The sequence below is a fragment of the Herpailurus yagouaroundi genome, unplaced genomic scaffold, assembly GCF_014898765.1.
Source record: "Herpailurus yagouaroundi ecotype Mexico unplaced genomic scaffold, PumYag 159, whole genome shotgun sequence".
Lineage (NCBI taxonomy): Eukaryota > Metazoa > Chordata > Mammalia > Carnivora > Felidae > Herpailurus > Herpailurus yagouaroundi.
The window spans coordinates 16,606,137-16,750,315 of NW_024412400.1; the positions used below are offsets into that span (position 1 = coordinate 16,606,137).

Consider the following 144,179-nt stretch of genomic DNA (forward strand, 5'->3'; position numbering starts at 1 on the left):
AAGCCTAGTATGGTGATCCAAAACTGGCTAATATCCCAACGTGACTATTCACCAAGACTACTTAAAGCTCCTGAGAATGGTTTGTCAAAAGAATTCAATGTATCCAACTTGGCCTGAGCTTAGTGTGACTGTGCACACAAACTCAGCTGCCACATTTTCAACTCATTGCCCTCCACTTTCCACCAAAAATAGGGATTCCATCTGTATGTTAATAAGCACTGCAAGAACTTTGCAGCATTACCAAATACCAAATTGCAGCCAGATTTCCTAGTAGGATACCGAGTTGGTGATACATTCACTTTAGTTCTTGAATACTAAATACCAATTGAAGGCAATATTTTCTGCCTTCCAACTGTTGTTACTCCAAACTCCTATAGTTCGTATTTTCAGTACAACTGCATTTAGATGTTGATTTACGTTTAAAGCATTTTCATTCAGGTCCTACGTTCCTTCATTGATCATATATTCCTTAAAGACAAGAAGAGTATCTATTAATTTTTGCAGCCCCAGAATCCATACCACATCGTCTAGTAATGTGCCAATAAATGGCTTAAATAAGTGAAAAAATTCTAATGCTATTTCTATTTCTAAGCAATAAAAATGCATCCGATGAGGTAAGATTAAAAGAGCACTGGACTTGGAGTACAGAGACGTAGTAGACACTGTCGGTTACCAAAACACTTCGCAACGCTATCATCTTTTATAGCAAAATCTGCCTCCAGGAACAGAGACTAAAAGTTCCAGATATTTCCTTTGCCTGCCTCCCTTGTTACTAGGGTTAAAAATATAACCAAGTTCTAGCCAATGAGATATATGAAGAAATGTCTGGAGAATTATTTCTTGGAAAGATGTATCTCCTAACTAAAGAGAGGAAGAAAGAAAGAATGTAAGAGAAGAAGAAAAAAGAGAGAAAGGTGGACAAAATCAAGAAAGAAAGGGGAAGGGGGAGAGAGAGAGAAACAGAGAATGAGAGAAATAGACAGGAAAGGAGGACAGAGGAGAAAAAAAGAAAAGGCAGAGGGAAAGATGGAGAGAGAGAAAGAGGTCTCCTATCTTTCTCTTTCTGCTTTAGATTGATTCTGTTCTGTGAAGATGTGATGTTTGGAGCTCCTGTAATCATAGCGTGGCCTAGAGGGAAAGGTGGAGAGAATCAGAGACATCAGTCTAGCTCCTTGAACTAACCTGGAGCCATTTGTTTCCAGTCTTCTTTTAATATAAGATTATTAAATGTCTTCTTTGTTTACACCACTATTAGCCAAATATACTGTCATATGTAGCCAAAGGCATACTATTTGACACAGAAGGTGTAGGTTTAAGTCCCAGCTCTGCCACTTACTGTCTACATAACCTTAGAAAAACTTCTTAATATCTCTGATTCTTTGTTTCTCTACCTATCATAACCTTACTGAACAGGGATGGCATAATGAATGGGGAACCACTGAGGACAGTAAACAGCTGTAAAAATTAATTGCAAGTTGAAACTAAAGATATCCTCATATTTTTCAATGACTGTTGACAGATCATGTCCTCAAATCTCAAAATCAATGGATAAAGAAAAGCATACCATAAAAACAAAATCAAAATCTGCTGACAGGGGCGCCTGGGTGGCGCAGTCGGTTAAGCGTCCGACTTCAGCCAGGTCACGATCTCGCGGTCCGTGAGTTCGAGCCCCACGTCAGGCTCTGGGCTGATGGCTCAGAGCCTGGAGCCTGTTTCCGATTCTGTGTCTCCCTCTCTCTCTGCCTCTCCCCCATTCATGCTCTGTCTCTCTCTGTCCCAAAAATAAATAAACGTTGAAAAAAAAAAAATTAAAAAAAAAAATCTGCTGACAAACAGAAGCAATTAAATTTCTTATATCTCTAGGTTATCTTTTTATCAAAAAGAACTCCCAAGCCTCATTTGACCAACTCCAAGAATTGTGTTTTTTTCCCCACAAAAATACTATAACATGATTTTAAACAATATGAGTTTTAGTCTTCTTAAAATATGTTTAGGGGTGCCTGAGTGGCTCAGTTGGTTAAGTGTCCATCTCTTGGTCTCAGCTCAGGTCTCGATCTCAGGGTCATGAGTTCAAGCCCACATTAGGTTCTGCACTGGGCATGAAGCCTACTTAAAAAAAAAAAAAAAAAATATATATATATATATATATACACACATATATATATGTATACATATGTATGTATACATACAAATATATGTATATATGTTTAAAGTGGGCCAAGAGACATTTTTCTGGAACATAATTATAGCAATATGGACTAATTACAGGATAAATCCAAAGGCTGTTTTTCCTATGACAGGTTGCACACTTACTGTAGATAATGGCTCAGTCACTTACAACAGCATATAATTACTCAGCATTTACAGCTAAGTACTCTATATGCCTTTGCCAAATGAAACCATGCAAATACTAAAGAACAGACTTTAGAAGAGTAAATGGAGGAAAAGCATAAGTGTTTTACTTTCAGGTTGCCTAGTCTATGATTTAGGATGATTTCGTATTCTTAGTTGCACACATTTGTGTGGGTAAACTCCAGGCAGCTTCAACTCAAACAAGCAGAGGCGCAGCTCAACCTGCCCTAAGTGAGAGGCTTGTTAATCACAGCAGATAGTAGTAACTACTATTTTATCTACTAGACATATACACTTTCCTCTCTCCTTTTTCTGGCAACAAACTTTCCCCACTAGTCACAGGCTTAGGCCTCATAAACAAAATCAGTGAAGTGCAAAACCCTCCTGACCCCAGTGTTCGGCAACGTGCGTGTGACCCAAGAAGGGCCAATCAGAATCCTACTCTGGATTTACTATATGAATGTTAAGAAAAGTTCATCTCCATCAGAGAGAATCAGCTCAGCACATAGAACTGAATAACTAGTTTCATTGTTTGGGGCAATCCTGGGATTGCCAATAACTGGCAGGTTGCCAATCCAAATGACTTCTGGCAAAAAAAATCACTGGTTAACCCAAGGACGTGACTCAATTGTTCCTCCAGATGATAGCAAGCAAAAGGTGGGTGGTAAAGTAAACTGTCATCTGAATGCAGGTAGAATTTAGGAAAGACTTGGATTAGCTATACCATTAGAACACTGATTAACATAACAAGCAGAAACAGAGAGTAATTGAGAGTAAAGGTTAGTCAATCCAAAGAATCTAAGCAGCACTATCCAACAGAAATACCATGTGAGACCCCTATGTAATTTTAAATTAGTAGATGTATTTCAGAAAGTAAAATTAAAGGCAAAAATAATTTTAACAATATTTTATTTAACCTAATATAGCCCAAATCTTATCATTTTAACATATAATTGATATTTGAAAATTAATAGTGAAATATTCTTTTTTTAGTAATAAGTTTTGAAATCCCATGTCTATTTTTTTTTTTAATTTTTTTTTTAACGTTTATTTATTTTTGAGACAGAGAGAGACAGAGCATGAATGGGGGAGGGTCAGAAAGAGAGAGGGAGACACAGAATCTGAAACAGGCTCCAGGCTCCGAGCTGTCAGCACAGAGCCTGACGCGGGGCTCGAACTCACGGACACGCGAGATCGTGACCTGGCTGAAGTCGGACGCTTAACCGACTGCGCCACCCAGGCGCCCCTCCCATGTCTATTTTAAACTTACAGCTTATCTCAATTCAGACTAACCATATTTCAAGTGCTCAAAGGCCACATGTGGCTAGTGGCTACTATATTGCATAGTAAGGTCTAGAGAATAAAATATCCTGGTTTAGAATTTTAGGTGGCAGCTCCCTATTATCCCTTGGATCTGGGAATCAAGGTGATTTCCTCTAATCCAAAGACTCACTTACCAATATGATAAATAAAAATTCAATCTTTGATATATTTTTAAATGTTTATTTATTTATTTTGAGAGATGGGGGAGGGGCAGAGAGAGAGAGGGAGAGAGAGAATCCCAAGCAGGCTCCGCACTGTCAGTACAGAGTTTGACATGGTACCAGATCCCATGAACCGTGAGATCATGACCTGAGCCAAAATCAAGAGTCAGACGCTTTACCGACTGAGCCACCCAGGTGCCTCTCCATCTTTGATATTTTAAATGGCAAATTCAAAGATTACATGTGGGAGTGGTATACCCCCATATGTGCCAAGAGCAAAAACACAACCACGAGCCATCTATTCTGCACCTGCCCCCAGGTTGTTGAGCTCTCTCTTGGAGAAAAACCATATAATGCTGAGCGTTGGTATCATTACAAATTCAAGGCTTCAAACCTCAACTGGAAACTCAGTATTACCTTTAAAAAAATCCTGCCCCTGATCATTTATTTCCCTTTGCCATTGTCCTCAAAAACTATTTCACACTTTTACCATTTTCCTTCAGTCCACTGCCTTTAAATACCACCTTCTTCTGTCATTCCTCCATGGGCAACTCCAATCTTCATAGAGAAATGAAAGCCTCCTTCATTTCCTGACACCTGTTTTCCTCCTTCAAACCTCAGGCTTCAACCTTTATCAATCCCTTTTGGCCTCTCATCTAAATCTAACTGCAGTCACCTCCCACCTTTGTCAGGGCTTTTTCTCTATCAATTGCACCACTCCTTGCATATTCAACCTCTCTTCTCTGCTTCCTCTTTCTCTTCAGCATCTAAAGTTCAAACTTCTATTGTATTGAAATTATATAAAAGCAGTTATTGCTGCTGCTTGCTTTCTCTGCATCCTTTTGTAGCAATCTAGCCTCCTTACTCCATTAAAACTGTCCTAAGATCATCAGATACCTCCTCCTGGAAAATCCAACACAGCATGTTCTATCTTTATGTTATTGTTTCTCAGCAACATTTGACCCAAGTTGAGCACATCTGGTGTATTGAAAATCTTTCCACACCTGACTCCATGACACCAATAACTTCTAATTCTTCCTGTTCTGGTTTTTGACAATTTCTTTGCAGTTTTTTCCCCTTTGCCTATTATTTAAATGTTGTTCCTTCAGTATCAATCATCTACCTCTTTTGTTTTCCATGTGTGGTCCATGGACCAGTAGCATTGCCATCATCTGGGAGTTTGATGGAAATTCAGAATCTTGGACCTCATTCCAGACTTTCTGAATCATAATCTGCATTTGAACAAGATTCCTAGGCACAACAGGCACATGAAACTTACTAAGGTCCCACAGGCACATCTGATCTCATGTGTTTAGATAAAGGGAAGATCATGAAAGAGAAGTAATCATAAAAGAACATGTTGGAGTTGAGGTTGAATTTGTCATGAGACTAAAAGGACAGGGAAGACCAGGATTCATGTAAATAAAAAGTGACAGGAAGCACAAAGCCCATTTATCTTCACAATTGATATGGAACCCTTTTATCCTGAAGCAGTAGTCTCCTGGCCGGGAACATAAGGAAGAGATAACTGTTTAAGGTTTCTTCAGCTGGTATGAGAATTCACCCAGACCTCTTGGTCTTTCTTCTTCAAATTTCTTTTTATTCACTGAACAGATATTTACTGAGCTCCTACTATATGTCAGCTACTATTCCCAGTGCTGGCCATAGAGCAAAGAACAAAACACAACATTCTTAGTAGAAATATTAATTTTCTCCCCTTAATGATTCATTTAGAACAAAGTCATCATGCAAGTTCAGTCCCTGTGTGATCAACCCCCTGTCAAGCTCCAAGGTTCAGTTAAGAATTACAAAATATCACTTGAAACACTTTAAGGCAAGACTTTATATTAGGAAAACTGACAAGTAAGCGTCTATAGGCCAAAAAGGCCTGAATCCTTCATGTCCCACTGCTTCTACAAAGAGGCTTGCTGGAAGCTGACCCCCTGGGCACCCCAGAAAGACTGATGCACTTGTTCGGTGTTTATACACACTGGACCAGGATATCACAACAAAAAAGAACATCTCTGCCCTCCAGCAGGGGCAGGAGGTGAATGACCATGAAGAATGGAAATCCACCACCATGCTTGAGAAATGTTTTCCAAGTACATTAATAGGTTTATCAGTGCATATAAAAACAGTATGAAATATTCTGTTGTATCTCTTAGTTTATACAGATTTCATCTGTGGCACATTCCCCACTGCTCTAATAAATTATAGACTAATTAAAACCACCACCATAGTTCAACTACAATAATGCTCCATGAAAAATGAGTATGTGACACATGTCTACAACTGTGAAAGTAAGTCTATTAGAGTTCATTTATGAGCAGAAAAATATTGATAACAAAACACTAAGCCACAGAAAATTCACAGGGGAATTACAGATTAACTGCAGAAATGGAGCATTTCCCTGACACTTTCATAAAATGATGTTTGCCTCCAACCCCAAAGATCATGCCCTTCAATATGTTCGATAATTGTAAAAATTCCAACTGTGAGTCACCACACTTATCTCTTTACAGTTCTCTTTTTATATTGCATTTCAGTGCTGATAAAATAGGGAAGAAAAAAAGTAGAGCTCTGATATCATGCCTCTTACCTTTTGATTTGATTTCAATCCCATTATCACGTATTTCCAGAAACATACAATAGCGCCAAATAGCTTTCTCTATCTTGGGTTGGTTTCCCTGTATATTAGCTGTCACTGTAAAATTATTGTGCCTCTTACATGCAGACTAAAATTCCAAACAATGGTTACTGACAAATTTCTCTGTAGTTCACTGATTCCTCAAAGAAAATGGATTTTCTACCCAGCTAAAATTAATTACCGTTGTTATAGAAATTGGAATGCATCTGTCAGCTTGAACAGAAAACACTGTGTGCTTTGCTTTCCTTTTCATCGTATCAGTAATACATTCTCCAAAATCAATTAGTATCCTATAATCTTCCCAAAGAAATAACTACCCAGGGGTGCCTGGGTGGCTCAGTTGGTTGAGCGTCCAGCTCTTGATTTCGGCTCAGGTCATGATTCCATGGTTCGTGAGGTTGAGCCCCACGTGGGGGCCCGAGCTGACAGGGCAGAACCTGCTTGGGATTCTCTCTGCCCCTCCCCAGCTCACATTTTTGCATTTCTCTCTCTCTCTCCCTCTCTCTCTCTCTCTCTCTAAGTAAATAAACTTAAAAATAAAAATAAATAGCTACCCGCTATACATGCTCACTATGGAAAAGTCACTGGGTTTGTGTATCTCTCACACACAAGAATCTCTTGAGACTATGGAGACACAGGTTTGGGGAATAGGAAAAGGCTTCAATGAATATGTTAACACCTCTGGTCTGCCTCAAGAATATGTCGGATCTAGGAAAATGACACTGTGCGATACCAGGCGCCCAAGATGCAGAGTGTCAGAGTGTTTAAGTTACCACCTCTGCCTAACGAGCCACCTAAAACGGTAGCTCACAACAGCAGCCATGTATTACACCTTACACATGTACAGGTCGTCCAGGCAGTTAGTCAACTTGAACCCATCTCTGTGTCTGCAGTCAGCTGGCAGGCTGCTTGTGCTTGAAGCTTGTGCTTTAGCAGGGGCTCTAGCAGGACAACTTGGAGGTGTCAACTCTCTTGCCTGTGGTTTTACCTATCAGTAAGCTGGCCTGGGCTTACTCTTAGGGTGGCAAGGAGAGAATCGAAGCATGCAAAACCCTTTAGTGACTAGGCTTGGAATGGACATCCTGCCAGGTCCGCTGCATGCCATTAGCCAGAGCAAGTGACCAGTCAGCCCAGATTCAAGGTGTAGGAAAGTGGATTCTACCTTTGATGAGAAGATTTTATTGTTTAAATTCATGTTAGTTAACATACAGTGTAATACTGACTTCAGGAGTGGAATTGAGTGATTGATCACTTACATATAACACTCAGTGTTCATCCCAAGTGCCTTCGCTAATGCTCATCACCCATTTAGCCTATCTCCCACCCACCCCTTCCATCAACCCTCAGTTTATTCTCTATATTTAAGAGTCCCTCGGGGCGCCTGGGTGGCGCAGTCGGTTAAGCGTCCGACTTCAGCCAGGTCACGATCTCGCGGTCCGGGAGTTCGAGCCCCGCATCAGGCTCTGGGCTGATGGCTCAGAGCCTGGAGCCTGTTTCCGATTCTGTGTCTCCCTCTCTCTCTGCTCCTCCCCCGTTCATGCTCTGTCTCTCTCTGTCCCAAAAATAAATAAGCGTTGAAAAAAAAAATTTTTTTTAAAAGAGTCCCTTAGGGTTTTCTGATGAGAAGATTTTAAAATCACACTGCAAAGGGCTTAAATAGAGGGGTAGAACATTATTAAAGTATTTAATCAGTCAGTCTAACATTCATAGGAAATCCCTGGATAGCCTTCTTGGGTATTAACACTTCTACCTGGCATGTCCTTGGGATCATATTCTTGCTGAGACTTTCTCTTACCGTGGCCTCATCCTACCAGATGAGGTTACACCCCAAAGGGCAAAGGTAGAAAAAAAGATAGCTCAAGAGGAGAAGACGAAGATGCTGCCAGTGTCTACAGGACTTCATTGTCTCTCAACTCCCATCAACACATCCAAAACCCTTGCTATGGCTTCTTGGTGGGGGAGTAAATTGCCTCGCCCCTTGACTCTGGGAGATCCACATGCCTTGCTCTGGCCAATGACATGTGCCACCAGCAAAGATTTAAAATGTGTTTACACACTGCTTATATTATTGCATTTAGAACTTGGCCACAAGAAAAACACTCTGAATAGATACTGTCTTTCAGCATGAAGCAAACCAGCCCAGACAATCCACAGGTGCGTGATATAAAAACAAATGCTTACTGTTGTATGTAGGTGAAATTGGGTGGCTGTTATACAGCAAACATTAAATGAATTATTGATAAACTGAATTAAAAGAGTAAACAAAAGACAAGGAGAAGACTGGGAATTCTGAAGGCAGGAAACCAGCAAAGACGTGATGGAATCACTGTCTTAAATCAGGTTTATTCAACACATGAATTTTGTGAAGAGAAATCATGCAGAAAGAGTCCTTCTTTACTGAGCATTACAATCATTGATCCAAGAACATCTTTTCTACTGTGTGTGTGCATGCGTGCATGTGTGTGTGTGCAAATATACTGCTTAATAGCAGGTGCTGGCTGTGGCTACTCATTGGGCCAGAACTTTGCATTATTTTTGTAAGTATAAGAGGATACACTGGTGTTTGTTCAAGAACTATCCCACCTTCCGCCATCTGTGAAATGGGGATTAACACGCTAAGATGCTTCAAAGAGTTCTGTTTTCTGGGGCTTTTTTTTTGCCCAAGAATAATGTAAAAATAATTGAACACAGTTAAGAAATACAAAGTGATGTAAACACTAAATAATAATCACTTGTGAGAATGGAAATGAGAATTGCTTTGCCAAGAATCTTACGTAATATTACAGCTCTATTATTTGTGGGGAACATCTAATGGGAATCTTCATTAAAATTTCTAATTTTCTACTGACTGACTCTTCACCAGATCAAAACTATTAGCAAATCCACATCAACCATCCGTCACGAAACAGAATGTTGCTCAGGGCAGCTAGCTTAATTTCCTTTTGGGATACAGATGACCAGGGTTGTCAGAAGTCACACAGCCATTGCAGAAAGACGTGGTACTTCCAGTTAGGAAAACAATCGTTCCCCCTGGCAGATAAAGCTTCACAAGGATACTAGGCGGGGACCTCTAGTTAGTTGGGTGAAAAGCTAGCTAATATAATATTTGTACTACTACCATTCCAAAGACTCATTGCTGATTTCCTTATGCACACTAAAAATAATAGCAATAGCTACCACCTATTGAACAACTACTATGTGCCAAGAACATTATATTATCTTATCCCCAATACTTATTATGTATAGTTCTTTATATATAATACAAGCTAATGAATACTTAATGAACGAATGAATATTCCTTCTTATAGATAAGAAAAATGGGACTTAAAGAATTTAATAACTTGCATAGCACATGACAGAAGCAGAATTGAAAGAAACTTTTTGACTCCAAAGCCTGGTCTAGGACACCTGGTACATTCAAGGACATTTTACTCCTTCTCCAGTGTAGACACAAAGAACAGAATATAAATTAACAGAATCCTTGCTCTTTAGTCATTTCTGATCTAAACCAAGGCGAAGTTCTCTGGTGCAACCTGAGTCCAGCTGGATCCAGCCATCCCGTGCGAGGTAAGATGGAGGGTCACGGACCAGATCAGGGTGACTTTCTCTACTCCCCTCTCTGATTCCCCCAAGGCTGCGCCCTCTGGAAATCAGTTTGAAGTAAGTATCTTGGCATTTCCAAGCAGAGTGTCCACCCAGTAGGGCCTCACCCCTTCCCTAGTTCTCTCATTGATCAACTACCCTATGAGCACCCTGACCTGCCCTTGTACCTCTTGTTCTACAAAGACTCACCCTGTTACCCAGCTCCAGGAAAACACATGGGCAAATTGGGGCTTCCTGGGACCCTTCTTCTATTTTCCTCTTGTCTCTCTGGCTACCCCACATCCCACTTAACTCACCATGTTTCTCCCCAGTGTTTGCTATGGTATCATGAGCATAAAATTTGAAGCCAGAAATCCCAGCTCTGTCATTTCCTAACTGACTTTAAGAATGTCTCGGGGCACCTGGGTGGCTCAGTCGGTTGAGCGGCCGACTTTGGCTCAGGTCATGATCTCGCCATCCGTGGGTTCGAGCCCCGCGTCGGGCTCTGTGCTGACGGCTCGGAGCCTGGAGCCTGTTTTGGATTCTGTGTCTCCCTCTCTCTGACCCTCCCCTGTTCATGCTCTGTCTCTCCCTGTCTCAAAAATAAATAAAACGCTAAAAAAAATTTTTTTAAAGAATGTCTCATAATCATACTAAGCCTTGGCTTTCTCATCTATAAAGTGGAGACGAATCTAAGCAGGGAAAAAAAAAAGTGCTTTAAGGCAGGCCTTTCAAATCTCACCAAAAGTATTGTTAATCCAGGTACTTCAGACAGAATATCATGACCAACTGGGATGAAGGAGAGTGATTTTAGATGAGGAAGCTTTCTCTATGACCCTAAGATCATACTGCCTAAAAGACTACCTGATTCCCCCTTTACATTAGCCCCGAATCATAGCTCTTAAAAGAGGTAGACGCAACAATAACTTGGTGAGGGCAAGAATTTTTGTTTGGTTTACTGAGATCTTCTAAGGACCTGACACATAGTTGGTGCTCAGTAAATATTTGTTGAATGAATGGAGAAGTTGCCATAAATGACCCAACCCAGAGCAATCCCACCCAATTGGGAAGTAATCGGCCTAGTGGTTTAAAAAAGCAACTTAGGGGTCTGATTTCGGGGTCTGATGGGTTTGAGTTCCACTTCTGGCTCTGCAACTATGTGAGCTTGAGTTTAGCAGGAGCTGAACTTTCCTAGGCCTGAGTTTCATCCTCTGGAAATGAAAATAATAGTAGCATCTACTTTCTTAGGGCTGTTTGAAGGATTAAATGACATAATACATGGGAAACATTTAACACAGTGCCTGGCATGCAGACTGATTGCCAGGAGAAGAAAATCTAAGAGTATTGGCAGAGGGTGGCCACTGAGTCAGAGGTCTTTTGGTTTGTGGAATTCATTGTGTTCTCTTTATAGGTATAAGTGACAGCAATTCATTCATTCACTCAGCAAATACGTTTCAGGCACTTTCTATGCGTGTGCCGGACATTGATTTGGGCGCAGGAGATGCTTCAGTGAACAAAACAAAGAAGCCTACCACCAGAAAGCTTACCTTCTGGCAGGAACAAATATTTAAGCAACAGATGAAGCAAATAAATAAATTATAAGGTAATTATGGGGCGCCTGGGTGGCGCAGTCGGTTAAGCGTCCGACTTCAGCCAGGTCACGATTTCGCGGTCCGTGAGTTCGAGCCCCGCGTCGGGCTCTGGGCTGATGGCTCGGAGACTGGAGCCTGTTTCCGATTCTGTGTCTCCCTCTCTCTCTGCTCCTCCCCCGTTCATGCTCTGTCTCTCTCTGTCCCAAAAATAAATAAACGTTGAAAAAAAAAATTTTTTTTTAAAGAAATTATAAGGTAATTATAAGGTATGTTGGAAGGGGACTAATGTCTTGGAAACTTAAAAGTAGAACAAGGTGAGTGTGATCAGTAGTGTGGAGATGGTGAGAAGAATATAGTATTTAAATACTTATTTAGAAATAGAATGATTTCTTTTTTTTTTTGAAAGAGAGAGTGAGGAAGAGGAGAGGAAGAGAAAGAGAGATAGAGAATCCCAGGCAGGCTCCATGCTCAGTGCTCAGCACAGAGCCCGATGCAGGGCTCCATCCCGTGACCCCAGGATCATGATCCAAGCCAAAATCAAGAGAAGGATGCTGAACCAAACAAGCCACCCAGGAACCCCTAGAATGATTCTTGAGAAGGTAACATTTGAGCAAAGACTTGAAGGAGGTGAAACAATTGGTCATGTAGGTATCTGGGAGAAGAGCACTAAAGGCAAAGGGAACAGCCACTGCAAAGGCCCTGTGGAGGGATAGGACAGGTGCATTTATGGGTCTGAAAAGAGATCATTGGGGCTGGAGTAGAGTGAGCAGAGGTAGGTGCAAATGATTTAGAGGATGGTAAGTCACTGTAAGGACTTCAATACTTATTTTAAGTAGTACAGGTAAAATAGGACGGGTTTGAAGAGAGGTTTCATTTGACATAGCCTGGGTTTTAAAAGGGCTATTGTGGCTGCTGGGTCAAGAACACGTTGTAGGGGGGGCGCCTGGGTGGCTCAGTCGGTTAAGCGTCCGACTTCAGCTCAGGTCACGATCTCGCGGTCTGTGAGTTCGAGCCCCGCGTCGGGCTCTGGGCTGATGGCTCAGAGCCTGGAGCCTGCTTCCGATTCTGTGTCTCCCTCTCTCTCTGCCCCTCCCCCGTTCATGCTCTGTCTCTCTCTGTCTCAAAAATAAATAAAACATTAAAAAAAAATTAAAAAAAAAAAAAAAGAACACGTTGTAGGGAAGCAAGTCCACAAACAGGGACACATTAAAGAAGTTTTTTTAAACCACTAAAAATGTGATGTAGACAGGAGGTGATGGTGACATGGACCAGGGTAGCAGGGACCTGAGAAATGGCAAGAAACAGATTCCAGATATATCTTAAGGTGATTACAACGGGTAGAAGTCAGAGGCTTGCTGCACTCATCCCCTTTTATTTCCAGCTGCCGTCACGCCCAATCAGTAAAGATAAATAGGATTAGTTTCACAATATTATAGTGGGTGGGCCTTGCCCTTTTCAAAGAAGCGTTGCCTCCACTGCTGATTTTTATTCAGAATTAGCAATCTATAAAACTTGGCCTGTCTGCTAACATCACAAAAAGATAGCCATTATGTGCTGCCTCGTGAAGGTACGTACTACCCTTGAAGAGTGTGTGCTCTTGTGAACTTGGTTCAAGTCAAGTCTCCAGTTCTAACCACTAGTTTCTAGGCAATATAGAGGATACAAAAACACGTTAAATGATACCACTTGCAAACAGCAAAATACAAATGCATAAAACTCTGTAAGACAAATGATCTATTTCTTTAACAGATAAATTGCAAGGGGAACAGAGAGGAAAAAGGACTGCCTCCTTTAGACTGAAAATGTCTTAAGAGCTTATCTTCCAGGGGCGCTTGGGCAGCTCAATTGGTTGAGCATCCAACTCTTGATTTCAGCTCAGATCATGATCTCTCAGTTTGTGAGTTCAAGCCCTGCCTCTGCTTTGGGTTCTCTCTCTGCCCCTCCCCTGCTCAGGCTCTCTTTCTCTCTCCAAATAAATAAATAAACTAAAAAAAAAAAAAAAAAAAGGCTTTATCTTCCAAATGTGTTGACCTTATTTGGATCCTGTTTTTTTAATAAATCCATATTTTAAAAAATTTGAGATATTTGGGGAAATTTTACCAATTCAATATTTGATAATATGAACGGCTTACTGTTAATACTTTAAGGTGTGAAAATGGATCATGGTTTATGTTTTTAAAAGAAAAAGAGAGTATCTTTGTCTTTTAGAGTAGGAGTTGACAAACATTTTCCATAAAGGGTCAGATAGTACATATTTTAAGCTTGTGGATCATACAGTCTGTCAACAACTACCATTACAGCACAAAAGCAACCATCCACAGTAAGTAAGTAAGTAGGCAATCACTGTTGTTCAGGAAGAAAATCTTTTCTTCTACCCTCTTAGATTCACTTGTTGGGGGCCTGTGAAGTTAACTGATTGAAAAGCGGATTAGGAAAGACAGATTTTTACTCATGTACATACATAAGACTTTACATACATAAGAGGTGTGAGAATTTGGGACTTATGTATCACCTTAATAAGGGAAAAGGAGCGGGGAAAGGACACTTATGGGAGACGAAATGACATTTAGGAAAGATAAATGGGCCCTTAGGAAAATAGGTAACAGACATGATAGCTTTGTGACAATGTCTGTTTAGATGTGGTTCCAACTTTTTTGTGATAAGAGCCAATCTTCCATAGTCCTGAAATTCCTGGGGAGGGGATATATGACAACGGTTCTTTTGGGAGACTCTGCTCTTAGGCAGACAAGGGAGTTGACAGAAGAAAAGCCTATTCTTAAATTACTTCAACTCAAAATAATTTTTACGCCACATGGCATATTCTGGGCCCCTTCACTGTGTCCCAATTACACTTTATTTGTAAAACAGGGGTGCCTGGGTGGCTTGGGGGTCGGTTAAGCATCCGACTTGGGCTCAGGTCATGATCTCACTGTTGGTGGGTTTGAGACCCACAGCCGGCTCTGTGCTGACAGCTCAGAACCTGGAGCCTGCTTCAGATTCTGGGTCTCCCTCTCTCTCTGCCCATTCCCCACTCACACTCTGTCTCTCTCCCTCTCAAAAATAAATAATAAACATTAAAAAAACTATTACAAAAATAAACTTTATTTGTAAAACAGACAGGGGCTATCATTCGCTACCACTATGTTAGACACGCATATCGGAATATTAATAAATGAAATAATATGATGTATGAAATCTGTTTCAAAATAATCAAGTAGGAGGAGGGGAAGTGAATGGGCATTTAGGTAAAACAAGACTGCCCATCAATGGATAACTACTGATGAATACATGGGGGGTTATTATACTTCTCTACATATTTTTAAATGTTTGCTATTTCCCATGATAAAATTTAAAAAAAAAAGAAGCAAAACAAAAGCAAGCAAAATAAAACACAACACTACTTAAGATTTTGAATTAATCGCTATTATTGAACACATTATATTCCAAGAACAGTGCTAACCACTTTATATGTACTAACTCAGTTAATTCTCACAACAACCTTAAGAAGTAGGCACCATTATTATCCCCATTTTACAGATGAGGAGCAGGAGATACAAAAAGGTGAACTAAATCGTCAAAGTCACAGAGCTCATAAAAGGTCAGAACCAGCATCTGACCCAGGCAGGCTGACTCCACAGCCCATCCTCCCCTCTGTTCTCTGTTAACAATGACTCTTTTCTAGTTAATATGCTGCTCCAGTAATGTCTAGTCTGGGAGGATTACCTCCTGGATCTTTGCATTCTACATTATTATTCATTCATCTTTCTGAACTGCAATATGATAACTAAGCTTACTTATTAAAATAATTTAAATCCTTCTGTATCTGAAGGCATTTTTTATCAACCCTTTCCCCCTTGCTTTCATCCAAAACACAACAATGAAAAAAACCTTCTTGAGGAGAAAAAAGACCCAATGGCTTGTATAAAACATGAGCATTTGAGACCTGTTAATCTCAAGTATACAATTTTAACCAGGCAGGCATAGATTCAGGTCAGGAGCCAGTACTTTCAACCATCACTGTGTACAAAGGATTTCACATCAGCAGTATTAGCATAATCTTTAAATAGACATCAAAAAACAAAACCCAGGCTACAAGGAACCTTGAGAGGTCATCTAATCCCCCTTGCTGCTAGGAAGGGGTGGGCCTGAGCCAGTGAAGGGAGGCCACCTTTCATCTCTTCACAAGGAATTTCATAAGCTTCTTTGTTAACGTTTCTATGCTTCAAACCGCTTATTTTAGGGAAAATTCCTCAAGTCTGGATGTGGTGTTTTTTACCTTGACAAAGCTTTTCTCCATTTAATGACAGGTCTCAAGGATGACACTATAATAACAGTCATAATAAATAAGTATAGATCTAAAATATAAGAATAATCATAAAATCCAAAAGCAACCAAATTTCTGGATGTAGCAACAAAGCGCATGGAGAATTCCTTAATAAGGAATACTTGTCTCTTAATTAACAGCCCTTTTTATACAGAGGATTACACTTAGTATATTCACCAACCTAACTGAGGCTCAAAATCACTGCTGCACAGGTAGTATTACTGATTCCATTCACAGATGAGAAAACTGAGGCCACGGGACAGTGGTTTAAACCTAGTTCTACTGAGTCCACATCTCTTATTCTGCCCACAACACCACTCTGGAAAGCAAGATCTTCAGGTGGGTTGTTCACCACTGGGCCATCGTTAACGGAGCTTGGCTAGGGTAGAATTAAGCAGTGAAAGGAAAAGTCTCATGTGCTGTTTGCTGAAGTTAGGCCAGACCAAAATGGCAACACATATTTCAGTTACTTTGAGGTTACAAAATATTATTAGCCAGTGGTGAGGAGTGTGGAGAATGGGCTGACTTACATTCTTCCACACCGCTTTAATTTTTAAAAATAAGCATATATCACACACCATCTGTGGCATATGAAAAATATGCCATCAGTGGTTTTGTCTATAAGTTCATAGGTCCTTCCTGTAAGACACTATGATGAATTTAAAAATTCTAAATAAAGACATACAAATATTACACCTAGAAAGAGAATATTCACACCTAGAGAAGGATCGTTTTGATTTTCAAGTTGTGGGTTGGTTATCAGACTTTAAACATTTTAATGTAATCTACCAACACCTGCAAAAACCAAACAGGTCCTATCTTTATTCTTTTCCAAATAAACGAAAGGAGCCACTCTTTAAACTTTGAATTGGCCCTTCTCCCAACTCAAAACCAGGTCCAAAAGAGTTATCTCCACCCCTTTCTATAGGATTTCCCTTAGTAGGGAGCTTCAACCCTTGCTTTTTGAGTATGTGGTGTATTCTTGAGATTAAGAAGCTGCTCTTTGGGGTCAGAGAATATTCCTGAGTCCCTCCTTTGCCACCCTTTGTGTGACTTTGCACCAGCTTTTTAACTTCACTGAATTTCAAATTCCTTATCCATAAAATGAGGACAACAATATTACCAAAATTACATCATTCTTACGAGGAGTACATGAGAAGACATTTAAAAAGTCACCTGAAACAACACCTGGCATATAAGCATCAGCAGGTGTACTGAAATCCAGTTTTCTATGGTCACACTGCAAAATGTCTGGATACTTTACTGATGCAGAAAGAGTAGCTGGCTAAACATTTCAGAGAATGTGCTTCCTTGAAGAGTTAGAGCAGGAGCTGTAAAAATACTTCCCATTGGCCGAATCTGCCCCCTCTCTCTGTCAAATCCTGCCACACCCACTCTTTTATGCATTGTCTATGGCTGCCTTTGAACTATAAGGGGAAAGCTGAGAAGTTGTAACTGAGACCATATAACCCACAAAACCAAAAAGGGCTGATTTGCCATCCAGCCCTTTACAGAAAAAATTGGCTGAACCCTGAGTTAAAGGCATTTTTGTTCAAGACAACACATTTATTTGGTCTCTTACAGTTCAAGATAGCATTTCTTGTAAGCAATCCTAAAGAAACTACCAAGATAACCATGACCCTTTCTATTTGATCCCAAACATCAAAGCTGAGTCTCAAGTAACTAACCAGAGAAAAAACCTGACGGTTTTAATTAATTATAGTTATGAGGTCCATCCCCGTACTTACCCTTAATGGGCATCTCTTACTTTAATAACAACTCTTTTGGTTTTCTAAGACTAAGCCTGCATGGCTCTTCCTTACTACCTTCCTAAAACAGAGAAATTTTTAGTCACTGCTGGCACTAAAATGTTTCTGTTTGTGTTGGTGGGCGTGTTTGTGTGTGCACATGTATGTGTGACACCTGTGTGTCCCATACACTTTGCTGTATTCTGGGAATACAACTTTTTTTTTTTTTTTTTTTTGGCAGGGGTGGGAGAGATCAAATTTTTGTTCCAAATATTGGTGAGGTTTCTTTTTCCAGGAAGCTTATATCCTAACAGATTTGTTAAAAGGCCAGAAAATATATCATTAAAAGGAGATCTTTTCTGATGGCGACAAGAGATTTGAAACAACACCACCACCACAACCAGGCTCTGGGATGGAGGCGGATTAGTAAGGAAGAGAGAGGGCTACTTTCGACTGGGTGGCTAGGGAAGACCTCTCCCAAGAAGAGGTATTTGCACTGAAACCTGAATAACAAGAGGAAGGCAATTTGCACAAAATAAAAAATAATATTCCAGGACAAGGGAAGAGTAAGCATAAAGCCGGAAGTGAGCTTTGCGCATTTGAGGAAGAAAAAGAACATCAATGTGGCTTGAATGCGAGTAGTATGAGATGAGATTGGAGTCGGAGGTCAGAGCCAGACCATGTAGGGACTCACACGCCTCAGTAAGGTGTTAGAACGGCATCCTACATCCAATGGGAAGCCATGGGAAGCTTCTCAGCAGAGAATGACATGATCTGATCTATATCATATAAAGATCAATTTGGCAGCTTTGACAAGAGTGAATGGTGTTTGGAAAGCATTGGAGAGCAGAAGCAGGAAGACCAAAAAGTTGGCTCTTGTACTAACTAGTTCAGGGGAGAGGTGACGGTAGTGAAAAGCAGTGACTACTCGGGGTATATTTGGGGGATATAATCAGCTGGAATTGCTGAAGGACTGATATGGGAAAGCAAAAGGGGTAGAATCAAGGATGACACTTATTAGTCTCATGGTCTGAGCAGCCAGGTGATTGGTAGAGCAATTTTCTGAGATTCACTCATTCGTTCACTCGGCGTTTACTGAGGACCTACTTTGTGCCAGGTACTCTTCTAGGCACCAGGAACTCTAGCGATAAAATAAGCAGCAAAAATTCCTACTCTAGTGAAATTTGTATTCTGGGAGGGAAGAGAGAATACAGAAGATTAAGGCAGAAGCAAAGAATCTGGAGGGAACCATTTACCAGATCCTGTGGATTCTGTCTCCTAAGTATCTCTTGTTCAAGTTGAAATGGATGATGGCTTCATTAAAGTCACAATTACCTTGTAAAATTAATTAAATGAAAAGGATATTAGACTGAGGTGACTCCAATATCATGGCAGCTGATGTAAACAAACCAAAATCTAAGGCTGACTATGCCTCAAGGTTATTAAATAGAAACCTAAGGACAACCAAACACAGACAGCCAACTAGGATTTAAACTACAGCCAATCAATAATTTCCTTACTCTGCTTCTGCCTTTTCTCTACAAAGTCTCTCCCTGAGCTCTTGGTGGAACGCTCCTAACCATTTCTGGTTTAGTACTGGCCAATCCGAATCAGTAAATTTTCAGACAAACTGGAAATTTTTAGTATATCTCATTTCATCTTCTAATGAGGAGTAGACTTAAGAGATATTGGTGAGGGGAAGTCTTTCTAATAGGCAGAGCTGCAAACAATGCAACTGGCCATCCACTTTTTGTACAAAAGAGGCCCAGGAAGTGAGAACATACAAAGATTCTTAGAGAGTAGACAAAGGTCTGGACTTTAGTCAGGAGTCTGGAAATAGTAAGATAGAAAGATAAGAGGTGAGAGTGTGGGGGGGGGTGGGGGCGCCGGGGGGGCTCAGTCGGTTGAGCGACCGACTTCGGCTCAGGTCATGATCTCGCGGTCCGTGAGTTCAAGCCCCGAGTCGGGATCTGTGCTGACAGCTCAGAGCCTGGAGCCTGCTTCAGATTCTGTGTCCCCCTCTCTCCTGCCTCTCCCTGCTCTCTCTCTCTCTCTGTCTCTCTCTCTCTCTGTCAAAAATAAATAAATATTTTAAAAAATTTTTAAAAAAAGACTATCTGGGGCAGAGTCAGGCAGGTGGACATACGGACACTTAGTTGAAGACTAAAGACTTTTGTATCACATATTTAAACCCACCAGAAAGCATCCACCACTGTAGAGGAACTGAACAACCAAGTAGACAACAGGACTCTGCCAGCTGAGATCGGTCTTGTCATTGGCTACCTCAGAACTTGCATGGAAGACCCATGAATGAAGCAGTCACAGTGGCAGAAATGGAGGCTACATATGGGCCCAACAATATGAACTCCCACTTACCAAGATGGATCTAGCTACTGCTGCCTACATTTACTAAGTGTAACTACAGCATCGCCCCCTTATCCAAGGGGATACATTCCAAGACCCCAGAGGATGGCTGAAACCAAGGATAGTACCAATTCTATATACGCTTTCTTTTTTTTAAGTTTATTTACTGAGAGAGAGAGAGAGAGAGAGAGAGAGAGAGAGAGAAAACATGCGTGCGAGCAGGAGAGAAAGGGAGAGAGAATCCCAAACAGGCTCCACGCTGTGGGCGCAGAACCCGATGAAGGGCTCGACCCCACCACCCTGGGATCATGACCTAAGCCAAAAATCAAGAGCGGGAAGTTTAACCCGCTGGGCCACCCATGAGCCCCCTAACTCTGTATATACTACGTATTTTCCTATACATACAAACCGACAATAGAGCTTAATTTATAAATTAGGCGCAGTGAGAGATTAAGAATAATAATAAGGAACAATACGACAATATACTGTAATAAAAGGTATGTGAACGTGCTCTCTGAAAACACCTCACGGCGCTGTTCTCACTCACCCTTCCTGCGATGACGGCTCACGCAAAATGCCTACGTGATGACGTAAGGCGAACGTGGTAGGCGGGCCTTGTGACGTAACACTGGGCTCCTACCGACCCTCGGAGGATCCTTCGCAAGGCTCACCAGCTTCCAGAGGTGGCTGCAGGCGGGTGATTGAAACCGTGGGGAACGCCACACTGCGGGTGAGGGGGAACTACCACACTGCTGCCGCTGAATGTCCAACGCAGCTCAGAAGTATCTGTGTTTCATCCTCATAGGTAGAGATACCTATTTCAGGTGTGGGCGTGCCTTTCCTGCCCAGAGAGCGTCAGCCAGCACCACTATCTGCAGGCTTATGGAACACCCCATCCTCACGCCTGGCACCCCATACAACACCGCGTCTGAGGGCTGCTTCACCAGCTTGTTGCTTCCCTGCGATACCTGGACGTGGCCCCTTACCCGGAGAGCAAGGAAAGACTCAGGAAATAGGCTGGCCACTCCAGATTGGTAGGTGTGGCTGCTTTAACAAACAAGGGGATTTTACGAGGCTTGTTTCCACTGGATCTCTGCACCAGTGGATCTTTACATCCGCTGCCAGAATCTTTAAAGTATATTCAGAGGCCTTAATGAGGTTCAGCCGTGTAACTGCCCAGCTAGTCTCAACAACACATTGCTCCCACGGGGGCTGTGTCCTTGAAACTGGTTCCTCTTGCAGAAACACAGGGCTAAATGTACATTCCAAGGACAGGGGAGGGAGTCGGGAGCTTCTAAATTGCCCGGGATCTAGCCCGAGGGTCAACTGGCGTTTGTGTCCTCTGGATGACCTACCCCTCCTGACCTGCCTTTACCATCTTAGGTGCCCCCACCCCCACTCTGGCTCTTCTGCAAATTACCCTCAGCAGTGAGCGAGGAGTTTCACTGAGATGGAGGTGACTCCTTTAACAGCTACCTGGCAAAATTGGAGGCAGATACGGCAACAACACAGGCACATGCAAGAGAAAACACAAATTAAGATAATGATTCCTAACATAAGGAATGACTTTTTCCACCAAGAATGCCATGATACAAACCACCAGTTTATTAACCAACCTAGGAATGGTGTCAGATTTTTTCAGAACATTCACTGGTATCTTCATGTGACTCTACTTAACGTATTAGCAGAGTCATCACCTATGAACACGGCATCTGTTAGGTTAACAGCATAGGTGCCTCCTTGGGAGGCGGTAATAACGTTCAAAGCCATAGTTTTTCTCATTAGAGACAATTCAGTGTTCAATAAGGACAGGCTTTGTTGGCATCATTTAAGACTTCTTAGATGAATTCAGTAAGGCCTTGTATGTGAGCTATAACATCCTCCAGGCCAATGGCGGAAACAAAGACAATGGCCAAATGATTGTACCAGTGGAAAACAGAATGTGCCCATCTGGCCTAGAGGAGAGTGAGGTTGACAGCTTTAGGAATTTGACCTGGTTGTAATACCATGCATGCTGCCTGGGGGAGGCAGCACTGTCAGACATGAGGAGATGGACTGGGGGTGGGCCATGCCAGACCAGAACCTCTACCTTCTCCGCTTTTAAAATGGTTCATGCTTCTTTCCAGGTATAGTACATTCCAAAGGCCCAGCCTTCAGCAGGACAAGTGGATCCCAGTGGAGATTATATAGTTCCTTCTCACCCAGGGGGGACATAGTAATTATTCATCCATTCCGGTGGGAAATTCCATAGTAATTATTCATTCATTCCGGTGGGAAATTCAGTAGGTAACACCTTTCCCAGGCATCATGGGGCTTGGTGTTCTCAGCAGCATAGCAGATAAATCCACAGTGACAGCTGGGGAGGGAGGGGGCTAGTTTCCCACAATTCCCATACCTTTATGGTGTTGGGTGTCTCCGCAGGGTCCCCAGTCTGGCATACGGAGCAACAGGGGCTACTGGTTGGTCATTCAAATGTATTAAAACGTGGGGTAGTACCTTAGTCTACCCAGGCAAGCTAGTTTTACCCTTTAGTAATTTTATCTATTGCTTGCAGGTCATAGGAAAGGTGGAACCTCCATTCAATGTCATGCTCTTTTGCCCAGGTTTGTACATCATGGCATTTGACATGTGACACCTGATCACTGTTTATTTGATGAAGGTATCTACCTGGTACTCAGTTTCTCTAATCCCCTAATGGTGGGAGTGTGGTTTGTGCAGTGACAGAGGAAAGCTTGGTTAGTCCAGACATCGTGTCTACACAAACTGAGACATATTTAGGATTCTCACTTGGAGGGAGGGGGCCAACATAATCAACTTGCCAATCCCTCATTGGTTGGGAACTCCAGTGAATGGCCCCAGGGTCCTTTGGCAGTTGCCTTGGGCATTGTTTAGCACATATAAGACATGTTATTGCGTTAATCACTGTATTTCAAGGGCAATTTGGCATCGTTGGCAATATGCCATCCCACCTGGATAGGCAGTAAGTGGCATCTACTGAAGGGTCAGTACTAGGGCTTGTACAGAGTGATGGCCTCAACCTCCGCATTGCCAGGAGGCGTCAGTGCCTTATGAGCTGGGATGCGGAAGACAGTGAGGAATGTCTCAGGCTCGTGCAGGTGAACCCAAATGTCTTTCCGTACATCCCCACCTCACAGGGGCTTATGCATGATCATCTAACTCTCAGCCTCCCACAGATTCAACCCATGACGTTAATCCCCCTCTAGAATTGTCCAGCTATCAGTACAAAGGGTTAATGGCCAGGGCTCTGAGTGATCACCAGACAAATTGCTCTGAGCTTACTGGTTTGCTGTAGTTCTTGCCTGTTACGAAGAGAACAGATTCTTATTGAACTTAAACTATGTGGACATGAAAATAAGAATATTCACTAAGATTTCCAAATTCTGGAGGGACCAGGTAGGGAGGAAAAGATAAATGTTTCATCTTTGTTCATAAAGGTATATGTTGGCAAACTGCTGATAGCTCAAGAAAAAAGAAACAGAAAAGGTTTCCTGAAATCTGGAAAATCAAAACATAAAAAAAAAAAAAAACCTATAATGTTTCCAATAAAAAGTCATAAAAATTACAGTCATCCTCATCAGTTTTTCCATTAGAGTTCTGTAAATTCTTACTCAGTTCAGTAGTATGACTTTAGTTATCAGAAACCTGTAGTTGTCCGTCTTTTCCATGAATCTCCTTGTCTGCATGAACACCTTCGCAAAGGCATCAGAGTAAAAACAATAACATTCTGTAAAGGAGAAAAGACTTAAAAAGATATGATAAGGTTCATTACAATGTAATCAACATGGAAATTTGGTTATTTATGTGACACACGTGTCCTCGTGATGACCTCCTCCAATACTAAGCAGAGGGCGTTCCTGCACAGCACAGGAGATTGACCATGGGAGTCAGCTGGTGACATGGGCATGGGCTCCCTGAGTTATATTACATGTTATACCATCCTGAAGCAGCCAGCCTCAGAGAATGCTGGAACAGCCCTCTAAAGGCACACCTGAATCAGCAACTCAGAGGCAATATCGTGAATGCGGTGCCATCCCCAGGATGCAGTATATTCCTACATGAAAGACTTCTATACTTCTATGTGGGGCTCAGTCCCCAGCAAAGAGAACACAACCTTTGCGTGTGGAGAGGGAACGGGAGCAGCCCTGCTTACCATCGCTCCCAGTGACCCAGGCACAATGGGGAATTTTGTGCCTCCCATCCTTGCAACTCTGAGCTCCTCAGTGCTAAAAATTCTGGTCTCTACAGGGTATACAGACTCTTACCAGGAGACACAGAAAGTGTCTCATTGAACAACAAAGTGTACTTACCACTAGGACACTTTGGACTCCCTGTGCCCAGGGTCCGGAAAGTCAACACGCTGGCTGTGGTATTTGATCCTAATCAGCTGAAGAAGGTGGTGCTGCTTTACGATGAAGACAGGGAGAATATGTGTCGAATCTAGGAGGTGTACTTGGGCACCTTCCCGTGTTTCCTTGCCTCCTGATTCCAGTGTTCTAGACACAAACAGCAAATGCTGTCTGAAAAAAAGGTGTGGTATGATTGCCAAGGCCCCAGGCTGTCAGGAGTGAAAGTTTGAGTCACAGCACCAGGGGAGCCAGCAAGGCTTGCCAAGATAACAGCTGAGTGTGTATGTGTGGGGGGGGCGGGGGATTTGGAATGAATAATGGATTAGAGAGAGGATGAGGACCTGAAACCTACCACAGCACTAGGAGCTACTGTTTGTCCCACTAACCTTCCTCTTCAAAGGTTTCCCTCAGAAAGAGAGGCCACAGGAACCATGGAGGAGCCTCCCCCTGAACTTGAAGAAGTTGATCTCTTTGGCGTAAGAAGTAGAGTTTGCTGACCATTAAAAATACAGCTCAAGGGCCTCTGGTTGGCTCAGCTGGTGAGGTGTCGGACTCTTGATTTGGGCTCAGGTCATGATCTTGCAGTTCATGGGATCGAGCCCCTCGCCAGGCTCTGCTGACAGCACAGAATGTGCTTAAGATTCTCTCTCTCTCTCTTTCTCTGCCCCTCCCCTGCTCATGCACACACTCTCTCTCAAAAATAAACTAATAAACATTTTTTAAAGGATACAGCTCAGATCTCCTGCTGTGCCCAGGCAGCTCCCAGCCACTCACCAAGCATGGTATAGGTACTAATGAAGGCCTGTTCTGAGAATTGTGGAACTCCTTTAACAAGAGATTTTAATCAGCAACTCTTCATTAGCCTGGCCAAAGCTTTCTTAGAATGATACTTCAGTCTGAGACCCTTCTACCAATCCCCTCTTTCATTCCTTATGGAGGGAACTCTTGGCTGAGTCGCAGGATACTCTCTGCTTTCTCCAGCTTTCTTTCTCTGTCCTTCACGGGCCTTTCCCCCAATGAATTTCTTGAACAGAAAATCCTGTCTCAGTGTCTGTTTCTCAGGGGACCTGAATTAACATAAAAGCTAACTGTTATTATTTTTATTATCTTAAGTTCCTCTACCTTTTTCTTTAACTGTAAAAACTCTGGTGGGATAGAGGGGAGAGGATAATTGGGTCTAAAATTAGTTATATACACTTGGCACTAGACCATAGGAAGTAATTCTCAAATTTCTAGACATTTGTAGTATTCTCAGTAATAGGAGTATATATATAGATATATACATACATACACACACACATATACATACATATATATATATATGCTATCTGTATATATATCCTTTGTTAAATCCTTATACATTTGTGATTTTCAGAGGAAGGATTCTTTGCTTTAAAAGCTCTCACAGTTCCAGTATATTTTTAAAAACACATCTTTTGGGGCGCCTGGGTGGCGCAGTCGGTTAAGCGTCCGACTTCAGCCAGGTCACGATCTCGCGGTCCGGGAGTTCGAGCCCCGCATCAGGCTCTGGGCTGATGGCTCAGAGCCTGGAGCCTGTTTCCGATTCTGTGTCTCCCTCTCTCTCTGCTCCTCCCCCGTTCATGCTCTGTCTCTCTCTGTCCCAAAAATAAATAAATGTTGGAAAAAAAAAAAAACACATATTTTGTTCAAAAGGCAATACATATTCATTTAAAAATAATAGTGAGATAAAGTAAAATGTTATAACAAGTTAAGTGGGGATTAGGGACAGGAAAAGTGAAGGGTATCTATATTGACTGAAGAATTTTGAAAAGTCAGCAATAGATGGAATGAATTATTGATATACTCAATAACATTGAAAAAGCTCAGAAACACTGAGTGAAAGAAGCCAGATACTAAAAGTATACTCTGTATGATTCCATATATATAAAATTCTAGAAAAGGCAGACCTTCTCTATAGTAACAGAAAGCTCTTCAGTGATTGTCTGGAGCTGGGGTGGGGGGGGTGGCTGGGTGGGGAGTTGACTGCCAAGGGGAATGAGAATTTTTGTGGTCATGGAAATGTTCCGTATTTCGATTGTGGCAGTTACATGAGTTGTGTGTACATCTTTGTCAAAGCTTATTTAACTGTACACTTAAACTAGGTGCATTTTATTATATATAAATTATGCCTTAGTTGATTTAAGAAAACAAAACACGATATTCAACTTTGGCATAATCTTGGAATAAGATTCCTCATCCAGGCCACCATCTTTTCTTACCTGGGTTTTGTAATACCCTTCTGACTGGATTTTCTTTTAGGAATCAAGCTTCCCTCCAATCTGTTCTTCACTCTAAAGCCCGAGTGATGTTTCCAAAAGAGTGATTAAGTTACTCCCAGTAACTCCCATTTTTCTTCACATATATCAGTCGGGGCTCAGAGAAAGAGAACCACTAAAATAGATGTAGGTATGCAGACATAGATACTTGTTATAGAATTTTGACCTTACACAATTATGAGAACTGGATGTTCACCTGTTAATCTTCTGTTGCTGGAATCTGAAGTCCACAGGGCAGCCAGTTGGAAAGGGAAAATGGATGTAACCCCTCAATAACAAGCTAGAACTCACAACCACAAGAATGAACTGAAGCCTCTTAGACCTTGCTGCCTGTGACCTTGGTGGTATGGGGCAAAGCTGCGGCCCTTCATTACCATGGAGTTAGACACACACCTGGCCGAGAAGTCAAGGAAGCTGAAGGAAGAGCCGACAGAAGGGGAAGCAGTTGCAAGGCTCAGCCACTGCCTTCTCATCAAGGTGAGCCAGCAAAGCCACAACATGTATCTGCTATAAAAAGGAGGCTGCTTCACTTCCCCACTCCAAATCTCCCACAAGAAATGTCTTATGGCCAGCACTGACCAAAAACATACAGTAGAGAGAATTCTAGGAAATGTATGTAGTTCAGCTTGACCCCTTACAAAACCATCAGACCCTTACCTTGAATGACTTCCCATTACTTTTATATCCTTAACAAAACTTGTAAGGTTCTTTGTGACCTGTCTTCCACCAGACTTTCTGGCTTTATCTCCTACTCCCCCCACCCCCTATCTGAGGCCATTATGTATTTGTGTTCAGTACAAATGTTCGAACATTTCTAACCTTTTCACACTATCCCTCCTGGCTGAAATACTGTTCTGCCTTCCCTATCTTCCCCTTAACCTAGCTGAGACCTATTCACTGTTATGGGCTCAGCTTCTTTTAGGAAACCTTCCCTGACACATCCCTTTATCATTGGTGGCCAGTACAAAACCAGGTCCATAGTTAGAACCCAACAAATTTCAGTTGAATAAATTAATATGTGCCAATGACAAAACTGAGTATAGCTGAATGAACAGGGCTGCAGCCCTAGGCACATAAGGGATAAAGTGCTATAGCAAAGGTCTATGGGTAGGCAATATATTCAGCCTGTTAAAATGTGTGGAACACTATTCACTCCTGCAGAAATATACACATTCCATTTATCCCCTTATTCACTCTATCCCTTTGCTACATAAACCCCCATTGCAACAGATACTTCTGGTCTTAGTTTGAGTCCCCCACAAAGCAGAGCCTAACACAAGGTGGTTAGTTTGGGAGGTGATTCCTGGGAGTAGGATTAAAAATCAGGGAGGGAGGAGACGAAAGGGGGAAAAACCCAGTAAAGGGAGTTATTGAGCTGGTTAATGCCCTGAGCTGCCCCACTTCCCGAGGACCTTTGTCTCCATGAATCATTAGGTGCCACCATAAGTACAAGAAGAATAAGAAACACCAAACCAATTTTACCTCCTCCTTTCAGAGAACTCATGACTTGGGAGTTTAGGGAAATTTCACTAATTTTATCTCTGTATAGATAGTATGAAGAAAAGAGGAGGGGGGGGGACACCTGAGTGGCTTAGTTAGTTGGGCGACCGACTTCGGCTCAGAGCATGATCTCACAGTTCATGAGTTCGAGCCCTGCGTCGGGCTCTGTGCTGACAGCTCAGAGCCTGGAGCCTGCTTCGGGTTCTGTTGTCTCCCCTCTCTCTTCCCCTTCCCTGCTCACGCTCTGTGTCTCTCTGTCTCTCAATAATAAATAAAGGTTAAAAAAAAAAACAAAGGTAGAAGGGGTAAACAGCTCATCGTTGGATGACTGCTTTATTCAAAGAATATTGCTCAATGATGCAAACTCCCAGTTATATGCACATTCCTTCCCCTTATGTTATATGCGAATGGTAAGCCTGGGGTGGTACAGTGCAACAACCTTGCCTAGCACAGAGCAGCTACTCACCAAATGTTTGTGGAAGGGACAAGAGCAGGTGAAATATCAAAGAGTTGTTTGACCAAGAGTATGAGGAAAATATAGATCAGTGTTTCTCATACGGGGACTATTTTGCCACCCAGAAAACACCTGGCAAGGTCTAGAGACATTTTTGGTTGTCACAACTAGAGAAGAGGGTGCTACTGGAATCTTGTGGGTCAAGACAAGGATGCTGCAAAGCATCCGATAATATATAGGATACCTCCCCTTCCCCCAACAAAGAATTATCCTGCCCAAGATATCAGTAGTGGCAGGGGTGAAAAATCCTGACACAGATAAAGGTTATCTGGGCATTAATATATATATCTATATAGATATATAGAGATAAATATTGATACATTTCTATAGACATTTTATTTCTTCACCTAAGATAGTTTATAACATTTTTAAAAATCAATGTCTAATTACAAATGATTTGCCCCTAAAAAAGAAAAAAAAAAAAAGATTTGCCCTACATGGCAGCAATACAAAGTGTTGCGTTAGTACCACCAAAACCAAAGGAATTGGTGAGTCCAATACGTCTTTTCTCAATTTTCCATTCTTGTGCCTTTAGTGGAACATAATTGAGATCAAATTCTGGTTCTGTACAATCCAGGTTTAAAGTAGGTGGTAGTTTTTGATAATAACAAGCCAGAGCAGTAAAAGCTGCCTCAACTGCCCCTGCAGCTCCCAACAGATGTCCCGTGGCTCCCTTAGTTGAAGAAACCGCAAGGGCACGGGTATGGTCTTTGAAAAGATGTTTGATAGCTTTGTTTTCAGCAGCATCTCCCAATGGTGTGGAAGTAGCATGTGCATTGACATAGGATATCTCTTCAGGTTGTACACTTGCATCTTTTACAGCTGCAGCCATACATCTAATAAAATAGGGAAAAAAATGATCAGAACTAAGTCTAATTTTAACACACGAGTCATTATATGGCCTATGAGAAAGAAATACACATATATACAGGATAAAAAGAATCTTTTGCTCTAATAACAAAACCCCAACTTGGATTACCATACGCATTAGCATGCCACCTGCCTAGTACCCTGGACTAATTCAACACCATGAGATAAATACACAAGCCTATGGGTTTTAAAACCTCTAATAAAATATATTTCCATTTATTTGGATTGATATCTTTCCCTGGGAGAAAAACCACATTGACTCAGCCTAGAATAGTTTTTCTTCTAGCAATCTTTCTTTCTTTCTTTCTTTCTTTCTTTCTTTCTTTCTTTCTTTCTCTTTCTTTCTTTCTTTTCTTTCTTTCTTTTCTTTCTTTTTAATTTTTTAATGTTTATTCTTTAAGAGGAACAGCAAGCAGGAGCAGGAGATGGGGAGAGAGAAGGGGACAGATGAACCAGAGCAGGCTGTGCGCTGACAGCACAGAGCCCGATGCGGGGCTCATACTCGCCAACTGTGAGATCATGACCTGAGCCAAAGGCAGATGCCCAACCACCCAACTGACTGAGCCACCCTAGGAATCTTTCATCAGTGGGATGTGTGTGTGTGTGTGTGTGTGTGTGTGTGTAGTGATTCCAAATAGGGAGAAAAATTTTATAACCATGTTTTAATTTTCTTCTCATATTTAAATGTAAAACTTGGCATATTTCCCAATAATCTAAAAACGTCTGTACCAATACTTTGGTGCTTCAGATAACCTTTCAAGGGGCACCTGGGTGGCTCAGCTGGTTGAGCGTCCGACTCGATTTCAGTTCGGGTCATTGTCTCACAGGCCTGCGTCAGGCTCTAGTTGGGATTCTCTCTCTCTCACTCTCTGCCCCTACCCCGCTCACACTCTCTCTCTCAAAATAAATAAACGTTTTTAACAAATAACCTTTCAAAATTCTATTTAAGCTATAAGAATTCTAAGTAAGTGAGCAAGTATAAAGCCAAGCCAAAACAAACAAATACGAAAATAAAACTTTTCTCTCGAAGAACCTTTGAAAATCTCAGGAATGTCAACACCCTCTTTTTTAGATCCTGATCTCTGGGTTGCATATATTTCCTTAAGAGGCAGCTTAGAATGTAATTTGAACTTTCACCTAAATACAACTATTTCTGCATCTACCTGGCTACTATGTTTGACATTTCTAGCACCAGCAACTACTTACTGAAACTCAAAAGGATAATTCAGTGGGTCAGTAAACTATGGCTCTAGCCAGATACCTGCTTTTACAAATACAGTTGACCCTTAAATAATATGGGTGAGTCCACCTGCGGATTTTTTATGTAACTATCCTGTAAATGTATTTTCTGTTCTTTATGATTTTCTTAATAACATTTTCTTGTCTCTAGCTTACCATGTGAGAATATAGTACATAATATGTATATAAAATATGTGCTCATTGGCTGTTTATGTTACCAGTAAGGCTTTTTTGTAAACAGTAGGCTATTAGTTAAGTTTTGGAGGAGTCAAAAGTTATACATTAAATTTTTGACTGCATGGGGGTCAGTGACCCCTTGTTCAAGGGTAAACTCCAGTTTCACTAGATCACGCCCATTCATTTATGTATTGTCTATGGCTGCTTTCACAAGAGAAGACACAATTGAGTAATTGTGACAGAGACCCTATGGTCCACAAAGCTGAAAATACTCTTTGTCCCTTTACAGAAAAGGTTTGCCAACCCCTGGTCAATTTGACTGGTTAAAACATAATATGATCGGGGCGCCTGAGTGGGTCAGTCGGTTAAGTGTCCAACTTCAGCTCAGGTCATGATCTCACGGTTTGTGAGTTTGGGCCCCATATCGGGCTCTGTGCTGACAGCTCAGAGCCTGGAGCCTGCTTTGGATTCTGTGTCTCCCTTCCTCTCTCTCTCTCTCTCTCTCTCTCTCTCTCTCTGCCCCTTCCCTGCTGGCGCTCTGTCAAAAATAAACATAAAAAAAAAATTATGATCTAAGCAGGCTAACCTATTAGCTAACACATTAACGGATTTTTTTTAACTTAATTATCTCTTATGCAATATCAACTTGTTTTTCAAAGTGTGGTCCTCAGACCAGCAGCATCAGCATCAGCATCATGGGAGATTGTTAGAAATGCAGAATCTCAACCACCACCCTAGACCTAGAATCAGAATCTGCATTTTAATATCCCTGGATAGTTACAAGTTAGGAAGTCCTGATTTAGTAATAGTAGAACCCTGTTGAAATGGTGCAAAGACCAGACACAACTAGAAGAAAGGTTTGACTTTACTGTCTGAGTCTGATGAAGGGCCAAAGAGGAGGACTGTGGGAGGGAGCACTCTGACAGCTGTTAAGCACAATTGAAAGTATGAAAAGTTGGCAAAGACACACATGGCCTTTCTCAAAACTTTACTGGCCTTAACTAAAATCCAATTTTTATTAAGGATGGTTAAAAGCTTTCAAATATTTCAAACGTGTTGAAGCAAAGAATTCAAAACCTTTTTAAAACGGAAAAACACCAAAGATACTGTGTACCAGAGGCAGATACTACAATTTCCCCTAATTTGAGATTCCAATTAAGATGCCTTATGTGAAGAAATATTTTAAATAAAACAGCAAGTCTTTACCTTAAGGCGCCTTCTCCTTCGGGATCAGGTGCAGTTATGTGACCGGCATCACCTGAGAGGCCATAGCCCAAAACTTCTGCATAGATCCGGGCCCCTCGTTGAACAGCATGATCGTGTTCCTCCAGTACCATCACAGCTGCACCTTCTCCCATTACAAAACCATCTCTCTTGGGGTGAAACGGCCGACAGGCCAGCTTAGGATCAGAGTTTGTGCTCAGAGCACGGGCTCTGGAAAACCCAGCAAGAGATAAAGGGCTAATGCAAGAATCTGCACCTCCAGCCACCATCACATCAGCATCACCATGGGCTATAAATCTAAAAGAGTCTCCCACGGCATGAGCTCCTGTGGTACAGGCTGTAGACACTGCATGATTGGGGCCCTTGAGTTTATATCGAATGCTGACCTGCCCTGCTGCCATATTGACCAGAATCTTCGGGACAAAGAATGGGCTGACTTTACTGTAACCTTTTGTCTGAAACATCAAAGCAGTTTCAGAAACAACTTCAAGAGGAACCATTCCCATGCCAATTGCAACGCCAGTAGCCACTCGATCGGCTTCTGATTGAGGATGCCAGTCAGAATCTTTCATGGCTAACTCTGCAGCCCCAATGGCCATAATGGTGGGAGAAGACATGGACTTGATATCTGACCTGGATACAAAGTTTTGTTCGTTGAACTGACCGTCAGCACAACCTCTTGGCACTAAAGCAGCAACACTGCAAGGGATACTCTTATATTCTTCACCGACCAGTGAAACAATTCCACTCTCTCCCCGGATAAGACGATCCCATACCAGCTGCGTTCCAACACCAAGAGGAGTCACTAAACCAATGCCTGTAATGACAACCCGCCTACGAATTCTGGATGTTGGCACAGTTCCAAAAAACCTCCTTTTATTTCCTATTAATTGCTGGCATAATCTTGAATATAGATGAGGGCTTGTAATTTTTAAGAAATTTTGCAAGCAATTTGACAACATGGTTGAGATTCAGATGATCATAAACACATTCCTGTACATCACAACACGCCCAGGAGGTAACCACTGTTGTTTAAATAGCTTATAGGCCTAGGAAACAATAGCAGAAACGTTCTTTCAGGTGCTGGGTGTGAACTGTTAATGAACACAGAGAAAATAACGTTAACATCATTTTAATTTATACTTATTAAACGAACCATTTGGAGTTCCTTTTTTTGATTGTAAGTACCCTCACATTCCAAGATGAAGAGGTGAAATGATGACTCAATTCACCAAAAAAGAATTACACTAGGTAAATTACAAAGGCATTTCCAGCCCTTTAGGGGCTGCATAAAGGAAGGAGCCTTTTTCAGGATTATCGAGGCCTTATTCTAACTATTTCTGGCATCAGTGGCACACACACACACACAAAAAAACCACTTCAAGGCCTATTCTCTGAGGTACGGGTAAGTGAACTTTACTGATCTTCAAAACGTGGAGATAATTAGGGTTTTTCATCAGAAGACGGGAAGTGAGGGGCGTGGCCAACTCCTCCCTCCCCTCCCTCCCTCCCTCTCCCCCTCTCCCCCCACCCCCTGCCTCTCAAGCACCACCACACACACTAAGAAAGCATGGCTAGAGGAAGAGAAGTCAGGCGAAGATCATCAGACTCCCCTTTCCCGATCCAACCCCCACCCGATCTGCCGGTGGAGAGGCGGAAGGAGAACGCTAGCACGCCGCTGATACCTTCACCAGGCGTCGCACTGGCCGCGCAGCCGCCCTCTGCATTCGCACGTCCGCTCATGCGCGCGCCCACGCACGCGCTACGTGTGGGGGGTGGGGGCTGCCGGTTGCTCTTTCTCTGTCACCTTGACGGAGGTCAGACCCTGGGAGGTGGCGGCGCTCAGCTTGCTAGGGAGGAACCTCCCCTCCCTCGACTTCACTGACTGTAAGCTAGACAAGAACGCGCACAGAACGCGGTGAGGTAGCCCTTTTGCCCATCAAAAAAAGGACTTTTGTTTTGTCGGTAAAGATGATGTCCAGATAGTTCCATCTTGTGGAAGAAGGGACACCGCCATATTCTACTGAAATCTTTGTAAAGAATTAAGGAAACTACAGGAGCCTCAAAGTTGTTACTGTTCCTTCTAAGGTTGTTTATAATAGTAAAGTAGAACTAACCAAAATGCCCAACATCAGGAAATGGGTTATTTTGCAGTACATCTAAAAGCTATGCAGCCATTTAAGATAATTTTGTAAGTTAATACTATATAGAAAAATGTTAAAAGTATGTTAGGAGATGACAGGTTACAAGATGGCATATATCCACTTATATTTATGTGTGTGTATGTGTGTGTGTATATATATATATATATATATACACACACAAAATATTTATATTTTATGTAATGAGTCACCTGAGGGGCTCAGTCGGTTGAGGATCTGACTGTGGCTCAGGTCATGATCTCCTGATTTGTGAGTTCAAACCCAGCCTGCTTCAGGTGGTCTGTCCCCCCTCTCCCTGCTCTTGCCCTGCTTGTGCTCTCTAAAAAATGAAAACATTACCTGTTGGGATGAGCACTGGGTGTTGTATGGAAACCAATTTGACAATAAATTTCATATTATAAAGAAAAAAAACATTTTGGGGTGCCTGGGTGGTTCAGTCGGTTGAGTGAACGACTTCGGCTCAGGTCGTGATCTCACAGTTCGTGAGTTCGAGCCCCGCGTCAGGTTCTGTGCTGACAGCTCACAGCCTGGAGCCTGCTTCAGATTCTGTGTCTCCTTCCGTCTCTGCCCCATCCCCACTCATGCTCTGTCTCTGTCTTAAAAATAAATAAAACATTAAAAAAAATTTTTTTAAGAAAACATTTAAAAAATGTATATATGTGTTGTGTGTGTGTGTGTGTGTGTGTGTGTGTGCGTGTGCGTGTGTATGCATTGGGGCAGGGCTCAAAATGCCACATGGATGTCCAACGAACAGAGACAAGAAGGGGCGCCTGGCAGTGAGTTGGTGGAGCATGAGATTCTTGATCTTGGGATGGGGAGTTTGAGCCCCGTGTTGGGGTTTAGAGATTACTCTAAAAAATAAATACAAAATAAAAATATTTTTTAAAAAATTTAATGGAGACAAGAATAGAGATTGTAGACATTTATTTCTTTAAAAAAAATTTTTTTTTCAACGTTTATTTATTTTTTGGGACAGAGAGAGACAGAGCATGAATGGGGGAGGGGCAGAGAGGGAGACACAGAATCGGAAACAGGCTCCAGGCTCTGAACCATCAGCCCAGAGCCCGACGCGGGGCTCGAACTCACGGACCGTGAGATCATGACCTGGCTGAAGTCGGACGCTTAACCGACTGCGCCACCCAGGCGCCCCGTGTAGACATTTATTTCTAAGTGTCTAAAAAATATAATAACTTCATTTACTCAGAGCTAGCTGTGAATCTATGAAAATAGAACATGAAATTGTAAAAAGCAAGAAATCAGCAAGATACTTATTTAGATGACCATCTGTTGTTCACATGCTGTCCCAGGTGTGAGGTTTATGTCCTTTTTTCTTCTTTATTTTTTTGAGTTTATTTATTTATTTTGGGAGAGAGCATGCTCAAGCAGGGAAGGGGCAGAGAAAGGGAGACAGAATACCCAACTCAAAGCTCAGTCTCATGACTCTGAGATCACCACCTGAGCCAATATCAAGAGTCAGATATTGGGGCACCTGGGTGGATCAGTCCGTTAAGCATCTGACTTTGGCTCAGGTCATGATCTCACAGTTGTTGTGGGTTCGAGCCCTGTGTCAGGCTCCGTGCTCACAGCTCAGAGCCTGGAGACTGCCTCCGATTCTGTGTCTCCCTCTTTCTCTGCCACTCCCCTGCTTGTGCTCTGTCTCTCAAAAATAAATAAACATTAAAAAAAAAAAAAAAAGCCAGATGCTTAACCAATTGAGCCACCCAGGCACCTCCTTTTTTTCTTCTTTAGATAAAAGGTTGAACATACAATCTGCATTTGAACCTCCCAGCCATATTTGTTTCTTTCTGGACAGTGTCTCTCGAATGATTGTTTTTGAATGCTCTGCCTTCTTTCCCAGCTCTAGAGAAGAATTTTGGTCAAGTACTGGATTTAAATGAGCTTGGAAATGTACTTTGCCTAAAATAGTTTAGGAAAGCCCAATGTGACCTTGAGTCATCCTTGATCCTAGGCCTATTCAGTTACTTCTTAGCATGACCTTCATTCATTAATTATAGAGTTAATTTCAGAGGGATTAAACAAACACATGTGGTTATAAAATAACTAAAACTTGGTTAGTAGAAATATGCAAACTTGCTGTCCCTTTCCATTGCTTTATGATATGTTTAAATTACAGTGGGAAAAGACCTACAATATATTCTTTGAAGCCAAACTCCTATGAAACAGTTTTAATGTGCTGCTTGGTTTTTCTTTTGTAATATCACAAGATTATCTTGGATCTAGACAAATCAATTAAAATACTGTAGAAAAGTAAAACCACCAAAAAGTCATTTCATTTTTATTTCTACCTGTGATCTCCTTTCCTTTGGTTTGGAAAGAGGTAGGAATTCTTATGATATTCCAATAGCTGTACTAGGGTCTAGTACCATATTCCTTGCTGGTGATGCTGCTGCTGCCGATCTAACCACTGCTGTGAACTCATTAGGACTTCTATGAAAGCAGGGCTCATGCTCATCTGATTCACTGCTTCACAGCCCCTAGCACAGTGCCTGGGATTCAGTAGCCATTTCATAAATATTTGGTGACTGACTGAATTATGAAATAAACCAATAAGCACATACCCTTCTATCGGTTAGTATACACACACTATTTTGTGTTTTTTACCAAATGACTTCTTTTTCTTTTCATAGTAACTTTTGTCTCATCAGCTCGGGGGCTGTCTGTATGCAAGATATTATCATTAGTTTTGTCTTTCCTACTAGAATAAAAGTCTCTTATGTCCTCCATCTCAGACTGCTTTGTACACAACAGGTGCTCACTAAATAGTTGTTGGGTAATCACTTAATGCAATCATACCATAATAAGTCACTACACCAATTCCTGAAAGGCTTCAACCCCTCTCTGTGCTATAGTCTTTATTGAGGTCAATGTTTTCTTTTTTATGGCAAAACTGATCCTGGGGAAATTTAATGGGTTATTTCTTTGTTCTATTCTATTTAAGAATAGTGCCACCATGTGTCAACTTTAACAATGGTGTACTTAAAGCAGGAATACTGAAAAAAATTATTTGGAGAAAAAAAAACAAAAGCCAAGTAAAAGAATAGAAAGTTCAATGCTGATTTAATATTGGAACACCCATTAGTTGTGTGAAGCAATGGTGAGCATAAAGAAATTAAGAGTAGCTTACTATCTTCAACTTTTCTAAAGGAACTGAAAAATCAAAATATTTTCAACTTGACTTAGTGGAAGAAGCAGACAGGGAAAAGAATGAGTCAAAGTCCTTTATAATAAATTCTCTTTTTTTTTAATAATAAATTCTCTTAACAGTTGCATAAATGGTGGTAACCAAGAGAGATTGTAGTTACTCAAGAACTTCAGCAGAAACATTGGTAAACAGTAATTTGGAAGGATTTAAATTTCAGGTGATCTAAGATAAACAATAACTTACTGAATTACCCTTGAAATGATGATTTCCATGATTTTCTAGACCCTGCATTATTATCACAGTATTAACTTTATGGCATTGGTTTTCACACTGTGTTTGCGTGTTCCCCACAAAGATGCCTGATGGACATTATCTCCGTCAAAGGGCAGGCTCAGTTGATGGCATTCTATCCTTCCTGCCACCCACACTCTCCTGCTTCAATTCTAGAGCATCTCCACTTTGGTGTTTTATATATACTGGTTTCCCTCCCAAGAATTTATTTGAAAACAAAAAGTGTTCTATTTCTTTAAAAGTAAAATAAAGTACTACATAGTATGTAATAATCTTATGCTATTATAAGGATAAATAAATGTGAAAAAAAAAACCCACCTCAAATTAAGGTGACTATAGTTTGTGGTAGAGACAGCTAGTTATAACTCCAGGCCCCCCTCCCTGCACCTTTTATCCTTTAGAGTTGTGGGTACATGTCCAGCTAGGAACTAAATTTCCCAGCCTTCCCTCTTTTATCTAGATGGGGCTTCCTTTTCTCAATTATATGGTAGAGAAAATGCTATACCAGTAAAACCTTAGATGGTGAGTAACTTGTTCTGCGAGTGTTCCACAAGATGAGGAAACATCTCTAACAAATTTTTACTTTATAAACGAGCGATGTCTTACAAGTATGCAATAGGAGTACTACGTAACACTGAAAGTCACATGATTAGAACTGAGCCAATCGTTCTGTCTCTCTCTGTGGGATTGTGGGTGATCGTCTCCCACACTCAGTCTCAAACCATGATGACCACCGATCAACTGATGGATCTGTATTGCAAGCAACAGCAAGAGGTTATGGAGGTGATCTTATCTGCAGAGGAGGAGGAGAAAAAGGCAGAGGAATCCCTTACTTCAAATGAGATTAGGGAGATGTGTAAAATGTAGGAAACTGCAAAATTCTGTAGGAAAGCACCACCCAAATAAGGCTGTAGCAGTGTGAGCGATGAATCTGTTTAATGACAATGCAATGTCACATTTCCGTGAAATCCTCATAAGGAGGCAAAAGCAAGTATCATTGGAAAGATTTCTTGTTAAAGTTGCATGAAAAGAAAAAGATTCCGTTGAGCCAATAGATAGCATGATTTCATTAGTGACAGTGAAAGTTGTCCTACACAATAACCCTCCCATCTCTTGTCTCCCTCACCATGAAGCCATGAAGGTTTTCAAAGGTAAGTGCAGATTAATTTGTTTATTTTTCTTTATATTTTCTATTGTCTTTATTATTTTATATTACATTACAGACTATTTTTGGGTTGTGGAACAAATCATCTGAATTTCCATTATTTCATATGGGGAAATTTGCTTTGATATACAAGTGCTTTGGATTCCAAGCATGTTTCTGGAAAAAATTATGCTTGCAAACCAAGGTTTTAGTATCCTTTGGGGCCCATGTGGTTAAGAAGCAGGTATGTCTTCTTTTTTGCCCAAACACCAACTAAATACAGAAGTCTCTGAGGCTCTATGGCAGGAATAGCAAACTACAGGCCCAATCCAGCAAGCTGTTTTTGTAAACAGAGTTTCATGGGAACACAGGCATACCCATTTATTTTAGAGTATTGTCTATAGAACTACAAGTACAAAGACAGAAGTAAAGAGTTGAAACAGGGACCCTAAGAGACCCTAAAGCCACAGAGCCTTAAGCATTTATAGTCTGGCCCTTTACAAAAAATGTTTGTTGACTGCTATTCTACAGGATGGAAGGAGCCTGAGAGTCCAAATTATTACACAGAGGAAAGCTGCCCATTGACTAAAGATACCTGCTTTACTAAACTGTTCTGTGAGCAAGAAAGAAATTTCTCTTGTGTTAAGTCACTGAAAATTTTAGTTACAGCAGCTAGGAACATACTATCAGTTAAACACACTAGTCCTGGAAGCTGGTCCAAAAACCTACATATTTATTTAAAACTTTCCCCATGTTTCTGGCAGATGAATGGTAATTGAAGCAGACAGCATAACTCAAGGTCTTGCTCAGAAGTACTGAAAGAAAACTTCAAATGTAAAAAGCAAATAGAAGATAAAGCATCAAGAACATTTAAAGAAGCTACTTACGCAAATAATTTACCTTAAAAACATAAGGTCAAGATAAATATTTGTTGAAGTTTGGAAATGTTTGTCTGCAAAGAAGGAAGCCGTTGGTAAAAGTACACTTTCAAGGCCATGGTGAGGCCAAGAACGGATTAAATAAGTTAGGACTATCTTCTAAAAGGAATAAAGGAAATTAATCACATGATCTAACTTCAAAACAAACTCACAATACCTACCCACACTATATGAGATGACTATTTTTTATTGTCCCCCCCCCCCATTTTAGTCTATTCCTTTTTGTCGTTATTGTATATATGTTTTATACTGGTAAATATACACGGTAAATTGAGCCCACAACTCACTATGTTGAACTTGTGGTTTAAAAACTTCTTTAGAGCAACATCATACTATTTGAGCTGGTACTTATGAAAAAGGATTTTCAATCACTCGTCTAATTCTAAAAAGAATCTATATACCAGAAACCCAGCAGAGTTTATAGACACCCATTAGGTTTGGAACATTTGTTGCTCTTTCCTTGAGGTCTTTCATTCACACGTATTTAGGAATGCCTGGCCGTCTACAAGGAGGAAGCGGTAAGATTGTTTTGTTTGGGGGTAAAAGGCGTGGTTAGACGTACGTGGGGGTTACCCACCTTCGTGGCTCAATCGAAACCCACTCTGGGACGCCGAAGGACCTGGGATTTTGCGACCCATCGGCCAGCACAGGCCAACACCCGCTTCCTGGGCCCTCCTCGCCGAAGCGCCCATGCCAGGACGACCAAGCACCCCGCCCCTAGTTTCTGATTGGACCCCCAGGGCCTGGCAACGACGCCCCCGTCCCTCCAGGTCCAAACCGTCGACCTTCCCAGAACGCCCCCACCCCCCGCGCCCCACCTCCCGGCCCAGCGCCCCGCCCTTCCTGGCCAGCCGCAGAGGAGGCCGCGCGCTGTGGCGCCTGCTCAGTGCGGGACGCGGCGCGCGAGGGGCGGCGACGGCCGCGGGCGCTCAAGCATGGCGGCAGCCGCGTTGGGCAGCTCTTCGGGCTCTGCTTCCCCGGCTGTGGCCGAGCTGTGCCAGAACACGCCAGAGACCTTTCTGGAGGCCTCCAAGCTGTTGCTCACCTACGCAGACAACATCCTCAGGTGCGGGGCTGCGTGGTGGGACGGGGTGCCTGGGCGGGCGGTGAGGGGCACCTGCTTGGCGCAGGTTTGGGGGCGCCCCGCCAGGGCCCCGAAGGGCCGCGAGGCCAGGAAGGAGCGGGGCCTGAGCCTGGTTCCGAATCCGTGTCGGAGCCCGCTGGCCAAGGGCCTGGAGACTTGGCCAGGCCCCTCTGTCCAGAGAAGAGTAAGTTTCTTTTGCACTTGTGACTTGGCACCTGAGGGCGGGGTGCTCCAGGGTGAACTGGAGGTGGTGGGGAAAGCGCAGGGCGGAGGGAGGTGAGAAGGCGTGCCGGAAACACTTGCCTCCGATCGAGTTGTTTAACTGTCTTGGTGTCAGCGCAGATGACAGCGTCTCATTCCCGCTGCGTGGGTCTTACCGTAGTGCCTTAAATTGCCACAGGCTTATGAGAAGTTAGTCTCCGACAAAATCCCCCTCCCCCCAACATTTTGTGAATATTTTAATATTAAAGCATCATGCTAACTGAAGTAGTGGGGTTTTTACATTTCTTTATGGTCTTTTCCTGTCCAGTTTTGTCGACTGACATATTAACCGTGTTACTTTAAAGTTACAGTTTTTATATTAATACCTGTAGTGTAGTTTTCAACATGACCTTTTAAGAATGAGTGAAGATTACCGTGGCTGAGAGTAATTTGTTTCATTCTCCTGTGAGCAAAAGTACACTTGTAGATAGATCCTAAAGGGACCTTACAGATTTGGGGAATTGGGAGGCAAGTTTGATTCCTCATTTTGAATCCTTTTCATTATCAGTTCTTAGATCAATTCATGTAGTGTCTTGAGAATGTGATGTGTGGGGGAGGGAGATAGAAGCGAGGTTAAAGGAGTTCTAGGTGGCAGATACTTGAGTGGTGATACCTCATTTATCAGGTCACCACGATTACTGTCTATGCTTCTCTCCCACCCCACCCCCTGGTGCACATGTTCTGCTGAGTGGCGGGTATATTGGTGTGAACGCTGAAAGGAAATGCTTCTTAGTTTCATGGTTATAGATTTGATATGACCCAATTTTAGAGACCTTAGTTACAAGTGTAGTGTTTCAACCCGTGGCAGTTCGTTGTTCATGGCAATATATTGTTTATATAGGTAACAGTAAGGATTTTAAAAGTAAATTGAAGGAAAAATGAGCCTTTATTATTTGCCAAATGCTATAAGGGATACAGCCTGGGCAATGTACACAGCTACACAATTGTGACCTATGTGGGGGACTGCCTTTCTCCTCTGTGACACCTTCTTCAGCTCACCTCTACCCTGTGAGGTCTAACAGCTCTTCAAAGCACAAAGATGCCAGTGGACTGTGCATGCATGAACCCATAAACTGAGTCCTCCGGATTTTAGCAGCTGGGACCTCCAACCTGGAAAGCCATCAAACTATTTAAACCCAATTATTCAGAAAAGGGAAGTGGCCTTGTAATAGGATTCACTTCTGCTTTTAATCTAGTGAAACCCAGAATGCTAAGATCAAGATGTTTTGAGGAAGGAAAACCTCTGCATGCAAATAATAACTTGGTATAATCACCATTGTGAATATTTATCAAACTTGTAGAGGCAGCTTGGCATGCTGCCAGTTCATATTACAGTTTTTACTATGGTTTATGTTTCTCATCTTGAAAAGCTTTATCTAAAAAGAGAATTAGAGGGGCGCCTGGGTGGCCCAGTTGATTGAGCGTCTGACTTCAGCTCAGGTCATGATCTCACGGTTTGTGAGTCCGAGCCCCGCGTTGGGCTTTGTGCTGACAGCTCAGAACCTGGAGCCTGCTCGGATTCTGTGTCTCATTCTCTCTCTGCCCCTCCCCTACTTGTGCCCTGTCTGTCTCTGACTCTCAAAAGTAAATAAATCTAAAAAAAATTTTTTTTTTTAAAGAGAATTAGAGGTTTGGAACTGATAATTGGAGATGGTATGAAAAACTACCCTTGTTAGTTTAAGTACAGGCATACCTTGTTTTATTGCGCTTCATTTTATTGTGCTTTGCAAATATTGTGTTTTTTACAAATTCAATTCAATTTTACAAATTTTTACAAAATTCAAATTTTATGGTGTTGAACAAACCTGTCGGTGACATTTCTCGAACAGCATTTGCTCACTTTGTACCTCTGTGTCACATTTTGGTAATTGTAGTATTTCAGACTTTTTCATTATTTGTTATGGTGATCTGTGATCAATGAGTTCTTTAATTTTTTTAAATTTGTTTATTTTGAGACAGAGATCAAGCAAGGGAGGGGCAGAGAGAGAGAGAGAATGAGAATCCCTAGCAGGCTCCACACTATCAGAGTGGAGCCCAACACCGGGCTCATACTCATGAACTGTGAGATCATGAGACCTGGGCCGAAACAGAGAGTTGGATGCTTAAGGAACAGAGTCACCCAGGAGCCCCTGAGCTCTTTTATATAATTGAAATATAGTTGACACAATGTCACGGTAATTTCAGTATTACAACATAGTGATTCCCCGAGTCTGTATATTATGCTATGCTCACAAGTGTAGCTACCATCTGTCGTCATACAAAACTGTTATAAAGCTATATTAATATAGCCATGAACTATAGTTCCTGTTATGTTCCTTTTATCCCTGTGACTTTTTTACTTTTTTTTTTTTTTTTTTTTTTTGGTGAGCTCTATGCTCAGTGTGGGGCTTGAACTCACGAGCCCGAGATCAAGATTCACATGCTCTAATGACTGAGCCAGCCAGATGTCCCCTGCTGCCATGACTTATTTATTCCATAACCGGAAGCCTGTATCTCCCACTCCCCTTCACCTATTTTGCCCATCCCCCTCTCTGTGTTTGTTTCTGTTTTTTTCTTTATTTGTTTTGCTTTTTTTAGATCCAAGTTGTCACAGATGGCAAGATCTCATTCTTTTTTATGTCTGAGTAATATTCCCATTGTGTGTGTGTGTGTGTGTGTGTGTGTGTGTGTGTGTGTGTGTGTACACACCATATCTTCTTTATCCTGTGATCAGTTATCTTTGATGTTACTATTGTAATTTTTGGGGGTGCACCAACTGCACCTACATAAGATGGGAAACTTAATCTATAAATGTGTGTGTTCTGACTGCTCCACCCATTGAGCCTCCTGTCCCCTCTCCTTTCCTAGGTTTCCCTGTTTCCTGAGACACAATAATAATTGAAATTAGGCCAGTTAATAACCCTGTAATGGCCTAAGTGTTCAAGTGAAAGGCAGGGGTACGCATCTCTCACTTTAATTTTTGTTTTTCACCGTTTATTTATTTTTGGGACAGAGAGAGACAGAGCATGAACGGGGGAGGGGCAGAGAGAGAGGGAGACACAGAATCGGAAACAGGCTCCAGGCTCTGAGCCATCAGCCCAGAGCCCAGAGCCCGACGCGGGGCTCAAACTCACGGACCGCGAGATCGTGACCTGGCTGAAGTCCGACGCTTAACCGACTGCGCCACCCAGGCGCCCCACGCATCTCTCACTTTAAATCAAAAGCTACAAGTGATTCAGCTTAGTGAAGAGGCTGTGTCAAATTCCAAGATAAGCCAAAAGCTAGGCCTATTGTACCAAAAAGCCAAGTTGCAAATGTAAAGGAAGTGTTCTTGAAGGAGATTAAAAGTGCCATTCGAGTGAACACACAAATGATGAGAAAGAAAAACAGCCTTTTTGCTGCTAATAGAGAAACTTTTAGTGGTCTAGAAAGAAGATCAAGCCAACCACAACATTCCCTTAAAAACCAAAGCCTAATCCAGAGCAAGGTCTTAAATTTCAGTTCTGTGAAGACTGAGAGAGGTGGTGAAATTGAAGAAGAAAAGTTTTAAGCTAGCAGAGGTTGGTTCATGAGGTTAAAGGAAAGAAGCTGTTTCCATAACACAAAAGTGCAAGGTGAAGCAGCAAATGATGATGAGAAGTTGCAGAAAGTTACCCAGAACTAGCTAATATAATTCATGAAGATGGCTACACTAAACAACAGATTTTTCAACATAGACAAAGCAGCTTTCTATTGGAAGAAGATGCCATCTAGGACTTCATAGCCAGGGAGGAGATGTCAATTGCTAGCTTCAAAGGACAAGTTGACTCTCTCTTGTTAGTGGCTAACACAGCTGGTGATTTTAAATTGAAGCCAATGCTTATTAACCATTCTGAAAATTCTAAATGGAAAAACAAAGCCTGGATGAGAGCATATCTCTTTACTATGTGATTTATTGAATATTTTAAGGCCACTGTTGAGACGTCAGAAAAAAAGATTCCTTTCAAAATATTATTGCTCACTGACAATGCACCTGGTCACCCAAGAGCTCTGATAGAAATGTACAATGACATAATGTTTTCGTGCCTGCTAACACATCTCTTCTGCAGCCCCATGGATCAAGGAGTCATTTTGACTTTCAGATCTTTTTATTTTAACAGCTACATCTTGTAAAGCCATAGCTGCCATAGATAATGATTTCTCTGATGGATCTGGGCAAAGTTGAAAACCTGAAAAGGATTCACCATTCAAGATGCCATTAACATTTGTGATTTCATTGTAGGCAGTCAAAAGGTCAACATTAATAGGAGTTTGGCAGAAGTTGATTTCAACCCTCATGGATAACTTTGAGGGATTCCTGACTTCAGTGGAGGAAATAGCAAAAGAACTAGAATTAGAAGTGGAGCCTGAAGATATAGCTGCAATCTCATGATAAAACTGTCACGGATGAATGGGGTGCCTGGTGGCTCAGATGGTTAAGCGTCTGACTCTTGATTAGTTCAGGTCATGGTCTTGGGGTTCGTGAGATGGAGCCCTGCATCAGGCTCTGCACAGATAGCGCAGAACCTGCTTGGGATTCTCTCCTTCTCTCTGTCCCTGCCCTGCTCTTTCTCTCTCTTTCTCTCCAAATAAATAAATAAATAAATACATTTTTAAAAGGAAACTTTCATGGATGAGGAGTTGCTTTTTATGGATGAGCAAAGGAATTGGTTTCTTGAGATGGAGCCTCCTAGTGCAGATGCTGTGAAGATTGTTGCAATAACAACAAAGAATTTAGAATATAACAAACTTTGCTGATAAAACAGTGTCGGGGTTTGAGGGGATTGACTCCAGTTTTGAAAGATGTTTCATCAAACAGCATCACATGGTACAGAGAAATTATTCATAAAAGGAAGAGTCAATTGATGTGGTAAACTTTATTGTCTTGTAAGAAATTGCTGCAGCCCCACCAATACTTAGCATCCATCAACATCGAGGCAAACCTTCCACCAGCAAAAAGATTACAACTTACTGAAAGTTCATATGATAGCATTTTTTAGCAATAAAGTATTGTTTAATTAAGGTATGTACATTTTTTTTTTATTTAAAAAAATTTTTTTTTCAACGTTTTTTATTTATTTTTGGGACAGAGAGAAACAGAGCATGAACGGGGGAGGGGCAGAGAGAGAGGGAGATACAGCATCGGAAACAGGCTCCAAGCTCCGAGCCATCAGCCCAGAGCCTGACGCGGGGCTCGAACTCACGGACCGCGAGATCGTGACCTGGCTGAAGTCGGACGCTTTAACTGACTGCGCCACCCAGGCGCCCTTTTTTTTTTTTTTAATTTTTTTTTCTTCTTTTTCTATGTACATTTTTTTAAAACATAATGCTATTACACTTTTAGTGGAGTACAATATAGTATAAGCATAACTTTTATATGCAGTGGGAAATTTTAAAAATTCATTTGATTTGGTTTACTGCAATTTTCACTTTACTACATTGGTCTAGATCCAAACCTATAATGTCTCTGAGGTATGCTTGTAATAGTAGTAATCCCTGGTCTCATTTTCTTTGAATTAAAACTCCTTTACGCTTCAGGAAGTTAAAAAACATTCTTTCTTCCACTTCTAAGTCCCTGATCTCTTCTTCAGAGATTTCTAATGTAGGTTACTCTAACTACATTCTGTTACAGATCTGCTAATCTCACTTATTTGAGAGTAGAGAAAACCAAAGTTTTCTGTTCCTTTTGCTGTTTGGGGAAATCCATTAGTGTTAAAGATAAGGGACTGTGTCGGGGATGTTGTCTTAATATATCTTATTCCTACCTCAGTGTTTGACGTAGTATTTTATGAAATGAGTGCTGAAATGAGACTTTAATTAATAGCTGGGGTTTTTTGTGGTTTTTTGTTTGATTTTTTATAAACAGCAGCACTTGTCACTACACTCAAGTGAAGATTATGGTTTTGGTTACATTTCAGGTTTCTGCTTCAGGTGATGTTAACCTATTCCCCAACTAAGAGTCATAGTTAATGAAACTACAGAATAAAATATAAGCTAATTTGCACGCACAATATGCCATGGGTTTGAACCTTTTACTTTTTTTTTCAGTTTACTGATTCCTAGATAAAGATGAGCTGTACTCAATAATATCTGTTTTTCAAACTCTAAAATAGTTTGACTAGCATTCCACATGTGTGGAATTATTCCTTGGGTAATTTGCTCCATTTATTCCTTAAAAAATATGTTTGTTTTTTTTTTTCAACGTTTATTTATTTTTGGGACAGAGAGAGATAGAGCATGAACGGGCGAGGGGCAGAGAGAGAGGGAGACACAGAATCGGAAACAGGCTCCAGGCTCTGAGCCATCAGCCCAGAGCCCGACGCGGGGCTCGAACTCACAGACCGTGAGATCGTGACCTGGCTGAAGTCGGACGCTTTAACCGACTGCGCCACCCAGGCGCCCCAAAAAATATGTTTGATGTTCTACTAATTTCCTTTGCAAACTGCACACGGTTATTGGTTACAAATTAAACTGCCTATGATTGGGGAGGGCCAAGAATGGAAAGTGGTTTCTTCTTTCCAAGAAAATAAATAAATATGTTTAGGAGAAAGACACAAGTATGGGAAACAGCCACAGTATAAAATCCAGAGAACAATTGCAAGACAGTGTTCAAGGAGTTACATGTTCGTGTCTGGAGATAGCAGGGGGACCTAGTGTGGAAGAGTTTTGAGAACAGAGGTTTGGTAAGATGGGACAGGTTGATGGAATGGCAGAGAACATATATTTGACATAGGAGACAAGAGAAAGTGATTATACGTTCTAGAGTCAAAGAGAAATATAACGAAGGAGTTTAATGTAGAATAATGATGTAAGAAGACACAAGGCATGGATTTCATTTGGGAGCCTATTACAGTAATCATAAACATAAATGCGGAGAGAAGAGAACTGTTGGAGGCAGGGATTGGTAGTTCTTGATGACTGAATGCAAGGAGTAGAACTGGAAATGGGAAGAGACAAAATAACCCAAATAACTTCAGATTTCCAATCTAGGTTACTACTGACAACTGGAGAAATCGAAAGAGGTTTAATTGAGGAGTGGTGAGTTTGTTGGTGTATTGTACGGTGAAGAGTATGTAAGCTTTGTAATCAAACCAGTGGTTTTAAACCCCAGTCAACCATTTCCTAAGAGTGTGGCTATAGTCAATTTATGTACAGTCTCTGGACTTAAGTTTCTTCATTTTTTTTCAGTTTCCTCATTTTTAAGAGGAAAGAAAAAATGCCTGCATTATGAGATTCTTGCAAAAGAGAAATAAAGGCACATATGTTATCTATTGTTACCATTATTCAACCTTTCACTCTGAACAAGCTAGGTTATGTGTATGTTTCCCTTATTGTCAGCTACATACAATGGTAGACAGCCAGAGATGGTTCCCAGCTGGTTCTAAAGGCAGTTAGATGTTTTTGAAAAATATACACAATACGGGGCACCTGTGGCTCAGTGGGTTAAGCATTCGACTTCAGCTCAGGTCATGATCTCACAGTTTGTGAGTTCAAGCCCTGCATCGGGCTTTGTGCTGACAGCTCGGAGCCTGGAGCCTGCTTCAGATTCTGTGTCTCCCCCTCTCTCTCTCTGCTCTTCCCCACTTGTGCACATGCGTGCTCTCTCTCTCAAAAATAAACATTAAAAAAATTTTTTTAAAGAAAAATTTACATGTATCTCAATTATTTTGATTTACAAAAGGACTGTTTTGTAAAGAACTATTTTGAAAAGGACTATTTACAAAAGAAATATGTTTTAAATGGCCTACAAACCAATTTTTGTGATTAGTAATAAAAATACAAGATTATAGGATCTCTCATGTACTAAGTTTCCATTTCTGTAAACCCTTTCTGGGATTATGCATTCTAAAGAGAAAGAGGGCTAGTGAATGGTCAGCTATGTTTATTCTCAGCATTTCTGAAATTCTGAAATAGAAACATTTTTTTTTTCCTGAGTCTGTGACCTCAGTGGGAAGCTTACTGTTTAACATGCCTTAAGATCCTAAATATATGGTAGATACTGACTTTCAAGGTGAAAAGCATGACTTTTCTACCATTCAATTGTAAAAGTAAAGACTAATAATTAACATTCTACAGATTAAACAATTTTGTAGATACCTGGGGGTAAGACAACTAGGAAGATACTAAAATGTGTTCAAAGTGATAGTGAGTGAGGTGCAGGAAATTTTGTTGCCCTTTCAAGACCCTATTCATTCGTTCAATACTATCCAGCAAACGACTAAACAAACACCTCAAGTGAATGTGAACAATTATTTCTAATAAGCAAGATAAATATTACCAGTTGTAGAAATAGTTAAGAGTCAGCAGAGGCAGAAAAAACACATTGAAGAATTATAGCAAAAAATATTGAGAAAAGTCTGCAGAGGAATTAACAGAAGAAGAAGATGAAGCAAAAATAAAGGTGATCTTTAGGGGTAATTTAGACACTGCAAGATAAGGACAGTAGTAATGAGTTCAAGGATGGTGGATACGCTGGGGTGAGAGGCTGTAAAACTAGAGATTTAGAAAGTGTTTTTGTGGTACTTTTCCAAGGACAGGAAGTGGGATCTTATGGATTTGGGGCCTAATGGCTTTTTCTCTAAGTGTTTGAGGGCTTCAGGATGAACTTTTGGCACCATTTTATGTTCAAGACTATGGCTGGTGTGCTCAACATTTTAAAAGAGATAGATAGGGGGCGCCTGGGTGGCGCAGTCGGTTAAGCGTCCGACTTCAGCCAGGTCACGATCTCGCGGTCCGGGAGTTCGAGCCCCGCGTCAGGCTCTGGGCTGATGGCTCAGAGCCTGGAGCCTGTTTCCGATTCTGTGTCTCCCTCTCTCTCTGCCCCTCCCCCGTTCATGCTCTGTCTCTCTCTGTCCCAAAAATAAATAAACGTTGAAAAAAAAAATTAAAAAAAAAAAAAGAGATAGATAGAATTTGGGTAACTGGACATTACTGTTGGGTTTTTTTGTTTTTGTTTGCATTATGTTTTTAGTGAGAAAAATACATAAATGGTATGTGAGGCCCATAGATGTAAAAAGATGGGAAATAGATTATAATAGAAAAGCCATATCAACAGTTATTTTGAAACATGTATCAGATCAACTAATGAGTGTTTTATAAGAATTTTTTAAACAGTGGTAAAAGAGGGAGGGAAAACTAGAAAATTAAGGCCAGTGAAAGACTTTGATCATGTAAAAATCTGGAAGCTATTGGGGAAAAATACGTAAAACAAACAAAACAACTTCAAGCAGATGTGCACCAGTAGGTTCTGTCATACTGATGGTAGTGATATGTTTATAACCGTGTGAAACGTGTTGAATATCATGAAAAGATGCTACATTTATCTGTAACTAGCCTTGGTAAATGTAGGGTTATTGTATGGTTTAATGTTTTTTTGTTTTAAGTAGTAAGAAAGGGAGGCACACTTATGATCTAGTGTGGCATAAAAGCCAGGGATGCTAAATATCTCGCCGTGTGCAGGGCAGCCCCCTACAGCAAAGACCTCCAATGTCAATAATGCCAAGGGTGAGAAGCTCTCATTTAACACACAGAGTAAAAGAGCAGAACATACATTTTTTTCTTTGTGTTTTTTCAACCACCTGTGATGCTCAAATGACCTGTGGTGAAGAACAAGTGTTTTTGTTTTTAATTTCCAGTCTTTGGTGGACCTATACCTTTTGTAAAATAACAATAAAAATTTCATGGCACGTCAAATTGTTATAATAATTGCTGAGTATTCTCAATTTCTGCACATTCTCATGAATGAATAGCAAGAAGTTTGTAGATTGGCTCCAGTCCATGGACATTTTGAATAACACTATTTTAGAGCTTTGTCCCTGAATATTCTGTAATAAACTTGTATAATTTTGGAACTTAAGGAAAAGTTTTAAAAAGATTCATGTATTTATGACAATTGGGCAATAGAGAGTTGCTCAATGGAAAACAAATGTGAAATATGTTAAAACTTCCACAATTAAATTAGGACACAAATGGTTAATGAGTTGTTAATAGTTGCCAGCATTTGTCTGCCATCCCCATTCAATAGCCCAGGCAGATGGCCTCAGCACTCCTTCCCATAGACCCCTGACACAGCCTCAGAATCCTTCTTAAAATAGTAATGGAAGCCACTACCATTGGAAGGGAGTTTGTGTCAGATATGAAATCTGCTTATCCTAAATTATGTTTGATGGTCTTGAGTATAATACTGTGATTATCTTAACCTTTTTTTTTTTCTGATTTTTTAAAAACAGCATTTCTGATTTATCAACGTTATTAAAAATCTCAAAGCTTTTCATATGCTGGTCTTATCCCATGCATGCTATTCAAAATCTTAATCACCGTAAAAAAAAAAAAATTGGCTGTGACTAAAATATATGTTGAGCTGAAGCAGAACATAGAGTAAAAACAATCACCGGTCTAGGGAAGAAAGAAAATCAAGGTGTACCTGGTTTTATATTTTTCAGAAGTAAAATCTTCCAGGAACTGTGATCAGTTTTTATGCAGCTTTTTAGTTTCTTTCATTCATTCATTTCACAAGTATTTACTAACCACCGTCTATGCATCAAGCACCATTCTTGATGATTGAAGTCCATCAGAACAAAATAGGCAAAACCTTCTGCCCCATGTCTGGAGCTTATGTGGATTTTTTTTTTCTTAGCACCCTAAAAACTCATAAAAGTATGTAGCCTTAATAGCACAGAATTACAGAGTCACATGGATGTCTGTTATGGAAGCATTAATATTATCAACTGAAATTAAACAGTAGGGTGGTAGTAAATGTATATTGAGGTAAGAATCTCAAAATCAGGCTGTTTTTCCAGACTGTTCTTCCTCTTTCTGTAAAGCTGGGATCTGTACTACCTTGTAGCAATATAGCCAATATAAAATGTGAAAAGGAGTGCAAAAACACTGTGGAAAGTATAAATTGTTATATATAATCAAATTTTTTTTATTTAAATCAGAAACCCTAATGATGAAAAATATAGATCTATCCGGATTGGAAACACAGCTTTTTCTACTAGACTCTTACCTGTCAGAGGAGCCGTTGAATGTTTATTTGAAATGGGCTTTGAAGAGGTGAGTATGTTGAAGGGTTTCTTTTCCCCAATTCATGTACAAAGAATTTGTTGTAGTGTTGATGGGTAATTAGCTAAATAAGATAATATTTTTTTAATTAATTGATCAGTTTGGAAATCTGTGCAGCTAGTTATTTCTTCACCTGTTAGACATTTGAAAGTCACAGTAAATACGCTTTAAAATCACAATATAACAACTCTCCCACAGAGAAAATTCTTACAAGTCTTAATCCTTTAGAACAGGTAGGTCAGATATACAACCTAGAGACCCCATTGTGGGTCACTTTAGACTTTTGACAAAAACCTGCTTTGTGAGCACACATGAATACGAATAGGGTCTAACCACCTGTCTCCGTTAAGAAATGAGAAGAGTAGACACAGAAAAGCTGAGTTTAGTTGCCACTTGTAAGGAATTTCTTCTGTGACAGAAGAATCTCAGTATGTTTTTTGGTTTTTAGGTCAAAGTAAACGTTTGGTGTTTTCATCCTCCGGAATCTTGTGGCATAGTTCAATTCTATGCCACAGTGAAAGTAGTTATCAATACCGTGAATTTTCTGTCTGTGTATATGCTTAGCCATTTCTAGTTCATGGAATATTGAAAGAAGTAGAACCAGCTTATGGATACTCGGTAGTCCACAGAGGCTGAATTGGCAATGCTGTAGAAATTGTTCAAGCGATATGCTGAGTTGCCATAAGAGGTCGTTTCCTTTCTGCCTCTCTGCTTTTCTCCCCAGATTCTGTTCCAGGCTCTGAAGGGTATAATAGTGAACTACAGAAATAGATCCCATCTCATGTGGAGCTTGGATTCTAATAGGTTAGACAAATAGTAGACATGAACACAAAGATGAGTGCAAAGAAGATTCAAAACAGCTGTAGAGGCAGGCAGCTAGGTACAGATGCGTGGTCGGGGAAGGCCTCTAGGGAGAGAACATTTGAGCTGGGACCTAAGTGAAAAGAAGTATTTCAGGTACCTGAAGCCCTCAAGTCCAAGTACTTCAGACGATTCACATGTCCAAAGCACTTCCAGCAGGAGTAGCTTTGGCACAGAAAGCTGCACAGACAGGCAGAAATCCAGGGCATGGGGTTTTGAGGACTGTGGTAAAGACTTGGATTTCATTCTAAATGAAACGGGAAACCATAGGAAGGTTTTAGGCAGGGAAGGATATTTAGAAGGTTATTCTAGCTGTTGTAAAGGGAATGTTCTGGATGTTCTGGGATGAGGGCAAGGGGTGAAGCAGGAAGGACCAGTTAGAAAGTGTTTATTAACCTAAGGGAGAAACAGTTATGATTTGTATAAGTTCCATGAAGGCAGAGCCTTTTGTCTTTTTGTTCCCTGTGTTGCTAGCTCCTAGAATATTGTTGGCACATTGAGGCACTCAGTAAACGTTGAATTAAAGACTGATAGCAGTGGAGATGGGGGAAAGTGGAGGCATCCAGAATTTTTTTTGAAGCAGAGTCTGCAGGACTTGCTAATGAACTACATGTGGGGTACAAGGGAAAGGAAGGAATGTAGGTTACTTTTAGGTTTGGTTTGAGCATCTGTGTGGATGCAGGTACCATTCAGATTGCGAAATCTGGGAGTGTGGCAGATACTGGGAGAAATCACTGCCCAACTTGTGGATAATTATAACTGATAAAACTGTTAAACATAGCAAGTAGGCAATTGGATATATGAGTCTATAACTCGAAAGGAGAGGTCAGGCCGGAAGTATAAATTGTGGTATCTGCTTGTAGTTACTCACAGACATCTGAACATAAAGAATTTAAAAGTGTAGGGGGGAGAGTTGAGAACATTGCTGATTTTGTTCATGAAAATACAGATGTTTTTAGTCAAATGACAGAAAAATTTAGTAAATGACAACTGGAAACTATACTAATTTTTCATTTTTGAAGTGTCACAGGTTCTGTGGAATCATATTTGTCTTTCATTCAACAAATATTTGAGTGCCGGGTGTGATGACCAACTGTCCCAGTTTGCCTGAGGCTATCCTGGGTTTAGCACTCAAAATCCCACATCCTAGAAAACCCATCTCAGGCAGACCCAAAGATTAGTCACATGAGTGCTAGTAACAAGCTGAGACTTGCAGTAGTATTTGACCCAAATAGAGCCACAGTTTCAGAAAAGAGTAACATGTTTTGATTCAAGTTTCTGATTGGCTTTGGGCATTGCACCTCAGGGCCCGTCTGAAGTCTGTGTGTTATCAGTGTGGCTAAGTTGCAGAAGGAACCATTGGAACTGCAACTGAACTCGGCCATCAGAAAGAAACTTTGGTAGGTTACGGTGAAGTAGGGATCTCTCACACCCATCCCCAAATTTTTATATTTTGTATATTAAAATCCTGGGCACTTTTGGGCCTACTTGCCTCTGAGGCTGAGCTCTTTGTGAAAATTCTGAGAAGGTTGAGAAAGACCGGGATCCGCATGGCTGTGTGACTCATCAGGCTTGCTGAGTGGGATGGTTCCCGCCAGGTGCCACAGGAGGTGGGCAGTGTTGGTTGTCTTGGTGACTGGAAGATATTACCAGCATTTAGTGGGCAGGGAGGGGGCAGGTTTGCTTAACATCTGGCAGGGAGAATTGTCTTAGCAAAAATATGTTAAGAAATAGGGATTTTGTTAAATACTAGAATTCTCATTGATTTCTTATAATGTTACTGGATCTAGTGCAAAGCCTGTGATTTTGTCCTTTCATGAAAATACAGTGCCACTGATTAAACTTTTTGGTACACTTTGGCCGTGATCATACATTCTTTTAGGACTGATCCTGCAAAGTTGGAAAGGAAAGCAGCATCTCTGTCTTATCCGGGCCCTCTCTGAGGTGTGAACTGAACATAGATCCAGAAACCTATTATGCTGTGTTTCCACCTCTGTCCGTGGTGTCTTCTACCTTTCTCAGTGCTGCTCCACTAACAGTAGGAGATGGGAAACCTCCATATCTGGTTTTGAATTAAATGTTGGTCTCTCTTCCCAGACCTCATCAGAGATGCGAGGTGGTTCCTTTCTGATGTTGGAAACTCATTGTGATCTGATTTGTGCTTATCATATATGTAATTATCACGGCTATAAAAATATTTTCTTTTGCTCAACACTTCCAACTTTTATTTATTTCTTTTTTTTTTTAATTTTTTTTTTTCAACGTTTATTTATTTTTGGGACAGAGAGAGACAGAGCATGAACGGGCGAGGGGCAGAGAGAGAGGGAGACACAGAATCGGAAACAGGCTCCAGGCTCTGAGCCATCAGCCCAGAGCCCGACGCGGGGCTCGAACTCACGGACCGTGAGATCGTGACCTGGTTGAAGTCGGACGCTTAACCGACTGTGCCACCCAGGCGCCCCTACTCAACACTTCCAACTTTTAATCCAGCTTGTGGTTATTGGTCTCTGATCAGTCTAAGATGACTCAATTATAGCATAACAATTGAGATTTGTTAAGTGTGAATCCTTACTCCAACAATTGTTCTGTGGCATCGGGCAGGTTATTTAACTTTTCTGAGCCTTCATATTTCCATATAAAGAGTAGGGATAAACCTAGTACCTACCTTGCAGGGTGGTTGTGAGAATTACTTGAGATAATGTATGCAAAATGCTTAGTACAGCACCTAGAACACAAAAACACAATAAATGATAGTTTTGTTTTTACAGCTATTATGGGTAATGAATATAGATAGAGAGCTTACTGGCCCCTTCTGGCTTTTTAAAAGGGATTCATATGGAATTAATTTTCATGTCATTAATGAGAAATGTCTTGGTCAGTTCATTCTGATAGGTCTGCCATCACCAGGGAAATAAGGTCACTCTCAGTTATGGAGCTTAACTTAAATGCTCACAATCTGTAAGTCTTACTACTGCACGTTAACAATAGTTTTCTCTCATATATATGCAGCTGGTGGAATTACTATTTTAACACTTGTTTCTCAGTGCCTTGAAACTTAATTGAATATATTTTCATTTCACTTTTTTTCTTGTTTGTAATTTGCTATTTTACATTGTGAGCTTTGTTGTAATGCTTATTGTATCTTAAAGCACTCTGATTATATTGTGGGTATTCATTAAATGAATCACTACTTGAAGAATGGGATTTTTATGGTTTGATTGTTTTGTTTGGACCACCTTTGTATTTACTGTTAACAATCCATAATTTTGAATTGATCATCAGGGTGTGCTTTTTGTCTTCTTGGAAAAATTAGTGGACCCCATATACAGACTGCTAGTCATATAGCTATTCTTTAAAGTCTTGGGTTTAGGAGATTCAAAGAAAGAAAGGAGATTTATAACTTCTTGGTTTTATGTGACCCCCTGATCATTTTGTATGGCTGCATCCCTAGTAATTACTGTTACTTCATAGGGGATTTCACAGGGAATAGTAGTATTGTATACTATTGCAGAGAAGATAGGAATGTACATTTTTGTAATTCTTACGAGACTTTGTGACTTACTGTTCCTAACAAAATATTTTTCTAAAGGCCTTTGAATCGATCAAATAAACTAAGCATTATATGCTAAGAAAGAGACCAATTTTCTGAATTTCCTGGTTTACATTTATGTAGTTTTACCTTTGTTTTTTTTTAAAAGTGCCACAATGGTAGAAAAACAAAATGATTATTAATATCTGATGTATTCTATAGTATTGGTTTCATTTTATAGATCTATATATGAATGACTGTCAGTATAAAGCAAAAGTTAAAAATTTTCCCATTTTTATAAATTCCAGGGAGAAACACATCTTATCTTTCCTAAAAAAGCTTCAGTGGAACAGCTGCAAAAAATTCGTGACCTGATTGCCATAGAAAGAAGTAGCAGATTGGATGAATCAAATAAGACTTACAAAGTAGAATTATCTCAGCAACCTGCACCCAGTACCCAGCTTCCCATTACACAGTCTTCAAATCCTAATGGGTTAACCCAGCATGCAGGGAACAGTGAAGGACAATCATCAAATCCACCATCTGCTCCAATGGTAATGTCAGAATTAAACCTTTCTTAACCAGTTCAGAGTATTGAAACAGCAAAAGCTTTGAAACATGTGATTTATTCCTGGATTTATGCCCTCATATTCTTGGCTCTTAGAATTATAATACATCAGATTTCCTTAGCTCTTTAAAAAATTGTCATTTTGTAACAAGTGGGGAAAATGACCATCGTTTTTTATACTTTTAAATCTTAACTTTCAGTTTATTGCCTTTTGGCCATTTCATCATTTATCATATAAATGTACCCGTTGCCTTGGTACTTAAATCAGTCATATAAATTAGTATGTCTTTAACCTAAAACACAATAACAGACTTGCAGGACGATGGCAGTCATATGAGATTTCCTCTACTGTATTGACAATTCTGGTCTAAATTTTACCTGCTGCCATTCATTCTGGGGATTATTAATTCCAATAACCAAACCCTTATCAACCCCTCAGTTTAGTGACAGGAACCAACTTCTTTAAGTTTAAAGTAAATAGTAATGCATTCACTTCTTAAGAGTGGTGCTACCAGATTAGTGAAGTGAAGCTTAGTTAGTGGCATACACAGATATATGCTTCTGTAGAACTGATATCAGACTTGTGATCTCTTATAGGCATCCCTGGTACACTTAACTGATCTCATGTAATAGGAAACTATCTTGTTTACAAAAATCCCTTTTGATACAAGTCCTTAAGGTTTCCTCTGAATTTTCACTCTCAGAAAAATTTCGTGATTTTTTTTCTCTAGTAATTTTATCAGTAGCCAGCTTCAACTCGTATCCTCTTGTGTTAATTTTGGTAAAACATCTTGTTGCTGTCCTCCATAAAGCAGAACTTCTATATAGAGTCAGTTATTAAATCTACCCTTAATCTTCAGCTGATTAATTCCCTAGTAGTCAAATGATTAGTGGGCATTTCTTTGTTTATGCTGAGAAGACCCTAAACTTGTCTTTAAAAAATAAAGAATAAAGGTGGTAAGGGCTGTCAGGGGAATAGACAGAGTCACTGTCCTTTCATGTAAGTCTTGTTGAGTGGTTTCCATACTTTTTTTTTTGTGGAGGATTAACTCCTCTGAAACATATTAGTGCTTCAGTTTACTTAAATTAACCTTGAAGTCTTTAAAATGTTTATTCCTCTCATTAACTTCACAGCTAATTTTTATTTATTCTTTTTTTTTTTTTTTCAACGTTTATTTATTTTTGGGACAGAGAGAGACAGAGCATGAACGGGGGAGGGGCAGAGAGAGAGGGAGACACAGAATCGGAAACAGGCTCCAGGCTCTGAGCCATCAGCCCAGAGCCCGACTCGGGGCTCGAACTCCCGGACCGCGAGATCATGACCTGGCTGAAGTCGGACGCTTAACCGACTGCGCCACCCAGGCGCCCCATAATTTTTATTTATTCTTAATGTTTATTTGTTTTGAGAGAGAGAGCTCGGAGAGATGTGTGCAAGAGATGTGTGCATGCCAGCGGGAGAGGGGTAGAGAGAAGGTGGAAAGAGAGAGGGTGTAAGTGGGGGAGGGGCAGAGAGAGGAGGAGAGAGAATCCCAAGCAGGTTCTGCGCTGACAGCAGGGTGCTCGATCTCACGAACCATGAGATCATGACCTAAGCCGAAATCAAGAGTCGGATGTTTAACTGACTGAGCCACCCAGGCATCCTTACAGCTAATGTTTATTTATAATAATAATAAACACAACTAGTGTTTGTGAATGCTTTCAAGAAACTGGTACTGGATACATTAGGTCAACTAGTAATAATACCAAGTGGCAGTGGCCATTCCGTGAGATAGCATACGTGAAAACTTTTTTTAACTATAAAGGTTTGCTCTTGGTAATAATAATTCTTTCTGTAAAGTATCTGAGCTGCTACATTAAGTGGCAGAATTATCACAGAGTAACAGAAAAATGTGACTGCTTAACTCTAATGTGACAGAATCGTAACCCTAATCAGTCCATTCTTTAGAACAGTGGTTTCCACTCTTTCTATTGCACATCTTAACAGTAATACAGGTGTTGAGTACCTGACCTGGCATCTATTTCCTTATAAATTATATACTTCTAATCTGTTATGTACCTTATAAAAGAATTGTGTAAAGAAGGTGAAATAAAAAGTAAATCTAAGATGCACCCAGTAGATTCTTTTGTGCTCCTCTCATGAGCATGTGTGTTCCATCTTAGATTGCCTGACGTCTTCAGTTTGACAGTTAAGGTTGATACAGAAGCGCCTTTCACTCCTTCATTTTTTAGCACCATTTCTTATGTTTTCTAATCATAGTGCTAAAATATATGTTTTAAGGTTCCCTACTTCATCTTTTGTTGGATCTCATTGTTACGGGTTAAAATGTACAGTAGTAACCAGTTTTACAGAAAAGCATATAATATACGAAAACATTTTATTTTACAAAATAGCTGTTTCCTAGACTAAGTACTGTTTTGGCTCAGGAAACCCATTTGCATTTTCCATCTCATCTGTAACCTCTTTCCTTTTTTTGATTCTTAACCTTGCAATTCAGATACACTTTGAGGTCTTTAAAACTCTGTAATCACCAGAAAGCCACTGGATGCTCTACTAAAAACAAAATGCCATTTTATTGACAAAACAAATACAGAATTTAGAAGAAAATAAACTTTCTTAAAGACCTATCCCTTTAGTAGGCAGTCTGTTACCGACTCTTATTTCTCTGGTCCTTGGAACACAGTAACCATTTTTGAGTTCCTTAAGGGAATTGGGAGAAATTAGAATGAATCTTGTTTTTTATTGCCAAGTCTTGGTTATCTGCAGATCACTGGAATACGTAGTTTAAAAAAGTGGGGCACCAGAGTGGCTAAGTAAGTTAGGTGTCCAGCTTCAGCTCAGGTCATGATCTCATGGTTTGTGGGTTCAATCCCCACATCAGGCTCTATGCTGATAGCTCAGAGCCTGGAGCCTACTCTGGATTCTGTGCCTCCCTCTCTCTGCCATCCCCTGCTTACACACTCATGCTCTCTCTCTCTCTCTCTCTCTCTCTCTCTTTCTCTCTCTTAATAAATAAACATTAAAAAAATTTTTGAAGTATTTTGTTATTTAAGCATCCATCACCACTACTTGTTATACTACAGAATTTGATAATTATGTTCTCCTGCCTTGCCCATTTTGAATGGGGGTACTAATTGCTAATTAAAATAGACCAAATTCAAGCAGCAAGAGAAAGATTTAATATGCATATAAACTAGACAAATCCTGAGCACTGATGTGCTCACGGCTATTATAATATTTTTCGTTAAAATTACATCAAGTAAAATCATGAATTATGAAACAATGTGATAGTCACTGATGTTGAAGTTTGCCAATAAGCTTTTCCTTTAAGATATAAAATACTGGAATATATTGGTATTAAATAAAAGGTGATGGTTGCTAGAAACTTATTTTGCTGCTTTTTTTGAATATTTATGTAAGTAAATTACACAGTATGTAGCTTTTGCTTCTGGCTTCTTTTACTTTTATGCTTTTGAAGATTATTCATATTGTAGGATGTATCAGTATTTTACTCCTTTTTACTGCTGGATAGTATTCCATGTTGGACTTTTGGGTTGTTTCCCCATCTTTGCCAATTATGAATATTGCTGTTTTGAACATTCACATACGCGGCTTTGTGTGGACATATGTTTTCATTTCTCTTGGGTAGATTTCTAGAAGTGGAACCACTAGGTTGTATGGTAAGTTTATGCTTAATGTTTTAAGACATTGCCAAGCTGTTTTCCAAGGTTGCTGCACCATTTTACATTCTCACCAGCAGTGTGTGAATGTTACAATTCTCAATATCCTCACTGACACTTGTTATTGTCTTTTTTATTATGGCAATTTTAGTGGATGTTAGGTAGTATCTCATTGTGGCTTTAATTTGCATTTCTCTAATGACTCAATTGACTTTTAAATTTGCTGGTTATACATGCTGAGTGTGTAGTGTTCCTATAGGACATAATTTCCTGTTAACCCTTTATATATTTTTATACCCTTTGCTCTCCAAAAGCAGTTTCAAAATAACAAAAATAGTTTCTCAAAGACATAGAACCTTAGAATGTTAAAAGCATTATATTTCCAATTTAGGTTGAAAACATGATTCTGAGTATGATTTGCTTAAAATAAGTCTTTAGCAATTATTATACAGCTAGATTATGTGCATACTTTTATTTGGCATATGCCTAATTTTTTAAATGTATGTGGAATTGTTAAAGGACTTTTCATCAACTCCAACCACTCTAGAAATTATTGCCCATTGTGTATGTGGGTATACATTTATTTATTTAAAAGAATTACCATTTGAGGGGCACCTGGGTGGCTCAGTCAGTAAAGCCTCTGACTTTGGATCAGGTAATGATCTCAAGGTTTGTGAGTCCGAGCCCCACATTGGGCTCTCTGCTGTCAGTGCGGATCCTCTGGCCCCCACTCTGTCTGCCCATCCCCTGCGCGCTCGCTCGCTCTCTCTCTCTCTCTCTCTCTCTCCCTCTCTCTCTCTCAAAAAATAAACTTTAAAAAAGTAGCAAAAGAATTGCCATTTGAGATTATTCTGTTGGAATTATAAATATAATATATTTTTAGACGATAACAAAATGAGTTGGTTGATTTTTTTATGAGTTTATTTATTTATTTTTTAAATGTTTATTTATTTGAGAGAGAGACCAGCCTGTGAGCATGGGGTAGAGAGCAAAGGGAAAGAGTATGAGGGGGGGGATATCCCAAGCTGGAACTCACCTGAGCCAAAACCGGGAGTCGGATGCTTAACCAACTAAGCCATCCAGGCACCCCCGAGTTGATTTATTTTTGAACTAACTTAATCTCTTAAGAAACCTTTTAGTCTGTATCTATATATGATCTTTATTAGAGAAAAAGTCTTCTATTTGGACATAAGATTTAAATGTCTAATTTCTTGTTGTGAACCTAACATTGTTAAAGGTAAAATACATCTGCATACCCTTCAATAAGGGACCACTTAAATTATAACACACCCATATACCAGAATTTTTTTAGCATCTGTTAAAAATGATGATGTGGTCTGTTTTGACATTAAGAGACTTATTATGTGGGAAAAAAGGTAAACTCAGAATTCCAAAATTAAACAACATGTGTGTATGTATAATATTTCAATTTTCTTATTAAAAATGCACGTACATAGAATTTAAGATACAAAACAAATCAACAGAGGGAAGGGAAGCAAAAATAATATAAAAACGGGCAGGGGACAAAACACAAGAGACTGTTAAATATAGAGAACAAACTGAGGGTTGCTGGAGGGTTGTGGGTGGGGTGATGGCCTAAATGGGCAAGGGGCATTAAGGAAGACACTTGTTGGGATGAGCACTGGGTTTTTATACATAGGTGAAGAATCACTGGAATCCACTCCTGAAATCCGTATTGCACTATATGCTAACTAACTTGGATGTGACTTAAAAAATAAATAAATAAATTTTTTAAATGCACACACATACGTTCATTTTAAAAAGGTCTAGAAGGCTATACAATGAATTCTTAGCCATTATTTTATCTGGGGGTGAAATTACAGATGATTCCATATTACTTACACCATTCAGTATTTCCTGAGAATTTCTCATAACAACATTTATTACTTTGATAAGTAGAAAAAAAGGAGGTTTTGTAAGAAATAAGGTAATTAAAATCACAAGTTGATTAAAACTATAATTAAAAAATTATTAAATGGAACTTTTGTGTTTAAAAACAGGTTCTAAATTTAAAAGCCACAAAAGCAAAGAGCTACATAAAGGTAGAAGGAAGACTGATGGGCCTGGGGACCGTTGGTTCTTTACTAAAAAAGTATATTTACTAATACAGCTTCCATGGGTCTCATCGCATGATTTGGCAAAATATACATATTATCTTTTTTTTTTTCATATATAGTGTCTTAAATATAGTTCACATTAGAAACCAAAATAATTAGAATCCAAGTATGATCAGTGAAGAAAAACATCTTTTTTACTTAAAACCAGACAGATTGCGCATTTTAAACTTCTATTTGGACTCCAAATATTACTTCAACTCTCTCAGGCAATTAACTGCTGCCTTGTGTACATGGTTACCCAGCTGCTGTGGTCGCCATGCAATCAGCAGACTTCTAGTTTTACCACTTAGTGTTTATGGAGCTGTGCCAAAGAATATGTAAAGAAATAAGGCAAGAAAATAAACTGTTCAGGATTGTCTGAGTGCCATTAAAACCACAACGAATGAGATAATTTCCAGATTGGAAGTATTAAATTGAAAACAAAAATCTCTAGATGAGTTCTTACCTTACTCTCAGTAAATGAAAACTTGCATTTAAGAACAACAACAAAAATATTGTTGTGCCTCATTTTTGTAAGAATTCTTTAAAGTAAAAATGGAGACATTTCTTTTTTGTGTTTCTGTATCCATTCTGGTAAAGGAGCATATTCCTCCCTGTTGTGAAGAGCCTGGATTTGTCATCACCAGATCTTCAATAAATTTCCTCATCCATCTGTTGTACTTGTCCCTTCTGTAAATCGGGGAGGTGTGTCTGCTCTTAATAAAAGCCACTTCCTCCTTTGTCGCGGCATCCCTTCTTCTCTGTTACCTGTGTAATCTTACATGGACTGTGCACAGTCTTGAATCTTCTTTTCTTGGGGCTTCTTCTCAGTGGCATTTAAACCTTGCATTAGACCAGTTTTCATCTAATGTTAGACTGTTTGCATCACAATGAGCTGGACATTCAGATTCCTAGGTGTAACCCCAAACTGGCTAACTCAGAAAGGAAGATTCGGGAATTGGGAAATCTCCATTTTTACAAGTGGATTAATGTTTAAGAACCTTTCCTATAAGCACCCCTGTCTTAGAAACAAGCCAGCATACAAATATCCCTACCTAGATCCTTCACGTCCAGTGGTTCTCATTTCTTCTTGGCAGAAAGTTTCAGGAAGAGTCAGTCCCCTGTACTCATCATTGTATCTTTACTTTTTACACACTGGTGTAGTGAGCTTCCGTTCTTTGTTTGTTTGTTTTTTTAAATTTTTAGTGTTTATTTTTGAGAGAGGGACAGAACTTGAATGGGGGAGGGGCAGAGAGCGGGAGACACAGAATCTGAAGCGGGCTCCAGGCTCTGAGCTATCAGCACAGATCCTGATGTGGGCTTCGAACTCACTAATGACGAAATCATGACTTGAGCTGAAGTTGGACGCTTAACCAACTGAGCCAACCAAGCGCCCCGTGAGCTTCCATTCTTTTTTTTTTTTAATTTTTTTTTTTAACGTTTATTTATTTTTGAGACAGAGAGAGACAGAGCATGAACGGGGGAGGGTCAGAGAGAGGGAGACACAGAATCTGAAACAGGCTCCAGGCTCTGAGCTGTCAGCACAGAGGCCGATGCGGGGCTCGAACTCACGGACAGCGAGATCATGACCTGAGCCCAAGTCGGCCACTTAACCGACTGAGCCACCCAGGTGCCCCTTCCATTCTTTAATCATGTGCCCTGTCAGTAAAATGTTGAGCATATCCTTTCAATGTATATTTTTGTTTGTGAATTACATACATAATTATATATATGTTTTTTATTATTTTCACAAATTATATATAAATATATACTATTATGCCATTATATTCATCGTAAGACAATGTCAATAGAAGCTATCAAGTAAATAATATTTTTAATTTTTTTAATTTTTTTTTTTTTGAGACAGAGACAGAACATGAGCAGGGGAGGGTCAGAGAGAAAGGGAGAAACAGAATCCGAAGCAGGCTCCAGGCTCTAGGCTGTCAGCACAGAGCCCGACGCGAGGCTCAAACTCAGGGACTGTGAGATCATGACCTGAGCTGAAGTCGGCCGCTCAACCGACTGAGCCATCCAGGCACCCCAATAATATTTTTAATTTTTAAAAATGTATTAATCATATATCATTGATGTGGATGTAAATGAATTAATTTGGGTATAACTGTATTTTAAATAGTCTTGATAATTTTGAATTTAGGGGCAAACTTTGTTAGATCTAAGTAGATTGTGATTTATGGCATTAAAATGTAGCTGTTGAAGGGCTCATACCAAAAAAAAGTATATGAGTTAGCCCAGCCATTTTCTTCTTGTTTACATATACTTGCAGTATTAGTATTAGCTTCCATGCCTAGAGGTCTTTGAATCTTTGTTGTTGTTGTTGTTGTTTAATTTTAAGTAATCTCCACACCCAACTCAGGGCTCGAACTCACAACCCTGAGACCAAGAGCTGCATGCTCCACCAACTGAACCAGCCAAGTACCCCAAGTTTTTGTACTATTTCCAAGCCAGGTTGAGGGTTAATTAGTGAAAACTACATAATATAACCTGTAAATTCACTTAGCCAGGCACATACGAATTGCAAAACCTTGTAATATGGCGAAAGTAGTAGTAGGAGTGAACGTGCCAGTTGTTAACTCCCCCTGTACTTTGTGGTACTTTTCTCTCCTCAGGTGAGCTTCTCTAACCTCGGGGGGAGTTACCGATAATCCAAATTCTAAATATTATTATAATTTAATTGCTTTATTTTTCGGACAAAAGAAGAATGTAAATAGAAGTTCTAATATTTTCTGTGTACTTTCTAGTGGACCATTTTGTGAAGTTGCTTTGGTACACTTAGACCACTTTGGGACACAGTTACACAACTAAGTTTCTTACAACCTGTTGGCCTTATTAACATTATTACAAAACTTCTTACTGAGATTGTCAAATATCTCCATGCTGCTAAATTTAATATACCTTTTTCTTCAGTTCATTTTTAGTTGACCATTTGTCATCTTTAGTTCAGTTGATCATTTCCTGGTTTTCCTTCTACTGTAATTGTCTCAACTATTACCCCATTTAGTTGCTCATTCAAAATTCACAGATTATTCCTGATGTATTTTTCTAGTTTTCTAACTGCCCCCTGACTTCCCAATTCAGTCACCAAGACTGTTAATCCTAAATTCTTTTTATTACTTTTCTACCACTACTGAGCCATCTACTTGAAGCCATCAGCTCTCAGTTCTACAGACCCCTTTGGGTGTTTTCATAACCTCCTTTCTCCACTCTATTGGAATAATATTCTGAAAACACAAATCTGATCCTTTTACTCCCTTGCTTAAGTATTTTTAATAGCTTTCCATCACAATGGAAAGAGACCAAAAAGATCTAAGTGCTTACTAATCAACTTCATCCTCAGCTTTCTCTCTCCATTTCCCCTTGGTTCTCCATGCTCTCAACCCCCTGATAGGCTCTCTGACCATTTATAATTTGCTAAGCATGTCCCCCCACACACACACACTCCCCAGCTATCTCTGTGCTGTACCTTCTAATAGGAATGGTCTTTTCGCTTTCCTGTTTATTAGCCTCTTCTCATCCTTCATAATTTACCACAAATACCATTTTTTCAGGGAATTCTAGGTTTGGAATCCCTGTTATACAGTGTCATTATCCTCTGTATTTTCCTTATAACTTTTCTTATACCTGTGAATAAATTGTCTAACTTAGCATTATATCCCAGTACGTAGCAAATAATAAAGGCTCATTAAATACTTGAGTAAATTAATATCGTTGTACCAGTACTTTTTTCTGCATCCATAGACTACTTTGTGAGGATAATGTCCTTGACTATTTTGGTCTCCATTATTTTTCCAGTATGTAACACACACACACACACACACACACACACACACACACACACACACATACATTCATACACAAATGTTTATTGACTTAATATGGTAAGTTTTGTCATTATTTGTTTAATGCCTTTCCTTCCCTTAGACCATAAAGTGATCATGTCTGTCCTGTACACCCATCTCCAGTGCTTTAAATAGTTCTTGACATTAAAGGGAGTATTTGATAATGGTTTTTATTTATTTATTACTATTATTTTTTAAATTTACATCCAAACTAGTTACCATATAGTGCAACAATGATTTCAGGAGTAGATTCCTTAATGCCCCTACCAATTTAGTCCATCCCCCCTCCCACAACTCCAGTAACCCTCTGTTTATTCTCCATATTTAAGAGTCTCTTATGTTTTGTCCCCCTCCCTGTTTTTATATTATTTTTGCTTCCCTTCCCTTGTGTTCATCTGGTCTGTGTCTAAAAGTCCTCATATGAGTGAAGTCATGTGATATTTGTCTTTCTCTGACTGACTAATTTCACTTAGCATAATACCCTCCAGTTCCATCCACATAGTTGCAAATGGCAACATTTCATTCTTTTTGATTGCCAAGTAATACTCCGTTGTATATATATACAACATCTTTATCCATTCATCCATCGATGGACATTTGGGCTCTTTTCATACTTTGGCTATTGTTGATAGTGCTGCTATAAACATGGGGGTGCATGTATCCCTTCAAAACAGCATACCTGCATCCCTTGGATAAATGCCTAGTAGTGCAATTGCTGGGTCATAGGGTAGTTCTATTTTTAACTTTTGAGAAACCTCCAGACTGTTTTCCAGAGTGGCTGCACCAGTTTGCATTCCCACCAGCATTGCAAAAGAGATCCTCTTTCTCCGCATCCTCGCCAACATCTGTTGTTGCCTGAGTTGTTAATGTTAGGCATTCTGACAGGTGTAAGGTGGTATCTCATTGTGGGTTTGGTTTGTGTTTCTCTGTTGATGAGTGATGTTGAGCATTTTTTCATGTGTTGGTTGGCCATCTGGATGTCTTTGGAGAAGTGTCTATTCATGTCTTTTGCCCATTTCTTCACTGGATTATTTGTTTTTTGGGTGTTGAGTTTGATAAGTTCTTTATAGATTTTGGATACTAACCCTTTATCTGGTATGTTGTTTGCAAATATCTTCTCCCATTCCATCAGTTGCCTTTTAGTTTTGTTGATTGTTTCTTTCACTGTGCAGAAGCTTTTTATTTTGATGAGGTCCCAATAGTTCATTTTTGCTTTTGTTTCCCTTGCCTCCAGAGATGTGTTGAGTAAGAAGTTGCTGCGGCCAAGGTCAAAGAGGTTTTTGCCTGCTTTCTCCTCGAGGATTTTGATGGCTTCCTGTCTTACATTTAGGTCATTCGTCCATTTTGAGTTTATTTTTGTGTATGGTATAAGAAAGTGGTTCAGGTTCATTGCTCTGCATGTTGCTGTCCAGTTTTCCCAGCACCACTTGCTGAAGAGACTGTCTTTATTCCATTAGGTATTCTTTCCTGCTTTGTCAAAGATTAGTTGGTCATACATTTGTGGGTCCATTTCTGGGTTTTCTGTTCTGCTCCATTGATCTGAGTGTCTGTTTTTGTGCCAGATAATAATCTGTATTTTTAAACTTAATCTGGCTATGGCTACCTTTTATTTTTATTTTTTAAGTTGTTTTCAGTGTTTGTTTATTTTTGAGAGGGAGTGCGAGAGCACAAGCAAGGGATGGGCAGAGAGAGAGGGAGAGAAAGGATCTGAAGCAGGCTCTGCGCTGACAATAGAGAGCTTGATGTGGGGCTGGAACCCACGAACTGAACCGTGAGCTCATGACCTAAGCTGAAGTCAGACACTTAACCAACTGAGCCACCCAGGCTCCCCTTGGCTACCTTTTAATAAACACACATACAACCCATTCATATTTATCATAACTGCTAATATATTGGAATTTATTTCTGACATCTTATTTTGTGTTGCCTGTGTCCTTGCTTTTTTTTTTTCCCATTTCTGTTTTATATTGAAAACATTTTCAATTATTTTCCCTTTAAAAGTTAAAAAATGTTAAATATCTTTTTGGTTTTCTATTATTGCACTTAAGTTTTTAATGCAAATATTTAATTTTGTGCATATATATTTACTTTTATATATCATATATAAAATCACATATATATCATATATATGTATATATATATGATATATAAATGTATTTTTTTCCAACATGTTATAACAAGACAGGAACCTCAGAAAGATTTTACTTTTTTCTGCTTTCTTCCCTGCTACCTTCTTTATGAGAAGATTTGAGATATTGCTGTTCAGTTACTGTTTGTAATAATCAGAACTTAGGTTTTACTAGTTTATTTTTTTTAACTTGCTCCTGCTTCTTTTATCTCAGTTTCTACTGGGTGATCTGTTTATTTACTTTGAATATATTATATTTTGAGGGGAAAATAACTTCCCTAAGAATTCTTTTAGATAAGATTTGGGAGTGGTATACTTTCTACAGTGTTATATATCAGAAAACATTTCTTGTGCCCTTTTGTGTGATTAGTTTGGCTGGGTATGAATCCTGTTTCCCAGTCATTTTCCCTCAGAATTTCTTCCTTTTTTTTTTTTTTTTTAATGTTTCTTTATTTATTTTTGAGAGCAAGCGAGAGAAAGAGGGAAGCCCAAGAGGCCCTGCGCTGTCAGCACAGACCCCACACAGGGCTCTCTGTCTCACAAACTGCGAGATGAGCAGAAATCAAGAGTTGGAGGCTTACTGACTGAGCCACCCAGGCACCCCCTCATTATTTATTTATTTATTTGTTTGTTTGTTTGTTTGTTTGTTTGTTTGTTTATAAGGGGGAGTGGGAGGGACAGAGAGAGAGTGAGAGGGAATCCCAAGCAGGCTCTGCCCTGTCAGTGTGGATCCGATTGTGGGGCTTGAACTCATGAACCATGAGATCATGACCTGAGTTGAAACCAAGTCGGATGCTTAACCAAGTGAGCCACCCAGATGCCCCAACCCCTCAGAATTTCAAAGATTTTGTTTAAATGTTTCTAATGAGATGTCTGATTCATTAGGGCATATTAGGATTTTGTTTTTCTATTTCTCTATTTTCTATTTATGAAATATCCCTATTATATGCCTAGTTTTATCCCCCCATTCATAGTGGCTCTTTTCTTCAACTATTGGTTTCTGCTATTTCTTGGAGAAGTTTCTCTTCTCCACTTTTTCTGCTCTACTTTCTAGATTTCCTGTTGGCTGGATTTGGGAACTTTTGGATTTATCCTCAGTGTCTATTTGTTGGGTTTTGTGGGTGGGGGCGGAGGGATGCTTTTTTTGTGGGGGGGGGGCCACATTCTCAGAAAATGTCTTGGTTCAATCTTCTAATTGATCACTCTTTAGCTATGTTTATTCTACTGTTTGACACCCTCTGTACTTTGTCCTTTCAGTGTTTAAATTTTTAATTTCCAGGATCTGTAGTTGTCTTTTGCTGAATACAGTATACTCTCAAATCTCTGAAGATAGACTTTTTTATACTCTGTCTCTGTATTTGCTGCCATGGCTACAGGGTTAGTTCTTCTGATGTTGATTCTAGTATGTCTTCTCAACAGTATGGGTTGTTGCAGATCCAGTGAGTCTTGAGAGTTCCCACGAGCCTGTCTGTGAATACAGCATCTTCTTCTAGCAATTGTAGGGAGGGGTAGCACATGCTACCAGGTAGGCTGTACCAGAAGCAGCAGTTCTGAGCTTGGAAGTTTTTCTTTCCTTCTGGGAGTCTCAGCATCCTCCCTCACTGCTGAGAGGTATACTTCTTTGTTGACAAGGAGTGATGGGGATAGGGTGGAGAAAATGCTAGCTGTTCCTCCTGCAGAGCTCAGCCAGTGTTCCTAATGCTTGTTCCAAGGCTTTTTTTGCTCTGGATCCTGTGGCTCCTCTACCCTTGGGATTATTTTGAGAACATTTTTTAGTTTGTGTAACCACTCTTTTGGTGGCGGGGGGGGGGGGCCGGCCGGTGCATATTGCCATGGTTTTTTCCTTTAATCCATTTGTGTCTGTTTTTCTCCTTCAGGAATTTCTCAAAATTCCTGATCCCTTAAGAGTACTCCTCCCTTGTTAATGCCATATAGAGTTTTCTTAAAAAATTATGTTACTGGGGTGCCTGGGTGGCTTAGTCAGTTAAGCATCCGAGTCTTGGTTTCAGCTCAGTTCGTGATCTCACAGTTCATGAGTTTGAGCCCCACATCAGGCTCTGCACTGAAAGTGCAGAAACTGCTTGGGATTTTCTCTTCTACATGCACTTGCTCGCTCTCTCTGTCTCTCAAAAAATAAACATTAAATTTTTTTTTTTTTTTAAATTATGATACTTGCCAGGGATTTGAAGTGGAAAAGTTATTGTTCACATGCATTGCTCAGAGCAGTGTGTTGATCCAAACTTGTAATCAAGCATTTAGCATATTCTTGTTTAAATGTATCCTCAATGGGGCGCCTGGGTGGCGCAGTCGGTTAAGCGTCCGACTTCAGCCAGGTCACGATCTCGCGGTCCGTGAGTTCGAGCCCCGCGTCGGGCTCTGGGCTGATGGCTCAGAGCCTGGAGCCTGTTTCCGATTCTGTGTCTCCCTCTCTCTCTGCCCCTCGCCTGTTCATGCTCTGTCTCTCTCTGTCCCAAAAATAAATAAACGTTGAAAAAAAAAATTAAAAAAAAAAATAAATGTATCCTCAATGATACAATATATTCAGAGGAAAAAAATAGACGTATCTTAGACTGTGACCCAGATATGGGTATCTCCTAAAACTAATTTTATAAAGGTTTTGAGTATAGTTATGTATTTCAGTAAATTCATACATTCCTCTTTATCTATGAAATCATAGAACCATTGTTTTCTGTTACGTGTTATTTTTGCAGCATATGGAGAAAAGCTAACTTCAGTATTTTTTTCTATTAGGTTACCACTGATTCAGTCATTCTAAAAGTTCTGCAGTCCAACATTCAGCATGTGCTGGTCTATGAGAACCTTGCTCTCCAGGAAAAAGCACTGGCTTGTATTCCAGTCCAAGAACTAAAAAGGAGATCTCAAGAAAAGTTATCTAGAGCTAGAAAATTGGATAAAGGTAGTGGCTTTGTATAACCGTTCATTGCTAAATATACATCATTGCTAAATAGAAATACTGAAATGATGCCTTTTGCTGTATACATCATAAAATTCTAACCTATTAATATGTTGATGTCTCAAGTTAAAACAGTAGTAAAATTTTATTGCACATACCTTATGGACACATCTATTAACATTTTTTTTTCTTACTTCAGTATGTATTTGCAGTTTAATCATTGGTATGTGAATTTTTTTAGGTATAGTAGAACTTTAGTCTGTGGAACATACAGCATTTTTAATAAATTTTAATGTGAATCAGACAGAAAACACATTCAAGGTTAATCTATATGATTAGACCATTGACTCACTTTGGTTAATAAAGAGATAGTATTTACTGATTAAGAGTATGGATCTTGAAGCCAACTGCCTGGGAAGAAATTCAGCTCTGCCACTTTACCGTACATCACTGAGCCAGTAATTTAATCTCTAGGTCTCAATTTCTTCATTTGAAAATTTGATTTTGGGGGCACCTGGGTGGCTCAGTCAGTTGAGCGTCTGACTTTGGCTCAGGTCAAGATCCCACAGTTCTTGAGTTTGAGCCCCACGTCGGGCTCTGTGCTGACCACTTGCTCAGAGCCTGGAGCCTGCTTCGGATTCTGTGTCTCCTTCTCTCTCTGCGCCTCCCCCGCTCACACTTTGTCTCACTCTGTTTCTCAAAAATAAATAAATGTAAAAAAATGTTTTAAAAAAGGTGATTTTTAAAAGTAAATGAGATAGAACAAGTAAATGGCTCGGAATGATACCTGCCACACTCATCAACCAATAATTATTTGTTATCATTAATGGTTTTAGAATTTTAGTTATTTTTCCAACATCAGCATTTTTACTTTGGGTTTTTATGTAATTAGCTTTTATCTAAGTCATTTCTTAATACTAAATTTTCTAGGGGATGATGTAATTTTTTTGGTGGTTGCCTTAGTTTCAGTAAACAGTTTTAACTAATCTAAGTCCACCTTCAAAAACACTATTCTTCGTCATGTATAGTGCAGATACCTCTTAAAAGAATTGTCCCAATTCTTCCCTCCCGTCCTTATGACATTGCTGTCATATACTGCAATCACCTAATAATACATTGCTGTTGTTAAACAAGTTACTTTTTAGGCCACAGATAAGAAAAACACAAGATTCTCTTTTACTTTCATGTATTCCTTTTCTGACACTTTCTTTCTCTAGATCTGAGTTTCTGACCTTTACCTTTTTCCTTCTTCCTGAAGAACTTCTTTTTAATATTTCTTTCAGGGCAGCTCTGTCAGAGGTGATTCCCTCACTTTTTCATTGCCTGAGAAAGCCTTTATTTTTTTCTTCCCGCTTGAAGGATAGTATCACTGGGATATAGAATTCTAGGTTGGTGAGGCTTTTCTTTCAACAACACTTTATTTTACTCCACAGTCTTCTTGCCTGCATTGTTTATGACCAGAAGTTGGCTATGGTCCCCATGCTTATTCTTGAACAGTTAAGGTTCCCCCACACCTGCCAGCTCCTCATCCCCAGCTTTATTCAAGATTTTCTCTTTGTCTATGGTTTTCTGCAGTTTGAACATGACAAGCCTAGGTGCAGCTTCTTGGTTGGTGTTTCCGAGCTTCCTAGATCTGTGGTTTGGAATCTCATTAATTTTGGAAAATTCTTGGCCATTATTGCATCAGATATTTCTTTTGTTTCTTTTTCCCTTTTCCTTCTGGTATTCCAAAATGAAGATACTCTATTTTACCTTCATCTATCTCTTCCTCAGTTTCCCGCAGTTCTTAGTGCTCTGGTCCATTTTGAGATTCTCTTGCAATTCTTGGATGTCCTGTGCCCCTTTTCTTTTTTTTTCCTTTATTCTTTCTTTTCCTCTTTGATTTTTAGTTTGGGAAGTTTCTGTTAACCTATCTGCAAGCTCACTGTCCTTGGCTACGTCTTATCTACTGATGAGCCTATGAAGCAAATTCTTTTTTTTTTTTTAAGTTTCTTTATTTCTGAGAGAGAGAGAGAGAGAGAGAGAGAGAGAGAGAGAGAAAGAGAGAGCATGAGCAGGGGAGGAGCGGAGAGAGGGAGACACAGAATCCAAAGCAGGCTCCAGGCTCCGAGCGCGATGTGGGGGCTTGAACCCGCGAAATGCGAGACCATGACTCCAGCTGAAGTTGGATGCTTAACCGACTGAGCCACCCAGGTACCCCCCATGAAGGGCATTCTTAAGTGTTCTTGATTTCTACCATTTCCTTTAGATTTTTTTAAAAGTTTCTAAATAACAACAAAAAAATCTATTTACATTATCCATCTATTCTTACATGTTGTCTACTTTTTTCATGAGAAACCTAATATATTAATCATAATTATTTTAAATTTTTTGTCTGTTAATTCCAAAATCTGTGCCATATCTGAGTAGTTCTGATACTTGTTTTGTCTCTTCAGACTGTTGTTCATGCCTTTTAGCACATCTTATATTTTTTGTTGGAAGTTGGACATGATGTATTGGGTAATAGGAGCTGAGGTGAATAGGCCTTTTATGTAAGGTTTTATGTCCATTTAATGAGGAGTTGGGCTATGTTTAATGTTTGCCATAGGTGTCAGAAGCTTCAGATTTCCTCTGGTATTCTTGTCTTCCCTCTTGTCTTTGGGCTTTTCTAAGAACTCCTTAGAGTCTGTATCGTTTAGCGTATTCCATTGTTTTTACACTGGAGCCTTGTTGGTATAATGCAGAGGGGAGGAGAAGCCCTCTGTCATCTTCTGAGTAAATCTCAATTAAGTTTTAGTGGGCCTGTATCCTCAGGCCTGTGACCTTCCCAGGTCTTTCTTAACTTTTCCCCCCCATAGGCAAGATAAGAAGGCTAGAGACAGCTAGGGCCAGGGAAGTCCCCTCTCCCCACTTCAGAAAAGGCTCTGGTAAAATCTTTTTTCCCTGAAGAATAGGCCTTAATTGTAGAGAATAATCTGGGCATACTTTACAATTCTTGATCTTCTCTTCTCCTTCCCAGAGCCATGAAGGAATCTTTTTTTTTTTTTTTAATTTATTTATTTTGAGAGCGTGCACACACATACACACATATGCAAGCAGGGGAGGTGAAGGGAGAGGGAGAGGGAGAGAGAGAATCCCAAGCAGGTTCCATGCTGCCCTGTCAGCACAGAGCCCAACATGGGGCTTGATATCACAAGTGTGAGATGATGACCTAAGCTGAAATCAAGAGTCAGTCACTTAACCAACTGAGCCATCCAGGAGCCCCTCTTTTTTGGTTCTTTACCAAGAAAACCTGATGGAATTCTTGGAGGGAAAACCCTCAAACGTGTCAGGAATCCCTCCTAAGATTGTGTTTCTTATTCAAGCTAGTTCATATTCAGCCTCCAGCAGTTTGTCAAAATTACCATTTAAGTGTTTCTTACCAATTTATGACTCCGGTGGCTTATTTTCCATATAGCAGATGCTGGTTGTGATTCTCTGTATTTGTCTGTTTCTCCAGATTTCAGGGTGACAGTTTGCCCTGTGAACTCTTTTGAACTCAAGAAAAGTCAGTGATTTTGGTTTATTCAGTTTTTTACTGTTGTAACAATGCGAATGAAAACTCTAAGCTCTTTACGTGTTAGAGCTAAAACCAGAAGTCTCTCAGAGGGATTAACAGTGTGTCTCTTTTCCTTTTTTAATCATCTAATCACTTCTTACATATATCATGTAGATCTTTTGCTGCCCATTGTATTTTGGTAGTTTTGTCTTTATTGTAATATTATACTGTGTCATTTCCTTGTATTTGATGACCAGTCTGGGCCTTAGTCTAAATTCAGCAACATTGTTGTGAGACCTTGAGACAATTCTTCATGTTGGATTAATATATTTTTACTATTTATGAGATAAGAATGCTTATTAATATGTGATCACAAAGACCCTGTCCACTTTAAAGTACTGTCCTCCTTTAGATAATGCCTGACATAAATGCCTGTCTAATAGGTACTAACTGAAGTGTGTTTTGTGTGTGAGTCATTGGGCTAAGCCCTGCAGGGGAGACACAGCAGTGTCCCTGCTGACATTTGCCTGGCATGTTTTCCCTCTAATTATAAAGGTAATATGTGGCTTTTTGGTAGAAGATTTGGAAGATAGGAATAAGATAAGGCATCTATAACTTCATCTCATCAGAGTATGACTTAAGATTTGTCTATATATCCTCTCACACTTAAATTAAAGAAGTTAAAAATCCTGTTCTTTAGTTACTAATGTACTAATGAGTACATGAACACCTTGTCGGACAGTGTAGATATGAACTATATTTCCATTATTGCTGAAAGTTCTATTGGATGCTGCTGTTCTACAAAAACAGTAGGATACTGAAAGATGAAAGAGTAAGAGTCATAAGTGGGAGAAATCCAAATATATAGTGAAATAAGTGGTATTACAGACATAATGGATATATTATTTCAGGTTAGAGTGGGCTGTGAGCAATGGGATTTGACCCCAGTGGCTTAAGATTTATTTTCTCATGTAAGAAATTATTGAGGGAGGCAGTCTGATGCTACTGGTAGGCTCTGAGACATTATCAGAAGCCTAGGTTCTTTCATCTTTTGGTGCTGGCATACATGGTTTCCATTCCGCAGTTACGTCTCATAGTCCAAGGTGACTGCTAAAGCTTCAGCCATTATATCTGCAGACCAGGCATCAGGAAGAAGAAAAGGAGAGAAAGCAAAAGGTACCTCTAAGCTGAGCCTATTCTCTTGAAGCAGCCTTCCTTGGCATCTCACACCAATCTTCGTCATTTGGCCTCATTCAGCTCCAAGGGAGGCTGGGACCTGTAGTCTTTTTAGCTAATGCATTGCCATCCTAAATAAATCAGAATCTGTAAATAAAGTATTGGCAGATGGATGTTGTAAGGCAAGGAGCACCTTTGGCACTGAGGTGATTACAAAGCCTCCTTTGTCCAGGTTGTTGATTTTCCTTCATTGTGGGTTTTTTTGGTGTGTTATTTGTTTGTTTTTTCATTTCCTCCTCAAATTAAATCTTCTGGGTTTCTGAACTAGGAAAAGTGTTCTGGTTTGAAGCAGAAGTGAGAACCTTGGAACACTGCCCACTGAGATACCTTTAGAGATAGTTGAGGCTCAGAGAAGTGTGATTTCATAGCTCTGGCTTGGAAGACTGAAGAGTTGTCATGATTGAGTGTTCCAAATATAGGTAAAACACCGTTTTCAAAGAGGAAGAACCCTGTCATTTTAGAAAAGTGAAATAAAATATATGTTGGCCTACTGAATTGAATATGAAGACATGGGAAGAAAAATGTTGAGTATTAAGGTGGGTCTAAGGATGAGGCTACCTAGACAGATGTTTTACTGGTTCTCTTCTCTTTTTGTTTTTATGTTTATTTAATGTTCTTGCGAGTGACAGAAGGGCAGAGAGAGAGGGAGACACAGAATTTGAAGCAGGTTCCAGGCTCTGAGCTGTCAGCACAGAGCCCAGTGTGGGGTTCAGACTCCCAACCCGCGAGATCATCACCTAAGCCAAAGTCAGACACTCAGCCGACTGAGCCACTCAGGTGCCCCAATGGGTTCTCTTCTTATTCCCTCTTTTGTACACTAATGTCTGGTTTTCATAGGATGGAGTTAAGACCTAAAGTTGTTGATTTTATTTTTGTCACTGAAAAATTACCAGAAATCTATTCGTATGTTATTTTTGAAAATGCTAAATTTATTAATCTAAAGTCTTTTTTTTTTTTTAGGTTTATTTATTTGAGAGAAAGAGTGCATGGGGGAGGGGCAGAGAGAGGGAGAGAGAGAATCCAAAGCAGGCTCCATGTTGTCAGAAGAGCTCAATGCAGGGCTCAGTCTCACAAACCATGAGATCACGACCTGAGCCAAAATCAGGAGTTAGGCACTTAACCAACGGAGCCACCCGGGCACCCCCTTGAAGTCTTGATTATAATTTTAAAATATACACTCCACACTCTAATATGTTCTCCATATTTTCCCAGAATTTACCATCTAAAACAAACAAACAAAAAAACCAAACACAGGCACACAACAAAAAAGAATTTAGCATCTAAGTCAAACCTTCCTTTAAGCCCCATAACTCTGAGCTTTCTGAGCTCTTATCCTCTACAGACAGGATTCCACTTGCATTTCTCTGAGCCATAATTAAGGATATTGCTTGATCAAGGAGCACTGTCCCCGGTGGGCCTCACACTCTGTGTGCCAGTTCTACTTCTGGCTGGGAGGCTGCAGTACCTAGAATGCAGAAATACAAGTATTCTGTCTTCCTTGCCTTTCTTTTCCCAATTTGATAATGACTATTTGGTGAACAGTATTAATTCTAAGTAATATCATGAGACTTGTTTGTTTAGTCCTTCCATCATTCATTCAGGTATTTACTGCATGACAAGCACAGTTCAAGGTGTCGGGGATACAGCAGTGAACAGAGCAAAGTCTCTGCTGTCATTGGGTGAGAGACTAAAAAAAACCCAATACTCAAATATAGCACGTAGTGATAAGTGCTGGGAAGACAAACAAATCAGGATAACAGAATAGAGAGTGACTAGGAAGGATGCTGTTTGTATAGAGTTGTCAGGAAAGTCTTCTCTGGAAAGCAGGGATTTCCACTGCAGTTAGGGGGAACCAACAACTGCAAAGGCTCCCCACGGTGCAGGTGAGCTTGGTCCGTATAAAGGATGGCAGGGAGGACATGGTGCCTGCCACAGAATGAACAAGACAGAGGTCAGAGAAGTAAAGGGGGTACATTAGTTTCCTGTGTCTGCTGTAACAAACGGTCACAAACTTGGTGACCTAAAACAACAGGAATGTATTCACTTGCAGTTCTGGAAGCCGCAAGTCCATAATCAGAATCGCTGGGTTGAAATCAAGGTGTCAACAGGGTCTCATTATCTCTTTCTGTTCCACTATCACATCACCTTCTGTGTATGTGTAGAATTTCCCTCTGCTTCCCTCTTTTAAGGGTACAGCATGCATTTAGGGCCCACCCAGATAATCCAGTATAATCCCACATCTCCATATCCTTAATCATATCTTCAAAGTTTTGTTTTGTTTTTTGTTTTTTGTTTTTTTTTGCTATGTTAGGAGTTAGAGACTCCAGGGGTTAGAATATGCTTATCTTAAAAAAAAATATGCGTATCTCTTGGTGGACCATTTTTCAGCCTACCAGAGGAAACCAACTGTGGTAAGAAAGGGCAAGAGTAGAAACTGAACTGTATCCTGAGTGAGATGGAAACCCATTGGAGGGTTTTGAGTGACATAATCTACCTTGCATTTTTGAAAAGATTACTCTGCTGTAGGCACTTGATGGAGAAGGATGGCAGTGCTGTATTTCTCAAGCTCATTTTTAATCTAATACCAACTTTCATATTATATAAGTAAAGCTAGATTTGGAAAGCCAGGCGGCTCAGTCAAGTTAAGCATCCAGCTTCAGCTTAGGTCATGATCTCATGGTTTGTGGATTTGAGTCCCACATCAGGCTGTGTACTGACAGCTTCAGATCTTCTGTTCCCCCTCTCTCCCTGCCCCTCCCCAGCACACGCACTCACTTTCTCTCTCTCTCTCTCTCTCTCTCTCTCTCTCTCTCTCTCTCAAAAATAAATAAACTTTATTTTAAAATGCATTAAAAAAAAAAAAAAAGAAGCTAGACTCTCCCTGCCAATCAGTCACATCTCTTCCATAGGTTAACAGCTATTATCATATGATGTGTTCCTTTTCATATCTTTTCCTATGTTAATACATAGGAAATACACCCATAGTTACCTGTAAAAATAGTTTAAGCTCTGTGGATTTACATAAAATTTATCATCCCATATATCTTCAGTTTCTTGATGTTTTTCATTTACTAATGTGTTTTAAAAATCTTTTTAATTCTTCATAGTGTTCTATAGTATGCATGTACTATTATGTATACAGTTCCCTATTGATAAACATGGAGATTATTTACCATTTTTTTCTATTCTAAGTATTCCTGCAGTGAGAATTCCTGTAAAGCATGCCTCCTGGTGTATATATATATGCACAAGTGTTTCTCTGGGATAAATATAAATGTCAAGGATGTGTTGATACTTTTATACTGTAATGGATCCTGCCAAACAAATTGCCTTCCATTGTACATAAAAAGTGTCTTGAGAGTATTTGTTTCCACTTAATGAAATTATTGGACTTCTTTTATGGACTTTGAATTTATCTAATGGGTTTGCTAATATTCTTTATAGATTTATAGAAGTTCTATATATGTTCTGCGTACTTTTCTTTGTTAAACATGTTACTTTTTTTCTCCCAGTGTTCTTTGCTTAATTTCATGTAGTATATCTTTTGAAATTCATGTTACAAAGTTAATATAAGAAAATTTATTTTTTTTCCATTAATTTTACAATCTGCATCTTGCTTAAGAAGGCCCTTCTACACCACAAAGCCATAAACGTGTTCTTTTGTAATTTCTGCCTTTATAGTATTCCTCCTCTCAGTATGTTATGTAAATTCTGTTGTACCCAAATCATTTTTTTTTTATTTAAAAAAAATTTTTTTAACGTTTATTCATTTTTGAGAGGCAGAGAGAGACAGAGCATGAGTGGGGAAGGGGCAGAGAGAGGGAGACACAGAACCTGAAGCAGGTTCCAGGCTCCAACCTGTCAGCACAGAGCCCGACATCGGGCTTGAACCCACAAACTGTGAGATCATGACCTGAGCTGAAGTCGGGTGCTCAACCTACTGAGTCACCCAGGCGCCCCCCAAATCATTTATTGAATCGTCCATCCTCTTAGAACTACTTTGAAAGGCTAACTTCATCAGACATTATGTATCACTTAGAAATCTATTTTTCAGGAGTCTTCCTTTGTTTCAGTAATCTACGTTGTCTATTTTTCACCAATATCACAATATTTTAATTATTTTTGTGATTTTGTAATGTGTTTTGACATGTATTAGATGAATTTATCTTATTGTTCTTACTCAAAGTTATGTTGACCATTTTGTCTTTCATGTGAATTTGCAGTTTGTCAAATTTTATGAAAGATTACTTTATAAATTTTAATTACATAAAATTTGTAATTATTTTTAATTTTAATTGGTATTACATTAAATTACAGATTAATTAGTAGGTAATTAACAACTTTAGAATATTGTTTTCCCATCCGGGAACATAATCTGTTTCTAGCCTTTATAGTCTCTAGGTTTTTGTATAATACAGTTTTTTTCTATTTTGAACTATATCAAACAGAAATACAAAAACACCTATGACCAGCATTGAACTTTATTAGATCTTAACATTATGCCATATATTTCCTTCAAGTATGTTTTATTATCACTTCTTAATAATAAAACATGAAAAGATAGAAATGAGAACTCCCTAGATATGTCTTCTAGATTCATTTCTCCTCTCCTTCCCTTCTTTCCAAAGATACCACAGTCTTGAATATGATCAAGAGAAATCTTTTTAAAGTAGATATAATATTAACAGGCCATACATACCTGCTGGGGTTGTTACATACATTGTAGGCATTGTTCTCTTTTTAGTTGATGTGTGGTGAGTGGCTACAGATAGATTACATTGTGTAGTTGAAAGACTAAGAAAAGTTGATAAGGTGATTTTTTTTAGGTGTCTGGAATTCTCTGATTTCTGCTTGTGATTTTGTGATTGTTTCATGTTTACTGGTATATATACCTGATAAATTGAATATAGTCATTTTTAAATATTTTTATGAATCAGAATGATTTTCTTACTTCCCTGTGTTTCAAGATCAATTCCACATTAACCATAGTTCCCTGAGAGGTGGTTATGTTCAGCTCACTTTAGTACATAATGTCAGTTACAGTGGTAAATGGCATACTGCTATAAATGTGCAAGGCATTATGTCGTATTTCATCCTGATTCACGATATGCTGACAGTTCTTTTCTTGCATCATATTTGAGAATACCTTTTAGATCATCTTATATTTTCATATATTTCAGCTCCATATTTTAGAATAAAATATGTGTGTGTGTGTATTTTTAGTTTTTGTCAGCTTCAGATCTTACTTGGTTCTGTTTTAACTTCTCAGGTACTGATGTAAGTGAAGAGGATTTTCTTCTGCTGGAGCTTTTACACTGGTTTAAGGAAGAATTTTTTCAATGGGTGAATGACATTTTGTGCAGCAAATGTGGTGGCCAGACTAAGTCTAGAGGTGAATCATTATTTCCCAATGATGATGAACTGAAGTGGGGCGCAAACAGAGTAGAAGATCATTACTGTGATACATGCCAGTTCAGCAATCGATTCCCAAGGTGAGTGTCCCCTGGACAGTAAAGTCAGAGTGATCTCTTAATGGAATGGTTAGAAAATAATTTTTATTAAATGAGCTTTTTAATTATTAGAAATATATTCCTCTAAGACAGAGGTCAGCAAGCTATGGCTGGTAGGGTAAGTCCAGCCCACATCCTATTTTTGTAAATACTGGAACACATTTATTCTGATTTGTGTGCTTATGGTCTATAACTCCTTTCACATTATAATGTCAGGGTTGAATACTGGCAACAGCAGCCATATGGCCTACAAAGTCTAAAGTAATTACTGTCTTAAAATTTTTTTTGATTGTTTATTTATTTTTGAGAGAAAGAGATGGAGAGAGACCGAGCACAAGCAAGGAAGGGGCAGAGAGAGAGAGGGAGACACAGAATCCAAACCAGTTCCAGGCTCTGAGCTGTCAGAAAGAGCCCAACATGGGTCTCTAACTCACAAACCGTGAGATCATGACCTCAGACAAAGTTGGACACTTAACTGACTGAGCCACCCAGGCACCCCAATTACTGTCTTTTTATAGGAAAAATTTGTTTACTCTTTCTCTAGCAAATATTGAGTGTAGAGGCACCTGGATGGCTCAGTCAGTTAAGCATCCAACTTGGGCTCAGGACATGATCTCATGGTTCATGAGGCTCACTGCTGTCAGCTTGTGAGTGCAAAGCCTGTTTCAAATCCTCTGTCCCCCTCTCTCTGCCCCTCCCCAGCTTGGGCTCTCTGAAAAATAAATAAATTAATAAATTTAAATAAATAAATAAAGTGTGGTCTTAGCACATTTAATGCTATAAATCTTTTTTTTTTTAATATTTTCTTTTAAGTTTCTTATTTGAAAGAGACAGCATGAGTGGGGGAGGGGCAGAGAGTGAGTTGGGAGAGAGAATCCCAAGCAGTCTCCACGCTGTCAGTGCAGAGCCCAACATAAGGCTCTCATGAAACTGCGAGATCATGACCAGAGCCGAAACCAGGAGTCAGTTGCTTAACTGACTAAATCACCCAGCTGCCCTAATGCTGTAAATCTTGTATTGTTCTTTTAATTACATAACTTGTAACTTTCTGATAACTTTATTAATAATTGATAGCACATAAAAATAACACTAATGACATTAATAATACTACTGATACATTGTGATAGTAAACACAATGAGGTACATAAAATAATCATCAGATGCTAATATGGAAGGTAGAAGTATAATGCCATCATATTAACGACAGAATTTTAATCAGGTGCCTTCCCCACCCAATCTAATGTATCCTCATTATTTAAATTTTAAACTAAGGAAGTTTGCACTTTTCAATTAACTTTTTTCATCCTTTAATTCACAAGCCTCTTATCAGATTTTTTAAATTGGCAATACTTATAAACATTGGCTGTATCATCAGTCAAGAAAAGATACCAAGTTTTGAAATACCTCATTTTGGACACATAGGGACTTAGTTTTGTCCTACATATAGAGTTGGGATGATGAACAGTATTAATTCTAGGCTAAGCTGGTTATGCAACTTGGCACAAGTAGTATATAGAGGAGGCATAGGATGTGCTAATTCTGCCACTGTTACTGCTTCATGTAAATTTACATCTGTTTTTGGGGCGCCTGGGTGGCTCAGCTGGTTGGGCGACTGACTTTAGCTCAGGTCATGATCTCGCAGTTTGTGAGTTCGAGCCCCTCATCGGGCTCTGTGCTGACAGCTCAGAGCCTGAAGCCTGCTTCAGATTCTGTCTCCCCCTTTCTCTCTGCCCCTCCCCTGCTCACGCTCTGTGTCTCTCTGTCTCTCAATAATAAATAAACGTTAAAAAAAATGTTTTTCTAATTTACGTCTGTTTTCAATTACTTTTAATTATGTTGGTCATAAATTTATTTAAATTAAGTAGTTTAATGGCATCTGTTTAAGACAAACTTATCATTGCAAAGCCAATTCATTCATGCAGTGGTTTCCTTCTACAAGCTTATGGCCAACATCTGTGCTCAGCTAGGGCACTTTTCTTGCTTAGCTTTATCAGTGAAATCCTTCTCAATGCATTATGCAAAATTTGGTGTTCTCCAGTTTTATGATTATTTTATAATTACAGTAACTTTTTAAAAGATTGTGGCAAACATCTTTCAAAAAATAATTTCCAAATTAGCAAGCACCTTTAAGTGGTTAAGAAGAAAAAAGTTCCATCAAAAAGATCACTCTACAGTATAGTAGTATTTAATTTTTTTAAAAATTTTTTAATGTTTTTATTTATTTTTGAGACAGAGAGAGACAGAGCATGAGCAGGGGAGGGGCAGAGAGGGGGGGAGACACAGAATGCGAAGAAGGCTCCAGGCTCTGAGCTGTTAGCACAGAGCCCGACGCAGGGCTCGAACTCACGGACTGTGAGATCATGACCTGAGCCGAAGTCGGACGCTCAATGGACTGAGCCACCCAGGCGCCCCCAGAATAGTAGTGTTTTAAGTAGAATTGAGTTCACTTAAGTTTTAAAATCTTTACTGAGTAGTTTGTTAAAGTTGTTTACCTTTTAAATACATGAGCTAATTATACCACTTGTTAGAATAATACTAATGCTTTAAGCAGATTTCCTAGAGAATCTCTGCCTGTCCAAATCTTATCTGTCCTTCAGGTCCCAGTTCAAATACAAACTTTGCTCCCAACCACACTCTGTAACACTAAATCTGACCTGTTGTGTATGGTTTTGTCACATTCTGCCTTCTTCCTGTTAATGCCTGTAAACTCCTTTAAGGCTGTACCACTGTTGAACCATTTTCCACTATAGATTCTAACACAATGCCTCATATATTCTAGGCTCTTTAATCATTATTTAAGTATGTGAAATGAAGCTAATATAAAATTGTATGTCAACTGTATTTCAATTAAAAATAATTTTGGGGATGGGGACAAAACACAAGAGACTTAAATACAGAGAACAAACTGACGATTACTAGAGGGCTATAGGTGGGGGGATGGGCTGAATGGGAAGGAGCACTAAGGAAGGCACTTGTTGGGATGAGCACTGGGTTTTATATAAAGGGGATGAGGGGCGCCTGGGTGGTGCAGTCGGTTAAGCGTCCGACTTCAGCCAGGTCACGATCTCGCGGTCCGTGAGTTCGAGCCCCGCGTTGGGCTCTGGGCTGATGGCTCAGAGCCTGGAGCCTGTTTCCGATTCTGTGTCTCCCTCTCTCTCTGCCCCTCGCCCGTTCATGCTCTGTCTCTCTCTGTCCCAAAAGTAAATAAACGTTGAAAAAAAAAAATTTAAAGGGGATGAATCACTGGAATCTACTCCTAAAATCATTATTGCACTATAGGCTAACTAACTTGGATGTAAATTAAAAATAAATAAATAAATAAATAAATAATAATAAAAAAGAAAAAACCAAAAAATTAATTTTTAAAAATGTGAAATTAAGAAATGTTGCTGTTTAGCACAGAGGTAATATAAATTGTTTAAACTATTGATTATGATAATGAATCAAGGTTTTTCTATGGTTATTTTATTTTATTTTCAAATTTCTGGTGAGTTTAATCTCATACCATGCATGTAATATAAAGCTAATAATGGGACTGTAGTGAAAAAGCAAGCCATGATGTTAACCACAATTAGGAATGAAGTTCCATATAGTACATGATTAAAAAGCAAATATTAATAAAGGTACAAAATCAGCAAAACCACAATACATTTGAGTAAAATGCCAGCAAGATACCATTGCTTATTAACACAAAATAATACTTCAGGAAAAACTGACAACGAAACATAACAAACTTAACTGAATCCCAGTGTTATGCTCATCGTTTTAAAAAAAAGCAAATACTTTACCAGGAGCAAGACAAACTAAATTCTAAAAGAAAACATACTTCAGTGAACATTAAAGCTATAGGACAAGTCCCCCGAATGTACAAAACTATCATAAAAGCTTTAATCTTCACCCTCAGACCGTAAAAATACATAATCTTCAGGGCCGGGTAAACAGAACCTGAAAATCCACCACCATTGCCAGAATCCCAAGGATCCCCTTCATTACTGGAACTCACTGCAGTACAGATTGAGTCGGCCCTACGTGCAGAACACCCCCTTTCAGTCTCTTTGCAGAGTTTGGTTGCAAAGTTGATAACTATGGTTATTTTTAAACAGGTATAATAACCCTGAGAAACTTTTGGAAACGAGATGTGGACGGTGTGGCGAGTGGGCCAATTGTTTTACGCTGTGCTGTCGAGCCTTAGGGTTTGAAGCTCGCTATGTTTGGGATTATACAGGTACGGAATGTGGTGTGAGCGAAGTAGTAGAGCTGTGCACACTTCAGGTTTGGGTTTACAGTCTGGGCTCATCGCTTTTTGTCTATTACTTTCTGGCCTTGTCAGTCTGAGCTCCCATTTGCCTTCTGTAAATAACACTAATACCAACTTGTAAGTTTTTTGTATAGAGTTGTACACCTACCGTTTTGCCTGGTACTTTAAACATGGCCTGTAAACATTCTTTTATTAACCATTTACCATGACATTTGTAACAGTGCTTTTTCTGTATGAGTAATAACATGTAATATGCTGTAGAAACCTTTATTTTTGTAGAGATTAGTATAAAAGACATAGTAATCTTAAACCTCAGTATACAAAAAAAATTAATAAAAGCCATGTGAAATTTATGTTGTTCTTATTTAGAAATGATTTATCATCTACACGTTAAAAAGTTGTTTTCCTTGTTCTTAGAATTTTGTGTTTCTGTTGTTTTGTAGGATAAAATGAAACCTTCACTTAAGAGTTACTGTTCTCTTACAGTCAAATATAGAACATCAATAGCCAGAGATCCTTTGGGAGGCCTCCTACCTGTTCTGAGTCATAAACGTCAAGAGAGACTGCAGTTTCCAAAGTGGCATTAGCTCCACATTAGCAAAAGCTGAGGCCCATGTTTCTGATGCCGTTGTTCAATATGTTCACCTTTTTAGAGTTATGGTTCACATAATTTTTAATGACACTTAAAACTAACCACCTTAAAGGACATTTTCCAAAAATATTTTTAAGGGTTTCAAAGAGAGAAATGAAAACAAATGTTCTGGAGTTTTGTGTGCCCCAAAATGCTCAGTCCTATTAGCTAAAATTTAGACTGTTAGAAATTATTATATGATCCTTATCTTAGCAGTTTGTATGTAGTTGTTGGAAATCATTCTGGTTTTATAAACTTAACTTTTATATTCTTTCTTCCTGCTGTTTTCTTGTGTCTTACTTGAGTAGACCATGTCTGGACAGAAGTCTATTCACCTTCTCAGCAGCGGTGGCTGCACTGTGATGCATGTGAAGATGTCTGTGATAAGCCACTCCTTTATGAAGTAGGGTGGGGCAAGAAGCTTTCCTATGTCATAGCATTTTCTAAGGATGAGGTAAAGCATAAGAAAAAAAGGGTTTTTTCTAAGAATAAAGTAGAATTTCTTTCCTTTTTGGACAGCTTTTGAAGATATATTTGACATATAATAAGCAGCATACATTTAAAGTGTACAGTTTAATAAATTTTGTCACTTGTATGCACCCATGAAATCATCTTTGCAGTCAAGATAGTGAACATATGCACTGTATCTGGAAGTTTCCTTATGTCCTTTGTTATCCCTCGTTTTTGCCCCTCTTTAGGCAACCATGGACCATGGATCTGCTTTCTCTCGCTGTAGATTTCTAGGTTGTCGTTTTGGTTTTTTTTTAGTGTTTATTTTTTTTGAGAGAGAGAGCATGCAAGCAGGGGTGGGGGTGGGGGGAGAGGGAATGAGAGAGAGAGAGAGAGAGAGAGAGAGAGAGAGAGAGAATCCCAAGTAGGCTCCACTCTGTCAGCACAGAGCCTAACATGGGGCTCAATCTCACAACCGTAAGATCATGACCTGAACCCAGATCAAGAGTCAGACACTTAACCAACTGAGCCACCCCAGCATCCCATTTCTAGAGTTTTATATAAAATGGAATTAATACAATATTATGCTCTTTTTGGTGGGCGTGATCTGGTGTCTTTTTCTCAGCACAATTATTTTGAGATTCACCCATGTTATTCTCATGTATCAATAATTTATTATTTTTATTGCTGAGTAGTATTCCATTGTATGCATGTACCCTAGTTGAGGGGCATCACCTGTTGAGGGGCAGTTAGATAATTTCCAGTTTTTTAGTATTTCAAATAAAGTTGCTGTAAACACTTAAACACAAGTCCTTATATTGCCGTATGCTGTCTTTTCTCTTTGGTAAATGCCTAGAAGTAGAATGACTGAATCATATGGTAGAGCCATAAGAAATTGCTAAGCTGTTTTCCAGAATCATGTGCCGTTCTGCATTCTCACCAGCAGTATGAGAGTTGTCAGTTTCTCTGCATCCTTGCTAACACTTAGTGTGGTTGTCGGTATGTGAGATGGTATCTCATGGTGGTTTTCATTTGCATTTCCCTGATGACAAATGATGCCAGGTATCCTCTTGTGTGCTTATTTGCCATGCATCCTCCTCTTTGTCCATTTTTTTTTAAGTTGGGTTGTTCATTTTTTTATTGTTGAGTTTTGAGAATTCTTTATATATTCTGCATGTAAGTCGTTTTTCAAATAAATGCTTTGCAAAGATTTTCTCCTTGTCTGTGGCATGTCTTTTCATTCTGTTACAGAGTGACTTTTGAAGAGACAAAATTGAGAAAGTCCAGATTATCAATTTGTTCTTTCAGGGATTGTGCTATTTTCCTTTTAAAATGAGGTATCGTCTGCATATAATGCTATATAGTTGCACATATACAGCATAACGATTCAGTATTCGTATAGATGATGAAATGATGGATTGTGCTTTTTGATGTTATATCTAAGCAAGTTTTGCCTAGCCCAAGTCAGAATGATTTTTTCGTGTGTTTTCTTTTAAAAGTTTTATACTTTCAGTTTTACATTTGGGTCTGTCATCCATTTTGAGTTAATTTTTGTGTATAGTACAGTGTGTGGATCGAAAGTCATTATTTGCCAGATAGATGACAGATTGTTCTAGCATCATTTGTTGAAAAGGTTTTCTTTTTTCCATTGACTTGTTTTTGTACCTTTGTCAAAAGTTAGTTATTTGATATAAATTTAATACAGTAAAAATGGAAAAAGTTTTTATTAGTTGAATATTATGAAATTAACTTTGTAGATAAGTTTTAAAAAGCTAAGTATTCTGAAAATCTCATTTTATCAGTCTTTCTTGGAAGTATACCTGTTAGAGCAGTGCCTGGGTGGCTCAGTTGGTTAAGCGTCCAACTTCAGCTCAGGTCTTGATCTCACAGTTTCTAAGTTTGAGCCCCGCATCGGGCTGTGTGCTGACAGCTCAGAGCCTGGAGCCTGCTTTGGATTCTGTCTCCCTCTTTCTCTGCCTTCCCCCACTCACGCTCTCTCTCAAAAATAAACAAACATAAAATTAAAAATATATATACATGTTAGAAAATGAATAAAAAGCATATTTTTTATTTTTCTCTGCAGGTTTTAAAATTTCAAGCAAAGGATAGCATTTTAAAAATCTATTTAAGAATTCTGTACATTCTAAGAGCACCTGGGTGGCTTAGTCAGTTAAATGTCTGACTCTGGATCTCAGCTCGGATCTTCATCTCAGGGTCATGAGCTAAGCCCCCACTTTGGCTCCAACGTAGGCATGAGGTCTACTTAAAAAAAAAACAAAACAAAAAAAAAAAACAGATAAGAATTACAAACGTTCTAGACAGCAGATTAAGGTTGATGGTTGTAATCTTGTCAACTGTTGTATTCTGTAATTTGAGGTGGTTGATGTCACTTGGCGATACTCTTGTAAACATGAGGAGGTAATCTCCAGAAGAACTGAGGTTAAAGAAGAATTACTTCGAGAAACTATTAATGGACTTAATAAGCAGGTATGGGTATTTGTCATTTTTGAGAAGACATTTGAAGTTTTTTATATAATCAAGAATGGCCAGTTTTTAACCCATTGAAGTTCTTAAAGTAATAGCATTACTTTGCAAGCAAAAGTATTTTAATATGTTAAATGTCTTTTCGTTCATTGACAATTTTGAGGACCCTTTTAAATATTGTGAGTGTTTTATGCATTAAATTGTCACATCTCAAAGTTTAGTGAAACAAAATTTCAATGTATGTAATACTAGGCATCAAAAGTATGTTGCTTTATTTTTCAAAGAAATTATGTCTTGAATATAATTACACACACTTGTCCAAGTGTGGAAACTTTTGAGACAAAGCACAGGAAATTGTTAACAATGACTACTTTTGAAAAGAGGAACTGGAAGTTCAAAAAGGAAGATTCGGTTTTTATTTTATATCCGTTTGGTAGTATTGAAATTTTTTACTATTACACACGTGTGGGTTCTTCTGTGATTTAAAAGCCAGACCATCAATTTTGTTTCTTGGCAGGCAGTTAGAATCACCTTAACCCGGTGGTTGAGATTCAGGGTGAAGTTTCCATCTGTTTGGAATTTCACCTTCTGATGTGCAGCCCTTCAAAGATCCTAAACTGAATATCTGGAGTATTAACTAGAGCTTCTCACCTTGAAATGTTCTGAACTCCGCTGTATTTACTCCACAGTACTGTGATTCTGTAAAAATTCTGCTGTGTTTTTCAGCACGTTAGCTGTCATTTTGTGCTTGGCTTCTCTCCCTCTTTAGCTCCTACCAGTTAATAATTGGCAAATGCCTGGAAGGGAAAAGAGGTGGAGCGTGTTCAGTTCACCTCAATTCATTTCTTTCCTTGGGATCTTAGCTTCTACAGCTGTGCTTGCCTTGGTAGCCTTCTGTTGCATTTAAACAGGGGTTTGTTTGTGTCTGCATGTAATGTTTTGCCCAGCTTTGTACCTTTTCTCAGTAGGACAGTTGGTCTGACACAAGGTAGTCTATTGTAGCTGGAAGCAGAAATTGCCACCTTCATTTTAAATGTAGGACAGTAAAGATCATGAAGAGTTGGATATGGATCTTAAATGATTTCTTCACATAACATTTGTAAAATTATTTTCAGTTTTCCACAGTGACCTATTACTTTTCCAAATAACTACATGTGAACAAAAAGTTGGTTACGTCTGTCAGGATCCCATTAAAATATGAATGTTTTAAGTACACACTTGCTTAGAGATGGACCTCTGCACTTCCCTAATCTTAATGACTTTTTTTAAAACATGAATTACAGAGGCAAATATCTTTGTCGGAAAACAGAAGAAAAGAACTTCTCCAGAGGATAATCGTGGAACTTGTTGAATTTATATCTCCCAAAACCCCTAAGCCTGGAGAACTTGGTGGAAGAATATCTGGGTCAGTGGCTTGGAGAGTAGCCCGAGGTGAAATGGGTCTAGAGGTATTTAATTCATTATAGCATCATAATCTTTTCACTTGACTGCTTCCTATAGTGTGCTCTTTACTTACAGAAAAATGCATTCGCCAGGACCTTTCAGTTAACTTTTTACAGTAATTGTGAAAAGACATAAACGTTTGAAGAGAAGCAATAATTGATTGACATAGTATATTCACATGCAGGAGTAAGGAAAGCATTTTAAAATGGGATTTTCCTATGTAAATTTTTAGTATAGTATAACTGTTACTAAAGTACATACAGAAAAAATGCACAAATTATAAGTGTGTATAGCTTAACAAATTTGTGCAAATTGAGCATCCATGTAACCACCAACCAGAGTGGCAGATAGGCCACCAGAATCCCAGGAATGGCCATGAGTTCCCTTCCGGTCACTTCTCCCACCACTAAGAGTATCCATTATCCTGGTTTCTAACCTCGTAGATTGATTTTGCCTATTATTGTGCTTTATGTAAATGGCATTGTACCATATGTACTCTTTGGTGAGGAGTTTTTTTCTTTTAACATTACTTCATGAAATTCAGACTTGTTGCTGCATGGTTATGGCACATTTTTTCTCACTGATATATAATAATGTATAAATGCAGTTTATCCGTGCCACCATTGATGGGCATTTGAGTTTCTAGGTCTTGGATGTTAAAAGTTGTACTGCTGTGAACATTTATATACATGTTTTCAGTGAATGTATTTATGCATTTGACTTTGATGTATACCTAGGAGTGGAATTGCTAGGTCATAGAGTAGGAGTATGTTCAGTTTGGGTAGATATGGCCAAGCAGTTTTCCAAAGTGGTTGTGCCAGTTTACACTCTGACCAGCAGCAAATGAGAGTTTGTCACATATTTGCCTGTAGTTGGTATTGTCTTTTTCATTTTAGCAGTTCTGGTGGTGTGTAGTACTATTATATTGTGGTTTTACCTTGCATTTTTGCATTTACCTTGATGACTAATGAAGTTGAATGCCTGTCCTGTAAATTTTTGGATATCATCTTTTGGGAAGTGCCTGTTTAAGTTTTTCAAAATAAGATTTTATACATTTTAGAAAGGCTTGTTTTACCTTTTTAGAAATTTTTTTATAGTACAATGAGACAAATAATAGAATCTGGATAATTCAGTGAAGGAAAGTGTTTATTTCTTGTTATTTACTTGCCTGTATCTGTTATTGGCTAGAAATGATCATTGCTGCTGTGATTACTATTGCCAAATTTATATTAAGACATTCTCTCTTGATTAATGTCCCCAAATTAAATAATGAACAATGGACATATGCCTGTAGTTAGGGGCTAGGTGAGAAGCAATGTGTCTGTAATGAACAGTAAGAAAGTACAGTAGACTGTCCCTTGCCCTTAGGGAACTTAAAGTTGACTCATAAATGTCTAAGAAGGTATGTAATGAAAAATGCTTGGAAAGAAAATACCCACCACAGTATCATATCAAACAATTCCAAACAAAATAGAGTTTTATATCTACTTTTTCTAGATTTGCCATTGTTGCAACTGATTTCTCCAATAAAGGAATATGTCCCAAATGGGTTAATTATCCCCAGTAAACTTTATGTTTGCTTTTTAATTTACTTCATCATCTTTAGGAAGCAGTTGGAAGGGTTGGTTCAGCCATAGAATTACACGATCTAAATTCAACAGATAATTCAAATCACTGCTGATGCAGTGCAAGTTACAAGTATAAATCTAAATGAAGCCAATTTAAAAGAGCTAATTTAATTCACAGCTGTGTTCAATTTAAATAAAACGTCGATATTATTTAGGTCTTTATTCTTTTTTCTTTTTATGGATGGATGTGCTTCCTCTTGTATGGCATATAAGTTGATTAAACTTTAAAAATATGAATTGGGTCATATGCCTGGATTGTCTTCCCTTTTGAAAATTTTTTTTAAAACTTCTGTTACTGGAGACCATTAGGGTCATGGATTTAAAAAATCATTTTCCTCTTTAGAAGTAGATGTTCATTTTAAAAGTTAATTGAAAAATGTTAGTCCTAAAAAATTATGGAACTCTACCTTGAAATCATTTGGAAAAAGAAGGAAACATTGGTGATATCATTTCAGAAAGAAAAGTTTATCTTAATCTTAGAATTAAAAGATTTTATGAAATATTAATGTTATTCTGAATCTAGATTATTCAGTTGCATACACAATTATGTTCAGTAGCATAAATATTTTTCTTTTCTCTTTGGTAATTAGTTATCCTTTGTTAAATAGTAGATAATGCTACTTTTGAATTTTATTTCCATTGAGTTTATGTCAGCACCCTAAAATATTTTTGATAAAGAAGAAAAGAATTGGGGAGTTTTGTTATATGCTTGTTTTGAAGTTATAATCCGTAATTATAAATCAATTTCTAAAAATAAGCTGCTTTTTTTTTAAACCTTTTTAACAGTGATATTCATAGGTTCTACTAGGGAATTCTGTTTTTCATACATTTTATACTACTGTTTAATAATTCCAACAGTGATATATACACACACAAACATTATTTTTTCTCTTTTTGTTTCTAAGATGTTTTCTATTTTGCTTATTGATTGTTATGCATTTGAAGTTTTCATATTGTTTAATACCTAGTACCCAATGTTTAACAAGAAAGCATTGCCTACTATTTTGATTGATTAGCAAATACTGTGGCAAGACACTGACACAGACTAGAGCACTGGTTCTCAGTGGTGGTTGATTTCGCCTTCCAGGGGATTTTTGGCAATGTCTGGAGACAATTTTGGTTGTCACATCTGGGCGGAGGGGTGCCACTGCCATCAAATGGACAGAGGCCTGGGCTGCTGCTAAACAACCTGCAATGTACTGGGCATCCCTTACTACAAAGAATTAATTGTCTGGCCCAGATGCTACTATGCCCATGTCTAAAGGACAGGGACCAGTGTTTTAGTGGCATATAAAGATGTGGGATAGGGGCGCCTGAGTGGCTCAGTCAGTTGAGCGTCCGACTTCGGCTCAGGTCATGATCTGACAGCTTGTGAGTTCGAGCCCCACGTCGGGCTCTGTGCTGACCGCTCAGAGCCTGGAGACACAGATTCTGTGTCTTTCTCTCTCTCTCTGCCCCCTCCCCCGCTCACACTCTGTCTCTGTCTCTCAAAAATAAATAAATATTAAAAAAAAAAATTTTTTTTTAAGATGTGGGATAAATGTATCATCTTTCTCAAACTTTAGATTCACTCAGTGATTTCAGATTTCTAGGGATTGATTTTCATTACAATAAACATGGATTTATTTGGGGGCTAGGATGCAAATTTTTCCTGGAATTTTAAGGTAAAACATGAACTTCACACATGTAGAAGTTTGTTTCAAGCTATGTATCCCAGGCACTCTCCTACCTTAGAGTATCAAGAAAGGACACTGATGAAATGGCTTTGAGGCCTGAAAGAAGAGAAAGAATCAAGTATATGGAGAGTAGGAAAACAACATTCCAGATAGCAGGAACAGCATGTCAAGACCCTGAGGCAGGAACTAGCTGGACCTTTTTGAGGAGCTAATGGAAGACTACCATGAGATTGGTTTGAGAAGTAAGCAGGGAATAGATCATTTAGAGCCCTGTTAGCCTTGGTAAAGGTTTGGAGTTTAAGTACAGTGGGAAGTCATTGGAGTGAGCTAAGCAAGAAAGTGACATATCCCAATTTACATTTCTAGAAAATCACTTTCATTACTATGTGGAGCTTGGATTGGAAAGGTAAGAGTTGATAGCTGGGAGTCAACTTTAGGAGACAACTGAAGGAGTCCAGTTTGGAGATGTTGGTGATAGAAATGAACAAAAGTAAATGAATTTAGGTTGAACATAAATCACAACAATATAAATCAGAGCTATGGTTTATACGTCTCATTTTCTGTTTAGTAATTTTTGGAGCTATATCCACATCATACTAATCATATTTAACCTATAAAATGTTTTCCAAATTTTTTAATGGCACCAACTCTTCATTTTCAAGTTGAAGGAATCTCTTAACCACTGGATGTAGCAGTTCTTCATATATAGTCTTCCATTATGTTGAAAAACTAATTCTGCTTTCTTTTTAAGAGAAAAGAAACCCTGCTCATTCCCTCTGAAAATGAGAAGATTTCCAAACAGTTCCACCTTTGTTATAATATTGTGAAAGATCGTTACGTCCGAGTTTCAAATAATAATCAAACCATTTCTGGATGGGAGAATGGTGTGTGGAAAATGGAATCCATATTCAGAAAAGTTGAAACAGACTGGAACATGGTAATTTCCTGCATGAAGCTGTTTAAAAACTTTGTCATTGTTTTTAAACAAACATAGATTGGCTTCATTTTTCAGTTGTGTATAATGTGAAAACTGATATATCAAAAGTACTTTTAGTAATCCTTAAACCTGTAAAAGAAAATCCTGCTCCCAACGTTTAATCAGAAGTCCATAAGACAGTTGTGCATTTATATCAAGGAAGCATCCATTTTCATCAAAGAGGCTGAATTTAATTCATTCATGGGGAAAAAGAATCACATATATGACCAACTTGTGACTGGTTTTTTGCATGAATATATAAAATACATTGTTATTTAATCCTTTCACAGATACTTGTTGATTGCCTACTAAATGCACATTTAATCCAAAGTCCCAAGAGCTAAGCATTTAACATGCTTTCATTTCATAAGAATGTGGATGATTGAACAGTAATACTGGCTATTTCTTCTTTGTGTCCTGAAAAAGAAAGAAATGGATGCCGGACTATAGTATTTCACTTATACCAGCTTGCACATTGTTTTCACATGTTCCCAGTTAATAGTAAGAGGCTTTGCTTTTAAAGTGTCCTACCACTTAGACACACACCAAAAATAAACTCAAAACTATTCACATGACCTCAGCAGATCTAACCATATTATTGATAGATTTTCATAGGAATTAGTGAACTTAGAGGGAGCTTTTAAAGTTAACTTGCCAGGATGTTTGGGAAGGGAAGTTGCTCATTTGCAGGACACATTGGCTAGATTTAAAGAGCGAGTCACAGGTTAGCAGCTGCTAGTGTATAGGAGCATCTACAATATGCTTGTCACCGTACTAGGCATTAGTCAGAGTGCAGAAGACGTAAGGGTAAGATCCCTGCTTTTTTTTTTTTTTTTTCCAGTCATAAGTTTTTGTTGTAAAATTTACCTTGGTGCTTGTTTTGGTGACCTTTTTAAATTACACTAAGAATAACTTGCCAACGTTAATAAAATTATATAAATTATTCCTCTTGAGTTAAAGAAGAACATAAAAAATAGAGCAAGGTGAAAATTTAAATTTTAAGATATGTATATCTATAATTGATTATACAGTTAATGAGGAAGGGTAAACTTCTCTGGAAGACTATCCTTAGCCTGAAGGTTCTTCTGAACAGAAAGCAGGATAGGATAGACATGTTATTTATCCAAGGACTAAGCTGTCATTGCGGAACTAAAGAAAAAGTATGCCTTTTTCCTAACCAGCAGTGTTAATGGAGAAAATTAATGGAAAAAAAACAATGACATGCTGCAGAAGATGTGATGTGATGAGAAGCAGGTCGATTCTGTCTTATTCACTCATTTGTTCATCAGCAAACATTTACTAAATGTCTGTTATGTCAGGCATTGTTCTTGGCTCCATGGATAAAAAGATAAAGATACGGTTTCTGCCCTCACAATCTAACAGGGAAAGCCGAAGCACAAACAGCCATCTTACCCAGGATGCAGAGTGCTATAATAAGGATATCAACACATTGCTATGGAAACACCAAGGAGGGAGTAATTAGCTCTGGCTGTGGGAGTTGGGGATAGCTCTGTAGAGCAGGAGACATTTGAGCTGGACGCTGAAGGATGAGTAGGTGTTCATAAAGCAAGGGAACCGTAGGGGAAAAGCATAGATTACATGGCATGTTTTGAGTTCTCTAAATAGACCATTGTGCCCAGAGGGTATATTGTATGAGTAAGATTTAAATAATGTAAGTGAGATGCAGAGGCCATTAAATAAAAAAAGGCTCCTAGTCAATTAAAGTTTATGCCTTGATTTACCTTTACAAGGGGTATCACTTTTTAAAAGTTGAATGAATCTTTGTCCAGTTATAATATTTAATACTAAATGAAGAAAAATAGTTGAATCTTAATTACCCCTATAGAGTCTAATAACTCAGAAGTAATATATTGCCATTGAAACATTGAATTTTCCACCTAGAAATAAGTCAATATTTTTAGTTTTGTACTAGCATGTTTCCAATTAGGGATTCTCTAGGTCCACTAAATAGAAGAAGAAACCTAACCTACCTATTTCCCACCACACCTTTCCTCAGTAACCTCCAGCCTGGAATCATGACAGCACATGCAGCCTGCTCTCAGATATTTAGAACAGATTCTTACCGTCTCAAAGAGCTAGTCTCCCAGGTACACAGAGACTTACTAAATTTTACTACTTAGCAAATACATTGTTCAGTGATGTCTAATTTGGAAGAAATATAAAAAGCTGAATCAAGAAAACCAGTATGCCTTTTAGGAGGCAGGTGACAACACCTTGATAAAAGTGTTAATAGCTTCCTAACTAGTCTTTCTGCATCTGCTCTGGTCCCTTGATAGTTGTTTTCCATGGTGTAAGGCAGAAAAGCATTTTCCAAACCCTAGTCATTACTGAGTGATCTTAGGACAAGAAACAACTCAAGTCTCTTCTGAGTCTGGCCTCTGCCTTCTTGGCCTCACCTTGCTCCATGGTACCTTCTTGCTCTGCATTGCAGCTGCATTGCCCTTCTCACCTCTCCACAGGACTTCTTTTACTTTCCTTTTTGTTAGATTCACTTATTCCTTTCCTTCGAGCTTGGTGTAAGCCTCACTCCCTCCAGTCCCAGCTAGCTGGATTCATTTCTCCCTTTATTTATTCACTGTACCATGTACCCCTCCTTCTTGACATTTATTCAACAAATATAATAGATTATTTGTCTCTATCCTACCAGATTGTAAACATTCTCATAGAAAAGACTTTGTCTTTCTACTCCCTTGTCCTCTCAGTATGCATCTATCTAGCATAGTGCCTGAGAAATATTTAGTAAAGATGGCTGGATGCAAGAAAGAATTTTTGAATGTATATGGCGTAAATTCTATACCACCCTCAAACTGTGTAGGGTATCAAAAATAATCTATCTTCATTTGGATTGCCCCTTGCATGTTTTTTAAGTACTTTGCATTTTTGCAAAGTATTGTTTTTGTCAGTAGAGTCATTTTAGCACTTTTTGGGGTATGGCATTAGTCATTAGTCATTCAGTAAGTGTGCATTGTCAGACATTGTGCTTGGATGTGATATGATGTGCTTGGATGTGCTTGGACATGATGTAATGTTAAATTAAGAGTCAAGCATCAAGGTGAGCTTAGACTAGTGAAGGAAGAAGACATGGACCAGCTGTTTAGATTGGTGAGATGACTGGTAGAAGAATATGGGTCTGTATATGACTCCAAGGGAGAGAAGACAGAAGGAAGAGCCACTCTCCCTTCTTGAGTCAGAGATGACCTTGCAGAAGAACTAATATCTGAATAGGCTTTTAGAGAAGGAGGCAGTGGACGAGTTTCTCAGTGTGGAGACAGGATGTAGAAGGAGCATGAGATAGAGCATGTGCAAAAACACTGAGGTGAGAAACGTCTGGTATATTCAGGGGAAAGTAGTAGGGAATATGGAGGAGAATGGTGGGAAATGAGACTAGAGAGGTAAACAGTAGTCAAGTTCCAAGGACTTTGATTACCTTGCAGTTATGTAACAGGAAACCACGAGAGATTTCAGACAAAGGAAGGATAAGATCACACTAGTGATCAGAGGTAATTCAGAGGCTGCTGGTAGGAGAAATAGACAGAGTATAGAAAGATACTAATGCAGTGGGGACTGACCGATTCATGTTTGACTTCAGTGATAAAATGGAATAACCGAAATAAGATTAATGAGCAATACCACCCAGTCTATAAGTATTAAATTAAAATCTCTTGAAATATAGCTGTTCTTTTAGGTATCTGTAGGCATGACTAACTGTAGAGTGCTGCACAGTAAACTTAATTAGAGTTCATCTTGACAGGCAAAACAGAAGAATCATTTTAAGAGTATAGTGAAGAACAGCTTCAACAGTGCAGCACAAACCTCCGGAAAACCATAACAGTGGACAAAACAGCCTGGCATGTAGTAATCAGACACCCTTTAAGTGAAGATCTGTAGGATGTGAAATACATAAAACATAAAGAAGCTGACATGCAAATTGTTCTCAATCTTGAAAATAGTGGTTACAGCCATAATCCAAAGGACAAGTTTACATTGTGTACATTGTTAGGGGCAAAGCTTAGACTTTCCAGCCACAGACAGACTGGTTTTGTTCTCACCCACAGGTTGTGATCTGCCTGTTCTGTGTGTGCCTTACAGTTGCCAAAAAGGGACAGGGATAGGTCACCGGAGGGAGGGGTGGGGTGCTGTGTAGATTTCGGGTCTGTGGAAGGAAAACTCCATGACTTCTGATTTTATTGTCCCTGCTGTGAAAGTGAGGTGGCTCAGTAGTCCCTGAAATTGCAAGACCAAGCAGGTACAATTTGCCCACAGCAAGTGATACCTATGCATTAAAAAACCAACATCCAAAAATTTGTCTAAGGTAACACTCAAGAAGTTAGAAGCAACCAGTAGTTACAAAAAAAATGGTTTGTTTTTTCATCTAGACAAAACAATTGAATATTTGAGAGCTTATAAAATGCTTTTTTCTCCTAAATAAATTATAAGTACTGGTTCTGTTGCTATTATACAGAGAGGACTACGGTTGGGTGTTTATATAAATCTTACTGTTTTGGCATATTTCAAATGATCAAACTGAGTATACATATGCTTGGTAACTTCTACCTCTAAAAACACTGAGTTAGGGGTGCCTGGGTGGCTCAGTCGGTTGGGCGACCAATTTTGGCTCAGGTCATGATCTCACACTTTGTGAGTTCGAGCCCTGCGTCGAAACTCTGTAAGTATAGTTTTAAAAGTAAAATGTAAGGGAAAACTGTAAGTATAGTTTTAAAAGTAAAATGAAAGTATTCGTGAGGAAATGTTAGGCTGACAGCTCAGAGCCTGGAGCCTGCTTCTGATTCTGTGTCTCCCTCTCTCTCTGCCCCTCCCCCACTCATGCTCTGTCTCTCTCTCTCTCTGTCTCAGAAATAAATAAATATTAAAGTAAATAAATTAATTAGTTAAATAAAAATGCTGAGTTAAAATAACTTGGTTAAAATGGTACAGAAAATATAATGTGAGAAAAAAGTGACATGAATTTTCTTTTTTTTTTTTTTAACATTTTATTTTTTTATTTTTTTATTTTTTCAACGTTTTTATTTATTTTTGGGACAGAGAGAGACAGAGAATGAACGGGGGAGGGGCAGAGAGAGAGGGAGACACAGAATCGGAAACAGGCTCCAGGCTCCGAGCCATCAGCCCAGAGCCCGACGCGGGGCTCGAACTCACGGACCGCGAGATCGTGACCTGGCTGAAGTCGGACGCTTAACCGACTGCGCCACCCAGGCGCCCCGAATTTTCAATATCAGTAGTCTTTTATTTCCATATACTGTTTCTTTAGCCTGGGAGACCTTTTATTTTTTCACAATGTGTTTGAATGTTTATTTAAGCATTTAAGAGTTCAGTGTGAATTCCATCCTGTCCTTTAACTTTTTTGGTCTTAAAAACTGATGCCTTTAGGACTGAAAAATGTAAATTATAGAACAAGCAGTTCTGTCAGACATGTTCAACAGCTATTGAAAACCTTCTTATGATAGTTAAAGTTGTGGCCCAGACCCCCTTGGTATAATTAAGATAATTCTAATCTCGGGGCACCTGGGTGGCTAAGTCGGTTAAACATCCAACTTCAGCTCAGGTCATGATTTCACAGTTTGTTGGTTTGAGCCCCACACCGGGCTCTGCGCTGACAGCTCAGAGCCTAGAGCCTGCTTCGGATTCTGTGTCTCCCTTTCTCTCTCTGCCCCTCCCCTGCTCATGTTCTCTCACTCTCTCAACAACAAATAAACATTAAAAATTAAAAACAAAAAAAAAAAGTTCTGGGGGTAAGCTAGAAATTTGAAATTACCCTAACGTCAATCTTTCGTATTTTACGTCCACACTTTGGCAAGGGTGGGACGGGGGAGGGGGAGCTTTTATTAGACTACTGAGCTCTAAAAAGACTTAAAACATAAAATATATATATGTATATATATATAGAGAGAGAGAGAGACATATGTATATATATAGAGAGAGACATATATACGTATATATGGAGAGAGAGACATAAATTTGAATGTATTTGTTTGTCTTAAGATAATTTTCCCCTAGTCTTTTCGTTTCTCTAGCCACCTTTCTTCCAATAACTGTTTGGCTCATCTTTTCCAGATAACCCCCTTTACTAGCCACTCCTTTCAAAGAGTAATTAAGCTACAGATAATCCCTGTAAATGGCCAGGAGTTTAGGTTTAATGCATGAGCCAGTTACTTGCTGTACATCCTAGACCATGCAAATGATAGGAAGGAAGTGAGCCTTTAAAAACATTAATTAGCATGAATAGACACTTCTCTAAAGAAGACATCCAGATGGCCAACAGGCACATGAAAAGATGCTCAACATCACTCCTCATCAGGGAAATACAAATCAAAACCACACTCAGATGTCACCTCACGCCAGTCAGAGTGGCCAAAAAGAACAAATCAGGAGACTATAGATGCTGGAGAGGATGTGGAGAAATGGGAACCCTCTTGCACTGTTGGTGGGAATGCAAACTGGTTCAGCCGCTCTGGAAAACTGTGTGGAGGTTCCTCAAAAAATTAAAAATCGATCTACTCTGTGACCCAGCAGTAGCACTGCTAGGAATTTACCCAAGGGATACAGGAGTGCTGATGCATAGGGGCACTTGGACCCCAATGTTTATAGCAGCACTCTCAACAATAGCCAAATGATGGAAAGAGCCTAAATGTCCATCAACTGATGAATGGATAAAGAAATTGTGGTTTATATACACAATGGAGTACTACATGGCAATGAGAAAGAATGAAATATGGCCCTTTGTAGCAACGTGGATAGAACTGGAGAGTGTTATGCTAAGTGAAATAAGCCATACAGAGAAAGACAGATACCTTATGTTTTCACTCTTATGTGGATCCTGAGAAACTTAACAGAAACCCATGGGGGAGGGGAAGGAAAAAAAAAAGGTTAGAGTGGGAGAGAGCCAAAGCATAAGAGACTCTTAAAAACTGAGAACAAACTGAGGGTTGATGGGGGGTGAGAGGCAGGGGAGGGTGGGTGATGGGTATTGAAGAGGGCACTTTTTGGGATGAGCACTGGGTGTTGTATGGAAACCAATTTGACAATAAATTTCATTAAAAAAATAAATAATAAATAAAAACATTAATTAGGCAGTTGGAGAAAGATGAGCATAAAGTCATGACTATTCATGGTAAGTGCAGTGTAAATGAGGAAAGGGTTTTTTTCCAGACTTATTTCAAAGAAATACATGATTATTGTGTGAGTTTGAACATCAGGGATAAGTGATTAAAGAGTCAGATTCTTGGGGCACCTGGGTGGCTCAGGACTGTCTCTCTCCCTCTCTCTCTGGCCTTCCCCTGCTTGCTGTCTATCTCTCAAAATAAAGATAAACTTTAAAAAATATATATTTTTTAAGAAGTAAATAAAAAGAGATTCTCGGGGGTTGAGCCTGATTGAAATGGAGTTACTGTGAAAGACCAAGGCTGTGGATGTCAATGTTAATGTCCACATCTTCTAGAATGTAGATGAAACTATGCAAGGAAATGAGCTGAAAGCAGCCAGTAACCTTGGCTGCCTTAAGTAGTATACATTTAAAGTGGTAAGGATCACTGATAATGAAGGAATGGGGGCATACTATTTGAAGAGGCAAGCATGAATACTACCTTTTAAACCATTACTTAGCATTGACTGAGTTATTTTCTTGACTTCTCACTCTAAAAAAGCTTGTCTGAAAATCCACACTTAGAAAAGAAGATATAGAATAATTGCATTTAAAAGGATTCTTCATTTTCAGCAGGACTTCTCCTAAAGTTCATATTAAATAGCTGGGCTTTACTAATTTAAAAAAAAATAAGATTTACCAAAATTTGGTTAGCATGCACCCCTTAGCAATGTACTTAACGGGGCACCTGTATCCAAGTTTCTTTCTTCCAGAGCAAAAGATGCTGTAGGAAAAACTGCTGACAAGATGAGAAATGTTACCAGTAAAAATCTCAGTGGGAAAAAACTAGGTGTTCAGAGCATCTGTATTATAGTACCCTATGACAGTAAGACTTTGACTACATGTGTTTTCTACACGACTTTATTATTTCTGACAGTTCTTGCTCTCCCTCCTCCTTTGTAGGTATATTTAGCCCGAAAAGAAGGATCGTCTTACGCTTACATTTCCTGGAAGTTTGAGTGTGGGTCAGTTGGCTTCAAAGTAGATAGCGTTTCCATTAGAACGAGTAGTCAAACCTTTCAAACTGGAACAATACAGTGGAAATTGCGATCTGACTCAGCACAAGTAGAACTGTCAGGCGGTAAGCATTTGGAGAATTAATCACGATGTATATAGTTAACACTCTGAAGAATAATCGTACTTACTTGAGGGTTCCATACCCAAGAGCCATTCGTACTCTGCAGTAAAAAATTTAAAAAAAATTTAATTAAAAGTTGTATAACCTCATTCTGATAGAAAGGCTTACGTTTTTTATTGTGAAACACAAACAGATGAAGAAAGATTATTTCTTTGTTTCAAAGGACACATTCCCTCCCTAAGGAATCATTGTATTTATTTTTTAAGGGTTGGTTTTTACCTACGTGTTAGGCATATAATATATATAAGCTATTTCTTTATATTCTTTAAATTACCAAAAGCAGAGTGTTAATTTTTTTTTTTTCCTCCAACAGATAAAACTCTTCGCTCCTATCATGATTTTTCTGGTGCCACTGAAGTTATTTTGGAAGCAGAATTAAGCAGAGGAGATGGTGTTGTTGCTTGGCAACATACTCAGCTGTTTAGACAAAGCTTAAATGACCATGAAGAAAATTGTTTGGAGATAATTATAAAATTCAGTGACCTTTGAGAACCTGAACATTATAGAAAAGCTGACAATAATCAAAGATTTACTGTGTTCTAAAGTAGTCTGTGGGTTCAGTGCATGCTTAGTTGGCTATTTACTACCCTCTGCTAGCCTATTTCTTTGGCTAGCTGTCCATCATGTACCCCTCAGGAAAATATATCTTTGTACTACGGACCATCGAAACCTTGAATTAAAAGCTCCCTTCCATATGTGACTGTAATTTGAAGTAAAGTCTTATTGCCTCAATATGAGATTTTAATCTAAAAACTGTAAGTATAGTTTTAAAAGTAAAATGAAGGTATTCATGATGAAATGCTATTCATGATTATGATATAATCTTAAGCTAATAGTAATTTGACATTTTTTGATTGGCCATTAATTTCTTCATAAATAATTAGGTTTCCTAAGATTTTTAATTTTTAATAAATGTGAAAGTATAGTATCTCATAAGTTATAATGCATGAACATTTTTATGATTGTAAATACATAGGCATTTAAGAAATAAAATGAATTATTTTGTCGTATCATTTTAGTGGTTACTTTGACTAAATAAGAATCTTTAATAAGTATGCTAAACATTGAAAACTGCTGGGATAGATAAGAGTTATGAAAACATTTAACACTGGCTGCATAAATTCAGAGATACATTATAAATCCATGTGTAGACACTTTAGAATATGCTTTACTTTGGAGTTTACTTTTGAGTATTTCTATCTACCTCATTGAATAAATATCTGTTCTTGTCTTTGAAACTGTGTAACTAGATTATGCAGTACATGCTGTTTCAAGAGTTTTTGGTGTGTTCCATGTAACCTCTCCAATTAAATGTATTAAGCATTTGTGTGCAAGTGTGGTGATAGTGCTAAAGGAGGCAGTGGTGAGAAGGGTAGGCTCCTGTCCTCTCACTATCTTTGTGATGTTCTACAAAGCGAGTTCTCAATCTTTTTTTTTTTTTTTTAATTTTTTTCCGCTAATGTTTATTTTCGAGAGGGAGAGACAGGGCGCGAGCAGGGGAGGGGCATAAAGAGAGAGAGACACAGAATCCAAAGCAGTCTCCAGGCTCTGAGCTGTCAGCCCAGAGCCTGATACAGGGCTCGAACTTACCACAAGATCATGACCTGAGCCGAAGTCGGGCACGTAACCGACTGAGCCACCCAGCACCCCGAGTTCTCAACTCTTCATACAAGAAAAGTACGTTCTCAGAGATTCTCACTCTGCAACTCGTAGGACAATCATATGCATTATTAATAATGCACTAAGATCCTGAACAAAGGTCTTATATTTGCTTTTTAATTGTAGTCAAACTGTTGAGGATCAGTTTCTTGCTAAAAAGTTACATTTCAAAAAAATTTTTTGTATTATCTAAAGTGATTTATTAGTAAGTCTTAAATATTAGGAAGTTTTCTGGAATTCTCCCTCCTGAGTCAGCTTCTTGTCGTGGTCAAATACATAAAGTGGAAGAGACTTGACTCTTACCTGTCTTGAGGTGTCTGCTGTTGGCACATGAGTATTGTGATGAGCAGGTGGACCAACCCTCTTAACCTTCGTGAGAAAACCTAGAGGTTGGCAAGCAGCTTTGTAAAGATGGTAAGAAAAATGTCAGTACTTAACTGAATGTATCTCATTTGTGAAAAGGTACGTTCGAATTTTTACTGTGGCTTTAAGCAGAAAAATGATGAGTTCAAATGTCGGATTTTTATAGAGTTGCAATGTTGAAGAGGAAAAGTAGTTGCACCTTTTTTAATATTTATTTTTGAAAGAGAGAGATGGAGAGGGGCAGAGAATGAGGGAGAGAGAGAATCCCAAGCAGGCTCCATGCTGTCAGTGCAGAGCCTGACACGGGGCTTGATCTGACCATGAGATCCTGACCTGAGCCAAAATCAAGAGTCGTACCCTTAACCGACTATGCCACCCAGGTACCCTGTTGCACACTTTTAAAAAATGTATCCCTTGAGAGTCTCAACCCCAAGGGTATCCAACACATACTAACAGATACTACACAGAACATTTTGGAAATAGTACAGAAGTTTTGGGACGAAACAATTCTCAGGGATGTGTGTATAAAGCTAAGTGACCGTCAACCGGTAAGGCAAAGAAGGGCTGCAGTAGGACAGGCCCCTTCCGTACTGGCACGGAAGTAGAGCACGGTTTATGCAGCAGTCGCTTATGGTCTGCTCACTTAGAAGTATGCCGTGTGCTGTGCCCAGAGTGCACGCCAGAGCGCTGAGGGCATAACTACACCACCTTCTTGAAACCGGGGCCGGTCAATGAGCCCTCTCCTGCCACTGCTCATTGTTTAAAATGGGTTTCTACTTTGGTGTCAGGTCAAATCCCATCATGATGAATTTTACAGACAGTCTGCTTTGTATGACAGTGGGTTTGGGTGGCGGGGGCTGGGGGGAAGGTTAAAAAAGTACTTGTGCTGGAATTCACATTCTCAAGATACACAAGAAGCCACAGCTGATAAAACACAATTTTATCAGTTCACAAGGAAAAGAAGTGCCTCACGTTGAAGGAGGGCTAAGAGAACAGTGTATCATGGACTTGGGGGATAGGAAAGGTTGTTTGTGATAATTTAACCCAGACTTCTCACTTTTCACTGAGGAAACTCAAACCCAGAGAAGTTAAATGACCTAAGCAATGAGTTGCTGTTTTAGTAGGTGTTTCATAAATAATAGATACTTCGATGGGAATATTCAAGTTGAGTTGTTAAAATTCACACTAGAACCAATGATTTTTCTAACTACAGTTCAGCTTTCCTGGAGAACAAATTTATTGTAATTTGATGATACATTGTACTAGATATGAATGCTTCAGTGTTTGTGTAATAATTTGTAAAGATTTTTTCCTCTGTAACAATAAATTGCATTTTGATTTTATAGTCCAAGTGAATACACTCTTAGAAGCTAATAACTCTGACTCAGGTGGCATTCTTTCCTTAAATACTCCTGGGGGAAGAACAAGAATAAACCAACACAAGTCGCGATTGGTTTTATTCCACTTAGCATGTATTCCAGCCACATCTTTATAAGGACCAAAACAGCGCTTTATTTCTGATAAGAAATTTAGAACGGACCTAAACTAACAATGGTCCCCTTTTTAGTGTCTAATCAGTGCCAAAGACTTGAGTGTCTCATTTGGTCATAGTGGCATTGTATGTATTTTGAAACTGAGAGGCTAAGGGGAGGCAGTATTTTAATGCCTGTCTATCGGCCATTCCCTTTCATCACAACACAAGTGAATACAGACTCAAAACTTGAGACCTTGCTCTCTTAGTTTTCTAAAGACTTGCTCTGAGGTCAACACAATTGTAGCAGCAACTAGAAATCTACAAGTAAGCCAGAAAGGGCCTCTGAAGAGCAAAATAAAGTCTAATCACTGAAGCCTATATTCTTTATTGTGAGAGCATTTGGAGTAGTCACTCAAAGTCTGTCATTTACTGATTTTAATGTTTCAATTACTGAAGCCATTTTTGTTAATTCAAACAAGACGGTAAATAAAAGTGCTGCCTCCACTCCCCACCGCTGACAGAAGCAACTGCCAAAATGTTTACATTTGTTTTTCCAGAGTTTTCCTGGAGACTTTTGTTTTTGTGCATGCACATACACACAAAATCAGCTTTTGTGTATTGGGTTTTTTTCTTTTTATGTAAATGGAAGTGTATTTTCTTTCTGCTTGTTTCCTTAACGATAGGTCTTCAAAGAAGGCTGTCCACAGGTGGTCACAGATCTACCACATTCTTTTTAACTGTCCCACAGTATTCCTTTATTTATTCCCTTATTTACAGATATTTAGGTTTTTCCCTTTGTTGTTGTTGCAAACACTACTGCAGTAAAAAAATCATCACACATATTTCTTTCACATAGAACATATGCACAGATACGTGCATTTTAAATCTTCCCTGTCTACCATCAAGTCATTTTCTAAATGAGGTGCGTCCGTGATAGTGTATGAGGGCACACATTTCTGCCCATTCTTGCCAACACGAAATACTGCATTTGTGGTAGCCAGCCTGCACTGATCCTCACCTCCTGGCTTTCCTGTGTTTGTACTATCCCTTCCACACAAAATTAGAGCCAGCCTGTGTGTATGTCCAATAGAATATGGTGAAAGTGACCTGTGGAATTTCTGAGACTTTGTCATAAAAACCTCGCTTGCTTATACGGCCTCCCCGGGGTGGGGCGGGGCGGGAATCAGTTGCCCTGCCATAAGGCCACTCAAGCAGGTCTGTGGAGAGGAACTGAGGCTCCCTCCGACCTGTAACACCAACTTCAGCCGTAGAAGTGGATCCTCCAGCCCCAGCCAAGCCTTCAATGACTAGCTTCATGAGAGCGAGACACCTCCAGATGAAACTGTCAGCCAAACCACTACTGAATTCCTAATGCGCGGAAACTGTTAGAGATAATTGATTTTTAAGACACTTGGGGAGTGAATAATTTATACAGCATTAGATATTGTTATGGACTAAGTGTGTCCCCCTCTCCACCCACCCACCCAAGGCATGTGTTGAAATCCTAACCCCCCGATGTGTTAGTATTAGCAGGTGAAGACTTTGGGAAATAATTAGGTTATGAAGGTGGAGCCCTTTGAATGGGATTAGTGCCCTTAAGAGAGCTTGCTATCTCTGCTTCCCACCATGTGAGAATAGAGCTCCATCCATCCATTCATTTGACTTGCTTTATTGACATAGTCACTTTATTGCAGTGGTCTGGAACCAAACCCGCAGTATCTCCAAGGTGTGCCTGTATATTTGCCTACTGGGTGAGTCTTTGATAATCATTGTTACATCCAACTCTTTATAATTCCTTTGTATCATCTTGTGCTTGCTTAGTGATTGTAATATTCTATTCCTGTGTTTGTTTTACTTTTTTTAAGTTTATTTATTTTGAGAGAGACAGAGAAGCACGAGTGGGGGAGGGTCAGAGAAAGAGGGAAACAGAGAATCCCAATCAGGCTCTGTGCTAACAGCACATGGGCCTGAACCCATGAAACCATGAGATCATTACCCGAACTGAAACCAAGACTCTAATGCTTAACGTACTGAGCCACCCAGGTGCCCCTCTATATTTTGAGAGAGAGAGAGCATGTGCATACATGAGTGGGCAAGGGGCAGAGAGAGAGAGAGAGAGAGAGGGAGGGAGGGAGAGAATCTCAAGCAGGATCCACGGCCAGTGCAGAACCTGATGTGGGGCTTGGTCTCACGACCTTGAGATTATGACCTGAGCCAAAATCAAGAGTTAGTCGTTTAACCTACTGAGCCACCCAGGAGCCCCTTTCTATTTCTATTTCTACAAGATTATTAATTAGAACTTTTTCTAGAAGTCTCCTTTGTTAAATAATTACCTCTCTTTTCTGGACCATATATTGTTCATTTTGGTTTCTCTTTCATGCTATTCGTTTTCTTTAAATGTTTGTTCCACTGCATGTATAATTAAGGACTAAGCTGATGCCGGGTAGCTGGTTCGGGTCTTCTCACTCCAGGTGTAGGGTATTTCTTCACCAGGCCCCTCCCCTGGTTGGGTGGCCTGACTGCAGAACACTGGAGGTGGTGGTGTGGCAGGTCAACAGTGAGTGTCACCCTTGGGTGCCAGGGCATCAAGCAGGCGGACATGCTGGGGCCTCTCACACCTAGTCCCTCCCTGATCAGTATTCAGAGGTTCATTTGTTTCAGGGATTTGATGTTATTTTTTTAATAATCTGATTTTATGTTTTCTTAGATCAAACAGTTACATAATTCCAAAGTCAAAACCATACAACAAAGTGGATACGCACTTCCTATAGAGTCTTGCTTCTATTCCTGTTCTTTTCTGCCACCTACTCCACCCTCACAGGTGATCATATTTACTTATTTGGGTTTATTCTGGTTTTTGTCTTTTACATTTCTCCTCCTTTCCATCACAATAGACACAAAAGACACTTGCACCTTGTCTTTTTTTGTTATTCATTAATTCATTTTTACCCACAGTCATTTATAAAAGTCATCTGCCTATACATGTTGGAGTATGTGACTGCCCTAAAGGGACCACTATTTTATTTGTGCATATTTCAGCCAAGTTTAAAGTAATGACTTTGTATTACTAGTTGCTAAAAGCAAGATAATTGGCATATTGAATAGCTTTCGGGAGGGTTGTTGACTTTGAATTTTCAGGAACTTCAAATTCATTAGTAAACTACTTAAAGATTGTCGGAATCATTCCTGTGCTCAAAAACAAAATATAGGAAATGTACCAATTTGTATAGCCTTATTTCTACAACTTGTACCTTTCCCCAAGTTTTTTTAAATTTTCTGGGAGGCAAATACACTCACTTCTTGTAGTTTTATTTCGATCTTTGCAATTAATGCTCGGAATGCTTTGTAAACATCACCATTTGCAGCTCTGCTGAGTGGCCAGCCCCACCACAGAACCCTCACGGTTTAAAAGGATGATCATGGGTATCTTCAGTCATTTTTTCCCCAGACATCCCCTCTTATTACTTGTTAATGTTTTGCTTGGGAAACACACACACACACACACACACACACACACACACACAAGTACAAAGAATGACATGACAAAAAAACAGTGTAACCTCCACTCAAAAGTGAAATAACATCAACATTCTGTTGTGTTTGCTTTATCTTCTAAAGAAAATCCAAACAGCGCTTACAAAGTCGAAGTGCCTTGTGACTCCTCTCTCAATCCCACTCCCCCTTTCTACTTCCCCAAAGGCGATTATCATCAGAAATTTAGAATTTCTTTATTTTATGACTTTTTCCCTTGACTATATACAGTATTTAATTGTATTGATTTGTATCATTATGAACAGTTCCTGATGTTCTACAATTTGCTTTTTCCATTATTTTCTATATCCACGTTGATACACATAGGTCTTAACTATCTTAACTCCATATAGATGCCATCATTTACAAGTACCACAATTTATTTCTCCCTTATCAGCTTGATGGATATTCAGTTGATGCTCAGAGTTTATGACAAGCAGTTATCATTACTATCACAACCAATGCTATCTGTATCTCCTTGTGGGTAAGTGCAGTAAGTGGGATATATCTTAGAAATGAAACTCCCGAGTCACAGGCTATGCACATTTTCACATTTATTGCCAATTGTTTTCCGAGATGTTTACTGCCAACTTAACAGTCTTATTGGCAATTTACTCAAATTTCCTTTTTTCTACATCCTGGCCGGCACGTAGTATTGTGAAGCTTTATAATGTTTGCCATTATGATCTGCGTGAAATAGTATTGTGTTGCTTTACTGTTGTATTTTCCTGATTACTGGTGAGTCTGAGTATGCTTTCACATTTATTGATCATTTGGGTTCCCTATTCTGTGAATGCCTGCTCGGATATTTTGCTCCCTTTTTTATTGGGCTCTTTGTCCTTTTCTTACTGACTTTTAGGTCTTTGTGCATTTGGGACAGTAATCTTTTAAATTTGTATTAAATTCCAAATTTTAAATCTGTTGCCGATCCTTTGCTGGAAACAACGTAATACAACAAAAAGCCCACTTCTCAACAAGATCAGTGTACGAAGATAACAATCTTTGACTTAAACCTCATAAGCCCTGAAGCCAGTCTTACTGGGCACAGGGCTTTGTGCAAAGTAAAGGGAAAAAGCAGTATCTGGTGGCAGTACAGAATGGTGTGTTATATTCCTGGTGTTCTTGAAATGTAACACGGAATGCAATTCCATGTGTGATGGCAGCATGCTTATAACTTGGGAGAACATTTCAGCTTAGAAAAGAGGCAAGTGCTTGAAAATGAAGGCATTCTCATGCTGCTGCATTCTTTGGTGGAAAGAAAGACTGTCATCTGAAGGGTTATGTCATTCCTCCCAGATGTAAAAGGCTAAAAAAAGCAAAGAGGGCCTTTGATCTTCATTTAATAAATATGGAATCATCAAAGCTCTCATACTTCATGCAAACTTAAATTTGAAACAGATTCAACGCCAAGGGAGAAAGATGGTGGGAGAACTCTGTAATCATGAGGTGGTCGCATCTGAAAACTTCACGGTTGAAGAAAGGAGTGTTGTCCTTTCGGCTGGATCCAAATCACTGGACAGGATAAGGAGTGTCAGCCCCGAATGGTCATGCAAAGTCACCCATTTTTACCTGTAAGGACAAATATCATCGGCCTGAGCGTCCCAGGTGGGAGAGGAGCTGCACAAAAGAAAGTGCGCAAACCAAGGTGCTGTGTTCCCCTTATCCGGATGTGTTGGAACGTGTGTCTCCACTGAGGCGTCACCAGGTTCCTGTTCTGCCTGAACCGCCAGCCAAGAGTGGGTGCCTCACCTCCTGCTCTCCTGCCACTTCTCCATGGACTGTTTCTTTCCCTGCCGGTCCCTGGATCCCAGAGGAGCTGCAGGAATGCCCGTTAACACACACGCAAGCATGGTAAACAACCATTACGCCTAAAGCACGTTTTCAGTGGGAGAGTGGAAATAGTCTCCACTTGACTTCTCAGATGCTACTCTGCGTGTCATAAATCGTAAGTCATGGTATTCGGGGGAACATTTTCATTTTGCTCTGTGAGGGCAGGTGAATTGTATTTCTTACTTCGCATGCACTCTTGTGTTTAAGCCACAGTTTCTGATAAAGGCATAAGTTTGATTTCCCTCACTGCAGAACGAGTTGCATACAGATTCCCTTACACAATTTATGAAATAACTCCTGAAGTATTTGTGAATGTACTATGATGGGAAAACATACATAGAAACAGGAAGATAGGGGTTGTGGGAGGGGGGATGGGCTCAATGGGTAAGCGGCATTAAGGAATCTACTCCTGAAACCGGGCCCCTGGGTGGTTCAGTAAGTTAAGCGGATGACTTTGGCTGAGGTCGTGAATTTGAGCCCAGCGTCAGGCTCTGTGCTGACAGCTCTCTACCCCACCCCTGCTTACACTCTGTCTCTCAGAAATGAATAAACGTTAAAAAAAAAGAAATTAAAAAAAAAAAAAAGGAATGTACTCCTGAAATCATTGTTGCACTATATGCTAATGTGAATGTAAATTAAAAAAAAAAAAAAAAAAGAACCAGGCAGAAAAGAAATCACAAGATGTGTATTTAATACTTCTGCTAGGTCCCAGAGCATCTTTTGGGTAGGATCACTCAGGATTTTTCAGGATATTTCAGGCAGTGTTCCCCACAGCATGGACTGCATCTCACCATCTGAGGGGATGCAGATTCCTGGGTCTCTTGCAGGAAATGTTGAGTCAAAACCCTTAGGGTTAAGCTAGCAAATTGAGTTTATTAACAATCCCCTGATTCTGTCTTTCTTTCTTTCTTTCTTTCTTTTTTTTAATTTACATCCAAATTAGTTAGCATATAGTGCAACGATGATTTCAGGAGTAGATTCCTTGGTGCCCCTTACCCATTTAGCCCACCCCCCCACACCCCCTCCAGTAACCCTCTGTTTGTTCTCCGTATTTAAGAGTCTCTTATGTTTTGTCCCCCTCCCTGTTTTTATATTATTTTTGCTTCCTTTCCCTTGTGTTCATCTGTTTTGTGTCTTAAAGTCCTCATATGAGTGAAGTCATATGATTTTTGTCTTTCTCTGACTAATTTCACTTAGCATAATACCCTCCAGTTCCATCCACGTAGTTGCAAATGGCAACATTTCATTCTTTTTGATTGCCAAGTAATACTCCATTGTGTGTGTGTGTGTGTGTGTGTGTGTGTGTGTGTGTATATATACGTATATATATATGAGTGGATATATATATATGAGTGGATAAAGAAGATGTGGTATATACACCACATCTTCTTTATCCACTCATTCATCGATGGACATTTGGGCTCTTTCCATACTTGGGCTATTGCTGATAGTGCTGCTATAAACATGGGGGTGCATGTGTCCCTTTGAAACAGCACACCTGTATCCCTTAACAATCCCCTGATTCTTAAATGAACAAACCTTTGAGAATACTGTTCTAACCTAATGCTCTTATTTTCATGATGTGGAAATTGAAGGTCAGAGAGGTCAAGACCCTGGCCCAATGTCACACAAGTTAGCAGTTCTTTGCCTAGTGCCTAATATTTGGAAGTCTCTTCTATTGCTAACCTGATTTCATTCTCATTTTTATAACATTTTACTAACACTGTGTGGTTTGTTGTTTCCTTGCATTGTTATGTGCCAGCTGCATTTTTTTTTTTTTTTAGTAGAAAAGATTTAGAACTTTTTTTCTGGTCCTCTTCTCTCAATTCTTAGAGCAGACCAAGGTGACCTCCAAAGGTAGATGACAAGAAAAGAAAGGAAAAGAAAGAAAAATGGTGTTCCGGATCAACTGAGCCCATTTCTTCACATCCTGTTTCACTCTGAATGAACTACAGTTCGTTGTTCTGTACTCTGCTGAAAACACAAGATGGCAAACCCCTTCAACGCCAGCACCTATGTCCTATTCTTTTTTCGTTGCCCCTGCTATACCTAGGACAGCACCCAGAAGCGACCTACGGTTGACCCTTGAACAACATGAGGGGTCAAGGGCACCCACCACTCATGCAGTCAAAAATTCCTGTATAACTTTGGACTCCCCACAAACTACCACTAATGGCCTACTGTTGGCTGTTGGCTGGTTAGCTGTTGACCAAAAGCCTTCCTGATACCATAAACAGTCAATGAACACATATTCTGTGTCTTATATGTATTATATCCTGTATTCTTACAATAAAGTAAGGTAGAGGAAAGGAAACATTATGAAGAAAATTATAAGGAAGAGAAAATACATTTACAGTACTGTACTGCATTTATGAAACAAAATGAACATGTAAATGGACCCATGAACTTCAAACCTGTGTTGTTCAAGGGTTAACTGCAGTAAGAGACAGCAAAGGATAAGCAGATAAGCTCCAGAATAAAAGGAACCCCAAGTGGGGACTGCTACTCTTTGGGGGTATGTTTAGCAGTTTTGCCCCAGGACGCATTTTGAAAATTTTGCACCCACTGTGATCTTGTATAAACTTGTGAAGTGTCATTGAAGATCTGCTCCTGAACTCTTCTTTACCTTTTTTTCTTTTTTAGGTAATAGTCTCAGGTACATATGTATCTTTTCACTCTTCATTAGTCACTGGGACCCGCTTTCTCTCAACCCACATTCTGGCTCTTTTTTTTTATTGTATCTATCAGCATAATATAAATTGACTTCCTGTTACCCTAATCCATCCAACAAGTAGTAATCTATTTTTTTTTTAATGTTTATTTATTTTTGAGGCAGAGCGTGAACAGGGGAGGGGCAGAGGGAGAGGGAGACGACACAGAATCTGAAACAGGGTCCAGGCTCCGAGCTGTCAGCACAGAGCCCGACGCGGGGCTCAAACCCACGAACTGTGAGATCGTGACCTGAGCCAAAGTCGAAGGCTCAACCGACTGAGCCACCCAGGCGCCCCAAAGTAGTAATCTATTAAAATTGATATGTTATTTAAATCAAAATCTACGGTTAAAATAATCCCTGGGATATTGACAGCTAGTGGCACATACCACATCTTTCTTACAACTGTTTGTCATGGTCAGTTCTTGTCCACCATTCAGTTCTTTGCCAAAGAAGTGCTTAACCAAAGCTCCATTGAGTCTTCTTCCTAATTCACTCTTTCTCTTATAGAATTGAACATATCTCATCGTTTCACTGACCAATCTAAACACAGATGACTCCCACAACCGAGCCTCATGCTGACCTTTCAGAGATGTCTGAGTTCCGTGTCTCCAGCCACCCCAGGTCCATTCCCATGGATATCCCATTACCATTTGCAGTCACACCCCGCCTCCACGGTGGCAACCTTCTGGGTATCAACTGTGGATGCGCCTTCTTGATGTTAATGACACAGTGAACTCAGCCATTCAATAAGTATTATGGGTGTCCTATTCTGTGTTACAAAGTGGGTTAGCTACAGAGAATACAGCAACAATGACAGACGAAACTCCCTGCCCTCGGGGCATATATACTATGGAGAAGGAGATGGGTTTTAATTAAGATTCGTATGTGCATTTAGGTTGTGATAAATATGTAGATTGGTATTTAGATAGTGATCAATTCCAAAGAGAAAAAAAAAAAAAAACATGATTATTATTTTACCAGAACAAAATTAGGCTGATGAACCAGGAATGACCTGCTTAGCTTATGAATCTAGCTGACTGGCCAACCTCTGAGCAGACTGGCTGGCATTTTGGTGTGGCTTTGTTGCCTACACTTGCCTCTCTCTGCCCAGCAGATGAGAGCTACAAAGAACACACTACCATCCCACTGTGATTCTTGTGTATCTCTCACTGCAAGCACTGAATAACTTAGATGGGCTGTGGAGTTTGAACAGTTTCTTGAGCTGACCACAAGCATCTCCCTTTCTTTGACACTGGGTTGCCCACACATTACTGTGTCCTCAGGATAAACCCAGTGCACCTGTTCTGCCATACAAAATCCTTTGCTCTCCTATCTGTTGTGTTAGTGATGTTAACTGTGGACCTGCTTGTTGAAGGACCAGTTTTTGGCCTAGTGCCGTTGAACATATATTGATGAGGAGGAACATGGCAGTGAAACTCGGTGCTTATGAACATCTCTGCATCTCTACCTTGGTCAAATTTGCTCTCTCACTTTGATCTCACGACATCTTATCAGCTCTACTGAAACAACTTTATGAAATATTGTGTAGCTGTAAGTAACTTCCTTCTGTGTTATTGTGCAATACAAAGGCTGGAAATGATTCAAGCCTTTCAAGAATGCAAGGCGTAAGCACAATGCTTAAATATAATAAGACTCAATGCACAGTAGTGGTCATTGTGATTGATCTTCCCTCTCCTTAAGAGGACCAGATCTGACCAAATCATACCTTCTTCTTGAATTTTGGCCTTGGCCATTCCTGCTTAGATATTTTTCTCCTCATTCATAATTCTGCTTCACTTTTCACAACTTTTTGTTAATTTGTAGTTCTTGTTCTCAAAATGGTAGCAAGAATATCAGAGATATTGAAGAAATTTAATATCATGCAGTGGCAATGAAATTTTTGGATTTTTTTTCTTATAACTTTTTCTTACTTTTTTTCTTGTAACCTTTTCTTACTGTAAGTTTTTATTTTAATTCATTAGTTAACATACAGTGTTATATTAGTGTCAGGTGTACAATATACTGATTCCACAGTTCCATACATCACCCAGTACTTATCACAAGTACACTCCTTAATCCCCATCACCTATTTCACCCCGTAACCATCAATTTATCCTCTACAGTTAAGAGTCTGTTTCTTGGTTTGTCTGTATCTCTTTTTTTCCTTTGCTCATTTGTTTTGTTTCTTAAATTCCACATATGAGTGAAACTATACGGTATTTGTCTTTCTCCAACTGACTTATTCCACTTAGCATTATACTTTCTAAGTCTATTCATGCCATTGCAAATGGCAAGATTTCATTCTTTTTTATGGCTGAATAGTATTCATATATATATATATATATATATATATATATATATATATATATATCTCACATCTTCTTTATCCATTCATCAATCGATGTACACTTGGGCCTAACTTATAAATACTTTTGCAACAGAAAAAATTAAAATAGAGATTAGCAAAAGTTAAAAATTACGTGTAATCCCACTGCTCAGAGATAACCACTGTTAGATGATTCTGATATTTGTCTTTATATAAATGAGGATACACATTTGAAAATATATCTATTTATTCAAAAATGGAATTGCTCCATATATAATGTTCTATAACTTAGATATGTGCATGAATCATAATGTGCTTTTCATCATTTTTTAGGATTGCACAGTAGTCAATTATACAATGCAATATAATTTGAAGCAAACCGATCTCTTGTTGGATTTTTAGTGATTTAATTTGTTTGCTGTTTCGTTGTGGTTTTTTGCCACCTTTTGTTAAGAGAAGAAGTAATGGAAAGGCGGCTCTCAGCAAATATTTCCAAACATGTCAAAATACCCATAACATGTCCTGAGATGATAGAGACTCAGTCTAGTTTCCCACCCTTTGTTTAGTAACGTCTTAGGGACATCAGTCACGAATTCACTGTGACCATTACCAAGGCCTTTACCTCCTCCCTTCCTCCTCTGTCACTTACTGGAGGACACCAGCCCAGCCTTCAAGGGGCTTCTCGACTCCTTAGCATAGGACTAATATTTTGGGGGGAGGAAATACTTAGGTAAGGTTTTGTTTTGTTTTGTTTTGTTTTGCTTTGCTTTGTTTTTCATATATGTAAGCATAATATATTTTTTTAGTTGAAGTTTAGTTGACACACAGTGTTACATCAGTCTCAGGTGTACAACATAGTGATGTGATAACACCATATGTAATACTGTCTCACTGCAAGTGTAGCTACTATCTGTCCCATACCACACCACTACGATACAATTGGCTATGTTCCCTATGCTGTACCTTTAATCCCCATGGCTGATTCTTTTCATAACTGGAAGCTGGTACCTCCCATTCTCATTTATCCATTTGTCTCATCCCCACACACCCCAACCCTCTGGCAACCATCAGTTTGTTCTCTGTATTTATGGGTCTGTTTCTATTAAGCAAGGGTTTTAAGAAGGCATTTTTGGTTTACTCTAATAGAGGTTAAACAGCCAGATTTTGTGGTACATATATAATTGGTGCAGAGATGTTCTTTAAACTTGAATCTCAAATCTATTACTAGTCTAAACATACAGAATATCAAACATGCCATTTCCTAGTCTTCTTGTATTTTACTTAGCACGTGCCTAAAAAACAAAAGATAATCTTACTGCTTATTCTCACGTAACAAAAAGATTAGCTGAATATCACAAGAATTGGAAAGGGCTCCATAATCAGTGGCAGATATGTTTGGCGTTGCAGAATGACAGTAATTTTGAAGAGGAAGTGAGATTAAAATAGAGCCTGATGGCTAAGTATAGGCCCGGGGTCCTGGAGCTGTAGCCTGTTTACAAGAAATCATAGATGTGGAGGCTCCAGTTTCTAGAATTCAGAGATCCACGTTAAACACACTGGCCTCTGTGAGCTGTATTAAAGTTAATGGCAAGCTAGGATTAACTCAGCATTATGCAAGACAGGTGTAGCCCCCAGTCTTCTGACAAGTTGCCGACATGGGCAAAGTTTGAAACTGTTGACTATATGTTGGTAAGATGTAGACGATATTCATTGGAGAAGAAAGCATGGTTTCAAAAATACAGTTAAATCTCACCTTTCTGCAATAGATCTTATATGTGACTAGTATTAGTCAACAGAAGGTAAATGTGTAAAATATAACTAATAGATTGCTTCTTTCAAAACTAATCACTGTATAAACTGTGGCAGGCACCACTGGGAAGAGCTTACACATAGTTTGGATTCTTATAGTTAATGAAATCGATCTAATGACCATTTAGATGGGCCACCATCATCTTAAATTAAAGGTATTCTACACCAACCCCAAATGTAATTCTTCATCTCCGAGTGATTCCATTCCCCATGTTTCCTCCATCAGTAACGCCACATGAAACAATCAAGTCCTTATTGTTGACTATTCCTTTCAAATATTCTATCTTCCAACCATTCCTTTCTAATCCCACAACACAATCCAGGCCCTCACCCCCTCCTAACAGGTTTCTGTGCCTCTGGTATGTCCCTCTTCCCAAGATATTCCACCTACCATTGCTAACACGGTATGTTGTCTTTCTGAAGATATTCATTTTATCAGATAAACCCAGTTTCAAACTTGCCCTTGATTCCCCCCAAATTTAATTCCTGGCACATAGTAGGTTTTTAAGAAACATTGAATGCTTCATGAACTCATTGGTTGGTTTCCCAAATGTGAGGTTATGGTTTTGTTTTAGCTTAAACATGTGATTCACTAAGCTCAAATTCTTAACTATGGTACTATACTTCTCCCAGGTTATTTTCATTTACAACTAATAAACGAACCGTGGCATTGTAAAATGATTGTTGGCAGTAAAATAAACTAAGGAGATTAAAGCCTTAAGTACACTTCAATCTTGTGAAATAATTTGGAGTCACAATCTAACGTGTGCTTCATTAAAACTTGAATCATTCACAATGTGTGTCTTTAAGGTGAAGATACTGATTTCCATAATCCTCACTTGCAAATCAGCCTCATTATTTCCTACGTCTCTGTGTATGCTCAACCCTTTTTTCCCCATTCTTTTATTTTTAGACCCAGCCAACCTGCCAATCATCTGTCTATGAACTGCTCATGAGCAAGACCGTCACTAAACAGGATTGTAACGTTAGGGTTTTTGGTTACTGCATAAATGTTTGTAAATCAGTTGAATACATTCAGCATGTGGAGTTTAATTGTTTTACACTGAAGAGAAGTTTTACATGAAACGTTAAATGTTTGCATTTGGAGTGGAAGTCCTTCTCCTCCTCCCCATTCTCCCACTTAAGATTTCCAAAGGTTGTGATAATTTAACTTTAAAGCAAGGTTTGGTAAGAACCTATAGTCATAGAGCTATAAATGATGCATATGATCAAAGTTCACAAACCGAACGAAACCAGTTAGTTGGTTGAAATAGTTCACAGGGTGATTATGCTGTATCGTGTCCTCTCCATCACCCAGGTAGGTAACCATTGCTGACTCTTTACCAGAACCAGGTTTTAGAGCCTCAATATCAGCGGAAGGGAGAATTTCTCTTCTTTCTCAGCTTCATTTTTATCACTACTTCCGAAAGATGTACAACTTGCTGATCAGTGACTGAAAATGAGGGAAATGAGGTCGATTAGCCAGATCTATTCTGGCTAATATCGAACGATTCTGGATAATTCGCTCCCGAATAATTGACTGGAATATGCATATCTCTTTGGTTCACAGTTATAAGCTCTTTTAGCTCTTCTGATTGCACACTCCAAATTTTCTAATTGTAGGCTGTGTCAAGTTGCCCATGTTCCAAGCAGACTGGGGAGAAATGTGGGAATTTAGCTTACGCTTCAAAGTTATTTAAAACATGTATCGCTCTTTGAAGCTGCTTTAGACTCTATTGCCAATAGGCTAAGTTTAACATTTCTCTCGGTGTGCTGGGATGATGTTGCTACTGTAAATTGCTATTGTGTAGATTGGAACTTTAGAGAGTAGTTATATATTCAGAAGGCTCTAAGCCAAGTTCTACTACATGTTTCTTGATAATTTTGCCTCCAGCCAGTGTGATAACACTAGAAGTTACTCATCGTGAAGTACAAGACAACGCCTGGGGCTGAACCTGAAAAGCCCCACCAGTGACCACCGAGCAAGTTGTTCCCTGCTGAGGAGGAAACCAGCAGCCATATATAATATAATACAGGAGATGCAGGGATTTCCTGTCTGATGTCTGATGGGCATTAGTTTTCAAGTCCTCCAAAATCATTTTTTTTTTCAACGTTTATTTATTTTTGGGACAGAGAGAGACAGAGCGTGAACGGGGGAGGGGCAGAGAGAGAGGGAGACACAGCATCGGAAACAGGCTCCAGGCTCCGAGCCGTCCGCCCAGAGCCCGACGCGGGGCTCGAACTCCCGGACCGCGAGATCGTGACCTGGCTGAAGTCGGAGGCTGAACCGACTGCGCCACCCAGGCGCCCCCAAAATCATTTTTACACGGGGAGCATTGTCTTCTTCACCATAAACTTTCTAGTTTATTTTAGCATCATCAAGACTGTTTTGTTCTTTGAATTAGAAACTGTTCAAAAAGTGCATACTGTTGATCTGATTCCGTTTGCACCAAATAATAAATAAAGAGCATTGGGTGTGGTGATTTGAGGTACCACAAATAGATTTCTGGAAAAGCTACCTATTACAATGGGCTCTTCCCTTCTTTTTTTTTTTAAGATGAATCAGTGATTCTGATATTCATAAATACAGGCTCTGGTTTACCCGTGGGTTGTGCTCCGTAAGTGTGTTTTGAAGTCAGCCAGTGGATGCAGTGAAAATGCCAAGGACTTTTAAGTAAGTCAGGCCTGGTCAAATCTTGATTCTATTATGTCTTGGCTAGATGAAGTCCCTCAACCTTTCAGGGCCTCATTTTACATGTGTAGAAAAGGAATAACATCTTCCATACTGAGTTGTAGAAAGCTTAAAAGAGAATGTGTACAATATACAAAGCATAGAGCCTGGGATGTCGTTAAGTATTCCATGATTAACTGTAGTGGGCAGTTGTTGTCAAAATTTAGGATTAACAGCGGGAATATGGGTTACTACACTATGCATTAAAACGAGTTTCTGTACAATAGTCTAGAAACCTCATCTTATTTAAAACCGGGGTGAACATGTTTTCTAACAAATAAGGTTCAATTCTGAAAAAACATTTCAGACTAAATTTTTACAATTTTGTAACGAAATTAGCTTTAACCTATGGGGAAGAATGTGTACTTTTACAAGCCAAAGAATTTTTTTTTTAAGTTTTATTTGTTTATTTTGAGAGAGAGAGGGAGAGAGAGAGTGTGAGCGTGCATCAGTTGGAGAGGGGCAGAGAGAGAGGGACAGAGAATCCCAAGCAGCCTTCAACAGTGCAGAGCCTGATGTGGGGCTCAAACTCACAAACCATGAGATCATGACCTGAGCCAAAACCAAGAGTCAGATGCTTAACTGACTGAGCCACCCAGGTGCCCTGCCAAAAAAGACTTTGCTCAGAAGAAAGTCACCAAGGGCACCTGGGTGGCTCAGTAAGTTGAGCGTCTGACTCCTGATTGCACCTTGGGTCATGATCTCACAGTTCGTGGGTTTGAGCCCCACGTTGGGCTCTGTGCTGACAGTGCAGAGCCTGCTTGGGATGCTCTCTTTCTCTCTCTCTCTTTGACTCTTCCCCGTTAGCACATGCACTCTCTTAAAAATAAATACAGTTTAAAAATTAAAAAAAAGAAGGAAGTCACTGAGAATAGTGGCAGTGTTTTTGACATTGCAAGTTTAATATCTGACAGTATCTGAGAAGAAGCAAAATAGAGGAAACTCTAATTCTTCATCCTTTCATGCGCAGAGAGCTTTAGGGTTCATAAATTTGTTCATAGGCATTATCGTAGGGGTCATCCCCATTTTACATATGGAAAAACTGAAGCTCAAGCAAATTCACTTGCCTGAAGTTACGTGGTAAATTAACAGCAAAACAGAAACTAGAATGAGTTCGTTTAATGCATGGAAACGTTTGCCAAGCGTATGCTAATACTGGGGATCTGGAAATAACTATATCCCCCACCCCGCACTCCAGTCCCCTCTCCCAACACCACGCACAAAACAGACCTTCCCCTCCAGGATTTTCCTTTCTGTTTGGAGCAAATAAGGCCCCCTCCTTGCTTGCAGCTATAAAAAGATCACAAACTGGATACCTTAGAAACAACAGAAATGTATTGCTCACCATCAATGATAGCGTGACCGGGTCACGGGTGAGGGTGAGGGGCCCTCGTTGGGTTGCAGGCTTTTCTGTTGTGTCCTCAAGCGGTAGAAGGGGCTAGGGCACTCTCTGTGGACTCTTGTATAAAAGCACTAATCCTCACCCTCATTTCATGACTTCAGCACCTCCCAAAGTCCCCACCTCCTACTACCATCACACTGAGTATTAGGATTTCAATATAGGAATTTGGGGGTGCTTCCCCGACCGTCCACACAGATTGCCAAAGTTCTCAGAACCAGAGAGGTTTCTTGTTACACCAAGGCAGAGGGGTGCTGGCAGTTCCAGAAAGTCCTATTTTTATTTTTAACTACATAATAGTTGACCACTAACAAACTGTTGGTCTAGTCCACTTTTTGAAGCACCAAAAGTCAAGGCGTCTTATTTTCTACAATTCGGCGATGGTCTATGAGTATTGTTCTCTTTAAATGGTTTTTTAAGGGGCATCTGGGCGGCTCAGTTGGTTGAGCAACCAGCTTTGGCTCAGGCTGTGATCTCATGGTTTGTGGGTTCAAGCCCCACAGTGGGCCCTCTGCTATCAGCATGGAGCCTGCTTCAGATCCTCTATCCCCCTCTCTCTCTGCCCCTCTCCGGCTCGCTCGCTCGCTCTCAAAAATAAATAAACATTTAAAAAAAGTCTTATTATAAAAGCTACATTAATTAAAAAATAAATAAAAGGTTTTTAAGGGGCATGTAGGTGGCTCAGTTGGTTAAGCATCTGACTCTTGATTTCAGCTCAGGTCAGGATCTCACACTTTGTGAGATCAAGCCCCACCTAGGGCTCTGCGCTGACAGTGCAGAGCCTGCTTGGGATTCTCTCTCTCTCTCTCTCTCTCTCTCTCTGTCTCTCTCTCCCTCTCTCCCTTTCTCTCTGCCCTTCCTCGGCTCGTGCTCTTTCTCCAAATAAATAAATAAACTTAAAAAAAATAAATAGTAAGGTTTTTTAAGTGCTTTATAAGTGAAAAACAGAAAGAAAAAAGAAAAACTTTGCATTCCTGTTTTGGTGAGCTCTAGTAATGTTGAAACGACATACACATGAATATCTAGGATACATCCTCGTTTTTAAGAGCAGAAAGTATGGCTTCACTTCCCCCCCTTTTGCAGTGTTCACAGCATTTTAAGAACAAAATCTGCAATTAAATAAATGGGGGGGTTTGACGTTTTCAGGATTCAGATCATGAGTGGGTTTTATTACTTTTCTCCAAAGCATAATATATTACTGGGTTTCTCTTCCAATGCCCAAGCAGCTAATAGCTTTGTTGAACTGTGTTCTCTTCTCCACAAAGGAAATTCTAATTAACTCAAGCACTTTGATTCAACCTCTGAGCAATTTAAAGATGGGGGTTGTGTTACAGTTGGTCTTAGTTTTTTCTAATGTCCTTTGTTAGCCTCATAAAAACGTCTATGGATATGAATCTTAATAGATTTCAGTTCTGTTCTATTTTCACATTCCTGCTTGTCCTGAGGGAGTAGTATAGTTTGGTTATTGTTGGTCTGGCACGCAGCTGGAGGAAGAATGTGGAGTTTATGGGAGCAGGGGGCCTCTGTGCTTGTTGCTGCTGCCAGAAATGTGTATCTTGCAACATCTAGGTTTTGCACAAGACATGTTATGAATGGAACCACACACCTTGATGGGTATAAGAGAGCCCGCTGAGGTTGAACTTACTTGTGTGTAACTTATTTTGTCATGGGTGGGGGAGATAGAAAGATTATCCATATTCTGGGATATCTTACCTCCTTTTTCCTCCTCCCATTCTTTTCAAATGGCCTGGCTTCTCCCCATAGAGAGAGTTACTAGCTTGAGCTAAGGTACCGTGTCTTGAGGAGTCCTCTTAACATGTTGATCAGAGAGTTTATCCGTCACCTCAAAGAGCAGAGGCTAGCACCTTGGCACAGTTGTACATGGGAAGTGCATATGATGAGAGAGATGTTAAGTGCCAAGTTCAAGGTTACACGGCTAGCAGCTACAACCAACCCTCTTCCTTTTCTCCAAGGCTTTCAACCTGCTCGTGGCTTTGCTTCTTTCCCCAACCAGCCTAGACTCTGGGCTGAATCATTTCAGCTTCTGCCTCACTCGCTCCACCATCCCTCATCCCTCAACCCATCCACTCCTCCCTGCATTAACTGCAGTTTGTCAGGCTGCTGGTAAAACTCACTGCGTCAGGAAGATCATCCCGCCTTACGGCCTCTTCCCACTTTGCCTGCTCTTCCTGGGCCAGCGCATCTCCACGGTTTCATCTACTAGACCTGTGCCCGCATGTTGCAACATTTTGTCTGAAATGTTTGTACTCGGGGCAGTTCCAGACCCATCCCCTCCCATTTACTGGAGAGATTCATTCACATGTCCCAGACAGAATTCATCTTCTCTCTCAAATCTGCCCCTCCCCCTATTGACGGACCTAAGATCTTTGGAAGGGAGGGGGTGGGGGGAAGCCAATAAATCAAAAGCCAGGAAACTGAAGTCCTTTGCCTCTGACTCTCATCCGAAGCTAATTAGAGCCTAGTGCTTCAAAAGTTAGGTTGGCATTGCTTTATGCCTTCATCAGTAACCTTAGGATCTAAGTCGTTGTATGCATACAACCCTGAAACAGGGTTTCAGGATGGGACATGTTCATTCATTTATTAGGCGTCATTAATGATGCCAGATACGGACCTGGGATAAGGAGAGTTAACGTAGATAAATAATATCTGAGTGTGCTGTTTTCTTTATACGCGCTGGGAGATCTTCAACATTTCTTGAATAACCAGTCTCTCTGGGATATACACACTCCTTCTGAATTCTTACACTGCCTACCTCCCCTCCTACTGTGTGAGTGATTTGTATTTAAAGCATCATCCTGAAGGAATAGTTTGTGAAAAGGGGGTCATAAGGAAGGCCATTGATTTCCTTTGTGACTGATAAAACATGAATGCCACATTGAATAGGGGAACATCCTAAACTGCAGCCAGGGAAGAAAGATAGGTGTGATGAAATCTTGCCTAAGGGCTGAGCAGTTGGAGAAGGTTTGGAGTCGTGGGGCAGATTCTGGGGGTGACTTGACTGTACCTATTGCTTAGACTTACACGAGTCTCCGGGCTCCGTGGCCTTTGAGCACACCCACACCTCAGGTCTGCAGTTAACCTATCTGGCCATTCTCTCTCCAAAAAAAAACATGATGATTTGGTTGTTGCTTCTGAATAAACGTTGTCAAAACTAAGGGTGCACCTGTCGAGGCTTGACTTCTCTGCAGGGACATGTTAAAGTGGAAAAAGCAAGGAGCCAGGAGACCGTTTATGTTCCCATGAACTGTGCAGTGTGAACCGGGTCACCCTGTTTTCCCGGCTTCGGTTTCCTCTTCTGGTAAATGATCAATTTTTTTTTTACTTCATGGCAAAATCTTTTGGGATCTCTAACAGAACACTTAGGAAATTTCCTCCTTTGTGAGAAATATGGTCTCATAATACAGAAAAAACCACTACCGGGGCGCCTGGGTGGCTCAGTCGGTTAAGCCTCTGACTTCGGCTCAGGTCATGATCTCACGGTTTGTGGCTTCGAGCCCCGGGTTGGGCTCCGGGCTGACAGCTCAGAGCCTGGAGACTGCTTCGGATTCTGTGTCTCCCTTTCTCTGTCCCTCTCCTGTTAGCGCTCGCTCTCTCGCTCTCTCTCTTAAAAGTAAATAAACATTAAAAAGAAAAGAAAAACCCGCTACCTTACTCGAAGACTTCTGTTATTCTTTTTTTTTTTTTTTCATCTTACATTTCTATGTGTTATTTTATGATTATGGCACATCTCAATTTGGAACAGACACATTTATTCGTTTATTTGTATGTTTATTTATTTTTGAGAGAGAGAGAGAGTGAGTGTGTATGTGCATGAGCGGGGTTAGGGCATAGAGAGAGAGGGGGACAGAGGATCTGCTGGGTGTTGACAGCACAGAGCCCAAGGCTTGGGCTCAAACTCACCAACCCCAGATCATGACCTGAGCCAAAGTCGGAGAATCAACCAATCAACCGACAGAGCCACCCAGGTGCCCCGAAGACTTGTTATTCTAATGCTAAGGTAATTCCGGTGTTTTCTCCTTTTAAAACAGTCCTTAGATTTGGAAGTATTTTATTACTTGCTGGGTTTGGAAAATTAATTTGAAAACTATGGTATGGAATTATAAATTGTGAGCTATAAGCAACCAAGACCCCTCGTAGAGAACAACGGTAGATTTTAAAATGGGAAGATTTTACTGGGGCCATAGGCACTTTAAGAAAGAATAGGAATTGGACGAGTGGAGACGATGGAAAGCTGTTCCCTGGGACGGAGAACGCGAAGAAAAGCAGGCCGGGGAGGGTGGAGTCTGGGTGGCTATGATTCAAGTCAGAACATGCCGCTCTGTTGCTCAAGTGGCTCCTACTCTGCTAAGTATAAAAGCGAAGTCCTTCCCACAGCTTTCTGGACTCTGTGTCCCATGGCCCAGCTTTTCCGGCTCACCTCCTGCCTCCTTCCCTTTGGTCTCGTGGCACCAGCCTGCCCGTTTCTGGAATACCTCTCTAGCCCCGGGCTTCTTCGTCACCTGCCCTTCCCTAATCCTGGAATTCTCTCCCCGCTGTGGCTCACTGTGTCTCTTTCTTCCAGTTCTACTCAAATGCCAACATATCAAAGGGGCCTTTCCTGAGCACCTTCTCTCACTCAGCATCTTTCCTCTCCTTCACCTGGCTTTATTTCCCTCATACCCTTACCACCTACTGGTTTGCAACCCTCCTGAGAGCCTCCCAGGTGAAATCTGGAACTGGCCCTGTAAATGGAGGGCAAGGGAGAGACCGAAGAAAGAGGCAGGTCACTCCACGTGCAGGGTGGCCAACGAACTTACACATGAGGCCTGTCTTGCACGGCAGCAAGACAGATGGATCTCCACACCCACCCGTCAAACTTTACATTTCTGGAAGAGGCCTCAGCTGGGTTCAGTCACCTACACCGTGCAGGTGTTCTCAACACCACTTTGCTGTCTCAAGGCTGTGTCCTTGGGCCAGCCTCTGGGAGTGGGAAATGCAAGCAGAACCCAGGTTCCAAGGACAGGGGAGCGGGGAAGGAGCCTCCAGGTGCCTGGGTTCAGCTCGTGGGTCAATCGGCTGAATGGTCTTCCGATGCCACCACCCAGTGGCTGTTGGTTTATGTCCAGACGCTCCCCTCATGTAAACATCAGACACAGGGGAGAGGATATGCTGAATCATTACCATATCTCCGGCACCTAGACTTGTTTCATGGTAAATGCTTCACAAACAGTTCTTTTTATTTTTTTAACGTTTACTTATTTTTGAGACAGGGAGAGACAGCATGAACGGGGGAGGGGCAGAGAGAGAGGGAGACACAGAATCCGAAACAGGCGCCGGGCTCCGAGCTGTCGGCCCAGAGCCCGACGCGGGGCTCGAACTCACAAACCACAAGATCATGACCTGAGCCGAAGTCGGACGCCCGACCGACCGAGCCACCCAGGCACCCCGCTTCACAAACAGTTCTTGAACGAACATATGAAATCAGTCTGGGACATGCTCAATGATTAGTTGCCTCAGTTACCTCTCAGTAGGGGTGCACACAAGCACTTGGATAGTGCAGGTTCATTAGGGAGGTCTGGGCTATCGACTGGGAATCAGCAGCATACGTTATGACGTGCATGAGATCAGGCAGCGAGGAAGGAGAGAAGGGAAAAGCCAAGGATACATTCCTCAGAACACCAATCTGGAGGTCCCGATAAAGGAGAACGAATCTACGAAAAGAACTTAGAAGGCTTAGTGAGAGATGGAAAATCAAAGCAAGGGGGAGGGGTATCCCAGAAGCGAGCTCCAGAGGGGGCCCCAGCGGGACAATGACAGTGTCAGATCCTGCAGGTGACACTGGGTCCTTGGAGCGGGGTCCCCTGACGAGTGGAGGGAGAAGCCAGATGGCGATGAGTCGGGGATTAAGTCAGAGAGGAGACGGTAAGGGTAGAAGCTGGTGGCAAAAGAACAGTTAGTTGAGGCGGTAACAGAAGCCTACTTGAGTGAAGATGGCCGTGAAGATTTGTCTGTTGAGGGAGTGAAACCCAGGAGGCAGAGGGATGAGATGGGTTTGAGGCTACGGATGAAGATCTGACCACTGTCAGGAGAAGAAGGGGAAGGCACGGGGGTAAGTGACCCCGAGGTGGGACTTAGGCAGTGGGGCAGCAATGGGAGAATTTCTGCCTGAGGTGTGTTCTCCCTCTGTCTCTGTCTCTCTCAAAAGAAGAGGTAATGTTCCCCTGCTGGCAAAAGGGGAAAAGTAATGGGTGGATTTCTTTCTTTCTTTTTTTTTTTTTTAGGTCAATTTACTTGAGTTGATATTTATTTATTTTTATTATTTTTTTTAATATGAAATTTATTGTGCAGGTTTCTCAAAAAATTAACAATAGATCTCCCCTATGACCCAGCAATGGCACTGCTAGGAATTGACCCAAGGGATACAGGAGTGCTGATGCATAGGGGCACTTGGACCCCAATGTTTATAGCAGCACTCTCAACAGTAGCCAAATGACGGAAAGAGCCGAAATGTCCATCAAGTGACGAATGGATAAAGAAATTGTGGTTTATATACTCAGCGGAGTACTACGTGGCAATGAGAAAGAATGAACTGTGGCCCTTTGTAGCAACGTGGATGGAACTGGAGAGTGTGATGCTAAGTGAAATAAGTCAGACAGAGAAAGACAGATCACCACATGTGTTCACTCTTATGTGGATCCTGAGAAACTTCACAGAAGACCATGGGGGAGGGGAAGGAAAAAAGAAAGAATGGGTGGATTTCTAAAGAGAGGATCAGCTTTGAAATTCCCGCTCCCGGGAATGGAAAGGCATGCGGCTAAGGGAAACCTCCAGAGGGTGTCCGGAGGTGGTAGAGGCCAGCTGGGACTGGAGACCATGATTCTTGTAGCCACACCAGTGTTCCGTGTGGATTCCTCCCAGTCTTCAGGTGCGTAGGAATCACCTGGGGATCTTGCTGAACTACAGATTCTGGCTCAGTGGGTCTGGGACAGGGCTGCAATTCTGCAGGTACCACAAGTTCCCCGGGTGATGCTGACGCTGAGGACCGTTGAGTAAAAGGTGGTTCTGCGGTTTTCTCCAGCCACACTCAGCAGCCCAGGGGTCAGCGTGGACCTGTGCAGAGGAGGAGCGCGGGCTGGAGCTCTGCCAGATGGGCTCCAGAGAAGGGAAAGGGGGGAAGGAAAGCTGAGGAGGTTAAGAGGAGCCCCTGATGCCAGGAGTCACAGGCCCAATGTGGAGAAAGACTTTGAAGATGGACGTTGGCCTCTGAGGGGTGGAAGTGAAGACGTCAGAGAACTGAAGTTAGGTATGAGTTGTTAGATTTGCTCGGCAAGACAGATCGGTTTCCAGAGTCTGATATATGAATGCACCTAATATTGCCAAACGCTGGAGGAAAAATGCCACCCACAATCAGGTCATAGAACTTTCTAAACACACACATGTTAAATCAAGTGCATTAAAATTCTTAACCCTCTTTCTTTTTACAGAAATGCCTCCTTTTTTCCTGTTATCTTTGCTCTGGATTTTACATTTCTACCGGGCAGAGATTTTACTTTGGGATTAACATTTACACAGCCCTACATTGCAGAGGAAGCTTGGCTGATCAGCATATTCAAATACTTTTCTTCTGGGCAAGCACATGGACTTAAATGATCCATGAATCTAATAATTCTCCATCAGGAAAACCTGTTACCATCTTTCTCTGTAAAACAGCATAATTCCGTTATGTCACAGTTTTTCTTTGGAATAGGGCATCACCTACATTCTTAGAAACATAGCTCTGTTTGTAAAAGACTGAAATAATATGGCAAGCCCATGGTCTAAGTATTACACTGTCCAATTTAATTATTTTTGTAACAAGGACCTTTAAAAAAATTTTTTTTTAATGTTTATTTGAGAGAGAGAGAGAGACCACGTGAGCATGCGATCAAGTGGGGGAGGGGCAGAGAGACACGGAGACACAGTATACGAAGCAGGCTCCAGGCTCTGATCCGTCATTACCGAGCCCGACATGGGGCTCGAACCCACGAACTGCAAGATCATGATCTGAGCCGAAGTCAAATGCTTAACCGACTGAGCCACCCAGGCACCCCTAACAAGGATCTTTTATATTTGGATGACATTATTAACAATCTTTAGGATATAGTGCTGCATGATGGGAATACAAACAGGCATAACGTAGGGATCCCCTCCCTCGGCTCTATTCAGAGACCAAAATACACTTGTGTAAAAGTCTTACAAACGACACCATGGCAGCATGTTCATTAAGTATCCTAATGAATGAAGAGTTCATCCTAAACACACCTTGAAAAGAAAGGTAAATCCAAGTCATTCAAAGCAAAAAAGGAGTTACCAGATTTTTTTGACTTTAGGATAATTGGAAGGCATCATTTCCAATTAGTGTCAGTTCTAATTCTGCCTTGAGTGCTGTATTTCTTTTTCAAAACCTGAAATCAATACTATTAGCAGTTGTTAGTTATCAACTAGCACTAATACTGAACAATTTAATGACTGCTTTAAAATCATCATAAATGATTTCAGACATATTAAAAGGCATAAAGAATAATATAACAAATACAAAATATTCTTTCATACTAGTCATCAGCTTTGCAGATACTCAATGTTTGTTGAATGAATAAATGATTCTCATTTATTATTAAATGCCTTGTCTCCATATTTATAGTATCCTTGGAGCCAAGGACAATGTTTTAAATTTGTCTTCCTTTCCACGGTGCCTATATAATGATGGTTACGTGGCTGGTATTCGATAAATACCTGTAAGTTGGTTGATTTTTAAGGGCTAGTTTTCCTATGTTTGTAGCTGTCTTTAAATTTGAACCCTAACCCATAGCTCTCTTGGCTCTAACCCAATAGTTAGCCTAATAAAATTATTTAATTGTAAGACGCCATGGAGCTCAAGGATGTGCACAACAAGCACTCTAATTATAAGAGTTCTTTATATATTCTGGAGACAAGTCGTTCAGATACACGATTTGCAAAGATTTTCTCCTGTTCTGTGGTTTGTTCTTTCAGGTTTGACAGTATCTTTTGCAGCACAAAAGTTCATTTTGATGAAGTCCAAATTGTCTACTTTTTGTTGATGCTCATGCTTTTGCTGTCACACGTAAGAATTCCTTCCAGGGGGTGCCTGGCTGGCTCAGTTGGGAAACCATGTGGCTCTTGCTCTCGGGGTTGTGGGTTTGAGCCCCACACTGAGTGTACAGATGACTTAAAAGTAAAATCTTTAGAAAAAATTCCTTCCAAATCCAAGGTCATGAAGATTTACCCTGTGTTTTTGTCGAAGAGTTTTATAGTTTTGACTCTGCCAGTTAGGTCTGTGATCTCCTTTTTAGCTTATTACTGTATACGGTATGAAGGGCCCAACTTCAGTCTTTGGTATGTGGCTTTCCAGCTGTTCCAGCATCATCTATTGATGAGATGATTCCTTCCCTATTGAATAATCTTGGTACCATTGATGAAAGTCAGTTGACTGTAAATATAAGGATTTATTTTTGGACTTTCAGCTTATGCCACTGACCAATAATGTTTATACTTCTGCCAGTTCCATATTGTCTTTTTAAAAATCAGTCAATTTTTCTAATTCCAATATAATTAACATACAGTCTTATATTAGTTTCAGGTCTATGATATAGTGATTCAATAATTTTATACATTACTCCATGCTCACATGATAAGTGTTCTCTTAATCCCCTTCATTTATTTTATCCATCTCACCACCCACCTCCCCTCTGGTAATCACCAGTTTATTCTTTATATTTAAGAGTCTGGGGTTTTTCTGTCTGTTTTTTTTCTTTGTTCATTTGTTTTCTTTTTTAAATTCTATAGATGAGTGAAATCGTATGGTTTTTATCTTCCTCTAACTGACTTACTCATTTAGCACTATACCTCTAGATCCATCCATGTTGTTGCAAATAAGATTTCATTCTTTTTTATGGCTGAGTAATAATCCTGTGTGTGTGTGTGCGTGTGTGTGCACACACCTTTATCCATTCATCTATTGAAGAACACTTGAGTTGCTTCCATACTTTGGCTATTGTCAATAACGCTGCAATAAACATAGGGGTGCATATATCTTTTTGAATTCGTGTTTTCCTATTCTTTGGGTAAATACCTGGTAGTGGGATTAGGGGATCATATAGGAAATCTATTTTTAATTTTTTGAGGACTCTCCATACTGTTTTGTACAATGGTTGCACCAGGTTGCGTTTCCGCTAACAGTCATGAGGATTCACATTGTCTTGATAACTGTAGCTTTGGAGTGACTTTTTTAAAATTATTATTATTTTTTTTTTTGAGAGACAGAGACAGACAGAACATGAGTGGGGGAGGGGCAGAGAGAGAGGAAAACACAGGATCCGAAGCAGACTCCAGGCTCTGAGCTGTCAGCACAGAGCCCGACGCGGGGCTCGAACTCAGGAACCTCGAGATCCTGACCTGAGCTGAAGTCGGACGCTTACCTGACTGAGCCACCCAGGCGCCCCTGTAGTAACTTTTGAAATTGGAATTTGGGAGTCTTCCAACTTTGTTCTTCTATTTCAAGATTATTTTAGCTATTTTGAGCCTCTTGGATTTCATATGAATTTTAGGTTCAGCTTGCCAGTTTGTACAAAGAAGCTAGTTGGGGTCCTGCTAAGGATTGCATTGAATCTGTAGATCAATTTGGGGAGTATTGTCATCTTAACAATATGAAGTCCTCCAGTCCATGAACATGAGATGTCTTTCCATTTATTTAGATCTTAATTTCTTTCAAAAATGTTTTATAGTTTTCAGAGTATAAGTTTATAACTTTTGTTCAATGAATTCCAAACTTTATTACTTTTGATTCTATTGTAAATGAAATTGTTTTCTTAATTTCACTGTGAATCATTCATTTATTACAATTTTTTTACTCATCAGAGACACATAGAGGAAAATCCCACTGTTGTAGTTGCAGGGGAAACTTGGCTGATAGCCTGTGAATCAACATTTCTCAAAACGTATTCCTTCAAAGTCTATGTGAAGAAAGTGTTCTGTGTCAAATAATTTTGGCAGATGTTGACTTTCTTAAAGTTTCATGATACCTGTAAACATATAGAAGAGTCTGAGAAGTCAGGCAGCACCTTGAAGCCTTAAATCCTATAAAAAGCAAAGCTCTTTTGTCTAATTTGAAGTACATAATCCTGAATGCAAATGATTTTCAGATCCTTCTTACAATGTGATAAGATACAGAATTTATGTGGCTGAGGTCTTGGAAAGACAAAATTAAGTCATTTCATAATTTTGCCTAGAGTAATAGTTAATGGTTGGTCATGATATTTGTTGTAAAATGCATTAAGTGCCAGTGGAGATAGTTCTCTTTGAAAGTGACATTTAAATTCGGTCCGTAAAATACGGCCTTTTGTTGAATTTTTTCCCTTGGATTAAATTTTTGAAATCGGTTTCCTAACTAAATGTTAATATCAATACTCAATAATAAGAGTAGGATACTTAAGACTGGAGGAATGGGGCCTTGGGGAACAATTAGATGAATAATAAGCAGTAATTTTAAGTTTAGGTAGGTAAGGTATAAAAAAGCAACATAGCCTGAAGAGTCGGACAGGCTCATGTTTGTCTCTTAGATCTACATGTATTACTTGGGAGAGAGTGGACATATCTAAGGGCCTCCTGAATCTCAGTTTTGTCACATTAAAATGGTCTCTAGTTTTAAAGAAATTCTTTTTTGTGTGTGGGGGGACATTTGGGTGGCTCAGTAGTTAAGTGCCGACTTCAGTGCTGACGGCTCGGAGCCTGGAGCCTGCTTTGGATTCTGTGTCTCTCTCTCTCTCGGCCCCTCCCCCCCGCTCACACTCTGTCTCTGTCTCTCAAAAGTAAATAAATATTAAAAAAAAGAAATTCTTTAAGTTTATTTATTTTGAGAGAGAGAGAAAGAAAGTGTGAGCAGGAGAGGGGCAGAGAGAATCTCAAGCAGGCTCCACTGTCAGCACACAGTCCATGAGGGGCTCAAACTCATGAAACCATGAGATCCTGACCTGAATCAAAATCAAGAATCGGATGCTCAACCGAGCCACCCAGGTGCCCCTAAAATTGTCTTAGTAGCTGTGTCACTTTATCAGATACATAGAATGCTACATGCATCACTCAAATGTAAAATGGCTTTGTTCCCTAAAGTAAGGATATAGTATTTATTATTCCATTTTGCATATGCTTTTTTGTGTCCTTCCAGTTTGGATCTAATTTGAAGGAACACTGGAGTTTGAAATCTGGCATCAGTATAGGGCCTTGCGTAAAGAGTGGATCCAAGCGTTCCACCCATCTGAGCTACACTCAAAGCCTCCCCAGGCATAATTCAGAACTGGGCAACTTATCGTCAGTGTTCCCCGACTCTTCTTCCCATCTGCTTTCCCTGTACCTCATTCCCTCCCTGTCTCTGAAATACCAGTCTGTCCTGACAAAATCAACTTTCTGGAAGAAGTAATGTGTCAGTCTGTCTGGGTTGCTATAACAAAATGCCAGAGACTGAGTGACTTATAAACAACAAACATTTTTTTCTCACAGTTCTGGAGTCTGGTAAACCCAGGATGATGGCGCTGGCATATTCAGTGTTAGTGGAAACTCTCTTCTGGATTGCAGACTGCCAACTTCTTGCTGTGTGCTCACATAACGGAGGGGGCTAGGGCGCCCTGTCAGGTCTCTCTCTCTTTTTTTTTTTTTATTAATTTCCCTTAGCATCTAGTTTATTGCTGAGGAACATCCATGCACCTTGGCAATCACCACCCAACCTCACTGCCTTTATAGTTATTCTTGTCTTCCATAGTTTCAATTGCTTGATATACTGTATCAGTGGATGCTATGAGACAATTTGTGTATTATCTTTCTTCTTATTTTATTTTTAAAAAAATTTTTTTAATGTTTTTATTTATTTTTGAGACAGAGAGAGACAGAGCATGAGCAGGGGAGGGGCAGGGAGAGAGGGCGACACAGAATCTGAAGCAGGCTCCAGGCTCTGAGCTGTCAGCACAGAGCCCGATGCGGGGCTCGAACTCCTGGACCGCGAGATCACGACCTGAGCCAAAGTCGGACGCTCAACCAACTGAGCCACCCAGGAGCCCCTCTTTCTTCTTATTTTAAACACACATATTAGAGTTTTGTATATTGTTCTTCCCGGGTGTGTGGTTTCCTCAAGGGCCATTATATTTAGTGTTTGTCAAGACTCTTTTATGAGGGCATTAATCTCATTTAGAGGGGCTCCGCCCTCCTGACCTACCCACCTCCCCAAGACCCCACCACTTAACACCATCACATTAGGAACTGGGAATTTAATATGAATTTTGGGAGGACACCAAAATTCAAACCATAGCATAATGTAAAATTGAGCCAACAGATTACCTGTAGCAATGTTATTTGCAATTTTTTCTCTCTAGGGACCAAAAGGCATTATTTCTAGATAAAGAAATGTTGGAACATTGTCCTCGAGGCCATGAGAAGGTATGAATTCTATTTTGAATAGGTGATCCTTTCCTAATGCTTCTGGTTTTATTATATGTGCCTGACGACCAATTCTTCTACTTGGTTCTCAGTCACCAACTTTGTGGGAAAGAAAAGCATCAGCCCTGGGTTTTTGATGCTTTCTTGCTTTATGTCCGATGCTAGGAAGTTGGACTGGGAAGAGAAAAGCTAGCTTCAAGGAGACTAAGTAGACAGATGGAAAATATCAACCGAATTCAGACCTAACAGTAAAGCATAACAATGTGGCTGCTAGTCTTTGTTATTACAATCTCTAAAACCTTTATTTTTTGTACTGGAAATAACAATTCTCCAAACATATTTGTTGACATGAAAATAGAATTATAGCAAGTTACTCGGGGCTATGGCATTGATTTTTTTTTCTTTCATTCTTGACTTTCCTACAATTTAAGTTTATTAGCAAACGATTTTGTGACTTGTTTTAAGCTGATGATTAAAGTTTAACATAAAAAAAAATCACTCAAGGGATAGAACAAGGGAGCTTCAGAAGTGAGAACTAATCAATTCAATAAAAATTTACCCGGTCCATGAGGAGGCCTTTAAGGAGTAGGGAAAATCTAGGTGGCTCTTTCTTGGAAGAAGTGAAATGAATGGTTAGCTCATTCAGGGCCCTAACAGCCCTAAAGCTAAGATCTTTCTTTTGTTGGGACTCAAGACTCAACTCCCGCCAGTGGAAAAAGAAGTTGGATGATGCAGTCAGGCGAAGCTCTAAGTTTCCCAGAGTCATGACTTTTTCCCCCATGACCATTGAAGAGGGCAGTCTAATAAAAGGGCTAGATACCAAAATAATTTTTTTAAACACCAAAAGGCATTTTTGACTTTGTCAAACCAAGCACAATATGGATCCCGTCACAGATCTTTCTCCTAATTGCTAAACTAGAATTTTTTTTTTTTTTTTTTTTTTTTGAGCCTTACTGGCAAACAATGGATGCTCTCATTCAGTGCTGTTGAAAGAAGCCTGGCTGTATTCATTATTTCAAACGCCAATAGTTTAGGCAAAATATGAAATGTTTCGTGTCAAGTTACAGAAAAGAAGGTTCTCTAAAGCTGTGAAATGGAGAATGTAACTCATTGGTCCGGTTTCTCAAATTACTCCTCTTACATTTGAGTAATGGTAAGAGTCACATCATAGAACTATTTAGCTAGAAGGGAGCATTGCATCCAGAGTCCTTACATTTCACATATGAAGAAACTAGAGATCCGGAGAAATTATGCTTCAGAACAAATGATTTAATGCATAAAACCTGTGAAACTGATGCCCGGGAATTAAAGACAGCTGTGAAAAACATCATTTGCGATTACTTCCTGGAGACAATGAAACAAACGTGAAATGTGGAAAAGGAAAGGTGGGGGAGACCTTAATTAATAAGGAAGAATTTTGCAGTGTGGTAAATTCCTGAGAGAAATTCATAACCGGAGTCATGGCAAAACACTTCAGGCTTTTACCATTCTGTATTATCGGATATCCATAATCAGGTGAAGCCATCATTATGCGGTTGTCAGAGACCCTCTGGGAAGGGTCAGCTGGGCTATTATGGAGATTACTTCACCACCAGTAATAGAAGAAAGCAGTGAATTTATGGATGATGTGTTCAGAGAGAGAGATTTTTTAAATGACAGCCCATAAATGGTGGTTGCCTGGACTTAATCTTAGAATCTAATAAAGAATCGGAATTTTTTGTTCTTAGAGCTCTACTAGCGATCATTCTTTACTCATCATGTTATTCTCCATCAGATTATTGATCAGAAGGGATCTTCTCATTCTACAGGTATGAAAATTAAGAACAAAATGGAAGGAGAGAATCAATAGCAACATGTCCTCTGTTAAGCTTCCAAGGCCTTGATTCATTGTTTAGCCAGAGGTCCCATAATCCTTAATAAGGGGACATTTTCAAGGCTAATACTGTGAAGGAGCCATTACTTGTTAGAAAGAGGGAGACGGTAATAACCCTGACCCATTTTATCTTATTTTTCTAGTAATGAAAGAATATATTGAAGCAAGTTAGTATAATTTCCAAGACATGGTCTCTAAAACCCTCTTCTGTAAGAATGAGATAATACTAATAACATTAGAGCAAATACAATAGGAAATTCCAAATGTAATCATGATACTTTGCAGCTTAAAAATCCTTCAATGTTATCCATGGACTTTCTAGGGCCAAAGATAAAAATCCCGGGGCACCTGGGTAGTTTGGTTGGTAGAGCATGTGACTCTTGATCCTTGGGGTGTAGGTTTGAGTCCCACGTTGAGTGTAGACATTACTTAAAAATAAAATCTAGGGGTACCTGTCACTGGAGAGCCTTCTTGGAATTCTGTTTCCCTCTATGTGTGCCTCTCTCTCTCTCTTTCTCTCAAAATAAATAACTAAACTTAAAAAAAAAAAAAAGATAAAAATCCCTAACATCTACTAGTGTGCCCTGCTTGATCTGACCCTGGCCATAGTCTTCTCTCACTTCCTCAGCTATACCATGATCCATCCGGCCTCAGAGTTTCACATACGCTATTGCCAGTATTCAGTGTTCATCCTCCATCCTTAGAACTCAACATATTTTGGGGGGGAAAGCCTTCCCTCACCCCCTACCTCATTACGTTTCCCCCATTAATCACTGTTATGTAAGCAACTAGTTAATGTCCTTCACACACTTTCATAGAGACATGGTCTATGCCGCCTGTTTACGCCGATACCGTACACCTGGTGTCCCATCAGGCACATGGTAGGTGCCTACAAATTTGTGGAATGAAATAACAGCTGACTTAAATACGCGATACATAGTAAATACTCGATATTAACAGCGATGTTAGTTTTGAATTTGTTTTACTTTCCCTCTGTTGCTTGATTTTCCTTACCAGTTATTTGGAGTTACAAGATGTCTACCCAGCATTGGGAGGAAATCTGGAGTATGAAGGACAAGTGGTGTTCCACCATATGCAATAGGAGCTTAATACACATCTGTACTCACTAATGATGATGATGGCAAAGCTGCCTGGCCCAGAAAAATCTAAAACACTGGCTTTAGGCCTAATATCTCTATAAACTAGGTTAGCTCTCAGGGTACTTCATCATTGTTAAGTACATCAACTAAAGTGATACTACATTAGTTATCTGTTTAAAAATTCAGAAAGGTTTTCTTTAAGTGTTTATCAGAAATGACTTGTTCTGCTATGGGTACCTTTAGAAAGCAGAAAAGTCTTAACTCCTGGTTCTGTCGAAAGAAGTTGAAGAATGTTTATCGGAACTAAGACATTATTTTTTACAAATTTCTTTTAAAGTTTATTTAGAGAGAGAGAGCTCGTTCGTACATGGAGGGAGAGGCAGAAAGAGAATCCCAAGCAGTCTCCGTGCTCTCAGCAAAGAGCCCCACTTGGGGCTCGATCTCATGAACCCTGAGATCATGATCTGAGCCAAAATCAAGACTTGGTCACTTACCCGACTGAGCCATCCAGGTGCCCCAGAACTAGGATATTTAAAAAAAAAATATTTTCATGTTTATTTACTTTTGAGAGAGAGAGCACAAGCAGGGGAGGGGCAGAGAGAAAGAGGGAGACACAGAATCTGAAGCAGGCTCCAGGCTCAGCTGTCAGCACAGAACCTGATGCAGGGCTCGATCCCATGAACCGTGAGATCATGACCTGAGCTGAAGTCGGATGCTCAACTGACTTAGCCACCCAGGTGCCCCCAGAACTAGGATATTTTTTAATATCCATTATCAACAATAGTGATACTCACTGTTCTGACTATCTTCTTTAGAGTGGTCCCTAAAACAACCTGCTGGGTAGTAAAATTATAGTAGGATTGGGAAGGAGGTTCAAATCACAAACTCTGGAGGAGGCAGAATTGGTTCATATCTTACCTTTACTACTTATAGCAGTTGGGTATCCTATCAACCTTGGGCACATCAACCTTCCTAGCCTCCATTTTTTTCACCTGTAAAATGCGATTTATAATAAGCAACACCAACGTTTGGTGAATCCATTTTACATTATTGAAAATCACAACATAAATATCCTTCGGTACCAGTGGTTCTTGATAGTGGTAGGAAGGAAGGGTTTTGTCTCTCAGGGGACAAAATGTCTGGAGACATTTTGTTCCAGTGGGGGTGGGTGGGTAGATGGCTTGGGGAGGTGGGTGACTACTGGCTTCTAGTGGGTAGACACCAGGAATGCTGGTAAACATCTCAAAATGCTATGACAGCTCTTTAAAGAAGTATCCAGTTCAAAATGTCAATAGTACTCCTGGCTGGGTGTCTGTTTATAATGAGGCTGAAAACCCCTGTTTATAGTGAAATGGTTAAATAATCACTACAGTCATTAAAAGAATGAGGAGATGATCTATGGACAGACATAGAAAGATTTCCAGGAGATGTAGTTAAAGTAAGTAAAGCAACTTACAGAGTTGTATTTATAATATAATGCCATTAATAACCAACCTCTTTTCTATGTGCCTGTGTGAGTTTCCACATACACATAAAAGATCTGGAGGGACACATATCAGCTTGTTAATCAGTGGAATCTATGGGGAAAAGGCATGTTAAGGACTGTTTGCATTTCTTAATCGTCACACTTTTTAATGGATTTTTACAACTAGAAGGTATTACATTTCTAATTTTGATAACTTTTAAAAATAAATTCTGAGCTCCTACAGTTCTTATGAGGACTAAAGTAGATAATACAGGAAATGTCAACAAAGTGCTAATATACAATAAGCCCCGCCCCCCCGAAAATAGTTACAGTTATTATTTGTCATTAGAAATTACATAAGTTTCATTTGGGGCTTATTGAAAGAACTCTTCATCTTATGTCATTTTGTACACATAGAAAAGGGAAAACACTCATGAAATAGATAAAAGTATCCGTACCACTTTACATTCAGAGTACAAATCTTCTAATCACTGATGACCTCAGAGGCGTCGATTTGGTCTTTCCACACACCCTTTCTGGTCAAGCGTTCATGATATAGCACTTTATAGAGTAAACTTTTAAATCGAAGCATAATATTCGTATACAAAAGCTGGACAAATTTCCAAAATGAACAGAATCATGTATTCAGTACCTAGTTCAAACAAAAGAAATTACCAGTACCCAGAACCCTCCTTCCACAGGTAGCCACATCTTAGATTTCTAACATTATAGATTAGTTTTGTTGGTTTCTAAACTTTACATGAAGGGAATCATGCAGTATATAGTCTTTTCTGTTTGACTTCTTTAACTTAACATTATATGTGAGAAATTCCCACATTAGGTGTAACAGATCACTCATTTTCATTGCTGAACAGTAGTCCATTGTATGCATACACAATATATCCATTCTATCGTTGATGGCCATTTGGATTTTCTAGTTTGAGGCTACTATGAATAGTGCTGTTATGTACATTCTTACACGTCTTTGGTATATATAAGTATGCATTTCTATTTATATGTACCTAGGAGTGGACTTTTGGGCTCATATGCTATGTGAGTGTTTACTTTTAGCAGCTGCTACTAAACAGTTTTCAAAAGTGATTTTTTTACTAAGCTATATACTACCAGCAATATATGAGCATTTTCTGTTGCACCACAACATCCTCACTGAGAGTTGGTATTTTAATTTTAGCTATTCTGGTAGGATATAACTCATTTTTAAATGTTAAGTAACTTACTGGAGCCTATTGTTTCCTTTTATAAAAAGGTATGTTTTTGAGTGTGACTTTTTGGTAGAAAGCTATTCACCAAATTGTTAATAGTAACTATCTGAGTGGTAGAATTATGGGTCATTTTGTTTCTTTGCTTTATATTTATTTCTACCTTTTTTTTTTTAATGTTCACTTATTTTTGAGAGAGAGAGAGAGAGAGAGAGACAGAGCATGAACGGGGGAGGGTCAGAGAGAGGGAGACACAGAATCTGAAACAGGCTCCAGGCTCTGAGCTGTCAGCACAGGGCCCGACGCGGGGCTTGAACTCACAAGCTGCGAGATCATGACCTGAGCCGAAGTTGTTCACTCAACTGACTGAGCCACCCAGGTGCCCCTATTTCTATGTTTTAAACTTATAAAATGAACATGCTATGATAACAGAAATAGTATAAAAGTGGTAGTATTTCCCAAAGTCTTTTCATTAAAACATAAATTCCAAGGATGTTAATGGATATTCCTGAAAATAGTTTCAAGGCTAAGTATGACTTGTTCATTACAAGATTGCTCAGACTTAGAGATGCTAATGTGTTTTCTAAATCCCTTACACATGCGTACTATATAATAGCATGTATGGTTTCTGGGATTTACAATTTCCAAAATACCCATTTGTACCTCAAGGAAGTAGTGTACTAAGAAACATTATTTGCAAAATGCTAAAATGGGAGATACAAAAATGTAACACATAAAAATAGTTTCCCCCAAAAGCAAATAATCCTTATAATAGAGGGAGTGTCCATAAACAAGTCTTCCCTGTGTGACTGAACACTGAGCATTTTTATGCTGCTTTAAGTGAATTTGAAGTTATCCAAAACGTCAATCCAAGAGTCTAATCCCATGGTATTTTTCTATTTGCCCCCCTGTATTGGAAAGTTAGCTATTCGAGTGTCTTCGGTAATTATAACCCTGGGTTTAGATTATAAGGTTTAAAATCATATAGAGAGACAGAGGTCACAGGACCCACAGGATCTCGGACCTCAGGCTTTCTCTGA

At 39.7% G+C, this 144,179-nt stretch overlaps 2 protein-coding genes across 9 annotated transcripts; one reads left to right on the forward strand and one right to left on the reverse strand.

Annotated features, from left to right (window-relative positions):
* Positions 1 to 28,576: 28,576 nt before the first annotated feature.
* Positions 28,577 to 41,299, reverse strand: OXSM (3-oxoacyl-ACP synthase, mitochondrial). 5 transcript variants are annotated; one of them, XM_040480035.1, is made up of 3 exons: positions 41,025 to 41,299; positions 32,264 to 33,375; positions 28,577 to 29,607 (listed from the first exon to the last, which is right to left on the reverse strand). In XM_040480035.1, exons 2-3 carry the CDS (start codon positions 33,241 to 33,243, stop codon positions 29,205 to 29,207), a joined length of 1,383 nt encoding a protein of 460 aa, XP_040335969.1. In that variant the 5' UTR covers positions 33,244 to 33,375; positions 41,025 to 41,299; the 3' UTR covers positions 28,577 to 29,204. The 5 variants fall into 5 exon arrangements, with proteins under 5 accessions (XP_040335969.1, XP_040335971.1, XP_040335968.1 ...); XM_040480037.1 differs by lacking the exon at positions 41,025 to 41,299 and adding an exon at positions 40,557 to 40,649; XM_040480034.1 differs by lacking the exon at positions 41,025 to 41,299 and adding an exon at positions 33,967 to 34,552.
* On the forward strand, positions 40,864 to 105,491 carry NGLY1 (N-glycanase 1). 4 transcript variants are annotated; one of them, XM_040480029.1, is made up of 12 exons: positions 40,864 to 41,045; positions 52,262 to 52,376; positions 57,084 to 57,329; positions 71,875 to 72,040; positions 82,060 to 82,282; positions 86,404 to 86,525; positions 87,498 to 87,643; positions 90,016 to 90,126; positions 91,407 to 91,571; positions 95,622 to 95,807; positions 103,930 to 104,107; positions 104,478 to 105,491. In XM_040480029.1, the coding sequence occupies exons 1-12, from the start codon at positions 40,915 to 40,917 to the stop codon at positions 104,651 to 104,653; spliced, it is 1,965 nt and encodes a 654-aa protein (XP_040335963.1). In that variant the 5' UTR covers positions 40,864 to 40,914; the 3' UTR covers positions 104,654 to 105,491. The 4 variants fall into 4 exon arrangements, with proteins under 4 accessions (XP_040335963.1, XP_040335964.1, XP_040335966.1 ...); XM_040480030.1 differs by lacking the exon at positions 95,622 to 95,807; XM_040480032.1 differs by lacking the exon at positions 57,084 to 57,329.
* The last annotated feature ends 38,688 nt before the right edge of the window (positions 105,492 to 144,179 follow it).

Bases quoted from the DNA above. Each gene is read 5' to 3' on its own strand.
- OXSM (XM_040480035.1), bottom strand. From the start codon at position 33,243: ATGTTGTCAAATTGCTTGCAAAATTTCTTAAAAATTACAAGCCCTCAT. The intron at 29,608-32,263 runs GTAAAGACTTGC...CTATTTTATTAG, and splicing joins GAAGGAGAAGGCGCCTTAAG to ATGTATGGCTGCAGCTGTAA.
- NGLY1 (XM_040480029.1), top strand. From the start codon at position 40,915: ATGGCGGCAGCCGCGTTGGGCAGCTCTTCGGGCTCTGCTTCCCCGGCT. The intron at 87,644-90,015 runs GTAAAGCATAAG...CTGTAATTTGAG, and splicing joins TAGCATTTTCTAAGGATGAG to GTGGTTGATGTCACTTGGCG. The intron at 90,127-91,406 runs GTATGGGTATTT...CATGAATTACAG, and splicing joins TTAATGGACTTAATAAGCAG to AGGCAAATATCTTTGTCGGA.